This window comes from Mirounga leonina, unplaced genomic scaffold (assembly GCF_011800145.1).
Source record: "Mirounga leonina isolate KUSES-001 unplaced genomic scaffold, KU_Mleo_1.0 Mir_91, whole genome shotgun sequence".
Taxonomy (NCBI): Eukaryota; Metazoa; Chordata; class Mammalia; order Carnivora; family Phocidae; genus Mirounga; species Mirounga leonina.
In genome coordinates this window covers 47,551,627-47,691,583 of record NW_023270839.1, presented here as the reverse complement: position 1 = coordinate 47,691,583, position 139,957 = coordinate 47,551,627, and the positions used below count along the sequence as shown (strand labels likewise).

Here is a 139,957-nt window from a genome sequence, read left to right as displayed (position 1 = left end):
ACCGCAGTGGGGTGGGGGTTGGGGGGTAGGTAGAAAGGCCATGCAGCTGGGCTGGCTTCAGAGAAGGTGCCTGAAGAGCTCCTCTCCCTTAGAACTTGGGGTAAGAATTGGCCTTTTCAGGTTCTTTCTTTCTTTTTTATTTTTTTTAAGATTTTATTTATTTATTTGAGAGAGAGAATGAGATAGCGAGAGAGAGAGCATGAGAGGGGTAGGGTCAGAGGGAGAAGCAGACTCCCTGCTGAGCAGGGAGCCCGATATGGGACTCGATTCAGGGACTCCAGGATCATGACCTGAGCCAAAGGCAGTCGCTTAACCAACTGAGCCACCCAGGCGCCCTTTCAGGTTCTTTCTTAAAAGTGGCATCCCCGCCCACCCTGTGGGTAGCAGGCCCTTTAGAATCCCAGAAGGTCAGGGATGAGGAAGAACACGGAGGCTGAGCGCTTCCTGCCCATTGCCTCATTTAACCGTACTGCAGGCAGGCCCGCTCTGCCCTCACAGGACAGGAGGGGACTCTGATGATTGATGATTGCAGTTCACCTAGCCCAGGGGCTTCCTGCAGCTCTTCTACGATGTTTCTCTTCTTTTCTGAGAGAGAATGTGTGCGTGCGTGTGTGTGCGTGCGCACGCGCGTGCAAGGCAGGGGAGGAGCAGAGGGAGAGGGAGAGATTCTTTTTTAAAATTTTTTTTTTTTAAGATTTTATTTATTTATTTGAGAGAGAGAGACTGAGAGAAAGAGAGCATGAAAGGGGGGAGGGTCGGAGGGAGAAGCAGACTCCCTGCCGAGCAGGGAGCCCGATGTGGGACTTGATCCCAGGACTCCAGGATCATGACCTGAGCCGAAGGCAGTCGCTCAACCAACTGAGCCACCCAGACACCCGAGAGGGAGAGAATCTTAAGCAGGCTCCACACTCAGTGTGGAGCCCGATCTCACCACCCTGAGATCATGACCTGAGCCGAAATCAAGAGTCAGATGCCTAACCAACTGAGCCCCCCAGGCGCCCCTCTTCTGCAATATTTCTGAACCCCCAGGGCACATCTGGCAATGTCTGGAGACATTATTTTACTGTCACAACCGGGAGCGGGGGCGCTACTGGCATCTAGCGGGGAGAGGTCATGGATGTGGTTAAACATCCTACAGTGCCCACGACGGGCCCCCACAAGAAAGGACGATCCAGGCTAAAACATCAACAGTGCCACGGCTGAGAAACCCTGATCTAGAAAGATGTACTTGGACATACCAGACAGACAATGTCTGTCCCCAGTTAAGAACCCCTGGCCTCCCACCTGGTAGTTCATGGAAGAGGAGCGAAGAGAAGGCAGGGTGGATAAACGGCTTGTTTCAGGGTACCCAGCGAGATCCCCTGGCAACCAGTGCGGTGAGCTCAGCGCTTGCCCACAGCAGCAGCTCAGCAGGGATGAAAACCAAGAAAGGCCCGGGTTCTGGGCTAAAACGCCTCTCAAGGTTGTCCTGGACAAGATCCTCATCAATGTCTTCTTGAGGTCTGTTGGACCCCAGCCTCTCTGACCAGCCCCTTCTTGACTGCAGTGAGGGGGCCTGAGCCAGGCCCATGGTGGGGGTAGGCGGGGTGGGGGCTGCTTAAGGGACAAGGGAGACGGTGGGTTGAAGCCAACTTCACACGTCTAAGCCTGAGAGGCCATGGTGCTTGGAAAGGTATACCATGGTGGTGGGCACTGGAGGGCGGGGTCCAGGTGCTGGTGATGGGGTGGGCTGGTGCTACTTCCCCATGGCTATATCCCTGGGAGGCAGGTTGGGTATCTGTGGTGGGAAGCTCAGATGTTCTGACCTTACTTGACAGAGGACTTGAGGTCCTCGATTAGCTAAAAGCCCTTGTCTGGTGCCTGCTTCTGCAACTGGCCTTGGAGAGCCCACTGGGGTTATGTCTGCAGGGACCTCAGTTGCCTCCTCCCGTTCTCCATCCTGTCCGCCCTCTTCCTAGGAAGCAGAATTGCATAGGGTGAGGTATGCAGGCTCTACAGCTCCACTTCAGGGTTCATATCTGGCATGTACTTACTGGCTGTGTGTCCTTAGGCAAATTACTTAGCCTCTCTGTTCCTTCATCTGTTGAATGGACACCCCCCCCCCCCCCGCCATAGGGTTGGTGGGAGGATCAAATGAGGTAATTTTTTATAAAGCCTTTAGAAGGATGCCTGGCCTAGAACTACTCAATAAGTGTGAACGATTATTGGTATTGTTTCTATTAGGCTACTCATGCCCTCTAGAGTGGATGTGAACTAATAATAATCCAGGGCTCTTTTCTCTAGCATCTCCAGCTCTCTGCCGCCCTCTAGTGGACGCTGGCTGCATTGTCCTGAGCGGACACTTGGTGTGTCCACAGAGGTAATTTCTTCCTTCAGATTTCAAAGCAAATTTGCCATGTAAGGAAACCTTATGGTTGATTCCTGGATAGAGTCAGACAACTAATTTCTTCCCCTTCCTCCCAAATAGAAGTCACTTTTGGGTTGGTATTTCCATGTTGGTTTGATGGAGCTGCAGCACCCTGTTGTAGTGGAAAAGCTACAGGGGGGCAATTTTTCTTCTTGATAGCGATGTTAATTGATCATTTTCAGTTTTTACAGGTGTGATTACCTTTAACCCCAACACATTTCTGCAGACTTACTCATTCCACTGTTGAAGCCAAACATTATCACCCACACCCCAGCGTGGGGATAACCTGTCCGTTTTCTCAAGTTGTTTCTTCTTCGTCCAACAGTCTGCGTGGAACCTGGGGTACAGCAGAGACCGTGTCTGTTTTGCTCACAGCTCTATCTCTGGTGCCCATTACAGGGTCTGGCACATGTACCTGTCTGTGGAATGAGGAATGCACTCATGACAAACATGTGGCCTTGTGGCTCCCTGCCCCTCCTTCCTCCTATTGAAAAGGCCACCACAGAAGGGTGGGGGATCTACTGAGGCATTACAGGGGGCGGGCGGGCTCTGTGCTGAGCGCTAATGGACTCTGGGAGGAGACTTATTTAAAGGGAAAGATGAAGGCAAAGGGAAGGCATAGCTGTTGGTGAGAGGGGGCGAGGGCGTTGGAAAAGATCTGGACACCTACCTGGTTTGGCCGGAGGGAGGTCAGTTAGACCACGGGGAGGGGCAGCAAGAGTCCTGGATTCAGGCTGTCCCAGAGGCTCCCCAGGGGGGAGCCTGGAACTTGGTCTCCCGCCGCACACCTGTGCCTGGGGACAACATGGCCGACGCTTACCCCAGACGCCGCATCAGCTCTGTGGCTCACGCTCCGGCCGGAAAAGGAGAGCGCCACACCTGCGCCAGGTCTGCGCACCTTCCCCACGTATTCTTTATTCAGGTTTCCACGGCTCTCAGCTCCGCCCTTGGCCCCGCCCCTCACCCCCCAGCCAATCCGAGAGCCCCAGCAACCCCACGTCCAATGCGGAGCCTCCCGGCCCGAGCCCCGCCCCGCCGCTTCCACCTGCAGCCGCGGCGTGTAGACGCGCTCCGCTGCTGGGTCACCGGCACTTCTCCGCGGAGTCCTGGGCCTCCGCTCTGCTCTTGCGGGTGCTGGAAGGGACGGCGGCCCGGGTGCCTGTCCCGGGCCAAGCGTGTACCTGGCCAGGGCCCGCTCCCGGGATCGCCCTATCCGGAGGCGGCACCTTCTTCACGTGCGCGCCCCCCGTCCCCAGCCACAGTCCTCTCTGAGACCGTTTAACCTTTACGGCTAAAGCAGACTTTGTAGGTCCAGTAAGTCCACTCTGAGGTGGGTCCGGCTGCCCCGCCCCCTCCCTGGCCCCGTCGTAGGGCCGAGACAGCCCCTTTCTCCCTTAGTCCTCTGCCTCCCGAGCCCACCATCCTCTTAAACCCGCGCGGCCGATTGCCGTTGCTGTGGGCTTTGGCTCCACCTAGTGGCGCAATGTTTAACGTCCGAGGCCCAGACAGGCTGGGGCAAAAGCGGCGGCAGGTATGGGGGCGGATACCTGGATACACCCCAGTGACCTTGGAGTGAGCCCAAAGTGGCCTTTCTCTGCCTCGGCCCAGCCCCTCCCTCTGGTTCCGAGGGGAGGCTGGGGTGCTGGGGAGGTTCTTGCAAGCACAGATGCCCGTTCAGACCCCTCTGCCTCCAGAAGGCTTTCGTGACTTAACTCTCAGAGGAGTTGGTGCCCCTGAACTCCCATCCCTGGCTGACCTTGACACCAGCTGTTGCCACTGCTGTCCCAGGGTTCCCACAATCCCAAGAGATGCTTCCCTTCCCCTGAGTACTGGCATCCAGCCCCCTTCCCGCTTTACTCCCTGCCCTCATTCGGGCTTCTTCTCAGCCATTTGCTCTCCCCATCCCCTTGCTCGCCCTCCCTTCCTCCCTCCCTGCCTGGTCATCACCACCCCTCTGTGTGTCCAACTGTGAGTCTGTCTGTGTCGCTGTGTCAGCCTTTCCCGCCCTCCTGGTGGGGCACTGCCCTGGTGCCACAGAAAGCCTCTCCCAGCCCTCCAGCCGCTGTATCCACCCACCTCTGTTGTCCCCACATCGGTTTGCACAACTGCTGTGAAAATCAGGGGGAGTGGTCCCTTCTGGGGACCTTCAGAGTCCCCTCCTCAGGAGGGAAGAAGTGTCTGTGCCAACCTCTGAGGCCGGCTTGTCTCAGACTCTGTGCCCTCAGCAGCTCCTGCCACTGTTGCAGTAAAAATGTCCTTTCTTACATGATGGGACATGACAGGACATCGCTTCCCTCCCTGCTCTTAACTGGCCCCATTGTCTTCCCCATCTGCAGCCGGGCTCTGCCTCCCCAGCCCGGCAAGGGGATGTTTGTCCTTAGGCGTGTATGTGTGTGTGTGTGTGTGTGTGTGTGTGAAGGTGTGTATGCTTTGGGTGGAAGATAGGGAAGACCTACGGGTCCAGGTTACTTCTATGTTACCCATGAGAGGAACCCTTGGCCTGAGCCCCCGAAGGGGACCATGTGAATATTTGACAGCTGAAAGCAAATGATTGGCTCTAAAATAAGAACACTGCAAAATTGAAATCAATAAATTCTTAATCAAATGTCCGACTGTAACGTTATATCAACCTCATTAATTTTAAATTTAGGATTCATAAAATTTTCATTACATTTGAAGGAATGTGTGGGCTAGGTTTTACAAGAATTCCCAATTGTGATTTAAATCAGTTACTCCTAGCCAAATGGTTTCAAGAGCAAAATTATAAATATTCTTTCAAAAATTTTACAGCAGATTTTTAATATTTTAATATGTTTGCACTGATATGGGGTGAAGCTGTCAAAAATAAAGATGCCAGGGCTTACAGAGGTCCTAAAAACAGCTCTTTGTGTTAGGGTGAGGCAGGAGGCAGGAAATCAGTGAGGATGAGGGGGTGGGGTTGGTGATGGGGCACAGGAAAGTCTCAGGGGACAGGGTGGGGACAGGGATGGTGAAGGGGAGGGGGAAGAATAGTGTCCTTTTGCTTCTTCGGGGAGTACTACTCAACCCCTCAAGTTGGGGTGTAGAAGCTCCTCTGGATGTACAGGGGTCTGGGTCTTATTGAAGCAGGGAGGGACCACAGGGTTGCTGAGTGAAGGCGGGTTCAGGCTTGCTCTCCCCCATAGGAAGTCCATATAGGGGCTTGGCCCAAGGGGAGCAAATTCTTATAGGAGGGCTGCGATGGGAGGCATCTGGGGCCAGCCCTCAGAGGTGCCTTTTGCAGGGACCCCCAAACTGGGAACGCTCCTTTGCTAAGGGCTCTGGGCCCTTGGCATCCAGGTCCCATCTTCTCCCCTCCCCCACCCGACTTTACTTCCATCCCAAAAGTTCTGTCAACTCAGTCTCATATTTTCCTTCATTTCACTCTCTCTGGCTAGAAGGAATAGACCAGGGTCCATTAAAAGTTCCCCAACTGGGATCCCCTTTCCTCCAGGACACAAGCACTCAGGCTTTATAAACCCTGGTTATGTAATAGCCAGCCTGGGTGGGGAGGACAGATGTCATTTCTTCCTGGGAAGGTGTCACCACTGGCAAATGGCCACATGACTTCCTGGCAGTCTGCCCCAGTCTGGAGTTGGGCATGTGAAAAGAAACAAGGAAAGAATCAGAATTTTCCTGTATGGTGTTTATATCCTAAACTAATAAGGGGGTGGCGGGGGGTGGGCATTAAATGTGGGGAAGTTAGCTAGGCTACTCTGAGAACCCACACGTTTTCTGAGTGCCTCATTTTCTTCATCCTTGCAACAATCCTGAAGAGCAGGTGTGATGCCCTATTTTAAAGTCTCTGGTCTGCCCAGTATTCTCTGCCTTTGGATACTGTCTTTCCCCCATCCTGTGTGGTTCCCCAGAGGCTGCTGGCCCCTGGCTGTAGGGCTGGGTACCTGTCAACTCTGTATTGGACTGAAGGCTGGCCAGTCAGAGTTCCTCTGTGAGATCTGCGGATGTTGGAAGGTGGGGTGGAGGGACACTCCCTCCACCCTGAAAGGATGAGCTTCTGGGACCATGGAGTCTGGAGTGGCCTGGCTTCTTTTTTTTTTTTTTTTTAATTTTTATTGTTATGTTAATCACCATACATTACATCATTAGTTTTAGATGTAGTGTTCCATGATTCATTGTTTGTGCATAACACCCAGTGCTCCATACAGAATGTGCCCTCCTCAATACCCATCACCGGGCTAACCCATCCTCCCACCCCCTCCCCTCTAGAACCCTCAGTTTGTTTTTCAGAGTCCATCATCTCTCATGGTTCGTCTCCCCCTCCGATTTCCCCCCCTTCATTCTTCCCCTCCTGCTATCTTCTTCTTTTTTTTTTCTTAACATATATTGCATTATTTGTTTCAGAGGTACAGATCTGAGATTCAACAGTCTTGCACAATTCACAGTGCTTACCAGAGCGCATACCCTCTCCAGTGTCTATCATCCAGCCACCCCATCCCTCCCACCCCACCCCCCACTCCAGCAACCCTCAGTTTGTTTCCTGAGGTTAAGAATTCCTCATATCAGTGAGGTCAAATGATACATGTCTTTCTCTGTTTGACTTATTTCGCTCAGCATAATACCCTCCAGTTCCATCCACGTCATTGCAAATGGCAAGATCTCATTCCTTTTGATGGCTGCATAATATTCCATAGTATATATATACCACATCTTCTGTATCCATTCATCTTTTGATGGACATCTTGGCTCTTTCCACAGTTTGGCTATTGTGGACACTGCTGCTATAAACATCGGGGTGCACGTACCCCTTCGGATCCCTACTTTTGTATCTTTGGGATAAATACCCAGTAGTGCAATGGCTGATTCGTATGGTAGCTCTATTTTCAACTTTTTGAGGAACCTCCATACTGTTTTCCAGAGTGGCTGCACCAGCTTGCATTCCCACCAACAGTGTAGGAGGGTTCCCCTTTCTCCACATCCCCGCCGACACCTGTCATTTCCTGACTTATTAATTTTAGCCATTCTGACTGGTGTGAGGTGGTATCTCATTGAGGTTTTGATTTGGATTTCCCTGATGCCAAGTGATGTTGAGCACTTTTTCATGTGTCTGTTGGTAGAGTGACCTGGCTTCTTTCTTGCCGTGTGCAGAGGACTGCGGGAACGTGCAGCCTACGAGCAAGAAAGGAGAAGCAAGAGACGGGGAGAGTGACAGAGTGTGCGAGCCTTGGAACAGTATTCGATCGCCAGCTTTTAGCCTGACTTTTCAAATTTATGTCAATGAATTTTTATTTATTTATGTATTTATTTTTGTTTCAGCCGATTTGAGCTGGGTTTTTGCCCTTTGCCCCTGCAGGAGTTCTGGCTGATATTATTCTACAACACGAAGCTCTTCTCTCCTGGAAAGGAAGGGGCAACTGGGATAGTTGTAGTTCTTGATGGAAAGCAACAGAAACCCAGCTGGAGTTAGGTGATGCAGACTGAGGGTTTACCAGAAGGACAGACATGCAGCTGGGCCTCTGGGGGCTCTGGGAACAGGAGCAAAGTCCCGGCTGTGACTCGTGTGCTTTGTGGTGCTCTTCTCTGAGTTGCTCTGGCTCTGGCTTCCTTCTCTCTATTGGCTTTTTCCCTCTGGGTGGACAGAACATGGCCTTACATCTCAGCATTTGGTCACCACAGAAGGACTGATGATGTCTCCTCACATGAATTTCAGAAGGTTCTGGAAGGGACCATGAATGGTCCAGTCTGGGTCAACTGATACTCAGGTAGAACTGCCATCTGTGGCCAGAGGGGAGGGTTACTTGCGACCCACCTCTGTGTTTTGAGGGTCTTTCCCAGAGAAGAGGGGCTTATCATGGGACAGAGAAATCCCTTACAGAGTGTCTACCACAGGAATGAAAGTACTGTGTCAGGCACTGTACTAGGGGCTTTCTGGGGTCCCAGGTACATTCCTGCCCCCTGAAAATTTTGTAGGGATTGAACAATAGAGCCAGATGTCAGACAGGGTCAGATTCTCAGCTTCATTCTTGGCGAAACCAGATGGAAGGACTAGGCTCCCTTACCATTCTTTTCTGACTTAGCCTAACTTACTGCAGCTAAGACTGCTAGCTGGCCATGTTGTCAGCAAAGTGAAAACTGCCTTTCCCAGTCTCCCTGTAGCTAGGTGCACGCACGTAGTCGAGTTCTGCCAATGAGACGTAACTGGGCCTGTGTGACACCTTGAGGAAGGCCCCTTCAGTGGAGCTCCTCAGCAGGGAGGGCCCTTTTTGTGTTCTTTAGCTCTTCTTTCTTCTTGCCAGTGGCACGGTTAGAGTTCCAGCAGCATCTCGGGCTGGGATGCGGCCAAGGAGATGCAAGCCAGGTACTGACATGCGTGGAGCAGGAAGACAGAGCTTGGGTTTCAATAGGGCTGATACACTAGCTCCAGACTGTCCAGCTCTGAGCTCCCTTTCAGTTGGAGAGAATAGGCTCCTATCCTGGGTAGCCTGTACTTTGGATTTGCTGTTTATCCATCTGAATCTGATCCCAGTCAATCTAATCACTATCTCGGTCACAGGCAACATTCTAGATGGATCCAAGCATCTACCAGCTCCACTCTGAGAACGACAGGGTAGTTACAGAATGCAGGAGGCAAGAGGAGGAGGAGGGACATCCCTTTGTAAGCACTGGCCAACCCTCCTGAGAGAGCCAGGAAGGACTCAGGCATGCCCGCTCACTAGTCCAGCCTCATCCATCAGAGAAATAAAACCCCTTTCCATTGTGAAGGGCTTGGTGAGGGTGGATCCTGACTGTGATCACTTTTGAGAGGACGAAAGCTTCAGTTTGGGCACTGGCAAGAACAGAGAGAGGGGGAGGAAAAATTATATATGTACATTTATTTATTTAAAGATTTATTTATTTATTTTTGAGAGAGAAAGAGCGTGAGGAGGGCCAGAGGGAGAAAGAATCCCAAGCTGACTCCATGCTGAATGTGGAGCCCAACATGGGGCTCAATCTCACGACCTTGAGATCACAACCTCAGCCAAAACCAAGAGTTGCACGCTCAACTGATTATACCACCCAGGTGTCTCTAGGTATGTATATATTATGTGTATAGATAGATAGATAGATGAAAAAACAGGATATGATTCCATTATTTCCTGCAATAGTCCAGTGAGGTGGGTGCTAATTTTTCCACGAGCAGATGAGGAGCCTGAGCATTTGTCGAGGGCCCCACAGCTAGTAGGGGGTAGATATGAAACTTGACCACATATTTGTCAGATTCTTAAAATTGTTGATGCTTTTTCCACTGCATGTGGGTATTTGTCTGAGTTGGGGGTGGAAGGCTTAGGAAAGCATATCCAGAACGACTTTTTGTAGTATGGAGGGTGTTAGGACCCATTAAAGCCTGAGTGCACGAATCTGGTCTCATTTCTGGGACCCAACTCATGTGTCTCCTGGACTTTGGTTTGATCTCAAAAATCTGACATTTGAGCATTCTCTCTGGGAAACAAAATGAGAACATGCCAGATGTGTAACTGTCTTAGAGTGTGTTCTTTTTTTAAAGATTTTATTTATTTGACAGAGAGAGACACAGTGAGAGAGGTTTGGAACACAAGCAAGGGGAGTGGGAGAGGGAGAAGCAGGCTTTCCGCGGAGCAGGGAGCCTGATGCGGGGCTCGATCCCAGGACCCTGAGATCATGACCTGAGCCGAAGGCAGATGCTTAACGGCTGAGCCACCCAGGCGCCCCTTAGAGTGTGTTCTAAACTGAGTCTCCTCATCAGATGGAGGGCACGACTACATTGCTTGTCACTTAGGTAAGAGCCTGCTGGCCCCTCTGCTCAGGACAGCCTCAAGAGCGGGTGGACCGTGTCCTGGCTCCCCCCAGGCAGTGGGGGCGCTTGCCCTTATAATCCACCATGGGTGATTAGACCATGTGACTCGGTGCTATCTTCTTCATTTCTAAGGGGATCAGAAGATATTTGATTCCAAGCAGCAGAAATCCCAACTCAAACTGGCTGAAACTAAAGAGGATTCATCAGCTTATGTACTGGAAGGTCTCAAAGAAGGCCTGGTTTAGGACTGCTTTAATCCAATATCTCTACAGAAGCATCGAGGGCCTGGTTTTTTTACATCTTTCTAAAAACTGGCTCCCCTTTGTAATTGCCCCAAATCCCTGGGGCTGTAAGCTTCCTCAGTGCAGATGAAGATATGTCCACAAATTCTTTGACACCTCCTTTAAAAGTTGGAGCCAAATTCCCTGCTCCTTGAGTGTTCTTCCAAGTGATGGCACAGCTTCAGAGACGAGGGCATGAAAGAGAATGCGGCTTTCTGCTTGTTCTTGCTCGGATCACTTGCTCTGAGGAAAATCAGCTGCCATGTTATAAGGATGGTCAGGCAGCCTTGGAAGAGGCCCATGAGGTGAAACACTGAGGCCTCCAACCAACAGCCAGGGAGAACTGAGTCACCTGCAGGCAGCCACTGAAAGGTCTGGAAGTCGGGCCCCTTTAATCCAGTGAGCTTGGGAGTTGGTTTCCAGGGCCAGCCAGACCTCAGGTGACAGCAGCGCCTCATGAGAAGCCATGAGCTAGAGCCTCCCAGCAAAGCTGCCCCTGGATTCCTGACCCTAGAAACTGAGGTAAGGCACATTTGTTGTTTTAAGCCACTGTTTTGGAATAATTTGTTAAGCAGCAATATTCAGTGTGTCCAGGGAAAATGATGTGCTTCTAGAAGCTCTTCCAGAAAAGTGAAGAAGCCTCTGTCCCAGAAGCCTCCGCAAACCCTTCCTCTTGTCTCATTGGCCCAGACTTATTACAGGCCTCTCCTTCAACCAACAACTGGCCAGAGGGGCGGGATGAGGCTAATAACCTTGGCCTGGGCCAATCCCCGGGGTCAGTGCCCTGAGGCACATGGGCTGAGGGGCAGGTGTGGAGGGAGGCCTGACTAAATTTGGGGTGCTGCACAGAAGAGGACCACAGGTCTTCCATGCCGGGCCAAGCAGAGCTCCTCCCAGGGAGGAAGAAGTTTGGGCCGGGGGGGGGGGGGGGTGGCGCTTAAAACCAAGTGCTTGGCTTTCAGTCAGGAATTTATGAATTTTACCTTGGTTCTGTGATTCTGTGAAGGAAAACAAGTTGACTGCTTTTCTCTGGGGAAGCTCATTGCCCCAGTACTGCCTGTGAGACATGGCCTTCCCCCGCTGATGTCATTCCAGGCTCGAGGTCAGCAGTGAGGCAAAACAGCTCCCTCCAAACTCTCTTTATCAGAAGGTCTGTGCCTGGAAGGGCCAGTGGTCACACTTCCAGCGAGAGCAATAATCACTCTGGAGAAGTGCAAATATACATGTATATCTATTTTTCCCCCCTAAAAAACCGCTGCTTTAAATTTTTTGGAAATGGTCCAACACTATTTAAATCCTGGGTCAGGTGGCTGTGTGGGGACAACCTTCACTATGGGTGAATCTGTGGGCTGATAAACACAATAGAAGGGGTCAAGAGGATGTCAGCCTGTGTGTGTGTGTGTGTGTGTGTGTGACAGCTTTATTGAGCTCTGATTCACATGCCACACAATTCATCCATTTAAACTGTACAATTCAATATTTTTTAGTACATTCATAGACAACAATCACCACAATCAATTCTAGAATATTTTCATGTTCATCATTCCAAAAAGAAACTCCATACCTTTTATTTAATATTATTTTTGGTATTTTTAAAAAGATTTATTTATTTATTTGAGAGAGAGAGAGCACAAGAGGGGGAAGGGACAGGTGAGGGGGAGAGAATCTCAAGCAGACTCCCCACTGAGCGTGGGGTTTGATCCCACGACCCCAAGATCATGACCTGAGCCAAAATCAAGAGTAGGACACCCAACCGACTGAGGCACCAAGACACCCTAAAACTCCATACCTTTTAGATATCATCCCCTCAGCCCTAAGCAACCGCCACTCTACTTTTTGTTTCTTATAGATGTGTTTTATTGCCAGCAGACAAGAGTCTGAAAAAAATGGAGATAAATCATTTTGTCCAATGTGAAACATAAGGTATAGTGTGGATTATTGTCATGAAATGTTCTCCACGGCATGTGTGTGCTTTCTGACATATACACTTTTATCAAGTGAGCTGTAGTTTTGTCAAAAGTCTATTATGATTGATCTTTGTTGTCTGGGAAGGTGTTGGGTGTAGGAAGGATGTGTAGGGGGCTTACCTTGGCTGGGGTGGGTTTGGGGGCATGGTGTCGTGGTGGAGGTTGTGGAGACAGACCAGAGAGCTTGGTGTGGACAGGGAGAAGTTGACTTCCCAGTCTGGGTGGTGACCTGATTTGCCAAGATCTTGGAGTGAGTCCAGAGTGGCCTGACCACAGATCTCACTCAAGGGACCCAGGGCTCCTTCTGAGTCAGCCATGTTGAATCTTGGCTCCAGATCAGGGCCAGCTGAGGAAGGATGACGAGGATTGGGGTTCAAGGTTAAATTCCTTTGTTTCAAGTTTCTTCAAGGCCTGGGGGATGAAGGTCTTCTCATTCCTCCTCTTCCTCCTCTGGACTTCCCATCTATCATCAGCCAGGTGCCTACGCACTGCAAGTCTGCAGCGATTGCTGGGTTGGCCTCATACAGGACAGGCTGTGGGGAGGAAATGGCTAGGCCTCTCCAAATGGCCACTCTTGATTTGGGCCTCTGTGGCTCTTTGGGTCTCAAGGCCTGGCTTCAGGCCTGCCTCTGTTCCTGCTTTGCTCTAGTGACTCAGGGCAGATCTCTGCCCCTTTCGGGATCTCAGTATTCTCATCTATATAATGGGAGACCGAATAAGTGATACCCAAGGGCCTTTCCATGTCTCTCAGCCTGTGAGAACTAGCTCAGTTTAGGGGAATTGGTCATTGGCTTATAGTATGCAGAGTGTTCATTATTTGTCCTCCTTTGGTGCCCTCAGGCCTTCTCAACAGCATGGCAAGGGGACTGAGAGCCGAGGCCTGGGAGAGGGACCACCTGGGACTTTTTTTTTTTTAACTAGGCTCCACACCCAACATGGGGCTTGAACTTACCATCATGAGATCAAGAGTCGCATGCTCCACTGACTGAGCCAGCCAGGAGCCCCAAGGGACCACCTTGATTTTAATCCTAGATCTGTCACTGGTTAGTTCTGTGACTTCAGGCAAAATGCCCATCCTGTCTACACCTTGGTTTCCTCATTTCTGAAACAGGGAAAGTATTAGGACCTACCTCATGGCAGGGTGACGATTAAGTGGAATAATGCATGTACAGTCTCTTGCACATAGGAAATGTCCATTCTGTTCTAGGATGTGGACATGGAAAGTCATGGGGCTTGCCCAGCGACAGAAATGGAAAACCAGGATCTTCTCAATGTTCCTAAATCCAGATGCTTGGGAGGCAGGTGGCCTGGAGCGCACTTCTCTACTTCTGTTGGGTGCTGGTCTGGTTTGCCCCATTTTGGCAGTGTGTTGAAGGGGGCTGGGGGGATTCTAGAGCAGTAGGCCAGGAGGCTGGCCTGAGCGAGGGATGCGGGTGGCCTGTGGACTGAGCTTCAGACATTGGACAAGGCCGTATCCTGCTCACTGGGGGCCAAGTTCTTCACTCTTATCGGGGTGCAGTGTGTTGAGGGCGGGGCCCCAGCTGGAGACACAATGCCCATTTTCCTTCTGTTTCTCCCCTCCCTCATCCCGAGCCCTGCTCATCATTGCCAGGCATGGTGTGACCCAGAAAGAACTTTTTGTGGAGCTGATTGCCCTCCTGTCCCTGCTGGCCTTGCCCCCACTCCCTCAGTCCCTTTCCACCCAGGCTCTGGGCCTGCTCACGTGCTCTCCTGGCCCTGTCTCCTACCTGGCCTCTCCTTCTCCCTGCACAGGCCCCTCTGATTTTGCCCAGGAAGATGGAAATAAAAGGCATCCTGACTCGACCTGTCTGCCCCATCTGGGTACTGTCCAGTTTCCTTCCCCCCATCCCCGTGTCCTCCTGGGGGAAGTCCACAGCCAGGATCCATGGAGTGCAAGATCTGTGCACAGGGTTCCAAGGACAGTGTCCTCCGACTTCCAGGGACCTCTTGGATAACTCATTGCGCAGAGGTGAACTCTCAGAGAAGATGCATCAGTGTCTCAGGACCTCCAACTTGTAAGAGGCCGGTTTCCTTCCCAGGCCGTGATCTAAGTCCTGTTCCGTGTCTCGTTTCTTCTATGGAATTGCTCCTTCGACAGCTGCCTTGGGGAGGAGGGCGTGGGCAAGAGACCAGCTGGCTGTTGCTGGTGCCCTCAGCCTTGGTGGAGCAGTTCAGTGCGCAGAACACAGACGGCACAGAAGCTTATGAGAGTGAGAAGGGCCAATGCCGGCTGACCCAGTGCCACAGCCTCTCCCTTGGAGGCTTTCAGAAGCTTATCTGCTCTCCTCTTGAAATTTGGCCCTCTCCTGGTCCTCGCCAGCCCCTGTAAGTGCTCCTTCTTTGTCCTTGAAGGAGTCTCATCTTCTCCCGCTCCCACCTGTGGGGCCCACTGAGCCCCAGCCTACAAATCCTGCTTCATCCTTCCCCTCAGAGGCCAGAAGCCTCCTAGCGTCCTCAATTTCAGGCTGCTTCCCTGGACTGTGCCCTCCCCAAGGCCAGAGCCCATGTGTCCCTCCCCTCTATGCCATCCCCTAGCCCAGTGCCTAGAATAGAGATGAAAAAGGCTGCGGGTGTGGGAATAAATCAATACACCTGTCCCCCCACCCCTTGGTTGTTACCCAGCATGGTCTGGCTCTTCCTGACCACCCAAGGTGACCTCAGAGCCTTAGAGTTTTGAACATAAAAGAATGAGGCAGAGATAAGCACAATCATAGAATGTGATGTGGCTTTTCCAAGAGATAGTTCAGGAGCATTTCATAATAAGAAAAACGCTTATGACAATTCGGGTGAAAACGCAGTAGTGCACAGAACTGCATGAACCCGATGACCTTGGCTGTGTGCACAGACCGCCTGAAGGGCTTCGGGTCAACATGGTGAGGTCTGCTCTCTGGATTCATTGAACCAGGAAGGCTCTTGCCCTGGGGACGTTAGCCATAGCGAGGCAAGTGAGGGGTCCCATACTGAAAATGTAGATTGTTCCTCAGGGGAGATGAGCAGCCGACGTGAAAAGTCAGGTAGCTGCTGACCTTGGAGATCTGTCAGAGTCCTCCCTGATGAAACCCTGCACTGCCCCCACAGCCGGACAAGTCCCGCCAACATGCTCCAAGCTGGCCAGCCTCTTGGGTTCTGACTCCTAAATTTGGCAGGATGTCTAGTGGACTGCCCCAAATCTGTAGACACTTATGGAAACTTCTAACATGAAAGGCAGGAACCAAAACAAACAGAAAAAGGAACTCAGAGGAACAGGGACAACATAGAGAGCAAAAGAAAACAAGCAAAACCACCCAAAGAACCCAAACAACTAAATAACTGTGTGATTAATATCTTGGAGAATTTTAAGGAGCCATTGTGTCTATATTGTGTCCATATCCAGATACAGGAAGGGGCCTGAGGAAATTAAAAAAAGAAAACCGTGGAAATAAAAATTGCAATAGGTTGGAAGCGGAAGTAGGGAATCTCTCAGTAGGTGGGATGAGAAGACAATGTAATACGGGAGATAAAGAAAAAAATCAGTACCAGATAGAGCCAGGAGATTCCTAGATGAAAAATAAGAGTTCCAGAAATAGAGAAAAGAGGAAGTGGAGGGAGAAATTATGAAATAAATTATACAAAAAAGTGTCCAGAAATTTGAGGACTTGGGTTTCCAGATGAGAAGGGCTTACCAAGTCCCCAGCCCAAGAACTGATATGGCAAGTTGGCACTGTGACATCTGAAGCAGCCAAAAGGCAGAGCAGGTCCTAAGAGTGACTGGAGGTGGGGGGAAAAGGACAAATGCAAGGAAGGGTTCAGGAATCAGAAAGCCTTTGGATTTCTCAACAGAAGTTCCACAAAGTGGAAGACCATGGAGCTATGCTTTCAAATATTATTATTATTTTTATTAATCAAAAATGATTCCCAACCTAGGGGCGCCTGGATGGCTCAGTCGGTTGAGCATCTGACTCTTTGCTTTGGCTCAGGTCATGCTGTCACAATTGTGAGATCGAGCCCGGAGTCAGGCTCTGCACTCAGTGGGGAGTCTGCTTGAGATTCTCTCTCCCTCTGCCCCTACCCCCACCCCTCCCTCTCAGATAAATAAATAAATCTTTAAAAAAATTATTCCTGACGGATGCCTAGAAGCAAACACCATGTGAAGGCTGGGGATAAGAGTGGCAGCTGAGGAAAGAAAGGCCTGAAACGGAAAGCGACTGCCGAAGAACCTCAGGAGGCTGCAGTCGCTGAGGATGGAGCAATGGAAAGCGGGGTCCAACCCCCGAAAGCGGCCACCTTCCCCCCGGGCTTCAGCATTTTGGAAATTAAGAACAAAAAAGGCGACACTTAATGTCCAAGTGGTGGAAACAGTGTAAGAAAAAGCTGGCAAGTAAGAAAAAACTTAGGAGAGAGAAGCTCTTGGCGATAAGGCTCCACCAAAGCCTATTCCAAAGACCATTGACAACCAGAGAGTATATGATGAGACTGCAGTAGACCCTAATGATGAAGAGGTTGCTTATGATGAAGCTACAGATGAATTTGCTTCTTACTTCAACAAACTTCTCCTAAGATTCTCATCACAACATCAGATAGACCTCATGGGAGAACAGTACAACTCTGTGAACAGCTCTCCACAGTTATACCAAACTCACATGTTTATTACAGAAGAGGACTGGCTCTGAAAAAAATTATTCCACAGCGCATTTCAAGAGATTTCACAGATCTGATCGTTATTAATGAAGATCGTAAAACACCAAATGGATTAATTCTAAGTCACTTGCCATTTTAAAATGACCAGTGTTTGTTTGTGTAAAGAAATTAAGAGAAGAGGCAAGGACCCTACAGAACACATACCTGAAATAATTTTGAATAACTTTACAATAAGACTGAGTCATTCTGTTGGACATATGTTTGCATCTCTCTTTCCCTATAATCCTGTTTATTGGGAGGCAAGTTGCCACATTCCACGATCAATGGGACTATATCTCCCTCAGATTTCATAGGTATATACTCAAGAGTAAAAAGAAAGTGGGAATTCAGGAACTTGGACCACGTTTTATTTTTTTATTTTATTTATTTTATTTTATTATTATTATTTTTTTTTTGCAGAAAAGTATCCCTTTGTCACATTTTTTTTTAAATTTTATTATGTTATGTTGGTCACCATACAATACATCATTGGTTTTTGATATGGTGATCCACGATCCATTGTTTTCGTATAACACCCAGTGCTCCATGCAGTACGTGCCCTCCTTTATACCCATCACCGGGCTAACCCATCGCCCCACCCCCCTCCCCTCTAAAACCCTCAGTTTGTTTCTCAGAGTCCATAGTCTCTCATGGTTCATCTCTCCCTCCAATTCCCCCCTGCATTTTTCCCTTCCTTCTCCTAATGTCCTCCATGTTATTCCTTATGTTCCACAAATAAGTGAAACCATATGATAATTGACTTTCTCTGCTTGACTTATTTCACTTAGCATAATCTCCTCCAGTCCCATCCATGTTGATGTAAAAGTTGGGTATTCATCTTTTCTGATGGCTGAGTAATATTCTGTTGTATACATGGACCACATCTTCTTTATCCATTCATCTGTTGAAGGGCATCTCGGCTCTTTCCACAGTTTGGCTATTGCGGTGGACCACGTTTTACCTTAAAATTAAGATCTCTTCAGAAAGGAAACTTTGATTCTAAATATGGAGAATATGAATGGGTCCATAAGCCCCGGGAAATGGACACAAGTAGAAGAAAATTCCACTTATAAAATACTGAAGGAATAGTATTGAATTGTGCTAAACAGGCCTATCCTGGATTTATGATAGAAGACCCTTTTCAAAATGTCATTTACTGGTTTCATAAACCTTTTCATGTTTGGATAAAATATCAAGTGCCATGAATTACCATTCATGGTATCATCTATTTGTATGTAGCACATACAAATAAAAGTCATTTTGGTGAAAAAAAAAATTATTCCCAACCTAGAATTCCTCTCCAGCTGGACTCTCAATCTGTGAGGGCAGAATAAAGAAACTGTTAGGCAAGCAAGGTCTTAACATTTTACCTTTCATGCACTCTTTCTTTTTCTTAGAGAGAGGGAGAGAGCATGTGTGGCCGGGGAGCGGGGGGTGCGGGAGGCAGAGGGAGAGGTCCCTGGATGGCAGATGTCATTGCTCAGAGATAAGCAGCGTGGATGGGGGAAAGCGAGCACGTGTCAGGCCCCAGGAGGGATGCTCCCAAGAAGAAGCAGAGATGGATGGGAACCCAATGAGTTTGATTATGTTGAGAAGAGAGTTCGATCCCCCTCTGGGAAGTGGCATCAAGGGTCAGGAGGGCTGGAGCAGAGGGTTGCCATTTTTCCTTATAAGCTTAGTAGTAATGTGATGGTCAGTTGGAGATGTTAGCTTAGCTAGGCTCCAGTCCTGTTATTCAAGCACTGAGCTGGGTGTTGCTGTGAAGGCAGTTTGTAGATGTGACTCGAATCCGTAGTCAGTTGACTTGATTGAAGTAAAGAAGATTATCCCAGACAATCTGGGTGGGTCTGATTCAAGCAGTCGAAGGGCCTTAGGAGCAGAGCTGAGATTCCCCCAAAGGAGAAGAAATTGCACCCGTGGGCTGCGGCTTCCACTGGCGCCCAGCATCCAGCCTACCCTCTGACAGGCACCGGGGGACTTCACACTCGCCCAGCCGGCCCCACGTTGCACGAGCCGATCCCGCAGCACCTCCCTCTAGTTCTGCTTCTCTGGTTGAACCCGGACTCATACATCTGCTAATTGAATTTTTAAACCACGCTATGGATTATTTGGATAAATGAAGGAAAAATAAATACAATTTCAAACCCTCAGAAAAAGAAAGAAGAAAACAGAAAAGAATTAACTTGAAAAGCACTGGAAGGAAATACAGGAACATGTTTTTAACCAGGGTTTGTGTTTATCTGAAGGTGGTGGGGTCACAGGCATTACAGTTGGTGGTCCCCATAACACACCTTCGGCCCCCCTCTTTCCAGGGAACACAACTGTGCCATGAGACTTTCTCTCTTTGGTTCCCAGAATGTCCGCTTGATGAGTTCAAGCCTGTATGGGGCATAAATTAAAAGTAGAATGGTTCAAAATGTTCCAACTTGGCCATATTAATTTAGGTGCAGATGACTGAAATGTAGGAGTGTGACAGATTTTTAGCAATATAATTATTTACTCTTGTATCATTCAGAGTTCCTCGTCATCGAGAACAGAGTTCACTCCAGCTAATATTTCCCAGGAAGGGTTTATCGGGAGACACTATAGAGTTCACAAAATCTCTGGGAGGGTGGATAATCAGGCTTGGAGGCCGAGGTGCCAGGAACGTCACCTGAATCACATCCCAGGGCTGCCTCGGTGGCCACCCACTGACCCCCACGGGGCTCCCCCGCTGCAGCTGGCCTGGGCTGGAGGTCTCTGCCACCACACATGCCACAGTAGGGTTCACATGGTCTCGCCTCTTCCTGCCACCACCTTCTCAACCAAAATTTCCTGAGGGCGCGTCTGACTGGGGGAGTCCAAGCTATCTTCCTGCATCCCAGTCACAAGGAACTCTGGAAAAGGGAGTTCCTGGCTTCTGCCTTGAGACTGAGCATAGAGTCCTTCGTTGGAGAGTCTCCAAAAAACACAATCTGGGAGCATTTGTTTCTGGGCAGCCCCATTCTGGACGCCCAGCAGGTGTTGATGAAAGCTGGGACCACATTCATCCGCCCCATATACAGGGAGAGGCCACTGGCTGCCACCTGGGCCAGAGGGCGATGTTCGGGGGTGGTGATGCCGTCACCCTTGCTGGGACCCACTGGGCAAACTGCTGCCCCTTCCCAGCCAGGTGGCAGTGCCCCACACAGCTTCTCGGGGCCAAGGCTTCCAGCACCCTTCCCCGTTCTCTGTGCGGGGGTCCGGGGGGGCCGTGCTCTGCCCCTAGTGACTATTTGCTCTCCCTTGACCCAGGGGACTTCCCTCTCCTACCTTATCTTAGGAAGAGGAACCCAGCTTGAGCTTAACTCCTACTTGGTGAGGCCATGTCCTCTTTGTAAAGGTCTGTTGTTTTTAATAGGAAAAGAGTCTGTTAGAAAAAGAGGGATTTTTTTTTTTTACATTTTATTGCGGTAACTTATATTCCATAAAATGCGAATATTACAAGTGTATATAGGTCAGGTGAGTTTTTACGTATGTAAACGCACAGATCAAGACAGAGAACATTTCCAGCACCCCAGCAAGTTCTCCCATGCCCTTCCCCGTTCATTACCCCACAAGAGAAAGGTTTCTTTTTTTTTAAAGACATGGAGGAAACTTTTTGAAAAAGATTTATTTATTTATTTGAGAGAGAGAGAGAGCTCACGTGAGCGGGGAGAGGGACAGAGGGAAAGAATCCCAAGCAGACTCCCTGCTGGGCTCAATGCAGAGGCTCGATTTCAGGACCCTGAGATCATGACCTGAGCTGAAATCAAGAGTCAGACACCTAACCAGCTGAGCCCCCCAGGAGCCCCAAGAGGAGCGCTTCTAACACCACACATTCATTTCACCAATTCTCACACTTCACTGGAGCGGAGTCCAACAGCACCCACTCTTTGGTGTTGGGTTCTTTCACTCAGTCTTGGGAGATTTTGATTTTTCTTGTTGGTCCTTTTCCTTAGTGTTCTATAATGAGCAACCTTGACTATAGTTTATTTCTTATAATAGTAGCATATTTAAAAATAATGATAACAGTACCTGCCAATTATAACATTTTCAGAAAATACAGGTTTTCTTTTTCCAAGCAGAAAAAGTAGAACCTTAAAAATTGGGGAACTGACCCTATGGCCCAGCAATTGCCCTGCTGGGTATTTACCCCAAAGATACAAATGTAGGGATCCGAAGGGGCACCTGCACCCCAATGTTTATAGCAGCAATGTCCACAATAGCCAAACTGTGGAAAGAACCCAGATGTCCATAGACAGATGAATGGATAAAGAAGATGTGGTTCATATATACAATGGAATATTACTCAGCCATCAAAAAAATGAAATCTTACCATTTGCAATGATGTGGATGGAACTAGAGGGTATTATGCTAAGCGAAATAAGTCAGTCAGAGAAAGACAATTATCGTATGATCTCACTGATATATGGAATTTAAGAAATAGAACAGAGGATGATGTAATGAGCACTGGGTGTTATATAAGACTGATGAATCACTGAACTCTACTTCTGAAACCAATAATACATTATATGTTAATTAATTGAATTTAAATTTAAAAAAATTGGGGAACTGTACAAAAACAGTTTATAATGATCTCTGTCTCTGTCTCTATGTATCTACATATCTATGTAGCTATCATCTATTATAAATAAGGGCTGCAGGGTGGCTCTCACCTCCTCCTGGGCCCCTCATAAGCACCCCCAACCCCAGGTTGTCCACATGAGTGATGTCTGCCAGCGGTTGGGTCCCACTGCAGGGGGCAGCAGGAGGTCCCAGCAGAGGAAAGGCACAAACCTGGCCATTTCAGGGGCCTGCTAGGGTTGATAGTGAGGACAGAGACAGGGGGGTCTCCTTGTGCCTTGGGAAGCTTTTCTGGCTGCAGAAATCCCAGACTGAACCTTGGCACCCCAAGTCTGGGAGGGGCTGTGTGTGGGCCAGAGCCAATAGGAGAAGGAGGGAGGCTGACTGCTTTGTCAGTTCGCTTAGCCTTGAGCTGGTGCTTATAAGCTGGACGGCAGGGGCCCAGGGCCGGAGTCAACCTGGCAGGCCCACGGCAGTGTGAGCAGGGACCGTAGCCACCGTGGGGACAGCATGCTGGCCAAGGGGCTTCCTCTTCGCTCAGTCCTGGTCAAAGGCTGCCAGCCCGTCCTGAGCACCATGAGGGAGGGTCCTGGGCATCTCAGGGCGCCCACTGGGGAGGGGGCCAGTATCTCCACTCAGATTCCTCGCCCCTTTAGTGAGATCCCCACCCCTGGAAACAATGGCTGGCTAAATCTGTACAGTTTCTGGAGGGGGATGGGCTCACAGAAAATCCACTACCACCAGGTCCAGAACTTCCAGAAGTATGGCCCCATTTACAGGTAAGCCTGGCAGTGTGGGGCTGGTGGGATAGAGAGGTAGAGGGGCCTGGGAAGCTTGCTGGACTTCCCTTCCCCAAAAGTTCTATCCTCCATTCCAGGCTCTTATCTATCTTTTTTTTTTTTTTTTTTTTTTTTTTTTTTTTACAGGGGGGTGGGTAGGGGCAGAGGCAGAGGGAGAATCTTAAGCAGGCTCCGTGCCCAGCATGGAGCCCAACGCAGGGCTCGACCTCACGACCTGAGCCGAAATCAAGAGTCGGACACTTAACCGACTGCACCACCCAGGTGCCCCTGTTCTTATCACTTCTGACTTTACTCCTTCCGTGCCTGAGGATGGTGGCAGAAGGGAGAACCTTCCTAGACAGTGGGTTCTGTTCCCAGCCCTGAGGCCTCAATGCCGCTCAGATCCTACACCCTTTGAAACTATCCTGGGGGCAGGTGGTAAGAGAGCAAGCTCTGTTAACTGCCTCCCTACAGCCATTATCCTCAAGACGCCTTGGAAGGTAAAGCTCTCATCCCCATTGTCGGAGGCAACTGAAGCTCAGAGGGGTGAGCATTCTTGCCCTGGTCACGCAGTAAGAGCCCTGTCCCGCTGGGTTGCTGGCCTCCCCCCTCAGCCCTGTGCAGATCTGGAGCAGCTGATTTTGTCCCCTCCTGGCTAGAGCTTCTCAGTCTCCAAGCATCTGCCTTGGTTTCTGCCAGGAGGAAGGGTCTTTGGTCTTTTAGCCTCTGAATGTGCTCCCCCCCTGCCCCTAGGGGCTGCCCTTGGTGGGAGGCCTCGCCTGTTCTGAATTGGCAGCTTCTAAGGTGCAAAGCCTTCAAGCCACAGCTGGGTTCTGTTCTGAACAGATACTTAAGGGGGATAAGGGGTTGTGGAGGTGCCAGTTGGGGGCCAGGAGGGGACACCAGGAGGGACAGTGCATTTTACTTTAAGTGAAAGGGTCAAAGTGGGAAAGGGCATTGATAGGATATGTTGGCTGGCTTGATGGTGGGCTTGGGGCGGGAGGGCAGGTGTGTTTGCCTAGGGGTCCAGCTGCTCATTCCTCAGGGTTCCTGACTCCCCTTCCCACAAAGGCTTTTGAAGTCCAAAGTGCTTTTTACAGCTGGTTGGAGGCAGGGAGCCCCGTGGCTGAGTGCCAGGTTTGGGAGAAGGTTGCTCCTCACTTCGGGGACATGGTTCGTTATTCCTGCTTCCTTCCCTCCTCCTCTTCCCTTGCTTCCTCTCCCTCTGGTTGGAACTCCTTCTTTTATCAAGCCCCTTTCTGTTTTCTGAGTCACTATCATCTGAGCCTCTTGACACGTCCTTGAATTTGATGTTACTATGCACGTTTTACAGGTAGAGAAACTGAGGCCGGGAAGGAGAAGGGTCTTGCCAAGGTCACACAGCTCATCAGGGCAAAGCCAGGGCTGTCTTTGGAACACCAGTTGTCTGACTCCTAGTTTGGTGTCCCCGTTCTGTTCTAACTTATGGCCCAGAAATGATAAACTTCTGAATACATGTGATTAAACAATTCAAAAAATATAGGCAAGCACAAATGGCAATTGCAATCAGATATAATCCCAATGTTGATAACATTTATGTAGCATTAAGGATGTGAATATATTATGTATGCTGTTTGGTGGGGTCCCACAACAACATCTGGATGACTTCTTTCCTCTTTTTTCTCTTTAATATGATTTTAAAAGGCAGCACGGTAGTCTGGAGTGTGGATAAGCCACATTGATTGAAGCCAGTTCTGTAAAGTGGACATCTAGCCCTCCCTGGGCTATTTTGCTATTAAACGTGATGCTTATCCATTAGGCATCATTGTTATGCATCAGATCACTGCCTTGAGCTAGATTCCCAGAGTTGGAATTGGTAATAATAATAGCAGTTCAAGGATTTTGCTGAGCTGGGGTGAGGGGATGGAGATAGTGGTGTAAGGACACTTGGTAGCTGGAAAAACACTGAGGGGATTTTCTGGGAGGCCAGGGACAAAGCCCAAGGAGACTTGGGAAGGTAGGCTGGGGCTTAAATGGGTCAGTGGTTAAAGAGCACTCTCCCTTTCCCCTCCCCCCCTCTTTTCCTCTCCTCCCTTCCCCTCTTCCCACCTCCCTCCCTCCCTCCCTTTGAGGAAGGAGGAGGGGAGAGAACTTGGCTTATACCTGTATGTTTTTATATTTTGCCTTATAGTGTATCTTGAATTAACTTTCTTATGCAAAAGGCAGATGCACATGAGAAGTGGACTTTTCGGCCGTTTCCCCACAGAGACCGCCTACTTTGTGACATATATCTGCACTTGAGGCCTGGTGTTTTACCCTGATTTTATCTGAATAGAGGCAAAGTGCTTTGTTGGAATCCAAGGAGAGGCAGGGTGGCCACTCCCAGCATTCCAATCCTAGAGCCTCGAAGGGACTGGCTGGCCAGGTGTCTGGGCTGCCTACCCAGCAGGCTACACTCCGGTGATGACGTGACCATGCTGTTTCTGAGCTCTGCAGTGGGTGTGATGGGGGGAGGGTGCTGAGGGTGTGGACTCGCAGCAAGAAGAGCATGGCAGCGAGGACTTGATGGTCCTGGGGGGGCGGTGGCTGGTCCTGGGGACATGCCCTGGTACGGCAGCTACCACTGTGATGATGAGCATAAAGCTGTCACTTACAGAATGCCTAACAGGATCACATGCATAGACGTTATCATCTTGTCCTTCAGCAACCCTGTGAAACAGGTACTGAATCCCTATTTTATAAAAAAGGGAACTGGGACTCAGAGGGGGTGAGCGCCTTGCCTCAGGTCACAAAGCTGAGGAGGTTGTGGAATGGGGATCCACTCCCAGGACTGTTTGCTCTGTGCTCTAGGCCCCGAGGCAGTTATAGATGAGCTGAGCCCGGCCTGATTGCCCAGGGCCCCCTTGGCTTTCCTGGAATCCTCCATAGACCGTCTCATCTGTTCCTCCAGGGAGAAGCTGGGCAGCATAGAATCGGTTTATATCATCGACCCCGAAGATGTGGCCCTTCTCTTTAAGTCCGAGGGTCCCACTCCAGAACGATTTTGCATCCCGCCCTGGGTGGCCTATCACCAGTATTACCAGAGGCCCGTTGGCGTCCTGTTAAAGTGAGTCCTGGGCTGACTGCCGGGGGCTGGAGGGAGATGACAGAGAGCTGAGGTAGGGCCACAGCTGGGCCATGCTTGCCCTGCCCTTCCTGGCTGGGGCCTCTAGGCAAATCCTTGGCATCTTCCTGTCTCCATAAACCAGCTGATGGTAAGAACCACACAGCCAGTCTTCAGGGAACTGCTCAGGTTGAAGATTGGAACGAGTAAATAAAGCCCTAGAGAACTCCTCACTGATTGGTTCATTCATTAAGTCCCATCTTATTGAGCACCTACTATGGGCCAGGCTCTGGGGTACAGTGACAAGTGGGGCAGGGCCCCGCCACCGGGGGTCTACAGGGAGAAACGTAGGAAGAAACGATACTTGTCTACAGTGAGAAACGCAGACAAGTCAGTGTATTTAAGTGTAATGGACACCATATTCCACCAAATCGCTCATCAAAAATTTAAAATGTGCATATCCGGTGTTGCTGAGAATACAGAGAGACGAAAGCTCTCGTAGCTTGCTGGTGGGAGTGAACACTGGTGCCACCATTTCAGAAAATGGTTGGCCACTCCCTCCTGCACTTGGATATTCACCTACCTATGAGACAGCAGTGCTGTGCTCAGGGATAGACTCCAAAGAATGGAGTCCCGAGGGGACACGAGCTAGAATGTTTGCAGCAGTGCTGTTCCTAACAACCAAGCCCAGGAAACCAGTTAAATGCCCAACGGGAGTGAGAATGAGTAGGCGGGGGCCCACACCAGTCAAAGTGAACGGACTCAGTGACTGTCGAACGGACTTAGCAACAATTGAGACAGTAGTTAGAAATTTAAAATTGAGTGGATAAAGCAAATCATGACAGCCTTTTTACGAAGTTGAAAACAAATATACAGTTTTTAAAAGTATGTTTTGGAATAGCTATAGATGGAATAAAACTATATATAAAACAAGCAAGGGCATCAGGCTGGTGGTCCCCTTAGCCAGGGAGGCAGCAGGTGAGAGGGCCCGGGGGGTGTGCATCTAAGTTACTGTCAAGTTCCAGTTTTTGTGTTGCCTGGTGAGTTTGTGATAACATCCTTATAAACAAGCAAAGCCCTAAAACTATAAAGAGGGCTTTGCATGGATCTATTTTTGAGTATGGACCACAAGCTGAGGTTTATTAGTAACCCAATTTTCAGGACACCTGAGATCCCCCACCAACGTTAGTAATGGGACATGTTGGGGGTGCGGAGGAGGAGAGATTGGTCAGTTGTGTCTGTGAGAGGTCAGAAAAGGTGACAGAGAGGGGCGCTTGAATGGCAGGAGTTGAGCATCGGCCAGGAGGAAGGGGAGGGCATGCCTGCAGTGAGGCAAACAGTAGAGGATTTGGAAGTTACTTCTCGAGGCTCTAAGAATAGGAGTTCCTGGCCACAGCAGCAACAGAGGGAGTGGAGGAGGGTGGGGGTTTTGTTCTTCTTCGCCCTCTTTCTTCCTATCCCCTCCCCCAGGCCAGGCAGCAGCTGGGAGATGGGAGGCCCAGGGTGTTGGGGGTGGAAGTGAGTGCAGGGCTCTGAGCTGTGGCTCAGCCATGTCAGCCCCCTCTGGGTTTGCCAGGCGTGGGTTTTGTGACCATCAGGGCCTGAGGGCCTGTGTTTTCCCAGGAAGTCAGGAGCTTGGAAGAAAGACCGGCTGGCCCTGAACCAGGAGGTGATGGCTCCAGAGTCCATAAAGAACTTCATTCCCCTGCTGGACCCAGTGTCTCAGGACTTTGTCAAAGTCCTACACAGACGCATCACGCAGCAGGGCTCCGGAAAGTTCTCAGGGGACATCAGTGACGACCTGTTTCGCTTCGCCTTTGAGTGTAAGGGGCTTGTATCTACCTGCAGTGGTCCTGTGGGTGGGAGAACCCAGCCTCCTACCTTAAGACCCAGCATAGACCTTGAAGAAGCATTGGGATTGGCTTCTGGGATGAGCTGCTGGACACATCCTCTATCTCTCTCTCTCCTGGGACGTTGACCTTCGAGGTCTGGGAGGGGATGGGAGGGTTGGGTGGTTAATCTAAACTGGGTATTTGAGGATGTGTAGGAGTTTTACAGATAGGGTAAGGAGGTCAGGCAGCAGGGGCAGAGGGAACAGTGCATGCGAAGGTCTCATGGCTTGATGGGGACCATGTGATCACTGAAGGGGATTTGGGATGCCCAGAGTTTGGCATGAAATCAACATTCAAATTCCTGACCCAGTAGGCAGGAAACACTTGGGGTGGTTGTGACTTCTTAGGTCCAGCCTGAGTGGGTCGTGGATGGTCAATTACCAGGGATTTGTGTCCCCTAGTCTCTCGTCTGACCCGTTTCAGGAAATAGCCAATTTGGTCAATTATGGATGAGAAATCTATCTCTCTTCTCAGGAGGAAAGCCCAAAGGCTGCTTGGGGTGCTGGTGGAGCGGTGGGGGGAGTAGTCTCAGCCCCTCCCCGGCCCTTTCCCAGCTCTGCTGGAGACTCTGCTTCCCACCACGCTTTGTAGGGTCTTCCACATGCCCCTCTGAAGGATCCCAGTGGTTGCCAGAAGGCAGTTTTCCTCAGCCCCTTGATTTCAGCCTTTGGGGACTCAGGCCTCAGTTTCTTTACTGAAGGAGTCTGAGGCTGGGTGCGGGAGATCCTATGTGTTTGTGGGGGTGGTGGTGGGATTCCTGGGGCTAAGGCCCTCATATGGCCAGGTTGGAAGGGGCTCTCCTGTGTCCCTCTGCAGCCATCACCAACGTCATGTTTGGGGAGCGCCTGGGGATGCTGGAAGAGAGAGTGGACCCTGAGGCCCAGCGGTTCATTGACGCCGTCTACCAGATGTTCCACACCAGTGTCCCCATGCTCAACTTTCCCCCAGATCTGTTCCGTCTATTCAAGACCAAGACCTGGAGAGACCACGTGGCTGCATGGGATGTGATTTTCAATAAAGGTGAAGGCTGCATCCTGGGTAGCCAAGTCTGGGGGCCGGGAGAGCCCTGTCCACCTCAGAGGGTGGGAAACTGAGGCCTGGGATTGGGGAGAGAGAGAGGTAAGAAGCCTCTGTCCTCTAGTGGGCAGGGAGGCTCCAGAATCCCTGGCCATGGTGGACTATAGGCTGGCTATTGGAGATGGTTAGATTTTTCTGGAGAAAGAGGATCAGAGATGTTCCTCATATTCTTCCAGAGGAGCCCAGGATCCCCAGAGGGTTAAGGACCCGTGCTTCAGACACAGCTGTGCTCGGTGACAGATTAGGACTTTGGTGGGAGAGATCGGTAAGGCAGGGTGAAGAAGGTTGACTGGGTGTGGTGCTGACGCCAGACCTGGAATCAAGTCCACTCTGCCCCTGACACCCCCATGACCTTGGGCAAGTCACTACCCTCTAGGACTTCTGTTTCCTTATCTGTAAAATGGGGATGACATCACTCACCCCCTAGAACTGTGGTCAGGAATTAGATGGTTATGAAGAACTCAGCAGAGAGTGTGTGCTCAGTAAAGGGGCCGCTAGAAAGCTGGACTCCTGAACCCCCAGCCCTTGGTACCGCCTCTCACCTTCCCTCCCACCTGCAGAGAGCTCACTTCTTTTCCCCTCCTGCACAGCCGAGATCTACACCCAGAACTTCTACCGGGACCTGAGGCAGAAGAGAGACGTCAACAATTACCCGGGCATCCTCCACAGCCTCCTAAAAAATAACAAGCTGCTCTTTGAGGATGTCAAGGCCAATATTACGGAGATGTTGGCCGGGGGTGTGGACACGGTGAGGGGCCCTCAGCACGTCCTGTCCCTTCCTGGGCCCCGTGCCCCTTCCCTGCCACTCCACCCTGTCGCCTGAAACCCTACCCACGTGGGGTGGGTCTCCCTTTCCTGGTTGCATTTCATAAATACTGATCTCCTAGAAGGGTGAGGTCATATCCGGCCCCCATGGACCATGCCTTGAGGCCGATCCACCATTTTTCCTTTGCCCGTGAGAAGGGAGCGACTAGGTGTAGGGGCAGGCTTGTGCGTGGGGTTTGTAAGGGAGAAGCCCTCCAATCACAGGTGGAGAGCACAGCACACTGGATTCAGGAAGGCAGGCAGGCCCCCCGAAGAGCTGGGAGCCAGTGGAATTTGCCCCGGGGTCTTGTTGCTGTCTCCCATCCTCCCCCTTCCAGACTCAGTCCCCCAAGGCACCCCCAATCCTGAAGGCATGCTCTGTGGTGCCTCCCTCAGGTCCTCTCCCCAGGCAGGACAGTACCCCAGAAACTTCTGGAATGTCAAAATGTCTCTGGCCTGTGTACCTCCCTTTTCCCAATATCATGTTGCTGTGAGAGCGAGGGTTAATTATTTAGTTTATTGATTATTAGTTGGGATTGAGGCACCGAGACTATAAAGATGAATATGAGAGACCTCAAATGTCCCAAATGGCTCAGAGAGGAAGGGCATATTAGTGTTCTGGGGCTGTCATAACAAAGTACCACACACCAAGTGGCTTAAAAAGCAGAAGTTTATTCTCTTGAAGTTCTGGAGCTGGAAGCCAAGATCCAGGTGGCTGGGTGGGTTTCTTCTGAGGCCTCTCCATGGCCTGTGGATGGCTGTCTTCTCCCTGTGTCTTCACACAGTCTGTGTCCAAATCTCTCCTTCTTATATGCATACCAGTCCCATTCATTAGGGCTCCCCCATAGGACCTCATTTTACCTTACTTCGCTCTGTAACGGGCCCTATCTCCCGATACAGTCACATTGTGAGGTCCTGGGGCGGGTAGGACTTCAACATGTGAGCTTGGTGGGGACACGACTCATCCCGTGACAAGGAGGCAGCATGCGCACAGATGACCAGCGCATGACGGTGTAGCACTGGACGGCCAGGCACGGGCCGGGGACTGAGGGCGCTGAGAAGAGGGGAGAGAGAACGTGGCCTTGTAGGACAGGGAGAGTGCGCCATACAGGAACTGAAATTCAGCTTGTGTCTTGAGGGCTGTTGCTGGGAGGAGAGAGGAGCTGGAGAGTTTCGGGACCAGGAAGAAGTGGGTGTCAAAGCCCCCATGTTAATAACGTTCTTTCCTAGGTGTCATCTTTATGCTGTGCTCTAATAGAGGAGGGTTGGTCTATGGGACAGGCTGCAGACGAGCCTTTGAGCATGTTTTAAACACTGTCAGTTATGTAGAAGACATCTCCCAAACCACTGGCCTGCACCAAATCACCTATCCTTAGGTGACATTTATTAAGCCTGTCCTTTATGGCAGGCAGGGGCCTAAGCTTTTCACATGTATTAACTCATTGAGTATTCACAAACAACACTGGGAGATATGCTACTATTATCCCTCAATTTTAGGTGAGGAAATGGACACAGAGAGGTTAAGTCACTTAGTCAAGGTCACACAGCTCGGAACTTATTTGACTACTTTATTAAACAAATATCTCCTGAGTACCCACTCTGTGTCAGGCCTTGGAGGTAATAGGACAAACACACAGGTGTGCTCTGAGCCTTAAAGAAAGAGTACATCCTTGCTTCTTAGTTTGGGGAGGGGGATTCTAGAAAGAGGAAACAGCATGAGGAAGATTTCTGGTCTTCAGGAGCTGCATGTAGCTCGGTACAGCTAGAGCTTGAGGTGCATGTTGGAGAGAGGTAGCAGTGGGGCTGAGAATGGTAGGCGGGTGTTGGGGGGCCCTGTGGGTCAGGCATGAGCTTCTGGGGCCAGGTAAGGGTTTTAAGCTGAGAGGTGACTACATGGCATTTTTTCCCGAGTGCTCCTGCTGGGAGGAAGAAGGAGAGTGTCCAAACCTCTTGGGCAAAAAAATGATCCCTGGTAAGATGACATGTCCTGGCCATAGGAAGGAGGGCGGCTTCAGCCTGGGGTCCCACCACTGAAGAATCTGGGGCTGTGGGGCTTGATGAGTGACCCTCATACCTCCAGCATGGTCACTGCCTCTGGCTAATAGCGAGATGACCTGGTTCATCTCGGGATATGCACACTCTAATTACGACACTGTTGGGAAACAGGTCTGGCTGTTCTGGTTTCAGTATCTTTGGGCCTCACTTTATTTTATGCTTTCACAGGCAAATGCTGAGGTTTGGGGAAGGGCTAGCGGGAGAGGAATGGAATGGCAGTCATTTGGGAGTACCACCGTTACAGAAGTAGGGTTTGGCTTCCAAAGCCCTCTGGGTCTTCTGGAAGAAGGCATTGGCTGTACGGGTGACTCTCCCAGCTGGGGAAACAGGTGGGCTCTGGTGACATCAGGGACGAGGACAGGGACAAGTGCTGCCCCAGACATGCCTGCCCTGGGGGGTGAGGAAGGCTTTTTTGGACCCTTGCCTTTAGAACTGTGTTTTGCTTTTGCGAATGGTGGTCTCTGGATACAGGGATGAGGGTGGGCAGAGATTCTTGGAAATGAAAATTTAGCCTGGGTTTAGAGGCCTCAGGAGTGATAGGTCCTCCTTGTCTTCTGCTGCCCCCCCCCACTCCCTGCCAGACGTCCATGACTCTGCAGTGGCACCTCTACGAGATGGCACGCAGCCTGAGGGTGCAGGAGATGCTGCGGGAGGAGGTCCTGGCGGCCCGGCGCCAGGCCCAGGGAAACCTGAGCACGATGCTGCAGCTGGTCCCGCTCCTCAAAGCTAGCATCAAGGAGACACTGAGGCAAGCCCGACCCTCCCGGCCTGCCCCCCCCATCCCCCAGATCCCTGGGCAGGGCACGAGGGAGGAGCTTGGTAGCGGGAAGCGAGAAGTCCAGGCCGACAGCTGGGAATGGGGAGGGAGGAAATAAGAGTTCGGGTTCTGTCTCCAGAATCCCCCCGGGATGCAGTAGCTGGGGCTGAGCCACCATGCGAGGCGTCCAGGCCTCAGGGCTTCAGCTCCTGAATGCCTTCCTCTGGCAGACTCCACCCCATCTCCGTGACCCTGCAGAGATACCTTGTAAATGACTTGATTCTTCGGAATTACATGATTCCTGCCAAGGTAGGTGCAGCGTGTGTGTGTGTGTGGGGGGGCTGCCAGCTCTGCCAGTCAGACAGGAGGCTGGGGGCGGACTGTAGTTGCACACAGACGGGGGCGATGGGGGTTTCTGTCCCCTCTTTCTTCCTGGAGCTGGCTGGTGTGGTCCTTGACAGCGCAGTCCAAGTGTGAACGAAGGGCAGGGGTACTGGACATAGTGGGTGATGATCTCTGGAAGGTTGCCCGAGTCCAAGGTTAGGAGGGAGGCCCCATGGGCTGCCTGGGTCTCAGGAGCCCCCTGGGGCTGAGCAAAAGGCAGACAATCCCGGGGGCCATCCCCGGCCTTGAGTCCTCGGTCATGTCCACATGATGGGCGAGGCTCAGGGAGGGCTGGGGCCTTTTTCAACGTCGTGCGGCAGGGAGCGTCCTGTGCCGGGAGGCAGGACAGCCTGGCTGGGGGTGGGAGCGGGGAGCTGAGTCATGCTCCAGGCTGTGAGTAGATGAGGCCTATACTCAGGCCTCTGCCCACCTTGTCCCCAGACATTGGTGCAGGTGTCCACCTATGCCATGGGCCAGGACCCCACCTTCTTCTTCAATCCGGGCAAGTTTGACCCAACCCGATGGCTGGGTAAAGATAAGGACCTCATCCACTTCCGGAACCTGGGCTTTGGCTGGGGTGTGCGGCAGTGTGTGGGCCGGCGGATCGCTGAGCTCGAGATGACCCTCTTCCTCATCCACGTGAGTCCAGCCGGGGACATCAGGGCAGCCTGAGCTGGCCGTGGACCGAATGAAGGCACTGACCCTCCTACACCCACTTCTGTCCAGAGCCCAGGGAGTACAAGGCTGGGGACATCTGTCTCCCATGACTTGCCCTCCTCCTCCCCCACAATTTTGGGCTAATCTGCCGTCTCCTCTTTTGGGCTAATTTGCTTATTACCATTGGTGTCCCCTGGCCATCTGTTCCCTCCAAGCGGTGACAGGATGGGTGTGGGGTGGGACGAGGTTTTGTAGAAGCTAAGGTGAATCAAGGGGACAAAGCACTAGGGGTGTATTTTCACACACTGTGCCGGGTACATAGGAGCTGGCTGTTGAGCCCTTAGAACTCCTTGAGTCAGGCAAAACAGGCAACACCTACAGGTGAATGAGCCTGGCCCCGGGGGAGACAGTCCCTCCCCATCTCTCCCCTAAGCCCATCTCCTCTTTCTCAGATTCTGGAGAACTTCAGAGTTGAAATGCAACATCTCAGTGATGTGGGCACCACATTCAACCTCATCCTGATGCCCGACAAGCCCATCTTCTTCACCTTCAGGCCCTTCAACCAGGACCCACCCCAGGTGTGATTAGAGAGGGTGCACATCGCCTCTGCCACCCATCAAGCCAGCAGGGGTGCTGGAGGGAGGCCCGAGGGGGTGGCACCCCTGGTGGTGTCTGCTCGTCAGCCCTCGGTCCCCCTCCCCTGCTCCTTTTGGACCAGCTCTGAGAAGAGAGAGTTGGTGCTCCATGGTCAGCTGCCCCAGCTCAGCCAGGGCACCCCTCTTTCCCGCCACCTCTTCCCCCTCTCCGCCTGCCCCAGGAAGGCAATAAATGGCTGAACTACGTGAAGTGTTTTCATTTCTATCTGACCCCCAAGGTAGCCATCACTCCTGTGGAGATGCTCTGTGGCCTGGGTCAACAGTGGGATCTGAGCATGAATGGGGGACCTGAGGCAGCTGCGCTTGAAGCTCTCTCTGCTGGGACCCCCCCCCAACACACACACCTACAGCAGCTCAGGGGCAGTAGGGTCGCCCTCCTTGCTGCCGCAGGAGTGAGGCTCTTGCCAGGCTCTGATTGGCTGAACCTTGGGTGGGAGTTCCGTGTGGGGTCTTGAGGACTTCCTGCCAAGGCCCAGTGAGAGATTTGGGGGAAGCTAGGGCCGAAGCCTGTGAGTGAGGGTCTGGTGTGAGGTGACTGACCTAGAGAATAAGAGGCCAGCGTGCTTTCTTTACCCCACCTGACCTTTCTCTGGGTTTCCCCAGGCCTCAGCTTCCTGTTCTAGGGAGATGTGTCCACTTGCCCAAGCTCTAGGCAAGAAGACTATGGCTGAGTCTGGTACATTATTTGGACTGTCGGACACTGGTCCCAATTTCAGCCCTCTTAACCCCTTCTGAGTCCATAATTCCTGATCTGACCGGGTGCCTGATCCTTTCTGGCCCTCTGCTAGTCAGGTCTAAGTCCTGCAGGCAGACAGGGGAGCTAATCCTGCTCAGGACAGTGGCCCTGCAGCCTTGGTCTCTTCTACCAGCATCTGTAGGCTCTGAGTCCACTCTTGGAGCCTTTCTGCTTTCCCTACCATACAATCCTCTTTCATGTTGGCTTTCCCTCTCCTTACCGCTTCCTTTCTCTTCTCTGGGGCCAAGTTGTCTTTGACTCAGAAATGTTAGAGCTGGAAAGGGGCTTACCATCAGAGAAGGTAAGCTCTGCATGGGATAGATGGGGAAATGGAAGCCCAGAGAGGTTGCTAGAGTCACTCAAGGTCACACAGCATGCTTGCAGCTAGAATTCAGGCCTCCTGATTCTCAGCCGAGGGCTCCTTCCCCGGGTCCCATCTGCTTTCCTGTCCCTGGCTGTATTTGGACACAACATTGCCAGCTCAGCCTAGCCCGGTAAATGGGGGTATTTCACACTAATATGTCATTGATTGCCACAGGCAGGCTTTAAGTCTTTCCCTTCCTGAGAAACAGATAAACCAAACTTGGAAGAAGGGATTTCAGATATGAGATGTCTGGGGGCAAGTGGAAAGTCCCAGCCTCCCTCACATTTTCCAACAGAGCTGGCCTCTGGTCATCTCATTTCTTCTGGAGGTCTGGAAGGGTTCCTGCTTTGGAAGGCCTCTTCCCCACCCTCCTGGGTTCACTATGACCTCTGGCTGTCCCAAAATGGTAGTTTCTGGGATAGGCCTCAGGAGACTTATAGCGCTGCAGTGGAGGGCCTGGGTTCAGAGTGGGGTCTGGCAGGAGGAAGCTGGGTCCCCTTGGCTGCCCTACTCCAGGAAAGAGGTGAATGCTCACTGACCTTATGGCATTTAATACAGTCATCTGGGGGGTGGAATGAGACTCCCCAGCACACAGAGAGGGAGGCCTGCTCCAGCTACTCAGGTCTGCTAAGACTCAGGTCTTTTCGGAGTTTGAGGGCTTGTTGAGCTTAGTCTCCGAGCTGGGCATCAGAGGGTCCAGCTTCGAGGGTCGCCTGTGGTCCTTGGCATGGGCCAAGGAGTTCTGTGGTATGCAAAGCAAAGGGAGGTGAGTACGCCCCTGCCCTGGTGAGGGGACCCATCAGAGTGCATCTTGCCTGGCAAGCCAGGCCTCAGAGGATCCAAATACAGTGGGCCATGCCTTCACAAAGGATTCCAAACCTGTTTAGCCTGGGGCCGAGCTTGAGGGGCAGCTGTGAACAGGCCTGTTTGTGTGGACGAAGCCAGCAGCCTTTCTCTCTGGCACCGTGCCCCCATCACCGGAAGGTGGGCAGCATTGAAGGGGCCAAGAGGGTGCGCTCACGGGAGAGCCTTAGGGGCTCTGGACTTGGGTGGGGGCCACAGCTACTCTGCGCAGGAGCAAACCCAGTGCTAAAGTACAGCCAGGACCAGAGCATTCCAGAAATGCCTGCAGGGGCGACCCTTCATCCACAGCCATGTCCTCTTGATTCTCACCACCACCCGTGGGAAAGGGTAGTCTCGGGGGGCTTTCTATTCCCCTTGGGCAGGTGGGGCATGGAGACCAGGCCAGGGCTCCTGATGGTAACAGGGCAGAAGCTGAGCGCAGGTCTTCTGGACAGTTCTTCTCAGGGCCCAGAGACTCGGGGTTGGGGATGGCGGCTGCCAGCCGCACTGCCTGCACCCCACGGAGCTTCTCCAGAGAGATCACTCACGGGCAGGCCAGTGATGACGGAGTTTGAGGGGTGCCCCAAGCCGTACTCTTGCTCCTGCAGCCGTGTGGCCAAGTCCTGCTTCTCGCGTCCCCAGAGTCGGGCCGAGTCCTCTAACTGCAGACACAGAGAGGGACAGATAGGGACCCGCTGGGCAGCAGGGCCCATCCCTGCAAGCAGGACAACCAGAGCCCGGGCAACGTGGGCCTACTACCTTCTGGAGACATCGGGCATGCCAGGGGTGGGTGGGGAGGGGCCAAATGACAGTCCGATTAAGGCACAGATGGACCCTCCTTGAGTTCCAACAACATATTGAGCCCTGACCTTGGGCACACACTGAGCCACAACCCTGGTCACACTTGGAGCCTGACTCTGGTCAAGGGTTGTTGAGCGGTGAGCCTGCCCAGGATGACTGACGCCAGCCTGGCTCACCTACCTGGCTTTCCAGGGATAGGATCCGGCTCTGAGCTCGTTCTAGCTTGGCCAGAAGGTTGAACTTGTCTGAGGTACTGGCAAGGAGATCCTGTGGGCAAAGCAGAAGCTCACAGCTGGCTCCCACTAGGGACTGCAGCCGTGTGGGCTCAGGAGGCCGTGAGCTACTGAGGCCGAAACCAGCCAGGTCTGAGTTCCCAGCTCAGCTCCCCAACGCAGAGCCTCAGACCCAGGGCCAAACCCTCTTTCCCGAGGTTGACCTGAGATGGCAGGTGCTTTTTTCACCACCTTTCTCCCCACAGATTTGGTTATATGGAGTTTCTGCACGTCACTTTCTAAATGTAAAATGTACCAGGCAGATTAGCTCACAGAAAGGACTCTTGAACAGGGAGTCTTTTGGTAAAGTGAGGGCTCCCCTGTGCCCGCACTTTACCCAATGTCCACGCACCAGGGGAGCATTCAAACAGAATTCATCTCCTATAAGTCCTGGGATGAAGAGAAAAACCCTCCTGGGTCCCCTGCCCACCCCTCTTCTGTAATTCCAAATGTCTTGTCTTTGGGTTTGCGTAAAGCAGGGGCGCCTGCAGCAGCCTTGGAGATGGAGCGGGGCCGAGGCATTTCCAGGGCCAGGGGCACCCACCTGTGCGGGCAGGGCCTCTGTGCCCTTGGAGTGGCCTGGGCCATCTGTCTCTTGCAGTCTCTCTGCCAGGTCTCCTCCTGCTCCCAACTCCCTGGGGTCCACCTGGGATGGGGAAAAGGGCTCTCTCTCCAAGGCTGTACCAGTCCCAGGAAATGTTCCAGGATGGAGCTCAGAGAGGCTGTGTGGAGTCCAAGTGCAGGCCAGCCAGGTGGCAGAAAGGGGTCAGGGATCAAAGGTCAAGGGCCATTAGGGGCTTGCTTTCTCCCAGGCTGCAAGAGGAGGGCAAAGGTGGAGCTTTCAGGCCCATGTGTGTCCCCCAGGAGGAAAGAGGCGGGCCTGAGAGTTGGCACTCCAGGAGTCTCCAGGCACATCGGGGACCCTGGGAAGCCTAGCTCGGGATCGTGGTCTTCAGCTTGGATTGGGCTGGGCACAGTTGCTGAGCGCCCAGCGGCTGGCTCAGGCAGGCCCAGGCCCCGTGTGGGGGCGGCTCTTACCGGCAGCGCCTGCTGCTGCAGGATAATGGGCGCTGACTGGTGGCGGTTCTTCTCCAGCTCTGCCCGCAGCCTGGAGTTTTCCGCCAGCAGGACTGAGTACAGGTCCACAGGCAGGTTCTCTTCCGTCGGCCCCGGGGGACGGCCAGAGGCGGAGAGCATGGGGAAGGCTGCAGACGTGGCCACAGCTCTTCGTGAGACAGGCTTTCCTGCCCGCCTGCCCCCAGCCTGATCTGCCCCAGCATTTTGCTCCATTCTGCCCCTCCTCTGCTCCCAAGCCTTCAATGGCCCCCTGCTGCCAGGGGAATCAGAGCCACAGCCTCACCCCATCCCAGGCTCTTTAGAATCTGACCCCGTGTTCTCCATAACCACTCCCCGGCCTTTGGTCCTGGGTCGATTTTAGCTCTTCACCTCTCCCTCTCCTCCCTTCTCTGCTCCTGCCATTGTCACTCCCTGGGCCTTTGCCCTCCCTAGGCTGCCTTCCCCTCTCTCATCCCACTCTGGGATGACCTTGGGGTTCCTGAAAGGCAGCCCCAGCTTGCACAGTTTTCCAAAGGCCTTCCGAAATGCACCCCCCCCCCCCCACACACACCCTTGCAGTGAAGGCTGCCACAGGGCTGGGCACATGGCTCAGGGAAATCCTCTGCCCGGGGCCGGCCTGGGATGGCGGGACCTGGTTCTTCCCCCCTTCCCCCAGAGCCCCCTCAGACTGGCCCTTCTAGGTGGCTCTGATAACGTCAGTGGAGGAAACAGACAAGTGCTGTTTGTTTTGTAGAAGCGGATTCTGAAGACAATGGGGAGACGAGGAAGTTCCAGAAGGGCCCGGGCAGCCCCTGCCTGCTCACTCCAGTCTGCGGGGCCTCTCTGTGGCTCTGAGCAGGGTCTGCTGTCTTTCTAGCCTGGTTCACACACTGTCCCCATGTGTCCCGAGGGGCTTCTTGGCAGGAGAAGGGAGCCCAGGGGACCTTTGGGAGCCCCTCACTGCCTGCCTCAGTAGGGGGTAGCATCCTTTGCCCCAGCTCGGCTCCTGAAGCCGATGCTCCAGGAAGGCCGGGCCCCCAGGGATGGGACAAAAGCTGCGGAGCAGACTCACCCATGGTGGGCTTTCCCTGCAGCCTGTTGAGCAGGGGCTCCTTCCTGTCCCGCAACTTGTCCTCCAGCACCCGCTCCATCTTCTCGATTACCTGGAGGGCAGAGCACAAAGGCTGGGCTGGCCGCGGGGGGATGGCGCACCTCCCCGCCCCGGGCTGGCGCCTGGCGGGCTGGTCCCTGTGGCACCTGCCTTCTCCTGGTGCCGCACGGTCTCCTCCAGCGCCTTCATCTTCTGCAGCTTGTCCTGGTACCGCTTCAGCAGCGCTGCCTGTGGCTGCTGAGCCTGGTGCAGGAGGAGCAGCTCCTTCTCTCGATCATTCTTCTGATGGTGGGGGAGGGAAGGGGGCGGGGAAAGAAGGGGTGCCCGGGGTTACCCTTGGCCCCTCTGCTGAGCCTCCCACTGCAGTGTCCCCTTCCCTCCACGCCTCTCTCCCTTCTGCTCCCAGACGCTGCTCTGAACACCCCCCAGCTCCCTTCCTCTCTGCTCCCCCTGCCCTCTGCCCCCCACCCCCCCAGCCCCAGCTCACCCGAATCAGCTCATTCTGCAAATGCTGCACCTTGTCCCTCAGTTTCTTCAGGTCCAGCTCACTCAGCAGCAGTTTCTGCTTCATGGACACTGGTGGGGTGGGGGAGCTGTCTCAGGGAAGAGGCATCTCCCAGCTCAGCAGAGCTGGGGGGGCAGGGACAAGTGTCTCTCAGTCCTGGGGATCGAGACAGGACTGGAGTCTCCATTCCCCATCCCGGAGAGGACCCCACCAGTGTCCAGGAGCAGGCACAGCTGGGAAAATCTCCCCACCACCCTGGTCTGCAATCCAGAGCCTGGGCTCGGGCAGGCACCCGGATGCTCTCAATGGCCCGTATACCCTCATCCAGCTTCTGGGCTTTGTTGGCGTTGTCCTGCTCCTCTTCCCCCTCCTCCTGGGTCAGCTGGCTCCTCAGCATGCGGTTCTCGGCCTCCAGCATGCTGGTGTGTTTCTGCAGCGACAGGATGTCCTCTGCCATCTTCTGCATGGCCCGCCGGTAGTTGTTCATCTCCTGTGGGTCCCAGAGCTCAGAACCAGGTCCCCAGTCCCACTGGGACCTCCACCCCACATCTGCACCCCCACTTGGAATTCAGCGGGCCAATGAGCAGAGTGAACCCCAAGCTGTGCCCTTGAGTCTTAGCAACTCCTTAAGGGGGTGGTAATGACTCGACCTCCACTTCTCCTGGCCATGGGAGAGCAGTCATGCCAATGATCTCTCCCAGAGGCCATGTGTCTTCTCGTGATGCCAACGAGGAGGGACCTGGGGCTCGCACCCCTGGTGAGGGAGCTCATGAGTAGCAGAGACTCGAAAGGCCCCGGGGCCAGGTTTCCAGGGTCTGGTTAACTCCGAGCCACTTCTCTGCCTTCTCCTTCTCCCCTTTTCTAATCCCTATCCTTCCTCATGTCACTGAGAACCCGGAGAAGAACCTTCAGAACTCCCAGTGAATGCTACTTGGGAGCTGAGCCCAGGCCCCAGCTACCCTGACCACCCCGGGGGGCAGGAAGAGACATCTGGTAGGCCCAGGAGACCCAGATAAAGACTCGAGGTCAGGACTGGGATCTACAGGATCTAGGGTATGAGGTGGGGCCAGGATCTACCAGATCTAGGGTATGAGGTGGGGCCAGGATCTACCAGATCTAGGGTATGAGGTGGGGCCAGGCTGCCGGGCTCTGTCTTTGATTAGGAGTAACAATAGTCCTAATATCTGGTGCTCACTGAGCACCGAGTGTGCTCTGGGTTAGGCCCTCCCTCACTTAGTCCCCACACCGAGCCTCACATCCAGCCTGTCATCATCCTCATTGCACTGACGGGAAAACCAAGGTCCAGAGAGGCGTGTAACTGGCTCAGTCACAAAACTAATGAGTGGCAGAGAGAGGTCTGAGACTCAGGCCTGCTAGTCCTCGAGTCTGTGTTCTTAAGTGCTATGCAATCCTGCCAGATGCCCCCATCCGGGGAAACTGCACAGTATGCTGAGAAGTGCTAGGAGCAGCTTCCTGAAAAGGATGATTGGTGTAATCTCAGTTTGGGAAAAAAATTAACGTCTGCCTTCATGTATGCATAGGAGATGGATGGGCTACATTAATGGCCTTTGCTTTGTAATAAAAATTCCCTACTGTTATTTATAAAAAAGTTTTTAAAAGGGAATTTCTTAAATATAAATATAAAAGAAGCACCCAAAATGTGAGGCCAGGAAGGTCGATAGAGGGGGAGGAGGTGGAAGGGGGGGAAGTGAGGCGGGCAGAGTTTGCTAAGCCCTGGAAGCCGGTGGCCCTCCTGAAGCTGCGGAGGCTTCGCATGTGGGAGTGGGGGCTCCTCAGCCAAGCCAGGCCCCCAAGTTTCCAGGAAGCAGAGCTCGGCCCCCAACTCCCTCCTGGGCCCCCTGCTGACTGTGGCTGTGGCCTGCCTCCTGGCCACTGCCTCCAACCTGCTGCATGTGGGCCACTGGCTCCTTGGAGAAGGGTTCCCAGACAGCGGGGACTCATCAGACACCACTTGTCACCTGCCACTGTCTAGCCTTCTGGCCGGACTCCCTCTAACTGGTGCCAGGGCAGGATCCATCTCCCCAGCACCTGTCCCAGTTGAGTTCCAGGTCCTGGCGCCTCTAGATCGGCCCATCTGGTGTCCTTGGGCAGCATCATTAACTAAGAGACTCGGCCTAGAGACTGCACACACACACAGGGCCTTGCGGTCAGGCTTTGGTCAGACGCCCAGTGTGGCCACTGACTCACTGAGCCTAGACAGGCCCCTCCAGCTTTCTGAACCTCAGATCCCTCTGACAGGCTAAGCACGGGGTTGCTGCGGAACTCAGAGTCAGCATGTGCGGCAGCTGGCTCAGGCCTTGCCCAGGACAGGTAGGCCCTGGATTCTCATCCCATTCTCATCCTGCCCCATTTCTGCTCAGCGGCTGCTTTAATCATCAGGTCAGACCCCTTCCTCCTCGTCCTTGTTGCCCAACACGCATGACAGACAGTGCCCACCCCTCTGCTGGGCCCTGCATCTTCCATCTATGGCAGCCCAGAGACTGACACAGGTTTGGGAGGCCCAGGAGACTGTCAAGAGGAAGCACGTGTTATTTTGGAAAAGGAAATTTGTCCTTCTTCTCCTTCCCCGGCCCCGTTTTGGCTTTCATTATGTCGTCTCTGAATAATTAAAGCAGTATCCAAATGGGTTTCTTTGCTTGTAGGATTAAATCTCCTAGAGGAACACACACACACATGCAAGAATAGTGTTCCAGGATGCTCAGTGAGTTCAGTCCACAGACTTCTGCCGGGGCCGCATGGAGTACTCACAGAGAGTGACCTTGCTAGCTTGTTCTGACACAGAGAGATGTCGGCACAATATTGTTAAATTAAAAAAAGCATGTGGCAAATTGCTATGATCCCATCCAAAATGTGTGTGTGTGTGTGCATGTGCGTGTGGGCATGCATACAGGTGTATAAGAACAGAGGTTGCTGCTCTGTTTGGGAGGGGAAAGGAATACCTACTTCCTTTCTAATCATATATATTTTTAATATAATATATAAAAATATATATATTTGAGAGAGAGAGGGAGAGAGTGTGTGAATTTGGGGGGGGGGGTGGACGGGGGAGGCAGAGGGAGAAGGAGAGAGAGAATCTTAAGCAGGCTTCACGCCCAGTGTGGAGTCCAACATGGGACTTGATTTCAAGACTCTGAGATCGTAACCTGAGCCGAAACCAAGAGTCAGGCACTTAACCAACTAAGCCACCCAGGTGTCCCTCATTTTATATTTCTAGTAAGAATATATCCATATATTATTCATCTAATTTAAAATAATTTTAATCTAAACACAATGGGGGTCACACCATGTTCATGGATTGAAAGATGTAATATTTGAAGAATTAGTTCTTTCCAAAATTGATGTATAGATTTAATGCACTTCTGATCAAAATCATAACTTGTGTGTGTGTGTGTGTGTGTGTAGAAATAGACAAGCTGATTCTATAATAGGTGAGAAATAAAAAGGGCAATATAACTAAAATTATTTTTGAAGAGGAACAATTGGGAAGACTTACTTTATCAGCTATCAAGACTTACGATAAAGTAACAGTAATTAAGACAGGGTAATATCAGTGCAAAGATTGATATGTAGGTCAAAGAGGTAGGATAGAGAGTCTTGAAGCAGACCCACATGTATATGGACTCTTAACTCATGACAAGGGTGGTATTCAAGGACTGCAGGGATAAGACCGTGATTGTAGTAGATGATACTGTGTCAGTTTGATATCTATATAGGAAAGGGGAAACTTGGCTGCCATCACATATCATAAACAACAATAAATTCCAGGAAGATGGAGATCTAAGTATAAAACGTGAAACAGTAAGGATTCTAAAAGACAAGGATAAGAGTATCATTAAGAACTTCAGGGAGGAAAAGCTTTTGAACAACAGGACACAAAAAAGCACAAGTCAGAATGGAAAGGATTGATAAATTTGGTCCATTTAAGTTAAGAACCTCTATTCATGAAAAGACATTATTAAGGGAGTGAGTGGGCAAGACCAGTAGGAGATATTTGCAACATGCACGACAGACCGTTGGCTCATATTCAGATATAAAAATAACTCTTACAAATAAGTAAGAAAAAGACAGACCACTCAAGGGAATAATGACAAAAGATTGAACTGGCACTTGACAGAATAAGTCAATAAGCATGTGAATTGGTGCCCCCCCTCTTTAGTCATTTAAAACCACAACGAGATATTACTATACGCCCACTAGAATGACAAAAACAGAACAAAACAATCCCAACCGTGTCAAATGTGGGTGAGGGTGTGGAACACGTGGAACACTTCTTCACTGTTGGGGGACCTGAAGAACCACCACCACTTTGGAGAACCCCCTGCTTACAGGATACTATTCAGGTTGAATGTAGGCATAGCCTACGATCCTGTAATTATACACCTGGGTGTATTATACCCAGCACAAATGCATGCATCCACGCATCAGGAAGCAGGGGTGAGAACATTCCTCGCAGCATTATTTGTATTAATCCCAAGTGGAAATCACACAAATGTCCATCACAGTCAAACGGAGACATACAATGGAATATAAACAGCGGTAAAAATAAATGAGCACCAACGACATGAAACCACAGGGAGGAAGCTCTCACACATAATCTCAAGCAAAAGAAGTCGGACACGAAGTACCTACCCTATGATTCCATAGAGATTTGGCTCAAATCGAGGTCCCCCCCATGTTGGATCCCTGCTCCTCCAGAAGTCTGCTTCTTCCTCTCCCTTTGCCCCTCCCCCCGTCCCGCTCTCTCTTGCACACGCACACACTCTCTCTCTCAAATAAATGAATAAAAGAATTTATTTATTTATTTGACAGAGAGAGAGACAGTGAGAGAGGGAACACAAGCAGGCGGGAGGGGGAGGGAGAAGCAGGCTTCCCACTGAGCAGGGATCCTGATGTGGGGCTCGATCCCAGGACCCTGAGATCATGACCTGAGCCGAAGGCAGCCGCTTCACGACTGAGCCACCCAGGCGCCCTAAATGAATAAAAAACAAACCAAAACAAAAAAACCCAGGCAAACTGAAGCACTAGAATTAGAAGTCAGGGTGGGAGGTCTATGCGGGGAGCTGGGGGGCGTGGCTGGGAGGTGTGGGGGCAGGTTTTGAGGTGTTAGCAGTGCTGCACCTCTTGACCTGTGGGACACGCGGGGCTGACACACGTATGTTCACTTTGTGATAAATCACTGCAGCGAAGACATTTATGTTTTGTGCATTTGTCTGAATGTGTGTACTCCACATAAAAGAGTTAAAAACATTTAATGAATTAAAAACTAAATGAATCCTGGCTCAAGTCTGCTTAAGTCCACGAAGCCTCCACACCACGGTTCTCCTCTGGGGACCCTCCTGCTCTCAGCGACACTGGGTTCCTCTCAGCCCTGAGTTTTGGATGCTCCCGGAGGGGCCCTGCTCCCAGGCCCTCCTGGCAGCATCTTCCGGCCATGAGGCCCTCTCCGGGCCTACAGCGGAGGGCCCGGTGGAGTCTGCTCCGCCTGCAGGCAGGGCCCCCTGAGGACCAGCAGGCGTGCACACTGATCCTTGTCAGGGGCCTACATAATGCCTCAGAAGATCCTGTGAGACTGATGGCTTTGGTGACACGTCCAAGTTCAACTGGCCTGCAAATATGGGTCTAGCACTGGAACCCAACTCTACTCGAAAAACTATGCTCCTTGCACCTCCTTGATTGAGGAAGGCTGGGGCTTCACCCAGAGAGAAGAAGAAAGAATGAGTCCTGGCTTGGTTTGGAGCTCAATCGATCTACAGAAATTGAGTGGCACTGATCGGGGAGTAGCCAGTGTCCACCTGATGTCCCAAGGCCCCATTCTGCCCTTTGTCCCCGAGGTCAAGGCTGCCTCAGGGCGGAGGTGGAAGAAAGGGTTCCCCTATCTGCTCTTCAGGGAGCCAGACGTGCTCAGACCTCCCTGCGTCAGGAGAGGTGGCCATGTGGCCTCTTCTTACTGTCCCCACCCCAGCTGGCCCCGGCTGGGAAGAAGACCGCAGATTCGAATGCGCCTGCCTGATCCCACTGCCGGCTTCCCAGCTTCTCCTCCAGATGCGCCCAGTCCGAGGTAGGGGTAGGGGGCCAGGGGCCCTGGGCAGGGAAGAGCTCTGCTGGATGCGGGAGCCCTGCGCACGGCAGTCTGGGTGTTGGGGGCTGGATGCGGAGGGCTGAGATCGTCACAGCTGGCCGTGGTTCCGAGTGAGCTCCTGAGGTTTGCACCAGCTTCCTCCCAGCTCAGTGTCAACTCAGAAGCCTGGCATCGAGGCCTCTCGCAGGTACTCGAGCCACCCTGCCCCTCCAGCACATGCTCTCACACCCGCACGCATGCTGAGCACTGTGTGCAGAACCCCCTTTCCCACACCTGACCTTCGTCTTTTTTACAGTCCACAGGGCAGGGCGCATGTGCGTGTGCACGTATGCCCGTGCGAGTGGTGGGAGTGGGGGGGAGCGGGGGACGGCCCCCCCTCCTCTCATCCAGGGCCCCGCTCTTTCTAAGGGCCCATTGTTCTCGAACTCTGAACAGTCCTGGGGTGAGCAAGGCTCTCTTTCTAACACCCCCCCACACACACACATGAAGAGAGCTGAGGCTCAGAGCAAGGGAAAGAGGTGGAGGGAGCATGACTCCTGGTGAAGTGGGGTGTCTTAGCCTCGGCCAGATGGCCCCTTCTGGGGGGAGGGTCGTGGGTCCTTTGGGACTTTGCCCCGTGGAGATGAGCCCTATAGACCTTCCACAGGCCGCTCTGCCACCCCGGCCTGGCTGCTGGCTGCTAGTGGGCTCTCCCTGGGAGGAGGGAGGGGGATCCTGGCTTACCTCCCTCAGTCTCTGCCCTGGCCAGCACCCCCTATCCATGGGACCCAGAAGGGTGGCTGCCCGTTGGCCCACCCTCCCTCCTCAGCTTCACCCACCTCCACCGCTGAGCAGCGACCTTGGGCAGCGAGGCTGGGCTGGGGAGCTGCGGCCTGCAGGCGGGTAGCCCTGACCTCTCCCCGCAGCCTGGGCGAGGCTCTCCACTCAGGGCCACGCTCTGCGTCACAGCCCAGCCTTGAGAACACGCAGGACACCACGGCCCGGATTCCCGTTGTGGCTCTGCCTCTCTGCTCCCTCCTTCCCCCCAATTCCCAGCCTGTTCTGGGGGCGGTGGACAGGATATCAGCCTCTTCCCTGTCTCCTCCCTGGGCTAGCACATCCTCTGGGGACGCTGTTCTACCCGTGCCTGACCCCGAGTGCCCACCCACTGGTCCCCCACAGGACCTTGGCTCTCAGAGTCTGTGGAGGCAAGAAGCATCAGGTCGCCCCAGATTCAAATAACCCCTCTGCCCCTCTGTGAGGGTGGCGGCCGCGCTCTGAGCCTCAGGGTCCTCAGCTGTGGAGTGTGAAAAGAGCCCTAAGACAAGGGGTGGCTCGGGGGTGAGTGGGTGTGAAGAGGGCCAGCGCGGGCCCTGGCCCAGAGGATGACTCTGACTACTGTCCCCATACCACCTTCTGAGTGCTTTTAAAAAATTATTCTTACAATAGCCCCGAGTACCAGGCACAGGATGTAGGATTATCTGACTCCCCCCATTTTGCAGAAACTGAGGCCCAGCCCCCACCTCAAGCCTGAAGGGGGCAATGCTTACCACACCCCTCCCCCTCAAGAAGTTCTTATGGGGGAACCTGAGGTTACCTCATCCAAGTGGGGGTGTTCCAATATACCTGGAACCACTACCAACTTAGTTGACCAGAAACACTTTTAGACCCTCGTTGTGTAAATGCCCAAAGTCACAGAGATCCAGTTATAAAGCTGAGGCTGGAAGCAGCTCAATAAACATGCAGTCAGCCAACCTTTGCTGAGCCCCACTGTGTCCCAGGTCTGTTCCATGCTGGGGCCAGGGAACAGAGGAGCCCCCGCTGTCCCTCCCTGCCTGCCCTGGTCCCCTATCTACACAGAGATGGCAGGAAGTGCCCGCGACAGAGGGGAGCTCAGAGGAGGCTCCTAACCCAGACTGGGGGAGCTGGGAAGGCTTCCTGGAGGAGCTGATAATCCGAGTTGACTCTTGAAGAAGAGTAGGTGTTACCTGGGGATGGGGGTGGGGTCTCTGGGGGCAGAGGCAGGGAGGTGAGTGTGTGATGAGGAACAGAGCAGGGGAATTTCTGGAAAGCAGGGGACAGGGAGGAGAGTGTAGGGGTATGGCTGGAGAGGGGGCAGGGCAAACAGAAGAGGATCTTGAAGGCTCGTCTCAGGGGTTTGGACTTGTCCTGTAGGGTCACCGAAGGGCCTAAGCGGTGAGGCAGGTGTGTGTGTGTGTGTGTGTGTGTGTGTGTGTGTGTGTGTGTGAGAGAGAGAGAGAGAGAGAGAGATAAGACCCCTCTGGCTGCCCAGCACAGAGGGAATGCAGGGCAGGTGCAGTGAGCCAGGCAACAAGGGATGGCACCGAGCCGGCAGAGGCAGCGGGCATAGAGGTGAGGGCAGGAGCTGCAGGAGGGAGGAGGAAGAGGGGGAGGAGGAGGAGGGGGAGGAGGGGGAGGCGGAGGAGGAGGAGTCATCCTCTGTGGTCTTGGGGGACAGGGAAGAGGTGCATGCACCCAGTGGGGAGGAGGAGGAGATGTTAGCCTGGGGAGGGGTGAGGCATGTGGGGTGAGGGGTGGTCACAGACAGTTGATGGTGGTCAAGCTTGGGGAGCATCCTGGCTGGAGACGGGGTGGGGAGGGCAGCCCATGGAGGTCTAAGGGAGGCCTTGGAAGGAAGGAGATTTTCCAGAGTCAAGGAAGTGTAGCATGAGGAAAGGGGCTCCAGGATGAAGGTGATAGTGGGAGAGGAGCCCTCAAGTTCAGGGCAAGTGCCAGAAAGGTGGGAGAGAGAGGGGCGGGGCAGCTGGCAAAGCCAAGGCCACGGAGCTTCAGAGAGGAGTGTCTTTGGGCACGGTTCATTGGGTAAGACAGCCTCTCCGCCTGCCACCTGCAGATAACCTGAAGACCGGCCAGGACAGAGCCGAGGGACACGGGAACACCACACAGCCACGAAAAAGAGGAACCATAGCGCGGAGCTGCTCACAGATGCAGCTCACACACAAAGTGCAACAAGGGAACCACACGCAAAACGACATGATGCCCTTTAGAGAAAGGTCAGCCCTGGGCTGTTAGGACGCAGGGCCCAGGGAGGCACACTTAGGGGGTGACAGGATAAAGCATCAAAGCCAGACGAGAAGCTACCGCCGATGTGGTCATGTCAGGGGAGGAGGGGGACGAGGGGCCTCTGGGTGCGGGCGCTGTTCTAGTCCGTGCCCTGGGTGGTGGTGGCGAGGGCATTTGCTTTCTAAGTATTTGGTTGTGGTGGGTTTTTTTTTCTGTTTTTTGTTTTTGTTTTTGTTTTTTTACGTTCAACGCAACCCACGTGAGTTACATTTCACCATTTAAAGGTTTTTGAAAAAAAGCAAGAAGGGGCGCCTGCCGCTCAGTTGGTTAAGCGTCTGCCTTCAGCTCAGGTCATGATCCCAGGGTCCTGGGATCGAGCCCCACATCGGGCTCCTTGCTCAGTGGGGAGCCTGCTTCTCCCTCTGCCTGCTGCTCTGCCTATCTGTGCTCTCTCTGTGTCAAATAAATAAATAAAATCTTAAAAAAAAAAAAAGCGAAAAGGTGAGAAGGCTCAACAGCTTCTGATCTGCAGAGGGAGCCTCTGGGCGTGGCCTTGAGGAGGTGACCCCTGGTGACCTTGGCCTGTGCTCTGAATGCCAGAAGGCGGTGGGAGGGACAGTGAGGTTGAGAAGGGACAGAGGGAGGGGGAGAGGCGTGGGGATGGACAGAGAAAGGACTTTCAGGAGAATGAGGAGATAGGCAGGGAGGGGGTGTATGGGAGTCCAGGGCTGGAGCAGGGGTAAGAGCAGGGAGGGACTTTACTCTGCGAGGGGAAGGAAGAAGCTTGAGGCCAGGGCAGGTGTAGACAGGTGTCTGGATCAGAGGCAGTGTGGGTGGCAGGGCTCGGCAGTGGGTGGGGTGGGTGCAGAGGGTGGGCGGTGAGCCTGAACCAGGGTGTCAGATTTGCTGCCTGGCACTCACCCTTCCCCCCTTTGCCCTTCCCTGGGCAGCCATCCACCCTCTGGGTTGCCAGGCCAAGGACCCGTCGCGGGCAGGCCCAGGCTTCTGTCCTGTGATTTGCCTCTGCAGCCGGCAGAGGGCAGCCACCTCCCACAGATGCTCTGCCTTCAGGTCTCGGAATAAGGCCGGCCTGAGCAGGCCCCACAGCTCAGGGGTGGGGAAGGGTGGGGGAGAGGCATAGGGGGCTGTCTTGCTCTCCAGCCCCACATACGTCCTTCCTCCAAAAGGTCCTGCCCATCTTCCTACACCTGCCTGTGAACTCCCATCTCCGAGGTTCTGATGGGCATCCCCTCCCAAAAATCACCCGTGGGGGTCAGAGAGGTGTGGTGCCTTGTCCAAGGTAACACAGCAAATCCCAAACCTCACTGGACATGGATGTAGTTTAGAAAGTGTACCAAACACACACATGAACACACACACACCCCAACTAAATCTTTGCAAATCAGACAGGATTCTTCTATCCACCTGGGAAGCCACACTATGGACACTAGGCACAGGCAGGGCCTGCCGGGGTCATGGGGCCCAATAACTGGAGCTCCCCCTTGTTGAACGCCTACCACTGGCCAGGCCCTTTCCATACTTCTCCTCTAATTCAAACAATGAGCCTGCAGGGGAGGCATTTCCACTCCTACTTCCCAAGGAGGAAGCCGAGGCCCACGGGGGCAGGGCTGGGTGATCTGTTCGAGGCTGCCCCACCCATAGGGCCCGAACTGCAGGCTGACTTGGGTCTCGCTGAACGTTGTTGAAGGACTGTCCTACAGGCCCAGGGAGCCAAGCCTGGGCTGGGGAATCAGAGCTACGGTCTTCCAGGGGACCAGGTAAGATGCCACTCTGCCCTTGAGTTTCTCCCTTCCCCAGGGACTGGGGGTGTTTGTCCTTGGCCAGGTGTCTACTGGGGGAGGGTAGGTATGCACATCACCTTCAGGCTTGTACGGTGCTCTTAGGGCCCATCTGGGCTGCTTTTCTGAGTCAGAGGGAGGAAGATTCCCAACCCCCTACTCCCCACCCCACACCTCCCTGCCCCAGGCCTGGCCAGGCCTATTTCCTGGTGTCGCTGCACCCCTACACCAGGCTGCGAGGGGCCAGTTTTACTCCCTCAGTACCCTCCTCTGCCAATAATGTAGTGTTTCTGCCCCCACCCATGGGATTTCCTCTGCCCAGAAGGGGCATCTCCTGGTGGCGTTCCCCCTCCTAGCGAACTGGTCTGATCTCTGTAGGCTCTTCCTACAGGCAGACCTCCTGGTTCTCTGCTTCTTTGGGCTCTCTTTGTGCTGCCTCTAAACACAACTTCCTCTCCACAAGATGTGGAAGATGGTTTAAAATGCTGTGTTCCTCCTCTCAGGGAGAGGTGGAGTCTAGACCCTGCCTTATAACTGGACGGGTCTTAGAGAATTGCAAAGGCAGCACTGGGAGGTTCAGGGACTTCCCTGCAGCTGCCACGTCCCCCCGGGGACACTTGCTGTCCCCCAGGGAAGAAGCCCCTGGGATGGCCAAGCTATGAGGAAGCCCCAGCTGATGGTGTGGGAGGAGCCGTGTCCGCCCAGCGTCCGGGCACCAGCCCCCTGCCCTCCCATGTCAGCCGAGGACCCAGCCACCATGGACGGAGACCGGCCCTCACTGCTATGCTCGGCTTAGCTCCTGACACAAAGAACAGAGAGAGAATAATACAAGAAAAATGATCACTTTAAGTCACAATGTTTGGGGTGGTTTGTCATGTGGCAGTAGATAAATGGCACCTTCTCTCTGGCCTCTGGAGCCCTTCAGTGGCTCCCACACGCCCTCGTGATAAACTGCCAGTTCGAATTTCAAGCCATCTCTCGCAGCAAAATTAGACTCCCTTCAGAAATTGGCCATGGCCACTCTGATCATGGGCCAGCCTTCCTGAGCCCCTCGCTATCTCTGAAGCCTTGTTCCCTCTGTCAAGAAGCCATCCCCAATCCTCTTCCCCCCAGACTGGGACTCCCCTTCCCTCCAGGGACCAGCAACACACTCTCCCTCCAGCTCCTGGGGCACCCTGGCAGCACGGAAGGGCCTCCCATCCTCTCTGCAGACTCTGGTGGCATCCCAAGATGGGAAAGGAGGGCCAGGCAGGCCCCCCAGGACTGTTAGCCAAGGACACTGCTCCAGCCAGATTTGCCATGCTCTGATCACAGAGCTCCCGCAGGTCCCCTTAGGATGTCTGAGAGGCTACTCTGGGCCAATCTAAGCTATCCAATACCTTGGGAATTAGCCTCATTTCGTTAAAATAAAATGGATACACTCGGCCTGTGCAAATTGGCGCTGGCCTTCCCCAGTTCCTGAGATCGGAGCTCTGAGCAAGGGCCCAGTGCTAGGGGGCTGTCTCCAGGAGGCAGGGCCTGAAGAGGGGGGAGCGGGAATTGTGCTAAGCATCTGCCGATGGGGACAGCCCTCTCCCAGGGCTCAGGGCTCATTCTGACCAAATAGCCCCTCCCTCACAGGTACACCCAGGGTCACACCTGTGAATCCATGACCTCTCTACCCTTGGTCACTGCCCACCCAGTGGAGTGGGTGTGGCACAAGTGTGACAGCAGAACCCTGTGGCCACCAGAATAGGCTCTTCCTCCCCCTCATTCTTTCTTGAACTTCATCACCACCCGAAGGAGGGAGGGTCAGGGAGGCCTGAGAGCCCCTCCGGCTGGAGGGCACATGAGGCCGGGGCTGGCCCACCCGAGGTCAGGCAGCAAGGGCATGGCCAAGTGGGAGGGGCTGGACTCCAGGCCGCCCAGGGCGGGGCTTGGCAGAGGCAGGGTGCCTCGGGGGTGGGCGCCCGTGGGTGCTGCGAGTCTGGATGATCACTTCACCTGCCACCACTCCTGAGGCAGCCCGGGGGGCTCTGCTTCTGGATCAAGGGCAGTCCAGAGCTACAGAAGGTCCTAGAGCCAGGGCCCTGCTCACCCCAGATCCCCGCTCCCCATTCCCCTTGAATGTCAGCCGAGTCTGTGCAAATTGCTGTTTAAAACAGGTTCCTGAGGGGGAGGCAGTTGCTTCTTTGTTCAGCTCAAGGTTACAGCAAAGAAACAAAAGGAGTGCATTGTCTCTTCCTTCTGTTCCTTATTTTCCTTTCTGCTGCCTCAGAGACGGTGCCTTCTGTGCTTAGCACAGTGAAGCTCAGAGGCGTGGTGAGGCCTTGGCCAGCACTGACCCCAGCCCCAGCCTAATTGGCCCCCGCAGGAGCCAGGGGGGCTGATTGGGCTGGGTCCAGACAATGGGGCTGGGGGTGGGGCAGGCTTGGGGGAGGAGCTTTCTGGAAGATGCTCCATCTTTCCATTCCTATTTCCCTTCCCAAGCTTCCCAGAATCCTGCCCCACTTTCAAGGCTCTACCTACCCTGAGCCCTCCTCCTCCAGGAAGACCCTCTGGACCACCCCACGCCCAGCCATCGATCACTCCTTCTCAGGTCTGTGGCTCAGAGTCCTGCCTCTCCTGGACTCAGCTTGGGGCTGGCCCTTGCTTCTGGCCCAAGGAACTGCAGGGCCAGGCACTCAGGAGGCTGTTGAGGAGCTAGACCCCAGCTCTGGCCTCTGCTTATTCTTCCATAAGGAATCTCTGATCGCACTGGTCACCTCCTGCCATAATCCTCTCTGGTTAGAGCTTTGCTGCCTTTGAATGTCCCTTGTGGGCGGGACGGGGGAGAGCCCTGGCTAGAGTCTAGAATCCTGGGTTCTGATCCACACTCTGCCCACAGCTGGTGTATAACCTTAAGCAAGGCCCTTGCCCACTCGGTGCCTCCTCATCTGCAAGCTGGCGTGTCGGTCCCGGCTGGGGGTGTGCTGCCAGCTTCTTGCCACAGGGGAGGAGCAAATGCTTTGGCGACTGGGGCGCAGTCACTGACCCACGCGGCGCAGGGCCCCTGGCCAGGCGCTGATCCACTTCCTCTCCCATTCCCCCTTCTACCTCACCCCCTCTCCCTCACAACCCTCGTGAGCTGTGCCCAACCCGCAAGCCTTCTCTGCCTGACTGCCCCGAGCTAGCCCAGGCCCAGCCACTTTCTAGGACGTAGGGCTAGACCTCCAAGAGGCCAGACCCGGGCCTGAGTTAGCAGGAGAAATGGTCACTTTAAGGCCCTCCTCTCTTCCCTTTCTGGGTTCCTGGGTGTGAGCTCAGGTGGCAGGGGCCGGGGCTGGGGCTGGGGTCCTGTGGAAGATTCCCTTGGCCACGGGCCTGTGGGGGCCACCGCCTGCAGGCCTGATCTTCTGGTCCTCCCTGCCGCTTGCTCCGGGATCACTTCTACTGGTTGCCAGGCAACACACCCCAACACACTGCCTGTTAGGTGAGCCAGCCCCTCCTCCTGGGACCAGTGGGTGTGGAGGCAGACTTACAGAGCGGCTGTCCTGGAGGCCTGGGGCAGCCTTGGGGGCTGGAGGGGACGGGGACTCTGGCTCCCCCATCTTTCTTGCTGGCCGTCCTGTTCCCCGGGATAGGTCCCTAGGGACTGTTGCTACAACAAGTGCCTGCCTGGTGACTGAGCCCAGCCCTGAACTGGAGCAGGCCGACTCGAGGGGCCACTTTCCCTTTGTTCCAGGGTGGGGAGCCTCTGGGTGGGGTAGCTGGCGTCAGGCTAAGCTCATTCCTTGGCCAGGGAACTGCAAGGAGATGGCAGGGCCTGGGAGGGCTGTGGGGCCGGGAGCCCAGGAAAGGGCAAGGCCCCAAGGGCTCCGGCCTTCTGTCTCCCCCAGCCCCAGTCTCGGCAACCCTCTGCTCTAGCCTGCCCTGAGGCTACACCTCAGTCTCCCTCTTCTTCTCCCGGTCGTCTCCCCTCTCTCCTCCAGCGCCACCCCTCAGCAATCTTCCCCCACCACAACCCGGGCTGGGCTCCTCTCGCAGCTGGACAGCATGGCCTGGGGCCCCACGCCTGGCCCTCAGGGCCTTCCCATCTCTGCTTTCCTGATGGTCTGGACAAATTCCTTTCCCTTTAGTTCAGCGGAGACATGGGTGGATGTTTTTAAAAGGAACTCACTGGGAAGCAAAGGGAAAACAAACCCAAACAGAGCAGCCCACCACCTAGAAACGGCCTTGGTCACTAAGGCAGACATCTGTTTTAGCCACCCTTGGCCTGGGTTGCAGAGACCCCCGCTGAGGGCACGGAGGGGTCTGTCTGGCCTTTTCCCCGACTGTCTGTCTCAGGCAAGCCTGGCCCCAAAGCCTTTCCTGATAAGCACCCCATCTACGCCCACCTAAGTGCCTGCGCGGAGCTGGGACTCCATAAATACTTGTTCACCTACTTAATGAACAGATGAGTGAATGCCAGGGGTCTCTGGGGCCTCAGTGGTGGCACAATAATCATCCCTGATTGGACAATCCAGGACAGACAGTTTGACCCGTTTCAAGGGCTCCACCCTGGTCTAAGGAACCCCCCAGCCCTGGCTGCTGGGTCCTAGCTCAGGACTCTGCATGCATGGGGGCCTCTGGCCTCGGTTAGTGGTGCAGGGGGGCCCTTACTCTTCTCATGTGCAGGCCTCCCTTTTCATTTAATTCACTTGGAGATCCTGGGCAGATCCTTGTTCTTAATGGGGTTTCTTCCTCTAGGTAATAGGGACAGGGCAGGGGAGTTGGACGGGACAAGCCCGGCGCTGCTCTGTGGCTCAGATCAGAGCTGGCTGGGAACAGGGAAAGACAATGGGCCCCGAGTTTGCTCAGGGCTGGGTTCCAGTCCCCGCTCGGCTACTCATTATCTGTGTGGTGTTGGCCAGGGCGGTCCCGAACCTCTCTGAGCCAGTTTCGTGGTCTGTAAGACCAAGAGCCTGACCTTCCCCATCTCCCAGAGCTGTGGGAAATGTAACGAGCTTGTGGGTGCAAAGCTCCAAGCAGAGTACCTGGCGCATGAATAGCTCTGGGAATGTCACTCCCGCCTCTGTGTGACTCCTGGGGGCTCTGGAGGGTCGAATCCTCCTCTAAAATGAAAATGAGGCTCATGATGGAGATTGGCCATCCTCTGTGGAAGGCACCAGCCACCCAGATGACATCCCCGATGTGCGCCTACACCTTCCTGATCCTGCCCCGGGGAAACAGGCGGCTGTATTCTGCTGTACATGCCCCTCCCGTCCCAAGACCTGGGGCCAGAAGCCTGCGATCAAGGCAACGCTGCCCCATGCCCCCTCCCCACCTGCCTGCAGCCACCACCTCACTGAGAGGGGCCCAGCGCTCCTGCACCCGCTAAGCTGCCAATCGATTGAATCTGCTCCCATCCTCAGGCGTGCCATGAATTTTTCATCAAAGGCCTGTAGACTTTGGGAAACGCACAATTAGAAGCGCCATCAATAATGTACCACGTGGAGGCATTGGCCGCGCTCAGGCAGGCCCCAGACATGGGCGTCTTCCAGCCCTGCTCTGGTGGGGGGCAGGAGGGGCACCAAGACCCCTCAGGGGGTCTATCACTGGACACAGAGCAAGTGTGGGATGCTAATAGGGAGAGGACGCCATTCCCGAAGGGTTGAGCCGGCCCCTTGAAGTCCCAGGGGGACCTGCCTGATCTCAAGACACTTCATCTATAAAATGGGTGCTAAGGAGCCCCCCACCCCTGAAAGTGTAGTGAGACACAGCCACTATGTCAAGATTAGGGTTCTTTGTGGGGTGGGGGCCACCTTCCGTGGCGTCCAGGAAGCAGGGCAGTCAGCAGGTTGGATGGGGAGCAGGAAGAGGGGAGCACAGAGCCTCCTGGTGGCATTGGAGGGGGGCTTTATTCACCCAGCTTGGCGGTCAAGGTCCACCGTGATCCCAGCCCCACCCTCCTCCAGCCCCACAGCTCAGGGTGGGGGTAAAGAGCAGAGGGTTGCAGTTCCTCCACCGACCGAACTGAGGCGCCCTCACCCTGACTCTGCAGATCCATTCTTCAGAGCTGCCTCAGACAAAAGCTTTTCTCACCCTCCTTGGCTAGAAGGGATGGCGGCTTCCTTTTCTGATTTTCTAGAGCCTGCCTCAGTCAGGTAGTGACACAAGGGCTGGCGCTATTCTAAATACGTTATACACGTCCATCTAACTTCCTGCCTCCGATAACGCAACCAGGCAGCTGCCACTGTACCCATTCTACAGAGGCGGGGAGTGAGGCAGGAAGGGGTCAGAGCACTTGCCTCAGTGGGAGAGCTGGTTCCTGAGTCCAGTCTTCAGTCCCTGCTCAGAGCCCGGGGCAGGCCCTCCTGTCCCCAACTGGCCTTCCAGCCTGTGAGGGCAGGGCTCATGCTCTCTGCCAACTCACTAAGGCTGGGCCTCCCAGCTCAGTGGAACTCAGGGCAGGGCACACAGCCATCGGTCCCCACTGGCCATTGGGCTCCCCCCGCCACACACACACAGGGTCCGGGCCTGGCTCCTACATTTTGAGGCTGTCCTGAACACAGCTCCTCAGGGCAAGAGACCTCTGGCACCCAGGAGGGGAGCAGAGATGGACTGAGATGGTCCATAGCATTGCTTCTGGCATGCTGTGGGATTTCTGCCCCCTGCCTAGCTGTGAGCCTCTGCTCCAGCCCAGGACGGGGCTTTTGGGCACCCGGGGTTCTGGGTCCCTGCACGTGGGCCGTGGGCCCTGAGACACTAGTAGCTGGAGGCCCAGCATGTGCCAAGTGAGCATGAGTACTCATTTCTAAGACCCTCTCCTAGCAGAGATGCCAAGAGTGGGCCTGAGCCCATCCCCCTCCCCTCCCACCCCCTGCCAAATCCCAGCCCCCGTGGAGCCATCTGTGGCTGAGGACTCACGGGTTCCTGGGATGGGCCCAGGGCAGGGGCCGATTGGGGGCGGGTGAGTAGGGAGGTGGGTAAAGCCCCCTCCTCGTGTGCTTCCCCGGTAGTGTGCTGCATGTGGTCCTAATGCGTCTACCGCCCACCTGAGACCTCCATGACCCTATCGGCGGGGGGCACCTTCCATTTATGGGGGACCGAGACTACTGTCCTTCCCCCAGCCCAGACCAAGGGTGCTGGGGGCCCTCCGGTTCAACACACACTCTTTAGTAGCCCCATTTGGGCACCGGGGGCACAGATGTGACAAGGCTTGGAGAGGCTAGTGTTGTAGTGGATGTGGTAACAGGCACAGGGTGATGTGGTCCATCAGTATGGTAAGGGAGCCCCTCGGCGGGGCCCCTTCGCACCCTGGGGTGTCGGCAGAGGGGTGAAGGAGGCCATCCCAGAATGAGTTTGGGAATGGGTTTTGAAGGACGAGTAAGAGTTTGCCAGGTGATAAAGGAGTGAAGAAGGGGTGCGTTCCTGGCACGGGCAAAGGTGTGACGGTTAGAAGCAGCCTGGCACCCGGGGGAAGTGTAGACAGACCGTGAGGACATGTGGTGAGGAGGGGTGGTGGAAGATGAAGCTGGCGTGGCTGCAGGGCCTAGTCATGGGGCATTGAATGCCAGGCCAAGGCCCAAATGTGGAGCCTGTTATAGTCAGGTGAGGTGGGCTGCGCTGGAGCTAGATACTATGAATTTCCAAAGATAACTTCCAGGAGAAGGCCTGGTTTCCTTGTGAACATGCCCAGCGTGCTTCACAAGTCCCCAGAGCCCAGAGAGGGTGAGAGGTTGCCCAGGCCACCCCCTCCCCCCAGCTCTGTCATGGCAGAGCCAGCTCAGCAGTCATCCCCCCGGGTCAGGAAAGCCAGGCCATCTCGAGAATCTGTGCCGAGGGCTGGAGGCACAGATCAGCAGAGCTGGAAGATGCTGTGACCCTTCTGGAAGCTAGAGTAGCCCTGAGAGGAGTAGGGTTGGGATGCCGGCCTCCAAGAGCGTTGGGATGGGGAGACAGCCAAGGGCAGGCATCATTAGGATGCTGCCTTTTCTCAGTTGTCTGGGTGGGCCATCTGCCTGGCATCCTGGGGCCACCAGGCCATGCCCACCCCGCTCTGGGGGCTGCCCAAGTCTAGACCTCTGGACCCTCCCCCTTGGCCCTTGCTACTCAAGAGAAACAGACACTTAGCAGGGGCTTCTCAGCCCCCTCCAGCCCTGTGACTCAGTGATGTCACTGTTCTTGGAACAGGCACCTTCCCGACCTCAGGCTGTGGGAGCCAAAGCAGGGACCAGAACCAGAGCCCTGCCTCTCAGCCCCCAGGGGCAGCCAGTCTGCCAGGGGATGGCTTGACTGGGGTCTGGGGGCTTTCTCTGGAGGACAAGGCCTTGCCCGGTGGGGGTCAGGCTCAGAGGGATTCTGCCAGGGCCTCAACGGAGCATAGCTCCCCAGGGTGAGGAGGAAGGGGTGTGGAAGGGAGGTGAAGGAAGACAAAGTCTTGGCCGCACCTTCAGGAGGCCTAGACTGAGGGAAGAGACAGTGCCCCACCCTGAGGAGCCCCAGTCTGAGGGGGGCTGCCATGTCCCTGCTCTGGAGCATAGCTGAGAAGGAGACAGGACCCATACACGCCTGATAAGGACACATGAAAAGAACAGATGGTGCCAACAAGTGCAAATTAATTGAGCGAAGCCTGTGTACAGAGGCGCTGTGAACAGGCGGCCTGACAGGCCTGGGAGAGGTTTGGGGGGGTAGGGCAGGGAGTGGTGAGAAGCTGTAACGAGCACTTATCGATGTCTCCCTGGATCTGCAGCCGGAGCACGGTTATTGACAAAGCCTGTCTATAAATCTCCCGACCACGGCTCCAGGACCCTTAATTACGGGGCCTCATTACCCCTCACACCTCTAGGCACAGGGGACCAGCCGGGCGGCTGCTGACACGGTGGCTGACACGGTGGCTGGCCCGTGACAGCCGGGCTGAACCCCTGCAGCAAGAGATGCCCCACTGGGATGCGTGGCGGAGGGGGGGGGGGCACGGTTTAGAGTCCTGTGCCCTGCGGAGCCGAAGGAGCTCAGCCTCCAGGCCAAGGACACAGGGGTGAAGACTTTGGAGCCAGGGAGCGCAGGGGCTACACTCCGGTTTTCCCAGTTAGTGTTGACTCTGGAGAGCGCTTTGCCCCTCTGGGCCTCAGTTTCATCGTCTGTACAATGGGGAGAGGGCTGCGGCGAAGCTTAAGCAGGCCAAGTCTGTCCAGGGTCGAGCACCATGCCTGGCTCCGGTGTGTGTGTAACACACGCCCCTTCCCTCTCTCCCTGCTCACCCTGCCTGAAGCTCCCGGAAGAGCAAAGCAGCCCGGGGGCCAGAAGCCGGCCTGGATATCACTTCACCGCATCATATAAAGCCACTTTCTTCTTCTTTTGTTGTTTTTATTTAAGTAGGTTCCACACCCAGCACGGAGCCCAACTGTGGGGCCTGAACTCACGACCCTGAGATCAAGACCTGAGCTGAGATTAAGAGGTGGAAGCTCAACGGACTGAGCCACCCAGGTGCCCCTCATATAAAGCCACTTTCTGACCAGAATGGAGCAAGACAAAAACAAGGCCACTCTGTAGTCACGTCTGAACACAGATAAAACAGAAACATTGTTCAAAGCACAAAAATGACCAGACGGCAGCCTTTCCTGGCCAAATTGAGTACCTGCTGCTTCTTCACCAAGGACAGTTTTAGCCCTGTTTTGTCCCTCCTGCCTTCTGGGTGAGAATTAGCTCACCTCCTGAGCACATCCTACCAGAGCCGAACCCTGTGTCCTTGAAACCTCCCCCGAATCACCTAACTTGAGCCGAATCCTTTCTGTCCTTTCCAACACACCCTTCCTGATGCCTCCCCCCCACCCCACCCCTTGGCCCCAACGAATCAATAAACCCAACTCAGTTTGATTATAGGTGTGTTCGTGGCTGTCTTTGGCTGGAGGGGATTGGGATTCTAGTACAGAGCGCCATCTCTTTAGATTCTTGTGTTCTCCAGGTGTGAATTCTAAGCTATTTTCAACCCCTACCCTTTTCATCATTTCTGTGAAGGTGTGTGTGTCCCCTACTTCCCATTCCCAGAGCTGGGCTGCGGGGTAGGGGGAGAGGTCCAGGGGGCCACCTGCCAGGTCTCTGGTGTGGGGGAAGGAGCCCCAGGCAGGACATTTGAATATCTGGAGGGATCCAAGGAGGCTGAGACAAGCTTGAGCTGAGGGAGGGACAGTGGACGGAAGAGGGACTTGGGGGGCTGGAGCTCCCTCTTTCTCAGCGCTCACCTTAGCCCCTGGAAAGCCAGCACTGGGACAGTCAATGGAAAGGGAGGGTCTTCTTTTCCAAAAGTGCAGGCCTGGTGAGCTGGAAGGAGCGGACTCCCAGGGGCTTTCTGGAGGGGAGGCTGGTGTGGTTGGGCAATCCTGTAAGGGACTTGCAGTTTGGACATGTGTAGGTCCCCGTCCCTGGGGGCACACCTACTTTGTGCCTGCTTCTCTAGCCCCATCTAGATTCTTCCTTAGGCGCCACTATATCCTCTCCTCACCCCCCATCCTCACTGGCTGGACATTTTCTGGCTTGTTTGTCCCTCCTGCCTTCAGCCTAGGCGAGACCATTCTCCCCAGCCCCGAGTTGCTACAAACTATACTCCATATCTGCCAGGCTTCACAAAGTGTTTCTGCTTTCAGACTCTTGGGCAATGCTTCTGGAACCCCATGTGTTACCCTTTGCCTTTGGAGACTAGAGCCTCATGGCGGTTGGTCCCCTTAGAGACCCTTCTCACCTGGCTTGTCACACGGCCTCTCCTGGCTACTTTCCTCCTCATGACTCACCCTCTCCCTTGAATTCTCCTGGGCCCAGACATTCACAACACAGGCAGCAGTGAGGGAAGGGGGCTCTCCCATCACCTGGGGTCCCCCCCAACTCAGTCTCCTGGGGTCCCTGTGCCCCTGCCCACCCTAGGCCCAGGCTTCGGTCTCAGAATCCAAATCCTAATTAGCCAGACCCTCTGCACTAAAGCCCATCTTCACTCCTGCCTCAGGACTCGCTTCCCGGGGTTTTTAAGCTCCCCTCCCACTTTTTTAAACATTTTTTTTTTTTTTAAAGATTTTATTTATTTGACAGAGAGAGAGAGAGACAGCTAGAGAGGGAACACAAGCAGGGGGAGTGGGAGAGGGAGAAGCAGGCTTCCCACAGAGCAGGGAGCCCGATGCAGGGCTCGATCCCAGGACCTGGGATCATGACCTGAGCCGAAGGCAGACGCTGAACGACTGAGCCACCCAGGCGCCCCTCCCCTCCCACTTTTAAGGCCCAAGCCCCAGGCCCCTCCTGCTGAGATGCCAGTGAAATTCTCAGCTGGGCAGAGGACTTGGAGAGATAGGCAGAGACCCATACAGAGTGGGAATGGATTCCCCAAGGGAGACTGTCTGAGAGGAAGGTCTTGGAGGGGTTAAGAGAGATGGAATCTGGCCTCTGACTTCCCTCTCCCCTACACTGTCCTCTTCACCTTGATGTGAACGATAAGACACCAGAGGCCCTTCACAACTCATAGAGCCCCCTCCAGGCACCTCAGGATTTTTGCAGCCAGCCTACATCAGCCCATTTCATAGGTGGAAAGACTGAGCTTCTTGTAGGTGCTGGCTGGCAGCTGAGCAGAAAGCAAACTTCCTGTCTCTGATCCAGACCTGTCATCTCCCTGGGTTATGTGGCTGCCTAGGAAGGGGCACTTTATGCATTTCTTGGACACATTTACTGAGCACCTACTGTGTGCCAGGAACCTGGAGTGGGGGTGTGGGAGGGGACATAAGGCAGGCAGAGGGGAGGAGTCAAGGCTTGAAACTGTGAGTGGATACCATTAGGGTTAGGCGTGGGTAGAATATTCTGGGTTGGGGCATAGGCTTCAGAGGTCACGGAGGCCACCAGGCTGAGGGACTCATGCTGCAGGTGAGGGAGCCAAGGACAGGTTTAGGGTAGGGGCCACACCTAGATTTGTGCCTTGGATAAGTTACCTGCTGCCTATGTCCTAGACCGGAGAGGGCAAGTGCGAAGGAGGGCCCCGTCGGGGCTGTCAGCTCCTGGTCTCTGAGCCAGCTTGCAGAGGGAATCCCCCCCCCCCCCCCCCCCCCCCGCCATAAAGGACAGGGAGAGACCTTCTTCTTGGCCTCCATAAGGCTCTCCCCCACTGTGAGGCAGGGTTCCCCGCGCAGCCAGAGGAGGGACAGTGAGATGCCTCTAGTCTCCCCAAACCGTCCTCTGAGAGGGTCCAGCCGCCAGGCCCTTGCCCTTGCCCTTGCTGGCCCTTCCAACTCCCCAGACCACTATTCAGCCATCCCTAGGGTCCACCCTACTGAGGTAGATTTGCATATCTGAGAGTGAAAAGCTGCTGCAGAAGCTTAGCACATTGGGGCTGCTGAGCCCCCCTTTTGTCTGTTTGAGTAAGAGCTGGCTAAAGGCTGAAGGATAATTAGTCCCCTGTGGGCAATGCTGTCCCCCCTCCTTGACGATTTAAAGGCACAGCCCACCTACTCAGCCCGTTTCTCCTCCCCAAGGTCCCCCTCTGCTCCAGCCCCTCTCCTGCAGCCACTCCCGCCCCCTCCACTCGGTCCTGGCGGCTGAGGAGGGGACGTCTGCCACTGGCAGGAGCCGATGAATGGGCATTTTATCTGATTAAACTGGGAGTGAACTGGCCCTTCTCTATTATCTTTGGGCCTGATTGGATATTTAACACCAAATGTATTGTGTGTGTGTGTGTGTGCGTGCACGCGCACGTGCACAGACTGGGTTTTTCTAGTCCATGTCAGGAGGAAATTGGATTGTACTGAAAGGCATTTAATCGGAACTCAGGAGCACAGCCTAATAGAGTCACCGCGCTGGGGGAGGGGCTGTTCGGCCCTTAGCCTTGGACAAGCAGGGCCCCTGCTTTGGGCCCTGTGTGTTAGAGGGTCCTGCTCTGGCCATTCCAGGGCTGCCAACTTCCCCATGGGCTGAGAGTTGGTAGGGCCAAGGAGCTGCACCCAGCCAGAGCCTAAGCACCCTTCCAGACCACAGCCCCCAGTACCTGGGACCCTGGAATTCCCTCCTACCCCAGGGCCTGTTCTCCTGAGGGCAACGTGAAAGGTCTCACATGGTCATTGGGCCCTTAGGGTATGGGACTGAAACAGCTTGGTTAGAGGTAAAGGGGACATCTCCTAGGATATGGGGGACTAGGGGCAGGGCCTGGTAGCTGCTCTCCCCATGTTGCCAGGGTCCAGTGTGGAATCTGGGGATTCTCAGATGTGGTTAATAAGGCATATTTGTGAAGGAAGAATAGGACGTATTTAATAGTTTGTTAGCTACAGCTTAACTGATGACTTATCGTTCTTTGGAGTTCAGACTTATGGTGTATAGACCTCTCTGCCTAGACTCCCAAAGGAGGGGACCTGCAGCCCCAGAGTTCTGTTTTGGTGTTTTACCAGCAAACAGAGGCAGCCCTCCCACCCAGACAGATGGCCTGGGAACGTGGTGAGTCAAGCTCACCAGGCTGTTGACTTGTGAGTCACAAGGCCAAGGTGGCTGCAGGAGCAGGCACGGGCCGCAGACCCCAGACCTGTGCTGGACCAATGAATGCGCTCCCTCAGCTTTGCCCTAGGGTCCTGGGAGGGCTACTGAGTTTCCCGCACTTTCCCCAACTGCAAAGTTGGGATGATAACTGTCCCTCCTTCATCAGTTTGGTGCAAGGAGGCAATGAGATTATGGTGAAAGTTCTGGGAGCAGAGTAAGAGCTCAATAAAGATTGATGGATATAACTGGTATTATTAAAAGGAGGGCTAGGCTGGCAGTTTGCAGAAGGAATGGGCTCCATTTCCCAGGTGTCACCCCTGGTTCTGTAGTCCCTCCCACCCTCACCAATCGATGCTTCAAGCCCTCAGCAATTTACGGCCTCATCATCTTGGCTTTATTTACTGAGAGAGCTGCGCCTCTGCCCCCCCACCCCCCCCAGTGCTTAATCAGGAGCTGAGATGGGCAGTGATAGAGCGCGGTGCCAGCCGTCTTGTGAGGAGCAGAGCCAGAGGTCGTCCTACCTCCCTCCGCCTTGTTTGCCCGATGAAAGAGGAAACCATCAAGACCAGGCCCCTCACTCCACAGAGGGGAGGCTGGGGCCCCAAGAGGGGAGGGGTGCAGCCAGGGCAACTGCTCAGGTCAGTGGCAGAGTCAAAACCGGACCCAGGTCTCCAGGTGCCCCTCCCAGCCCAGGCGCCCTCAGCTGGTAGTTTTCTCGCTCTTCTGGGGAGCCTCCACTCCAGTGTGCCCCTCACCCACATCTCCTCTCAGCCTGATCTTTGGGTGCTGGGGGCAGGCCCTGATTTGGCCAACCCTCTGTCCCATCTATCCCTTCAGTTCTCGCCTCCACGCCCTAAGACCTCCTCATCTCTCACTGCAGGAATATTCTCCTCATTTTACAGAAAAAGAAACACGTCCTAGCTTGAGGACTAGCCTGGAAGGAAGGGACTAGCTTGAGGGCCCCACAGTGGTTCTTGGTGAAACCCCAGGCCAGGGTCCCACCTGGAAGAGAGATGTGGAGACAGACAGACACACAACGTAAACACACAGGTAATCTCAACTCAACAGATTCCTCTTACAGGAACAAGTTCACTAGCCTAGACTTCTTTTCTACAGCAAACCAAAGATCTGTCATGGTTTTCATACTAACAACCACTGATGACTGATATCTGGGGCAGGTGGGGTGGGGGTTGGGGTTAGGTACACTCCCCCTCGTGCCCCCACAATCCCCTGAGCAGATTGCACCCCAGTCCTGGCCACCCTCCTGCATGGATCCCTGATGTGTCTCTCCTGCTGAACTGGGGCTTCCTGAGGACAGGGACTTTTGTAGGGAGTTATCTTTATGTCACTGTCACTGAGCTTGGGTATGTGCTCCCAGAGAAGGGTCAGCGGGGAAGGCCCGGGTGAGGTATGCTGCTCCCCTCTTCCCCACCCCTCCCTGGTTCGAAGGGCCCACGAACATGGCGACTATTAATATGCCTCCTGCAAAGTGAAGGCCCCCCTCAGTTCCCTCTGCACTGCCATCCACTCTCTTATTAATCCTCTCCAAGGCCTCAACGGTTGGTACGGGGAGAATATTCCCTCCACTCAATAGAAGAGACAGGCCCAGAGAGGTGGAGTGATTCACCCAAGGTCACACAGTTCTTGAGTGGTGGAGATGGAACTCAACTCTGCATCACCTGCACAGATGAGAGGGCTCTGCAGGGCAAGGTAACAGGGTATGGTACATAGAACATGCCCCAAAAGCTGGCCAGATGAATGAATGAATGAATGCCTGTGTCTGACTACAAAGTCAACGGGGAAGGAGAGAGGCAGCTCGGGGTCTGTGGGGGTGGGGGAGCACTTGACATTTGTTCTCTGTGTCCCCTTCTTGGCTCCTCAAGCACTCTCATTCTTGGGGCAGCCCCTGGGACTGGTGCCCCCTTTCCCACCGGCCTCCCCATGCTGTCTCACCCCTGGGCTGGGAGGCTTTCTCATCAGAAGTGTGCCTTCCCTTCAAGATCCAGTCCCTAATGTCTGTGGGGCCTGCGACAGGGACATAAGGGGAGGCTCTCAGCATGTGTCACCCTCCCTCCCCAAAGGGCCATCCCCTGGGCCTAGCCGGGCTTCTCCCTGAAAGTACTCCACTCTGGGGAGGACAGACTTTGGGAAGAGGCCTGCGTGGTTCTCAAGAGCAGGCTCAGGTCCATCTGAATAGGGAATCCTGGGGTCTTGGATACCCAGAAAGTGATCTAGAATTGTGGGTCTTGGGATCTAGTGCACATTTACCCAGCCCCACGGACCCTTGCCCTATGGGGAGAGATGAGTATGGGGGAAGGCCAGGAAGGACCTGGTGAATCATCAAAGGAGGGTACCCCCCATCTTGTCTAATAATCCTGTTCCAGGGGCCCAGGGGCCATCATCTCCTGGGGCCAAGGTCACTTGCCCCTCTGGTCAAGTTGATCAGGAAGACAAGTCCACTCCAGCAGCCAGTGGCTTTCCCTGGCTGGGCAGCATCGGGCTCCCCACCTGCTCCAAGGACCAGGCAGGGGGTGATGTGCCCGCAAGTGTGTGAGTATGCGGAGTGGGGGAGGGCAGCTGGCCTGCGGGGGGGCCTTGCTCAGCTCTCACACACACCAAGAGACAATAAATCGACAAACACTTAATCTCTCTGCAAATTGAAACGGAGCCATAAATATCTGCTGCATCCCAGCAGCTGAGTTATGAGTCTTGTTTATTAATCTCTTTAGTCCCAGGTGATGGATGGGGGAGGAGAATGGCCCATCAGAGACTCCAAGGGCGGGGGCACAGAGGGGAGAGGAGTGGGCCAGGGGTCTGGGAACAGCCCGTCCAGAGAAAGGGTCAGAGAGCAGAGGTCTGTAGGACTCGTGCCTCCCCCCACCCCCACTTCCCCCTCCTTCTCGAAGGGCCCATGAACACAGTGACCAGTCCTAAGCCTCCCACACAGTGGACAGCCCCTTGGTTTCCAGCGCACTGCTATCTGCTCTTGTTAATCCTCCTTGCAGCCTCAAGAGGGGGACAGGGGAGAGTATTCCCTCCACTTAACAATGAGGAGACGGGCCCAGAGAGGTGGTGTGACTTTTCCAAGGTCACACAGCTCTTGAGTGGTGGGGACCGAAGTCTGCTAGGGCTGTATGGAGAGAAAGGGAGGAGGCGCTGTGTGTGTGTGGGGAGAACAGAGCACCTATATGATGGTCTCCTTATTGCTTCCTCCCCCCCCCCTTCCTCAAACGCTTGTGAGCTTGCCCTCACTCTCTCTCTCTGTGTGCATGTGTAGGAACTGGTGGAAGAAGAGAAGGACAGAGTCAGGAGCTGGTGAGGGGCTCAGCTGAGCCCGGGAGCCGTGACGGTTGCACACTCCAAGATCTGTGTTTGGGACCCGCTTGCCCCCTGTGCCAGCCGCTGGGCTCACAGCTGAGGGGCTGCAGGAGTGCAGGGGAGGACCTGGGGAGGGCTGGTGTGGGGTGGGTGTGATAAGGTGCTTGTGTGATGAACATACGCCCCTTCCTGGGCCTCTGGCCAGGTGGACAGGACAGGGGTGCTTGCAGAAGCGACGGGACAGAAGACGGACCTGGCAAACCAGGGCCGTGGGCACTGGGCAGTGGAGCTGGGGGCTACAGACAGTGGGGCACTGGAGTGAGAGGGACAAGGAGACAGCCATGTTTCGGGAATGTGTCAGGTGGTTTGTGTGGCGTGGCTGGGAGGGGACACCCAGTCAGGTGCATCGGGTTGGAGGCTGTTGAGGTAGGCGCCAGATGGCTGTATGTTCTCCCTCCCTGTCTCACTGATTCTCTTGTGTTTTCTCTGCCCCTTGTGGCCCAAAGTATCTGAGCCCCCTGGTGGGGCTCTGCGTCCCAGGTTGGGCTCAGTGTCTCTCTGGCCCCTGGGGGCCAACCCCAGGCTCCTGGGCTTTGTGACGCCATCACCCCAGATGGCCATTCCTGTAAGTCACCGTCGCTCGCAGTGTCATACTCAGGTAACCACCAGGTGGTGCCTTGGGAGCGGGGCTGGTCTGAGCTTCTCAGCCTCACCAGCCTACAGACCTCATCCTGGTGGGGGTGGGGGGGTGGGTGAGGGCAGGACCAAGGCTCTGGTCACAGCACAGGAGCCCCGGGGCGGGGGGGAGGGGGGGAGCTCCGGAACATTTGCTCCAACCTCCTCTGCTGTCAGAGGAAGGAACTGAGGCCCAGAGAGGGGAAGGGAGTTCAAGGTCACTTCAAGGAGATGGTGAGAGCTCTGTGAGAGCAGGGGACAGTGTGGAGTTGGGCAGGATGGGCAGAGGGTGTGTGCCCTGTTGCTGCAAGGCTTGGGGGGCGGGCCCACACCACGCAGGGTGACTCTCTTCCTGGTTCGCCTGAGTCTGTCTCTGGGTTAGCACTGCAAGTCCTACGGCTCAGGGACTCCTCGGTCCTGGGCAAACAGGGATGGCTGGGCACCCTCAGGCCACTCCCGGCAGCCACGCAGGACCACGCTCCCAGGAGTCTCTACTACACCGCCAGCACCCCCCCCCACCCCGCTTATGAAGGTCCCTCCTCTGTCCCATCTGGTCCTATGGAGCTGTTAGAGCAGGTAAGCAGCTCTCCTGTGTTACAGACAGAGAAATTAAAGCTCAGGGACACAGTGCTCAGAACCACCCCGGGAAGGCGTGGCAGAGCCAGCCCCTCTCCACCTGCCTGGGGGTTCCCTGGGCTAGGAGGCCTGCACTCCAGTGGTCTGAACCCCACCTCTGCTGCTGTGTGATCTGAGAGAGGTCACAGTTCCTTGGGCCTTCCTTCCTCTCCTCGCCCATGAAATGGGGCCCTCTTTCTTGGGGAAATGGTGTCCCGAGGAGCTGAAGTCAACCTACCACCCTTAGGAGAGGTCAAATGGGGTGGTACAGTGGGGGAAGTGAAGTTAAGGAAATGAGGATGAAGGGATCATTCTGGGGTCCAGCAGACTTCAGAAATGGAGAGAGACAAAAGCTGTGCTCAGAGTGGGGCTGGCATATGGGGATAGGGGAAGGGGAGAGATAGAGGGAGGGGGGAAAGGCTTTCAAAGAGAGAATGAAAGAAATGAGTTATTCCAGTGTGGTGAGGTTGGAAAAACTCCACTGAATCTTTAAACAACCCTTGTCAATTATTCATCTTGTTTGCTGGTATGAGGGCCTCTGGTCTGCCACAAATCTCCGCTGAGAGGAGGGAGGGAGGGAAGGGGGGAGGGAAACAGAGTCAGAGAGAGAGAGAAAGCCAGAGAATCAGAAAGAAATTGAGAAAACCAAAGAAAGGCAGAAGCAGGGAGAGGCAGAAATGGGGGGTGGGGAGAGAGAGAAAGAGGGAGGGAAAAGGAGGTGTGTGGGGGGCGAATGGAGGAAGGGAGCCAGAGAGAAGAGGATAAAGACCCTGTGCTAGAATTTCTGCACTACAAACAACACTGAACACACACTTCTTGAATAGCAACTGAGTACTTCTCCCTCCTCCAGGAAGCCTTCCTTGCTCCTCTCTCTCTTTCCTGAGGACTCACTAGGTGTGCCCAGCAATGCTGGGTAAGCGTGGCACTTAAGATAAAGGGTCTCGGCCATGCCCCTTTGCCACTTATCCCTCACCAAATATTTCCTGTGTGTCTGCTCGGTGTCGCTCTGTTGTTTCCTGGAGTGTAGCTCACTCCTGCCTGCTGAGAAAGTCCAGGGCTCAGGGCCTTGGCCTCTTCCTCCCCGATCCTTCCCCCTGCAGAGTTGGACACAGCACTGGGCACCTGGCAGGGGTGGGGGCTTCTGGTTTCCTGGCAGGCTGGAGGAATTGCTGAGGTTGCTGCCCGGGGAATGGGGAATCCTGGCACAAGGCAGGTGCTTGATAAGCCCTCTGTGAATGGAACCAACCCCTCATCTTCCCTGCTCTTGACATTGCCTGGCTCAGCATGAGGTGGACTCGGGGAGGGGGGTTATGGGGGTGAAGGGGAATGCTTGCAAGTTGTTTAATGTTTGGGAGTTACCATGTTCAAGATGACTCTTTAACGTCGCACTCTTCACACTCAAAAGCCCACCTCTTCCAAAAAAGACTCTCTGGGTTGCTCAGAAGGGAGGTGGAGGCTTCCTCCAGCCCTGCCAAGCCCTACATCTGACCCGAGACCACATCTGCGGACCCTGGTCCCAGGGGGTCCACTTGGGACAGGAGCTTTGCACCACGTGGACAAAGTGGCACCTGAAAGTCATGTGTTAAAACCAGTCTGAGATGGGAGAACTGGCTGGACCGCAGCTGGGAACAAAGGTGGACCCAAGGGTGCATTTAGGGGAAGGGAGCCTGGTGGGGCTCATGGCGGCTACAGAGCTGGGACTGGCCCCTGGGGCAGAGAGGGTACAGACCCCGCGTCCCCTCCACTCCCTTCTCCCTTCCCAAGGTGCCCCTTTCTCCAGAAAATGCTCAATTTCCTATTAAGCCAGAGTAGGCTCTGGAGGGACTCAGAGGTAAAATTGTCTCTTGGGCTCTGGGGACTGCGCTACAAGACCAGACAGACAAACACACTCCAGGAATCTGGTGCAGCTGAGGGGCTCACAGCCTGAACACAGAGGTGGGGAGAAGAGGGAGACAGGTCATCGCTGGCTTAGCACTCAGCCACGGCCATGTCACCGGGGGCCCGCTGCCCTGCCCCCAGGCTCTGCTGCTGACCGCATGCCCAGGAGTCACACACTGTGAAGGCGCCATTGCCACCCAGATGTTCCAGTGGTGGCCGAGTATCTTCTGCTCTGTGACTCTGTCTGCAGCTTACCCTCTGTGTGTTCACTCCCATGTTCTGTGTTCACGTGTCCTATCATCAAGTGCTGTGGAGTAGTATTGTATGGTGGGGCTCTATTGATATGCGACTCTACTCCACCACTCCCTGCCTGCATTCTCCTGCTTGTCACTTTGTCTCTTGTTTGCATGGGCTCATTTATTGCTATATAATTTTGTGTGGTTGCTATGGAACAGTGACCCATTGCTACATGGCTACCTGTGATTTCACGGAGCTGCACATTGTTGGTACCCACCCACGTTCTATTGCTTGGGACGGGGCTTTGCTGGCCATATGGATGTCTGGGTCCTGCCCTGGTCCTTGAAAGCTCTGGCGAGTGGGTAGGAGCTGGAGCTGGGGGCTGGGTTTCTAGGACCCAACTGGGGCAAAGGATCAGAGGTGGGAAAAGCCAGATGGTAAATCTGAGCTGAGAGAGAGAGAGAGAGAGAGAGAGAGAGAGAGAGAGGAAGGGACAAATGATGGGTTGGGGGACAGAAGGCAGGGTTGGGAGGGAAAATGGTGTGGAAAGAAGAATCAGGCACCAGGAGGGGACAAGCTGGGCCTGACACAGGCCGTGATGGGCAAGGGATAAGGGCAGGCCCAGTGTACTGAATACTGCATGAGTGTCTGAGGGACCCAGTGGTGTCAGGTTAGCTCAAAAGTGTGGGGCTGGGCACGCAGGCCTCCGCAGCTACCTGTTTTCATCTGGTTATAAGCAAGACAGCATGGGAGAGTGGTGTCAGGAAGCCTTGGGCAGGGTTACCCCACCTTAGGGCTTCCTCATTGCCACCCTTCATCAATTAGGAGACTGGACTAGACTCCCTCTAAAGTTCTTTCTGGTGGCCTTGCTGTCTAGCCAGGGGTTTCATCACATGGCCCAGTAAGTATTTACCACCATCTTGCCAGGTGCCCAGGAAGGGGGAAGGTAGAGGGACCAGCCCACCGACAGGAGTGCTAAGTGATTTCCAGAGGGGGCATGCTTCTCTGGACGCATGCACCCAACTCACAGCTGCTCTGATAGCCTGTGGGTATAGGGGATCCCTAAGCCCCCTTGTACACCTTCAAAGGCTTCCAGAATCTTGTCTTAGTGCCCTTGGGCCACTTATTTCTCCTCCTCCCCTCCATTGTTCATAATGGTTATTCGGCCTCTTGCTCAAGAACAGTTCCTGCTCTTGGCTAACGTGCTGCAGGCTAGTACCATCTCTTACGGTTGAATCCTTACGAAAAGATGAAGACTGACCACAGGCACTATTCATGCTGCAAAGTCTCCAAAGACAAGGTCTGCATGTTCATTTTTAACCCAGTTGAGAGCTAAGCTTGCAAGTTAGCCCTGAGCTCTGCTTTCCCAAGGGGCAGAGGTGAGAGAAGGGGGTGTAGAAGGTGGCCCATGGGTGCTCTGGCACCTGCTCTGGGGTGGGCAGGCTAAGTCCATGTGGGAGCATCCTGGGCACACCCAGCAGACAGCAACCCTTCCTATTAATCTGATGGCACATGTTCCAGAAATGTGCAGAAGTGCCAGGGGAAGATGCAGAGGCCGTCGGTGGAGAGGGGCAGATCCTGAGAGGGGGAGCCCCAGGGCTTCCCTAGGGGCCAGTGGCCTTGGCTGGGGCCTTTCCTCAGGATCTTTCTGAGCAGCATTCCCCAGGGGACCCGTTGTGGAAGAAGGGAGGAAGCCACACATGAATTCACCCCTGGTACCCAAGTGGGGACTTCGACTGGACTGTCTCTTGGTGGCCTGTTCTTTATCTCTCTGCATTAAGGGGCCAGGACTCAGCACTGACCCCTCGCCAAATTAAGCCACCACCTTGGCCACCTTCACCAACCCTTTCCCAGCATCTGGTCAACTGCAGCTCCCATGACCAAGGACACAGACCCTGTGACCAAAGACGGTATCCTCTTTTCTTTGAGCCCCAATCTCCTCTTTGAGAAATTAAAACTAATGACTCAGAGGGGCTTCCCCTTACCCATGGGACGTGCTCCTGAGAAAGTTCTGGGTTGATCTCTACTTGAGTCAATGGATCCCTGTCTTACAAGTGTTGCAAGGGTTTGCTTTGAAGGAGATTGTGTGGGAGTTCCATTCGAAAGGTGAAGAAACTGTAAAATGAAGAATCCACACCTTCCACCAGTTTAGCTTGGAGGTAAGTCACAAACAGAGTGTGCCTGAAGGGAGGTCTCCTTGCCACCTGAGGAGTGAACTTGGTGACAGTCAAACCCTTTCCCTGTGACCCCTCTCCCCGCTCTTCCTCTCCCAGCACTGGGTGGAGACACTCACCATTTCATGGGACATCTTGGGTGCCTGAGGCTCTATCTCTGTTTCCTGAGAGGTAGATGTGCTGGAATCCATTGTAGAGCTCACCGTGGCCTTGGACCAGGACTCACGGATGGTACCCAGCTTCTCATCTAAGATCTTGGGGTCCAGGATGGGCAGAACCTGGCTGCTGTTTGGTGTCAAGAAGTTTTCCGGCTTCTGGGAAGAGAAGGTGCAAAGAAATTTCTGTCTTTCTACCACAAATGTCTTTTCTAGACCCCCGAAGCCTCTCCTCTTCATGGCTCAGGAGGCCCTGCATGCCTGGCTCCTGTCTACCACCTACCACTTGCCCCCTTGCTCCCTGGGGCCTTACCACACTGTCCTTGGCATTCCTCCGACAAGCCAGCCTTTCCTGCCTCAGGGCCTTTGCCCCTGCTGTGCTCTCTGCGCAGATAGCCTCATGGGTCTTTACACGGCTGTCCTCTTCTCATCATTCAGATTTTAGCCCAGACGAGAGACCCTGGCCTTCAAGAGAGAGGCCCATCCTCTCTAAAGTCACCCCTCCTCCAATATACACTGTATTCACATTATCCCATTTTACTGTTCATAGTACTTAACTCTACCAGAAAATTAAACTTGCAAAAACTGATTTTGCTTGTTTACTGTCTGCCTCCCTCTGATTCTCACACTATAGCGCAAGCGACATGTGAGTAGAGACTTTGTTTATCCCCAGTGTCTGCCTCATTGTTACATGCTCAATAATCTATTTGTCGCAGAAATAAACAAACCATGCCATCCAGGACTCTCACATTTGGTGCAGTAACAAGAGCCTCGAACATCGCCATGCTCCTTTGACACCCTTTGCTGGGAAGATTCCTTTTCCATTCCATGTCTACTGTTAGCCTCCCATCTATCACCTGTTAAACAGTCTCCTCTCTCTCTGCTCTGCTGGGCCTCCTCCTTGTGCTCCCAGGTTCTTTTTCCTCTTCTTTTCTCCCCTTGACATGACTGCAGCTCTCATCTCTGCTGGTCTAGAACTCAACCGTACTCAGATCCCAGCTTCTCTAGGAAATCTTGATGGCCTCCACCCACACTTGCTCAAAGCTTTTCTGGGATATTCCAGCCCAGCAGCTGGCTCTCTCTGCTCTCACACTGTTCTCTAATTCCAGGCTCATTTGCCATTTTTGTTTTTCTGCCCAAACTTTAAGTTCCCTGGGCTTAGGGACATGTGTGATGCTCCCTTTGAGGAGAGGTTACTTTAAAGCTCTCTTGGAAATCCATGGTTAGCCCTAACACGTGCATGTTGTTCAAAGGCTGTAGGGACCTCAAAGATGACCAGCTTCTACCCTACTTCAGTTGTTGGAATTCTGTCTTGGCCACATAGCAGATAAATATGCCACCATCTGTGCTAGAAGCAAACAGAGCAATGGGCACAGTGCCAACCACCACAGGATGTGCTCAGGGTTAGAGGTGCCTGAATGTCTGACCCTGAACAAACAGAGGAAGAACAAAGTATGCGTGGGCCTCCCTTGAAGTGGATATTCTATATAAAACCCCACACATATGAACCGGAAGAATCAGGATAAGGACCCTTCACTTTACCACTTGGATCTTTTAAATAATGACTCCTTTATCCCCTTTTAAAACAAAATTTTGTATGCAGAAGTTCATGGGGTGCCTAGGTGGCTCAGTTGGTTAAGTGTCCGACTCTTGGTCTTGGCTCAGGTCATGATCTTAGGGTTGTGAGCTCGAGCCCCTCATCAGGCTCCGTGCTAGGTGGGGAGTCTGCTTGAGATTCTCTCCCTCTCCCTCTGCCCCTCCTCCCCCTGCTCTGGCTCTCTCTCTCTCTCTAATAAAATAAAAGCCTTTAAAAAATAAAATTTGGTATGCAGAAATTCATTAACATGAAGTCTTTTCAGGCTTATGTCAGTAGAGTAAGGGATAGTCATGCAAGGACAGAGGTATCTAGTCCAGTCTGGGCCTCATCTCCCACCTACCCTGTCAGATGGGTACAAGGACAGATGATTCCAGAGAGAAAGCAGCTATATATTGATTCTTGGAATGAGAAGGGGATGCATTGGGTGACCTTGAGGCTGATTTTGGCACGTATTGTACTTCATAACCAAAACTCCTGAGCCTGTTTTGTCCCTGGGCTTTAGGCATGGTTATCTCTCTCACCTGCCTCTCCCAGTGACTATGGTTTAGGGAGGGTGAGATTCATCGAGAGGCTCCCCACTGAACACACCAGTGGCTCTGTAAAACATCTGAGTCAGGTGGTTTGGGGTTGTCTTGTTGTCTCTGCATTTTAGATAGGAAAAAGCACCACATGCATCTCCTGCTCAGAACAGCTGAACACCAGACTGGCTGGAGCAGGAGAACTATAGAATGCATACCGGATGGATGCGTGGGTAGATGGGTACAGGAGAGAATGAAGGAAAGAACAGCTATCCGGGGCAAAGATGAACTCCCTATTGACCAGGTGGCCCCTGGGACTGGGGCGAGATGCTGATTCAGGACCTGTAATGACATCTCTCCTCATTTCCAGGCAGAAAGCCAATCTCGCTGCCCTGGATTTCATAGACTGCCATCTAATCCAGTTAAGGGAGGAAGTGGAAGTAATGAAATCAAGGGAGAGGTCTCCAGAGGTGCCCCATCAGCTCTGAAAGCAGGGACACACTGCAGAGGGAGTCCCTTCCCCCACTGCCTGTCTCCCTCACATCTATCCTTTGTGGGCCCAGCACCAGCTGGATAAACTCAGTGACCCAGAGCTGACATGTCCAGGGCCCCAATCGGAGCTGGGCACTTACCAGGTACTAAAAAAAAATTTTTTTTCAAAAGAAAGGCAGTTTGTCACATGTGGTGCCTCATTTAGATGTGTCTGGTGTCTTGGAAGCTTGACTAGTCTACATTCTCCTACAACTGGACCTTGAGAGGTTATTTGGAGGTTCTAGCTGGGGAGAGCAGCTACTCATACACCCTTGATGGAAGAACAGTCTTATTCTATCTACAGAGCACAGCTTCGGGAAGAATGCATGCAGAGCAGTAAGGGAAAAAGGGGACACCTGCTTAGCCAGCCAGACCAGCTGAATCAACCCTGGTGATCAATGGGGTGAGAGATGTTGCAGCTAGATCACCCTCACATACACTCACCAGGTACTTTTACGTGGATTCTGAAATTTATTATGTATAATTCATTTAATTTTTCATCACAAAGATAAGATTAAAATGACACTGACCCCTGAGTCCAGACCAGTGACTTCACTTTGTCAATCTCTGGTAGGCAGGTTGTGGGGGGAGGATGTTCTCAGCAGGAGGGAAGGAAAGGCAGAATATTTATGGATGTCAACTCTTCTGCTCCTTCTGACCCCTAGCTGCTCTTCCTGGGGCCCTTGCAAGACTCAGTAGATCTACTCTGCTCTGCCCTCTCCATGGCTGGCCCTGGGCTGTATCTGTTCCCACAGCTGCTTCATGCTAGTACCTCCCCACCTCCCACACCCATCCTTGCAGGACTCCTGCCCACAATTCTAATCCCCTGATCGAATCAACTTTGCCAGAATCCATCCTGGCTTGGGAGTTGGGGGCAAGTGAGCCGGTGACTTTTATAGAAAAATCTTTAGATTCCCATACAGTAGAAGCTCCAAAGGGAGGGCCAGAGGCAGTTGCTCTTGTCATGTGAGGTAAGGAGGCTCACAATACCCCACACAGTGCCTAAATTCTCCTTAACATTGCCTATTCAGACTGCTCAGCTTCAGTCTGCCCACGTTGTGGGGAGGCAATTGTGCCCTCTCTTCCTTGCTTCTCATGGGAAAGGAGCTTGTCTGGGGTTACAAGAAGGGGCAAGGCTGATCGAAATGGTGGGTAGTCAGGGTGGAAGATGGGGGAGGGGGATAATGCTAAAATGAGGATGAAGAGAGGGTAGGGCCTTGGGGACTAACTCCTCCCTATTTAAGCCCAGACTTACCTAGCTCTCCTCCTTTTTTCTAGGTGGGGGTGGAGGCTGCTAGCCCACCCCACAGGCCTGCTTGTTTGCTTTTCTACTTGGCAGGCCTTGCCCTGATGGCTGAGGCAGCTTGGGGCTGACAAGTGGCCCCTCCACTCTGTGGTTCCGTGGCTGCAGCATGTCCTGCTTCATTAGGGCTGTAATTGGAGACGTACCTTGAAAGCTCAAAGCAATGCACAGCCATGTACTGGCTCAGACTCGCTGCGCAGCCCACCACTCCTTGTGCTGCCGCAGCTGCCCCGCACCACGTGAGTGTCATGGTGGAGAGCAGACTCCCCTTCCTCGTGCCTCTCAGCCCTTTGCTGTTGCCTGCAGAGGACAGTCTGTTGAGACAGCCCAGGCCAATAGCATCACAGGCTCGAGGCTTCTTGGGTCACCTGTTTCCTCCTCCTCCCCTAACATCTTCTGCCTCCCTCCTACCCGCTCCATCCCCTAGATCCCTGATCATGCAAAATGCAACAGTTCCAGCCTGCCCCGGCAATTACAGACTAGCCAGGATGCAGCTGCTGTCCTTGGTGCTGAAAGAGCCCGCCTTCCGGCCTGCCCGCCTCTCGCCCCGCCCTGAGCCTTCTCGCGGGAGCGCACATGCTCTTAATTCAATTAGCTGGCCCTGAACCCTCCCCAGGGAACCCGGAGCGGAAACTGACAAATTCTGTTTAACAAAGACATTTGTCCCCCGCCCCGCCGGCCTTGGGCTCTGCCCGCCTGTATCCCGCTCATTAGGTATCTAACAAAGTGCATCCCAAGAAATCTGCTTCCAATCGCTAGTAATTCAGGAGGCCTGATGCAATTTTCTCCCTGATAAGGGTGTCTCGCCCGCTGGCAAGCACCATAATGAGCCCTGTGTAGCAGCTCCCCGATCAGTCACTGCTTTGTCATTTCCTGTGGCCCCAGTTGTAGGTTCTTATCTCTTCAGCTGAAGGCGAGGCTCAGAAAATGGGGGCCCTGCAAGAGGGCTTGCTGCCTCCCATGCATATCGCAAGCCTCATTATGGCATCCTGCATGGTCTTGCAGCTGCAGTGGGGCTTGAAGCTCTGAGTCTGTCTGCCAGCAAAGAAGGGTCTGAGTGTTAATCCTCATTGGGGCCATATTTCATTCTCCAGAAAATGGTTTCAGCGGGTTAATCTGAAAGCAAGTTGCAGGGTCAGGGGAGGGGTGCCAGTGATAAGGATATTTAAAAATTCTGGCAAGGATTTTAGTATTAAATAGAGCCTTGCCCATAGCTCACTGGGCAGTCTGTGGGCTCACTCTTGTTAGTTTGGAATCTGGGCTTTCTGCATTTAATCTTTCCAATTGGGTCCCCCCATTTACATCTAGAGAGAGCTTTCCAGCATATAGGTCAGATCACGTCTTACTGCTGCCCAAAGACCTTCCTTAGCTTCAAACCACTTTGAACCACTGCCAAAGTCTAAACCCTGAATCCTGGCATCCAGGCCCTCCATGGTGTAGGCCCCAACTAACTCTCCAGTCTCACTCCCCACACAGCCTCCATATGTCCCATGTGCTTCAGATACTGTCATGCCTCCATTTCTTTGCATCTGTGATTCCTTCTGCCTGAATCACCCTTGCTTTGCCAATTTTCAAGCCACTCTTTGAGGCAGAGTTCAAACCATTTTTCTCTGTGACTCTTCCCCTGACCTTTGTATGCCCAAAGCACTTCAACCAGAACGCTTAGCAAGATGGGTGGTAACGATCTGTCAGGGTGCTTTACTGCTTGGCACAGGTTAGGGATCCAAAGAATGGCTAATGAATTCATGCCTGAATGAACTTGGGTGGAGCTGGGGTGCATCTGGTTTGGCTGAAGAGAGGTCTAGGCTATGGTAGGGTGGCTTTGAGATGGGGAGAAACCCAAGCCCCCTCTCTCTGAATAGTTTGGAAGTTTTGCCCTCTCTCCTCCCCTCCCCCTTCTTCAATCCACCAATTGTGCATTGGGCTCACGGGAGAGCAGAGCAGGCCAGGGGAGGGTCCAGCTTCCTTAGCCATCTCTGTATCCTGACTCAGTACATTCCATCTCTGGCTGGGAGTCACGGACTCACATTCTCAAGGCAGTGGAGTCCTGTGGTTGGTGAGGCATCTGGAATGAGCCTGCAGTATGGCTCTTGGTCCAGCCCTGCCCACTCCCAGGGCAGGAAGCAGGTCTTCACTTCTCCTCCACAGCCCCCAGCTCAAGGCAGGGTACACTGGGGACTTCAGCAAATCTGGCCTCTAGAGAGATGATTGTCTGTCTCTTCTCCATTTCTTCATTCCCTGAAAAATTGCTGTGAGACCAAATGTGGGGCTGGTGATGTTTATCTTCAGCACTTGACAAGGCCTCCTGATGTCCTTATGGATGTGAATCTGGTGGAACGGCTGTCATGAGGGGCGGGCGCCGAGTGATGGATTAGCAAGGCTCCATTGTTCCCCTCCCCCAGGAGCCCTGTCCTCGTCTCTGATGAGTTCAGCACTTTTGTCAGCAACTACACTGGGCTGGGCACTTACACATGCTCCTTCATTCCATTTTCACTACATTCTTGGCTGGTAGGAATCACAACTTCCTTCTGTGGATGAGGAAGGTGGGACTCAGGGTGGCTAAGATCAGGATCCAGGATTCAAACCCATACCTGAGGACGCACACTGTTTGTGTAGGGGTTGTGGAGTGGAAGGGAAGACAGGCAAGGTGTTGTGAGGTTGTGGGAGGGGAAAGGGTCTTTTTTCTCTGGATCCATCATCGTCCTTGCGGTAGCGTTTTCAGAGCTGGAGTCTTGGGGGTGGGGAGAGAACCCTCCAGAGGACAGAACCAGCCAGGGAGATTCTCATGCCATCCTGAACGCTGGGCCTTCCAAGCAGCTGTGCTTGGTGGGGAAATGGAGGCAGGTTTGTGTTGGGGCTTCTCTGAAGACCAGCCAGGGCTTTCATATGTGGCTTTTAAGAAATTTATAAAAATTCATCAAAAGCCAGCATGATTCTGCCTATCCCCTGCCCTCCCCTCCACATCTGTTAAACAGCCACTTGTCCCCACTTTGGTCTGGTCTCCAGAGAGCTTTGTAACTGATTTGAATAAAAACACCAGGCAGCCCTTTGCATGGCATTGAAGACCTGCCCCGCCTCTCCCTGTGAGAACAGGGAAGGGGGAGGGTCAGACAGGACTGTGGGAGCTGCCCCTTTCCTCAGGGGGTAGCAGCGAGTGCCACCTCCTTCTCTCCTCAAAGGCACCCACCCTATGCCAAAATCCAAGGAAACCCATGGGCAAGTCCTCAGGATTGTGGGCTAAGACGGAGGCAGCCACCCATGTGAGTGGCTGGTGCCCTGGTGCCCTGCCTGGGTAAGACTCTGGATTCCAAATCCCAGCCCGAGAAGGCACACTGTTGCCAAACACCCAGACAACTGCATAGACTTTTCCCACCTTGCAGGGGGCACGTTTCCATGTGAGGAGGCAGGGACTGGCACAGTGAGCACCTGTCATGTGCACGCTGGGCTCCAATCCACATGGGTCAGCCTAGGAAACCTGCTCAGTGTGGGCCTCACTTCAAAGAAGTTGCCTGCAAGCTGGAGGGCACCCAGGATGCTGCGGGATCTTGACACCAGTTCATTAAAAGAGGCAGACTGCTTAGCCTGGAGAAGCACAGACTCCTGGGGGACCAGATTGCACTCTTCAAAGAGCAGAGGCCAACATCAGAGGGAGAATGGAGGAGAGAGAGGGTTATTCGTATATAGATATGTGGAGTAGCCATAGGCTTTTGGATTCTTAGAGCTGAATGGACCCCCAAGGCCAACCCCCACTGTATTTACAATAAAGGGAAGTTGGCTGTCTATAGGCAGGTGTCCATTTTTTTAGTTTTTGTGAATCTATGTGTAGTTATTCACATGCTCATCTACACACACAACTCTAGCTTCAAGCAGATCACTCTAAGCAGCATGTGCCTGTAGAGAAGTCCCATCAGAGGAAAAAGCTTAACCCATCAACAGCAGAACCAGCTTCAAGCACAATATCCCCAACCAGGAGACCACTTCATCCCACATTCACAGAAACTGCAGGCTCTGCTGGCTAGTGGGCCAGCCAGCATGCTGGATGCCTGACCACGTGCCAGTGTCCCCACAACCAGCAGGGGAGGCTTGCTAAAGTCGCATTGCAGCCCCAGATGGAGAAGCCAGGAGCCTGGGGGTGCAGAGAGGGTGTGGGCTCAGTGTGGGGTGGTCATTTCTATCTGTTGTGGCCACGGAGCCACGGGACAGGGTACGTCCGGTGGTAGTGAGCTTCCTGTCATGGCAGAGCAAGAGTGAGACCACCTGTGGTGGACATTGTCAAGGACAATCCTGTCCAGGGTGGGCTGTTGAGAGAGGTGGTCTCTATTCGGAAATTCCACAATGCTCTTGTTCCCAGAGCTCTGAGAATGGGTGATGTGGAAGCAGTGGGTGGGGGAGAAAGTGTTCACCCAAACCTCAATTAACCAGGATACCTGTCTGTCCCTCGGAGGCTCAGGAGAAAGAGGATGTGTCCTCAGGAGGGAGGTACCCAAATAGGGCATGCATATTTATTTCTCCCAAAGCATCACCTTTCAGTAGCCCATCTGACCACAGGGAAGGAATTGCCCTCAAGTTGGAATTGTTAGTCAGATGGGTGAGGGGCCCCGAGAGACCCGTTACCCAAGCCTCCCCCACAGCCAGAGTGTCCACAGGACTCTAAGATCCCAGGCTTCCGGCGGCGGTGGCTCATGGAGCTTTGAGCAGTGTTTGATTTAAAAGATGGAAGAAGCAATGGTGCTGGTCCCCCAGGCTGGAATGCAGACATGAAGGCCAGGTACCTTCCACCATGAACTTGCAAACAGCGTCTTAGGTGGAACCGTAAGAGGGAAAGAATTCAGAACCTGTCAGGTGTTTGCTCTCACTGGGTTTCGTCAGGCCTCTTACCAGGAGCTGCTGTCTGCTCATGAACTGACTAGCTCACTGTCTGGTCCACACTCCCTGCCCTCTAAGAATGCAAGCTTTATGAGGACGTGTAAGATCCCTAAAATTGGGACAGTATCTGCTACATAACAGGTGCCCAATGTTGGCGGTGGCACAGAGGACATGGGTGGTGTGACAGTGATGGCGGTGGAGAGTGATGGAGCCGGGGATGGGCCCTCTGCACTCAGCTGCCAGGCCATCCACCTGTTCATCAATTCTCAACACGCTCTCACTACCCCGCAGAGAGAAGGATGCCAAAACGGCTCAGATGTGAGCAGAGAGCCATGTCCAAGCCCGATGAGGGTGAATTCAAGGCAGATGGGCTCCATGGCTGCCGGACCCTCCCTCTTCTCATTGAAATCCACAAGGGTGGCCAAAATTCTTGTCCTCATCACATATATGTGGAATAAAAGAATGAATGGCTGGGTGCCCTGGCTGCAAGAACCTATGCCGAGCCCACCACATTAGCTCCAAAATTGGAGTTCAGGATTCTAGAATCAAAGTGAGTCAGTTATTGGCCAACTCACAGATAGTGTCACCAAGGAACAGTTGGGCCACAAACAGATGTAGCTTCTGTGAATGCCAATGCGGCTGTGAAAACATCTGTGTGTCAGTCTGCATGTGTGTGTGTGAGCGTGTGTGTGTGTATGGTGTATTAAGTGCCCATGCAAAGGGGTGTATGTGTGCCCGCATGTTCATGTCTGTGCATATGGGACTGTCTGAATGTGGGTATTCGCACACGATGGTGTGAGAGAGCGTGCGTGTGTGGAACTGTGTGTGTGGTGAATGCTTGGCTGCAGAATCTGAATTTCCTCTAGTACTATTTTCCTGGTACACACCCAATCTTGATCCCTTTCTTTTCCTTTCTTCTCGGAAATCCATTACTGAAAGGTTTTTTTTCCCCCGCCTCCAGGGGGAGGGGGGCGGGGGGAAGGGGAAGCTAAAATCACAAGGCCCAGATCAAAACACTCAGCCGCTAAATGAATTCGGCAGCGTTTTCCCGCATGACTTGGAGGGATAATTTAGTGAGGCCGCCAGCTGGAAGGAAAGGGATTAATTCTGCACTTAGCACAGCTCCGGTGAATAATTCATCACTGAGACCTTTGTGCCTAGCCGCTGGGCAACCGGGAAGTGTCCTGTCCACCTGCCTGTTGCCTGCCTGGGTCCCCCAGTGGCTTGTCCAGGGGCACTTGATGCTCCTTTCGGTCCTCAGGACACATGTGTCCCTGGGAAGGGACAGAAGACAGGGGGAGGTGAGGAAGGGACAGGAGGGGCCACTGATAGACTCTAGACCCCGAGAAGAGGCCGTGGAGGAGTGAGCTCCCATCTGGGAAATTGGTGACATTTTCTCCAAGGACCCTGCTTCTTTCTTGGGTCTTTTGCTGCTTCTGTGTCTTCCCCTCTCAGTACCTTCTTGGTCCGACACCTGGTGTGGTGGTGGGGATGGGGTTGAGGGTGGGGTGTCAGACTGTCTCTAACAAACTCTCTTTCATCAGGAAAGAGAGGCATCAGGAATTAGAAGACGATGCAGAACATTCCACAGGGGGAAGTGCTGATGGGAGGTCCCAGGTACTCACCAGAGGCCTTAGGGACACATTTTCAGGTGGCTATATTTCCAGATACATGCCTCTTACCCCACACCATATAATTCCCTGTGTTCCCCATGGGTAAGGTCACAGGGCCAAGTATTACCCCAGTGCTGGTGGCGACTTTTCCTGGTGTGGGAAGCTGGCGGGAGGGGGCTGACCCAGGCATCCATGGTCCTGAACTGCTCACCTCCCAGCTTTGTGCCTGTCTTAGCACCACAGACCAAAAAGGGGAAGAATTCCAGAAGGTGCTGGCCAGGTGCACTGGAGCCAAATGACCAGGGTTCAACCGGGACCCAGAGTCCAGGGAGAGTTGTCTAGAGGAAGAGATCCCATCCATCAGGCAGGGCTCAGCCAGTGGTATCTTTCCACTTGGATCAACCAAGCTGTGGTAGGCAGGATTCCAAAAACGGGCCCCCAAGATTCCACACCCTAATCCCCAGGACCCATGCCTATGATGAGCTGTGACCCCTGTGATTATGTTACATGGCATGGCTGACCTTAAGATGGGGACATTCTCAGAGTGGGACTCTCCTAATCACATGAGCCCCTTTAAAAGCAGAGGGTTTTCTCTGGCTGCTGACAAAGGAGAAAGTCAGGAGTTTTGGAGTGTGGGGGGGATTTGACATGCCTGCTGGCTGAAAGATGGAGGGGGCCATTGTGAGAAGGAATGTAGGTGACCTCTAGCAGCTGAGGGGCCCCTTGGTTGGCAGTCAACGAGGAAACAGGGACCTTGGATCCCACGACTGTGGGGAACTGGATTCTGATGACCACCTAAATGAGCCTGGAAGCACACACTTCCCCAGAGCCTCCAGAAAGGAGTGTGACCTTGCCAACATCTTGATTTGAGGCATGCCGTGTCAGACTGCCTACCCACAGAAGTGCGAGCCCATAAATGGGCATTGTTTTAAGCTGCTAGGTTTGTGGTAGTTTGTTACGTAGCAAGAGAAGCTGAAATCCTAGCTCACCCTTGTAGAACCTTGATCCCAGTGAGCCAGGCTTGGCTTGGGCTGGGTTAGAGGCTGACTCCCAGGTCTGGGTGGCCCTCTGCTCTCAACTCTCCTCTTCCTAATCTCAGCTTTGTCTCATTTTCTGGAGCTTCAAATCACCCTCAGACATTTCTCTCCAAAGCAGCAGTCCCCTCCTTCCAGAAGCCCCTGGCCCCAGCCCCTGAACGAGGCCAGCAATTGTGAAGGAGGTTGGAACACACTGCGGGGCTCTGGGAGCTGACACGTGGCTGCCAGGCCCTGCCCTTCCCGTCCCCGCAGCCTCACCTCAGAGGAAAGCAGCTGGAAGGAGATATCCACTGTGGGGGCCTCACCATTTATGGTTTTCAGCTTGGTGTCCTGGGGAGGAGAGGGGAGCTGTCAGCGCATGCTGGCCAGGGCGGCTTCTGCCTCTGATCTGCCCACTGCTCTGGATTCCCCAAGAAGGGGCCTGCTAGGGGTTCTGCCTGGGGAGTGAGAGGGAGGCAGAATGATCTGCCTCTGCTCACCCTCACTGCCTCGAACCTCCCTTCTCAACTCCACTGAAGACCTGACTGGCACTTCCAGACCTGCGTCCTGGCAGAGTGGGGAAACGCCCATTTACTGACATCTATTACATCAGGATGGCCAGAAGCATTTTAGGGGAAAAGGTGGCATAGAAATAAATGGTGATATAATATGTATTAAATCTTATTGAGAACTTATTCTGTTCTAAGTACTTTACACGTATTTCCTAAAAGAAAAAAATCTCACAGCAACCCTATAAGAAAAATTCTATTACTATGAACCCATTTAACAGACAAGAAAACTGAGGCACCGGGACTTTAATTTTTCCAAGGTCATGTAATCTGGAAGGGGTGGGACCAGCATTTGGACCCAGACAGTCAGGCTCTAGAGCCTGGGCTCTTGGCTCTCTTGTCATACAGAGAGATCCTATACAGGTATGTTGTTCCCATTTTAGAGATGGGCACTCCGAGGTTCAGAAAGTCTAAGAAACTTGCCCCAGAGTGCACAGTGAGAACTAGGGCAAGTCAGGATTTAAACCCAGGTCTCTCTGGTTAAAGGCCTGAACTCTTGCCACTATCCCGTGGGGCCTCCCTGTGTTTCTCCTCACGTTGCTCGGGGCAGGAGCTCGGGGGAGCTCCTTATACCTGACGGTGGTTGGCTTCCACGGGGAGGGCCCTGGTGGAAGCTGCTGGAGAAGCCAGAGTCCCTGGCGTCAGTGGGGCAGGGCGAAGCAGGCTGGGCTGGGGCGGGAGCAGGCCACCCGCCACAGGCTCTGATCGAGGGGGGCACTCACGGTGATGGGGAGCCTCTCCACACGCAGCCCATTCAGACCCTTCCCTGCCAGCATCTTGCGGTACAAACGGCTCTTTAGCGGCAACACGGAGACGCCCAGGGGCTTGCTGAGGGTCCATGGCTCACTGCCTTTCACTGTAGGGGGAGGACCAGCTGGGATTCCCACCAAAGCCCGCACCCCAAGCCCCTCGGGTCCCAGCGTTAGAGGCCCCAGCAGGGGCCCCATCCTTTGGTACCCAACATCCGGTTCTCCCACACCTCACGTTCCTGCCCCTGGCCTTGCCCTGCACAAGTCTCCTCCTCCTCTGCTCTTTAGGGCTCTCTGAATTCAAGACCAACTCTCAACATATTCTGTGCTTCTGGGTACGTATATGGATCTCCTCTGTCTCTGCCCTTGGGGGCTTTACTCTCTCCATGTGGATCTAAGACCGTGGATCAGCTGGTCTCTGAATCCGGTTTCCCCTCTATGCTGTGAGCCCTGCGGGGATCTATCCCTCCCTCCTCCCTGACAGGTACATGGGGAGGGATAGTGGTGCGATAAAAATGAATGGATCTAATATGGAAATAGGACCCATGTGTGCTGGCCCGTGCCAAGGAACGAGGACAAGGAAGCCAGCCAGGTGCTCCTCCACCTGTCTGCATGCACTGGGAACCAGGTCCCCTTCACCTATCCCCGCAGGGGGCAGAGGCAGGTGGCCCGAGCACCTTTCTTACATATGTCCTGACGCATGGCTGCCCCTGTGCAGCACCAAGGGGCACTCACTGGAAGCCGAGGAGTGGTACTCCAGCACCAGGGCTGTGTCTTCCGAGAAGCTGGTGGCTCCGTCTCGGCCTTGGAAGAGGAAGGATTGGTTCCATAAGGGCAGCTCCGGGGGTCCCCCAGGCTTGGACAGCTGAAAGGAGACAGTGGGAGTAGGCGGTGGGGCCACAGCTTCTCCCAAATCAAGGGATGTCCAGGTATATCCGTCTGTGTGTGTCTACATATGTCGCAAATGTTTGTCCCAATTGTAAAAGCGACATACGTGTAATGAATGAATTTTGGAAAAATACAGAAAAGTAGAAAGATTAAAAAGAAAAACCCTAGGGGCGCCTGGCTGGCTCAGTCAGTTAAGTGTCTGGTTCTTGATCTCTGTTCAGGTCTTGATCTCAGGGTCGTGAGTTCAGGCCCCAAGTTCGCTCTGCACTGGGTGTACAGCCTACTTCAAACAAAACCAAAAACAAACACCCCCCAAAACACCTTAAATTCCTCCACTAAAGACAACTGTCCTAAGACTGTGTTTCTTTCTAGTTTTTTCCTAAGCCTATTTTGTAGATAATTGTCATCCTAACATCCTACATTTTTCAATTACTGTGCAAACCTAAGCATATCCGGAGTCACAAGTAACACTTGGTATCCGTGATCTTTGCAGCTGTAGGATACTTTGTCATGTCCATGTGCCCAGGTTTCCCCCTTCCTGTGTTTTCCTGGAATAGCACTGCATTGAATATTCTTTGACATTGATCTCTGTGTCTCAGATTATTTCCTAAGTACCCGAAATGAAAATGCTGAATTAAAGGACATACATTTTAAGGCACTGGACTGACCATGGATAAGCAGTTTTCCTAAAGAGCTGCACTAGTATTCACCCCCATGGCTGGGGGTGTCATTGATGCCAAAGGAGACATGCCCTCCACCCTGTCCGCAGCCCCTCTCTGCCCCACACAGGATGCAGAGGCCACAGCGGGTCTTCAGAAACCTGAGCCTTGGTGTGTCTGAAGCGCAGGCCATCAGGCATTCGGGGGACTTAACAGCACACTAAGTCAGCAGCTGGGGCACACACGTGAGTGCTATTTTAACAGTGAAACAAGACAGCATTGACCAGAGCCCCCAAATAAGGGGCTACAGGAGACATTCCCGAGGATGGCCACAAAAGCTGTCTTGCAGTAAGCAGGAGCAGAGGAAGGCTCTTAAGTAAGATTTGGCAGGGCAAAGGGAAAGAGGGAGATCTTCTGGCTGGGAAAACCGCCCAAGACAAAGGTGGATGGTGGTTCCAAGCATGGCAAGGGTGGAGGATGCCTGGAACAAGGGGGGACTGCAGGTGGAGGAGGCCGAGCATCTACAAAGGCTGGAAGGTGGGGATTGGGGAATGGAACATGAGGGCATCAGCATGTAACACACAGCCAGCAGCCCTGCACGGTCCCGACACACGGAGGGGCTGGGGCCATCGGTGCAGACTCCCCCAGAGGCCGCCTTGCCTCTGTCCCCAGCCAGGGGCTGTCAGCAACAGTGGCAGCCGCTCCCACCTCCCACTCCCCTGCAGGAACCAGTCGTTGCTCAGAAAGGTCAGCACAAATGTACCACTGGCTCCAGGAGTTATTGATGCAGGATCTCGAAATATCAGTGTGGGTCCACTCCCCCCGTGGTGGCAGGGCTCTGATGCCTGTCACACTAATGTGCCTGCTCTGGTTCTTGCTGAGGCCCCGCCCGAGGCTCAGCTGTGTCTGCCTCGGCCTCTGCCCCTGGGGACATGGGCTGTAGTCACTTTGGGGGCCAGGGGTCCTGAGCACAGGGACAGGGGCTGGGGTGATGGACTGTTCCTGAGAATGGGCTCCAGAGGGAGCTCAGGGACAGCCACTTGGCCACCAGGCCAGGCTAGAGAAGCTGCTTCCGGGTTCCATGGGCCTTGGGAATGGTCTTTCAGGATTGATCTCCAAACCATGCCCATCCCAGAGCCACCCCACTGAGTGCCAGAGGGGCTTCCCCATAGCCTGGACCATCTGCCAGGCCCCGAGGCACTCAAGGAGGACCTGTGACTCAGTCCCTTGCTGGCCCCATCTCTTGCTCCCACCCTGGAAGGGGGGTTATTTAATGGATGCTAGCTGTCCTCTTGGGGGCCTATTAATGTGTCTAAATGGAGTCTACTAAACAAGAAATAGTGTCTGACTGCTCAGGAAGGACAGGTCTTTCCCTGAATGGTTTCCCAGGATGAGTCCTCCAAGAGAGATCCCTTCAGACCTACAACTGGGGAGAGAGGGTCAGCCTCTCTTGTGTGTGGGGGGCGGGGGGGAAGGGCAAGGAATCAAGGTTAAACCACCTCTGGAGTCTGATGCCAGGGCCCTGGTGAAGGTGTTGGTGGCATGTGTGTGTGGGGGGGGAGTGGGGGACAGGGCGTGGGGCGGGGAAGCCATTGACCATAGAGGCTAATGGGAAAGGCCACGGCGGGCTGTGGAATTAAGGAATGTGATTAACCCTCAGCTGTGATCTTCAGCAAAGCCATTAACCCCTGGCCACTGAGGCAGACCTGCCTTCCCTAGGGACAGAGCTTTCATTACATGGGCCCATGGGCCCTCCTTCCATTTCCCCTGGGCCCACCACATCCACACCAGACCCACCACTGCCTGCTCTGCCCTCCTGGGAAGGGTAGCTGCTGGTGGCTGATGTTGGGGGCCCTTGAGGAAGTTAGGACACCTTGGCTCTGGGCCCAGGTTTGCCTCAACCTTGCTGCGTGACCTCTGGCAAGTCCCTTCCCTTCCCTGGAACCCAAGAAGTCTCTGTCCACTGGGAAATGTCTTATGCTGGATGCCTTGGAGGCTGTCGTGCGGGCTGAAGGACAGAATGGATACCTCGCCGTCAAGATGAAAGTTGAATTGAACTCAGCCAATGCTGACTGGGGGCTTCTCCTTGCTCTACACCTCAGGGGTGCTGCGGGGCATATGGGGGAGCTAGAGTCAGACCCTGTCCCCTCTGGAGCTCACCATCTTCCCAGGTGATAGGACACACACACACGTCTGTGATCCATGTGGAGGTCTAAGCAAGTTGTGGGTTGTGGGAGCTGGGATGTCGGAGAAGAAAGCAATGACTCTTGACTGGGGGAAGGGAGGACCTGAGGGAGGGGGGCATGCTAGGCTGAGGGCAGCAGAGAGAAAGGCTGGCAGACCAGAGAGGACAGCATGCGTGTGCAGGAGAGCTGCGCATCCAGAGTGCCGTGCCTGCAGAAAGCCTGTCGGGGTTGGGGGGGTGAGCCAGGGGGCTCCGGGGGATGAGGCCTTGTGTACCTGGCTGCCAGCGAGGGCTTCGTCCTGTCCGTGAAAGGGTCAGGGGTTCAGGGGAAGGGCTCACAGGCTGAATGGGAAGGGCCTGAGTGGAGGCCGCCGCGGTGGTCCACGCAAGAGATGAGGCCAGCACCAGGGCAAGGTCTGTGGGACGGAAAGGGGCCCCGTGAGAGCCTGGGGACCGACTGGCCATGGGGACTGAGACAGGGCAGATGACGGTGGGCACAGACAACTTCTTTCTCCTCTGCTTCTGTTTCATCGGCCAGGAGCTCTGCCTCAGTTCTCTAAGGAGGGCAGGCCAACAGGAACAGCCTGTTGCGCAACGGCCCCCCACAAAGGTGCGGGAGGCAGGGTAGGAGTAATTCCTAAGTCCCACCCGATTTCGGGCCCGACGGCCCAACTCTCCCTTCACTGACCAGGTTTGCCATCATCACCAGGCTCCCAGAGGGGTGACGCAGACACTAATGCCCCTCAACCATTCCCCTCCCTCCCTCCCTCGTGGCCAACAGAACCCGCTTTGGTCCCGGTGGCCCCCGCTTCTCCACACCTGGGTACATTAGCTACGGCATGGTGATGCCACACCCCTCCTCAGTGATTGGCTGAGAGAAGTGCATGTGACCCAATTCTGGCCAATGAGACGAGAAGGGAGGTCTGTGGAGGGGCTGCGTGTGGAAGGTTTCCAGCCCTTCAGAAAAGCCACAGGTGAGAAGGGGAGGCTCCCTCTCTCTTGGGTCCTGGTCATGTCTGGATGGGGTGCCCCGAACATTTTGCCTCCACGAGCTGGTAAGCAGCTGAAGATGGCAATTCAGGGGTGTTGGAAAGGTCCTGAGGACGCTGTTGAGATGGTGCATCTACCAATTCTGGCAGCATCCTAGGTGCGGAACCCTCGCCAAGTGTAACAATAAATATGCTTAGAGCTCAAGTCCATGGGGTTACTGTAGCCAAAAGTAATGAGGGCTGGCCTCAGGGGCCATCTGACACTAGGGGAGGGGCAGCTCTGAAAGGGACGGAGCCCATTGAGCCTCCACCCTGGGCTTGGACGCTGTGCACAAGTGAGTCCTTCAAGTGCTAACAGCACAGTAAAGGTAGGAATCTGGAATTGGAGAAACTGAGAAGCCTGCGAAAGGTCACGCAGCTAGTAAGTCACAGAGCAGGGGTCAAACCCAGCTGTGCCAGGCCCTCAAATCCCTGGCCGCAGTGCTTTGGCATGGTGGGCAGCTGGTGGGAAATCACAGCGACTCCAGATGTCCTAGAAATTACCTGATCCAACCACCATCCCTCAACTGAGGTGAGGAGGCTGAAGCGCAGAAAGGGGAGGGAGGAGGGGAGTATGTAAGCTGCTGACTGGTACCCTTCCAGGTAGGGCTCTGCCCACCCCCACCTTGTACCACAGAAGCCTGCCCCTGTCCCTCACTTCTGGGAGTTCTCAACCTGGCCCAACTGCCATGTTGTCTAGTGAACGTCAACAAGTGTCCTGCCATCACCAGACCGCTGGCTTTGAGTCCCACACATGCACAAGGCACTGGAGGCAAGTCTCTGTAGCTAGGGGCACCTCTGCTACCAAGACTGGTTAGGCAGCAAAGGCAGCCTGAGAGGGCCCGGGGATGGGGAGGGGGCTCCCTCATTAAAGCAGCCCGCGCCTCCTGCCCCTCGGGACCGCCTGCTGATTGGTTCATAATTTTCTGGGCAAATGCAGGGCCATGTGTGAGATGACTCTAGGGAAATCAGGCCAAGGATTGGTTTGGGTTTGAAGCCTCTGTCTCCAGGGTCCCCCTTCGTCCTACCCCTCCCTGCCACCATCACTCTTGTCTGTGTCTGAGCCTTCAAATGTCCTTGCCTTTAAATGAAGGCTGGGTCTCCAAATGGGTGCCTCATTCTGTATTTGCCGTGCTAGACATGAACTGTGGTGGGCAGACAACAGGAAGGACTTCCCAGGCACCCCTGTGTTCTTCAAGGCCTCTAGGAATATTGGGACCATCATGTGGGGCAAGCTCTGTGAACTATGGGAACTGACTGATCTGGCCATTCCTTGGCACCCGGCCACAATCTGCACACCCCTCCCCAACATATTCAATGTCCTGTGCATCACATCTCCACTCCTGTGCTCTGTTGCCCTGAACCATCCCTCCCCTCTTAAAAACTCAAGAGTCTTGTGTCTGGATACCCACCCTAATCACCCAGGCTTCACATCTTTCTGGCCTCAAATTCAAAAAAAAAATTTTTTTTTATTATGGTAAAATATATACAACATGAACTGTCCCATTTTTATCACCTTTAGATGCACAATTCACAATGTTGTATAACCATCACCACTGTCTATTTCTGGAACTTTCTCATCAACCCAAACAGGAAACTCTGTACCTATTAAACAAGAACAGTCTACTGTCCCCTTCCCCCAGTCCCTGGCAACCACCATTCTCCTTTCTGTCTCTATGAATTTGCTTACTCTAGGAACCTCATCTCAGTGGCTTCAGACCATATTTGTCCTTTGTGTCTTCTCTCCTCTCATTTTTATAGCTCTGACAGTCCCTCCCGCTTCATTATTAGATTACACATTCTCTTGTGTTGATGTTTGACCTTTTCATGCGTGTAATGCCTATCTTCACCAGACCAAGAGCGCCCTGAGGACCACTCCTCCATAGCACTGAGAGGCTTGGCTCTGGGTGCACAGCCGGGTTCAGTAAACTCCTTAATAGTCCAGGGACTAGCCGACTGAGGGAGTGAATCGACACGTGGGTGAGACACTAGAGGTATGACCCAGTGACAGGGTGTGGGGGGGCAGGAACCATACCTGAGGGCACCCGTTCTGGCTGACCCGAGGAACATCGAAGTGCATCACAGATGAGATAGGGAAGGAGAGTCGGGTGATGGGCAGCCCTGTGAACGCCGGGTCCTGCTTTACCTGATTGACCCTGGGGAGGCAAGGAGACAGGGGTCAGCCCAGGAGTGCTGCAGGTGACAGGTGCTCTTGGTTCTGTGCCCCAGCCTGGCAGCCAAGGGCTCCCATGCAGATGGGCTCTGGACTGATGTGAGAGAGGAGGAGGGGGCAGGGACCTGGACACCAGGACAGGGGATGGACCCTGGTCCTTCTGATCGCTGGCCCAAGCCTTGGGAAAGCTCATCTGGGTCAGGAGATGGGCTGCAGCTCCCAGGTTCCCTGCCCCATGACTTGCTGTGGCCCGGGCCACATCTGAATGCACCAGCTGCCCTCATCTTCAGAAAGCCTCGCCTTTGGAAGTCCTTGCCAGAATGACCCACCCCCAGGCTGGCAGTTCTAGTTTAGGCTTGGCAGGGCACGGAGGCTGCAAGGGCAGGATTCAGGAGGTGTGTGTGTGAGCGTGTGCACGTGTGCTGAGCTCTTAGGAGGGCTGGGAGTGAGTGAATCAGTCAGCTTCATTCCTCCAACAAGCAAGGAGTGTTCGCAGGTCATCAGAACTCAACAGATGGTGTACTGGAGTCCTGTTGGGCCATCAGAGTCAGTGGAAGTGACAGAGGCAGACAGCTGACCCCCAGGAGATGGTGCTGTGACCTCCAGTGGCCAAACTAGCCTGAATACCCTTCCTGAGGGCTGCAAATCCACCCAACCCCAAAGGTTGTCTGGGGAGGTGGGACATGAGCTTCAGCTGGGGCCAGGGAGACCCTCAGGAGGGTAAAGGAGGAGACTCATGGGCAGGGTTAAAGGGAAGTTCTGAGCTGACCCACAGGCTGCCTTCTTTGGGGACAACCACTGGCTGGAGCCTTGGCCCTGCACTAGAGTAGGAGGGGGAACTGTGGATGTGGTGGGTATGGGATGGGGAGGCAGGTTTGGAGGGGCTGAGGACCTCCTGTCCTCCTCCACATGCTGGCTCCTCTGCAGCCTCCTCTCCAGAGAGTTCTGAGCTGCCCCCTTCCAGGGACCATGGGCAACTTCCTGGGACCTCAGACCCAATGGGAGGTTTGAAAGGCCTTGAAGAGGGCAAGTTTCTAGGGCTCCTGGAATCATGGCCTGTGGTGGCAATGACAACCTTTCCCCTCCTCTGTCCTCTGCCCTCCCCGCCCTCCCCCTGCCCACACCCACCTGGGCCCCACTCACTTAAAATCATTGTAGTTGGGAACCACCCTGGCAATGACCACCATGGGGTCTGGGTTGTTGACCAGGGGCTCGTTGACTCCGCGGAGAAAGACCTGGGGAAGAGAGGAGGCAGGTGAGCCTTGGGTGGCTTTGGGCCCTCTCGGGGACAAGGCAAACCGACCTGCCATCTTTCTCCCCAGTAATGAGCTCATCCCTGCCTCCATCTGTCTCACTTGGTTCTTTCTCTGCTCAGGCTGCCCTCCTTCAGGCCCTGGGCTAGGCAATGGGAAGGCAGAGGGAGAAGACACAGATTCTGTCCCCATATATCTCCACTGCCATCCCAAGCAACTCCTGATCTGGCTCCTGGCCCTCACCCCTTACCCACCAAATGGGCTCCCACTCGCCCCTCAGCCCTCACCCTAACTCCCCCAGCTGTGATTCCTGTGGCTCCTTTTACTCCTCTGACCCCCATCACTGGCCTCTATTCTGCTCCCAACCCATCCCCTTTCCCAGGCAGTTTGATACATGATGGCAAAAACTGCTTTTGTAAAAATGAATTGGACCATGTCATTCTCCAGCTTGAGACCAGCAAGGACCATCCTCTCACTGCCCTTAGAGTGAATCCATGGCCAAAACCTGCATGTGTTGGCCTGTCTGCCCTTGGCCCGCATCTCCACCAATCCCCAAGTCCTCCTTTGCTCCAGCCTCTTTTGTCTCACCCCTCCAATATGCTCACTTGTTTCTGTCTCAGGGTCTTTGCACATGCTGATCCCTCTGCCTAGACCCCCCCCACCCCCACCCCTGCAACTCAGTGGCTGGCTCCTTCTCTTCCTTTAGAGCTTAAATGTCACCACCTCCGGCAGACCTTCTGTGACCACTCTTCCTAAAGCAGCCTGCCCCATTCTCAGCCCCTGGATTGCCTCTTCTGTACCACTCATCATAACCTGTGTTCATTCTCATTTCTTTCTTGTTCATGTTCTGTCCGTCTGACTAGAACCCAGGCTCCACAGGGGCGGGGACCATGTCTACCTCATTCACTGCTCTTAGCAAACGCCCCTGGCACAGAGTAGGAACTCAGTGTGTGTTTCAGGGAGAAATGAGCTCCACTGATGAAGGAGAAAAGTGGAGGACAGGGGAGGGAGAGGCTGAGTGTATTTCTGAGTGAGAGAGAGACAGACCTCTGATGCCTGGGGGGGGGAGGGGTGGCGTGGAGAGGGGCCAGGCAGTGGCCTCAGGCAGGGGCTGGGCTTGAGCTGCTCTTGGAGGGTGGATGGGGGTCCTAACTACAGGGTGCACAGGGGAAGAAAAGCAGAAAGAGAAGGGGCTGTGAACACAGCTGAGGGGCCACTCACAACAGCTGGGTCACTATGTCACCCTGGCCAGTCCTCGCTCCACCCTGGGCCTTAGGATCCCAGCTCATACACTGAGGGGTGGGTCCATACTGTCCCCAGTCCTCCTAGTCCTGACCTTCAATGGGAGGAGAGTGCCTGGGAGTAGGGGCTTGTTCTGGCTCCTCTCCCTTTCCTCCTCCCTGAGCACTCCCTCCTGGGTCCCTCTGCCAGGACCCATCTGAGCTGGTGCCACACAAGTGTGAAGTAGTAAGGCCTTAAAATAATAGTGCTTAGGGTCTTTCAGTGCTTGCTGGGGTCCCTGGAGACTGAGTCCCTGCCCCAGATTCAAAGGACTGGATCTGCTGCAGGTATTACAAACTTTGGGTGGGGGCAGGAGTCTGGGCTGAGGGAGTCCGCTGCAGAGCTGTCAGGCCCTTGTGCTCACAGGGACGCCAACAGGTGTAGGGGCTGAGAGCAGGTCTCCAAGAGGTGGGGGGTGGTGGCTAATTTACACCTGGTCCATGCTGAATGGTCAGGTGTGAATGAGATAGGCACACTGCTCATGACAGCCGGTGAGTGACAGAAGCAATTTCTCTGCACACTGTGCTCTCCAGTCTGCTCTCAGGACTGGAAGGGGGGACATCTGTGCTGGGGCCAGGGAGTGGGCGGAGTGCTGGAGACTCTACCAGGTAAGTCCGTGGGCTGGGGTGGGTGTAGGGCAGATCCTCGGTGGAGATACCTGCAGGCCAGGGTTCTGCTGGGTCTTAAGGATGTGGCCTTCTCCCTGTGGGATGTGGCCTGGGGACAGCAAGGCCAAGCTGTGGCCACTTTTCCTACTTCTGTGTGTGTGTGTGTGTGTGTGTGTGTGTGTGTGTGTGAATTGCTGGCAGGTCTCAGGAAAGGGCATGACATAAAAGGGAGGGAGATTGGACCAGAGGGACCCTGCAAGTCACACACACTGGCACCCAAGGTGGCTGTGGGGAAGCAGAGATGGGGGCCAGGAGCTCTGGACTTCCATTCCCAGGCTCTCCTTGGGTCTCAGTGTAGCCAGCTGTGAAATGAGACTCAAGAACAGTTCTTGTCCTGCCAGGCTTACAGTGCTGTGGAGTACATCAGATTGGCCCGGCTGGGGCAGGGGAAGCCCAGAGCTTGGGCCTTCTTGGCTGCTCCCTCCGCCCCCATCATACTCAGACCAATGCTGCATTTGAATCTGTCAGCCTTGGGCAGTTTGAAGGCTGTGGGGGAAAGAGAGGGTGTAGGTTCCTGGACATCTTTCTGGAGCACTGCCCATCCTCCTGAGGCTGCTGAAAGGCTGAGGGGTAGAAGGTTGGGGATGGCATGTGTGGAAGCTAGGTCCAAGCTGGGCCAGGCCTGGAGGAGTCTATGTAAACAGTTGTTGAATGGATGAATGAATGCCTAATTGGAAGGCCAGCCAAACCTCTTCAGAAATAGGACTCAAAGAAGAGGGGGGGGGCCCTAAAATTTGGGGCTTGTAAGCCCTAGATCAGGGGTCACTACTGCAAGAGGGAGAGAACATGAGAGAAAATAGGAAGGGACTATGGGCCAAAGTGGGACGCCACCCCCGTGAGATTCAGGCAGACTTAGGCTTTGGTAGCCTCCCCTTCTCCATCCTGCCTGCATGGTGTGTGGAGCAGAGCAAGAGATGGCCAGGTTAGGGTAGGACTGTGTGCCTGGAAGTGCTGGGAAAGGTTAGGCATCCTTTTCATCTCCATCCTTATCCCCATCATCCCTGACATCCCAGGGCTTGTCCTTCACAAAGTCCTTTGGCTATTCTTGAAAGGCCCTGTTGGTTTCTTCCCCAGACACCCCTCCCTGCCTTATAAAGTCAAGCCAATTGGAGGTGGTTAAGGGCAGGGCCTGGGGGCTGCTCAAAGCTTGTCTCCCCCCACCCCTGCCCCAGGCCCCAGTCTGGCACCTCCAGAGCTGTGTGGTTGCTGCCGACGTAGCGGGGGAAGAAGCTGCCCTTCCGAACGATGGTCGCGTACAGTTGGGTCTTGGCAGTGGCTTCTTCAGCTTTTCCAGACTGGGCGGGCTTGGGTCAGGGGGAAGGAAGAAGACACACAAGAAGGAGAGTGACTAAGGGGAAGCCCCTGGCCATAAATCCAACCCTCTGCAGACAATCACTTGGCATTGCTCCATCGGGGCTCCGAGCTGATAATTAAAGCTCATGGTCCCCGTGAGCCCTTCCAAGATCAATATAATAAATCTTCCCTTTTCTATTTGAATATTTCATCGCCCTCACAAGGACCATTGCCTGCCTGCTCTCTTTGTGAAGATGTGATAACAAGGCCTGGGTTGTAAGTGGCCAGAGAGCCAGAAGGCCTGGGTGATGATTGCAGAATCACAGCTAAAGCACTGAGCCTTCCAGGTGAGTCACTCATCTCTCTGGACCTTCCTGTCTCTGCCTGCCCCAGGTACCTCATCTAGGCTTAGGGAAGGTGCTTAAGGAAGGTAAAGACCCCTAGGTCATGGTTGAGGAGGTGCTTGGAAAGAAGATCGGTGCAAGGCTTGGTGGGAAGAAAGGAGAGGAACAAACTGAGCACCCACTACGTGGCAGGTACTTTGCCAGGGGCTTTATGCCCATTGTTGCAATTGATTGTCCAAATGCTTGTTCAGTGTCTCTCTATTTTGCCAATGAGAAGTGGAGGCCTAGGGGGTTAAGCAGCTTCCTATGGGTACACAGTTAGCAAGAGGCAGACCAGGGATAGGAATCTAGGCAATCTTGCATCACATTGTTCTTTATTCCAAGCCACATTAGGGGTCTGGAGGGCACATTGAGGGGAAAGTAATGCTCTGTTCATCTTAGCCCACTGCCTAGCACATAGTAGGTACTTACTAAGTACTGGAGCCATGAAAGAGTGAGTTCTCCCTTCCACCAATCAGCACTGGGGAGAGGGAGCCGATGGGGGAGTTGTCCTGGGAAGTTCAGGCCATGGACGGAGATGCCTGAGACTCCCCACTCCAGGCTCCTGCCCAGTTGCCTACTAGAGGGGTGCACTCCAGGGAGCACTTTCTCTCCCACCTGCCCCAAATCTTCTGGGCCTTCCTCCTGCCAAGGCAGTGTGTGGCAGCACAGAAAGAACTGACGTGGGAGACAGGTGACCTGGGCTCACCCTCCACTCTGCTACTCATTCGCTCTGTCACCCAGGTTAGGAGGATTCCTCTCTCTGGGTCCCAGTCCTATGTATGCAAAATGTAATTCACCTTGAGGATTAGAGATGGTGTCTGGCCCAGGACCTGGGACATAGATATTCTGTAAATACTGTATTTCTTTGCTTTTTAGATACAGTCCCACTTTTAACATACATGAAATCAGAATATATCTTTCCTTGGCGTATTTATTTAATGTAGTAGATGTTCCATGCTATTGGGCTCTTTTACAGAGATGAATTTGGAGAATTCCAAATTCTCATGGAAGTCATTCATGTCTACCTGCCAGGAGCTGGGTTTCCTGAGCCCCATATGGTCCAAGAATTGTCATACTGCAAGGTGAGCATGGGAAGCTCCGAGGGAATAGCTGGGGGCATCAAGGTGGTTCCCACCTGCTCTCCCCTTACCTATCGCAGGCCCTCACGGGCTCAGGGCTCTGACTCACCTTCACTAGCTCAAAGTGGTAGGGGTGGAAGACACGCAGGTACTTGATAGGGATTTGGTAGGATAACAGCTCCTCTTTCTTTTTATTGTCCATCACCTTGAGGACCACATCTTAATAGAGAAAAAAGAGCACAAGGTCAAAACAGGGCTTAGCTGATCAACATCCCACCCAGTGAGGTGAGCCAGTGGGAGGTGAGACATTGCCCAGAGCAGGCAGCAGGGGCCCTGCTGAGGAACTAACATGCACATGTACACATGTGAGACACACGCACACACACACACAAACACACACACACTCACACACATTCACAAGCGCTGTTTGAGCCCTGGGCCTAGGACAAGTCTCCATGTCAGGTGCTGTTAGAATCCAAAGATGCAATTCTGTCCTATGGTCCAGAAACTCCAAGCCCAGAGATGGACACACCCAGAATGGAGCCCCCATGTCAAGAGACACACATATGCTGGCACAGAGACACACACACAAGCAGGAATAATACCCCTTCCTAGGAGCCGCTTCTCTTAGTCACAGACACTCTCACCAGCTCTTCAGGCAGGGAAGGGAGGGCTTACCTCCCACATGTTGCAAATGGGGAAACTGAGTCTCAGTAAGGAAACAGGATCTGCTCAAGAAAACTTGCAATACAAATATCAACAAAAGTTTACTCCAAGGAAATGAAAACTAGACTAACACTATAAACAATGCAACACTTAGAAAACTCCCTCCATGGGGTGCCTGGGTGGTTCAGTCGTTAGGCGTCTGCCTTCAGCTCAGGTCATGATCCCGGGGTCCTGGGATCGAGCCCCACATTGGGCTCCCTGCTCAGCAGGAAGCCTGCTTCTCTCTCTCCCACTCCCCCTGCTTGTGTTCCCTCTCTCACTGTCTCTCTCTGTCAAATAAATAAAATCTTTAAAAAAGAAAAAAAGAAAACTTCCTCCAAAGAGACTACATTTTGTCATTAAATGCATGAACTTCAGGATGAACTCTGGGGAGAATGCCAATGACCTGGAAATAATCATGGCAATCCTGCTTAGTGAGCACATGCTGTGTGCCAGATACAGGGATGGTTGCTCCTGAGTCACTATTCCAACAAATCCCCACCACAAACCCTCAAGTAGGAATCACCATCTCTGTTTTTAAAATGTGATTAGTGGAGCTGAGAGTGGTTAAATAACTTGATCACCATCACAGAGATAGTAAATGGCTGATGGGAGAGGCTGAGCTTGTGATCCTGGAGGCATCTCTCCACTCTGGAAGTCTGTGGTTTGAGGGAGGAGAGGAGATGGGGAAGGGGGAAAAGGAGGGAGGAGGGGGAGAGAGAATAAGAGAGATGGAGGAAGGAAGGCTCTAAAAGATTTAGAAAAAAACGGGAAAGGGAGGATGGGAAGGACAGGTGTACCTGATAGAGACTGGAGTAGACCCAGTCTACTTGAGACAAGGACACATCAGCACCACGGACAGCTGCCGGCAGGTCGGTTCGGCAGGCTGGGAGCCCCACGTAGCTCAGTCACTTAGAGTTGGGTGGGTCATTTGCATTTTTTAAAAGATTTTATTTATTCAGTTGAGAGAGAGAGAGAGCACAAGCAGAGAGAGAGAGAGTAGCAGGCACCCCCACTGAGCAGGGAGCCCAATGTGGGGCTAGATCCCAGGACCCTGAGATCATGACCCTAGCTGAAGGCAGTCACTTAACAGACCGAGCCACCCAGGTGCCCCTGGGTGGGTCATTTGGATAAGTGTGTGGAGGAGGAAGAGGAGGAGGAGCCTTTGCTAATTACTCTTCCGTTCTTCCTCTTCCCCACAGCTACTCTGGATACATAGAGGGAAAGACACTTGCCAAAGTCCCTCAAGAGCTGGCCATATGGGATCTGTGCTAAAAGGAAAGAAAAGGAAGTGGGTACCCAAAAGACTCCAGGTTGTCTTGAAAGAAGTAGAGTAAGACAAAGGATTTGAAGTGAGCAGACCTGGGTTCTAGTACTAACACACCAACTTGCTCTGTGATCTTTGGTCAGTCACTTAACCTTTCTGAGCTTCATGTCCCTGCTCTGCAAAATGTTAATATTTTAAAAAGGAAAAACCTTGTCCCTCTCCTACTATTGTTGCGGGGAGGGAAATGTGTTTTTCAAGTTATGAAATTCTAAGCAAATGCTCCTTGTAGTTGTCACTATTTTCCTCCTCATTAACCATCTGTAGTGCTCCGTATACTCACCCAGCCCTGAGCAGAACTGAAAAAACTCAGCTGGAGGATTCCAGTGCTCCCAGCCAAAGCTTCAACAGTAGTTGTGGAAGCTGTAGCCCCTCATGGCCACTATCTATGGGCCCTAAGTCCCCAAATCTGGTTGGAATTTGCTGAGGCTGAAAGAAGGGTGAATGTCTTGCATTTTTACCCCCTACCCCCATCTTTGGAGCTCTGTGTGGGCAGCCGGCAGATGAGCTGTAACTGGGCGGAATGGACAGCCATCCTTCCCTGTTCCTGTCTCCATGCTACAAACACGCTTCATCAGCTTCTTCTCTGGGCATTGTGCCCCTCCGGCCTCCCACGGCTCCCTTTGTGTGGCCAACAAGCCATTTCTGCCACCCCCCTGCTTTAGCCCTGACACGGGTCTGCAACTCCCCTTTGCTTTTCATTAACACCTCCTTGAGCTACCTCCTCCCCTCCCCGCCACCTCTTGGCTTGGCCCCCATCTCCCCCACCCCCACCACAGACATCACCACAGCAACCGGTTCCAACCAGGTTCCAACCAGCATCCAGCTACTTCAATCTGCAAAGAGGAGACTGCCAATATTCCCTGCCTATCCAGGAGGCCTTCCCTACCCTCTTGTTCTTTCTGCAGTGAGTCTTATCCCCTCTCTGCTGCACAGATGGGCCCCAAGGCCACTGAATCATCATGTCCTTTCCTATAGTCACTCCGAATGTGCAGAGCTCAAGGTGGGGTGGGATCCCAGGTCCACTCACCACAACCCCTAACTTCCTGTCAGCCACATAGATGCATGCACACACGCCCATATACGTACACACACTATACACACGCGTACTGCCAGGCACACGCCACCTCCCAGATAAATCTAGGCACACACACAACACATTGTTGCAGCACACACACACACACACACGCGCGCACACACACACGCACGCAAGCCTATGGCAGTCACAAGCTCGTACTCACACACACTACTTTCCCACATACACGTGGACCAGCAGGCAGGCATTCACAAACAAAATACATGTGCATGAAATCCTAGGTCAATTTTCCCTCCTCTTCCACATATTCTTAATTCACCCCAGCAGCTCCACCTATCCCTTTATAGGCAGAAAAATATCCTTTGGCTTGACCCAGAACTAGCTTCTTGCCCTTTTATTGATGTGTCTCCTTGTGCTTTGCTTCTCTTCCCTTCCCCTGTCCTTAGCAGCTGGCTTTCTGTTCTTTGTGAGGCAGACAGGAGTTCTAAGTCCCTAGTGAGATTTCAAGGGGAGAAGCCAAGCCGGTCCTCGGAGGGAAGGACCACCTGCAAGACGGGAGCCTGAGGTTCTTCTGACTTGATAAGAGCAGAGATATCGTGGGCACCTGTGGGTCTGTGCTGACTAAGCCTGATGCCAGTGCCCACAGCTGTCCTGGCACCTGCCAGTCAATACTCCTGTGTGCCCAGCCTGAGCTCGCCCAAGAGCAGAAACCACGAGCGCACACGCATATGTATGCACACCTGTACCTGGAGATTTCGGGATGAGCCCTGCCTTGAAAAAGTTAAATTACTTACAGTGCTAGAATTTGCTGAAACATAGGGACTGGAAAGGCTTCCGGGGGTGGAGGAACAAGAACTAGGAGGCAGTTTCTACAAAAGTGCTCCGTGGCCCTCAGGAACACTGCTATCTGACTGTGGGCAGTATCAGGGAGCCAGGGCAGGATAAGGAGCCGTTCTAGGGAAGCAGTTAGAACCCTGGAGCTGCAGTGAGAGCAGGTATGCTGATCCTAGGTCCTCCACTTACTGACTGCATGAGCTTGAGCCAGTTATTTAAGTTCCCCGAATCTCAGTGTTCCCATCTAAGCAATGGGAGCAGCATGGCTTCTCGCAGGAGGTGTGACTCCGATGAGCGATGTGTGAGGATGTGCCAGGAAGCTGCAATGTGCTGTTTCAGTGAGAGGAGGTAGTAATAACAACCATGAAAATGATAACAGTGGCCATAAAAAGATAAGCTTTCCTTCTCTGGAAAATTCATTTATGTGGAACAACTCATTTTTCGAGCAGACCAAGGAGATGAGGCATGACAGTGTTATGATTTTTTTTCTTTAAAGTGCTTTTAACTGAGCCCAAAGAGGTGTTCAGGTGGCTTCCAGCTGAGTTGAGAGGGAGGCTGCTTCTGCCTCACACCCCTCCCCTGCACACCAGCCCCCTTTGCCCCTGCCTCACCTTCTCGCCCCGCATCCTCAGCCTGGAGCTCCACTTTGACCGTGTCCCCCCAGATGGGGGCTTTGGTGGGCTCCGAGGTTACAGATGTGACTGCCTTAGCATTCTGGTTCTTCGTGTCCTCAGATGTGGTTTTCCTGGGGAGGGGAGGAGCAGGCTGAGTCAGAGGAAGGGTGTCCAGTCTGCTGCTCAGCCCTCCTGGACACGCTGTCCATAAATCTGAGTAAAGGGTGGACGGAGCATAACGAGCTCCCTCCCAGGCCGACACACTCCTGTCATCCTAGGCCCAGGGGACGCTGGGCCTCTCTCCTCAGCTGCTCTGACTGCCCGGGTGACCACACTGTCTTGCTGACCACTGCTGAGGCCTTCACGTGGACTCAGGCACCAGAGGCCAGGGCTGGGGATGGGAGCAGGGATAGACGCCTTGCCTGTCTGACTTCCTGCCCCCTGCCTGGGCCGGGCTCCCCAGCAGGCGCCTGTGTGCACAGACTCCCCATCCTGACTCTCTTCTCTAGGTTCTGTCCCCTGGGAGGAAGTCTCTGGGCAGGGCGGCTGTGTGGTGCCTGCCTGGCTAGCTTCTCCTTTGACCTTCATTTCCCTAAGCTGCTGGCCCAGATTCCTGAGGCTCAGCCCAGCTCCCCGGGCTCTGAACCTTTACAATGGAGCACACTCAGGCTCCTGCCTTCTGCAGCATCCACTGTGCGCAGGGCCATGGGTTGGACACTGGGAGCCAGGCATGGGACAGGGCAGGGGGTGGTGAGGGGTTGTGCAGGGCCAGGGTGTCCAAGGTGAGGCTGGAGCCTGGGCCCTCTGCAACCCAGTGCATCCCACAGGTATCTGAGTTAAGTGTCCCTGAGCTGCCGAGCCATCAAACAGTTCAGCGAGAGAGTTAATACTTCTTCTGTTGAGGAGGTTATTATGTTGGGGCTGTAAATGGCACCGCTACACTAACTGCAGCAATCATGGGTGAGGAATCATCCCAGAGCCTGGAGCAGGGGAGCTGCACCACGTACTCGGGAGGGGGAGGTGCCGCCGATGGCTCCTCAAGCAGAAGCACAGATGGTGTCCTTACCAGCCTTGGAACCACCCCCGGAGGCCCCCAAAAGGAGCGTGGGGCAGGCGAGTTGGCCCAGAAGCTCCGAGCCAATGTGCCCCACATGGTAGCTACACCAGCCCGTGGCCTTCTCAGCTCATCCTACTGTCCTCCAGGAAGGCTTCTGGCTCCCCCTCACCCCCCAGGTCCTCACTCTGTCCTCTGGACCTGAGTGACATAGCAGCCTGGATCTTTGCTCCCCAGTTGTCTGTAGGACTCCCGTGGACAACCATTCTTGTGAGAGTCCTGTCTCTAAGCTCCGGCGGTCAACTGAAAACTCCCCTCTGCTTCGGCTGAGAGGCAGTGTGGCGCGGTGATGACCGCAAGGTCCCTGGAGTTCCAAATCCTAGCTCTGCCCCTTAGTAGCTGCGTGACTTGGGCAAAGTACATAATCTTGCTGTGCTCTACTTCCTTCATCTGTGAAAGGGGGTTGATAATGCAGGGCCGTTGTGGGCATGAGATGAATTCATATGTGTAAAGCACTTGACATATTGTTAAGCACCACGACGGTGTGAATAGTAATAATCATAATAATTTTAATTGTCCTTGGCCTGGTGTCCCCCCATCTTGACTCCAACTCTGGGTCTACAACTGGGGGTCTCTGGCTGCTGTGACCAAGGTGTGGGGTCCTGGAGAGAGTACTGGCTTCAGAGCGACACACAACTGGGTCTGAGCCCACTGTAACCTCTTAACCAGGCCACCTGCCCTCTCTGAGCCTCAGTGTCCAGCTCTGTAGGTGGACCCTCCCTCCCAGGGCGGTTATAAGGACCAGGAAGAAAGCAAGTTAAGCTCCCAGCACTCAGAGGGCCCCAGTTCGCGTTATTCCCTCCTTTGTGAAACAAGCTGGGTGTTTCTCAAAGGTGGCTGACCCAGGGCAGCCCGGCAGGGGCCGGGGAGAGCTGAAGGAGGGCTGAGATGCAGAGGGCCGTGCCTCCCAGACACATCGCCTCCCCACACCTACAAAGGGGGCCCCGCTGGCTCAGGGGTGTGTGGGAGGCTGCTGGGCTGGAGAGGTGAAGGCCTCGAGGCTGGGAGGTATTGGAACCCTCTTCCTTCTGACTTGGTGACCTCTGCTAACTCAGGGGTGCAATGGGAGCCCCTCCTCCTGCCACCCTGTGCCTTGCACTCTGTGTCAGGACGAAGTCAGTCCTCTACACCGCAAACACCCAACCTGCCCCTGCAGTGCACGTGGTGCTGTGTGTCCCTGGGGGCTTGCCGGCACCCAGAGAGGAGACCTGAGCCGAGGGACCTGAGTCACACGCAGTGCAGTGACAGACCTCAGGCTGGAACCCATGGCCTGTTCTTGCCAGCCTGTCTTCCACCCTCCTGAGAGGTGGCCTCACAAGCTCCTGGTGGGAGGCACTCCAGGTAGAAAGAGATGGGGACGGGCAAGGGACAAGGCCAAGGGAGCCTGCAGGTGCTGACTCTGCTCAGGCGTAGAAGTGGTTAAGCAAACCTCCCTTCCCTCCCTTCCCTCAACACACGCCAAAGAGGTCCGTCAGGGCTAGGTGAGTGGAGGCTGAATAACTCAGGAGGGGTGAGGCCCCCCGGGGAAGGAGGGAGGCTTTTAGCAGGTGGAGGGAGGCTGTCAGGATAATGGCTTTTCCTGGCACAGCTGACTCCTTCAGGCCTTGATGCTATTCTAGAAACTGGAGATCTAGAGGGCTGAAGGGGACCAGCTCACTCCTTGCTCCTAGTCCCCGAGACCCCAAGTGCCCTGATGGGGCTCGGGTCTCCCAGTGCAGTTTTGGAGCCAGGGAGCCTCTTCAGGACCTGCCCACACACGGCCCAGCTGCAAGAGCGGGATCTTCCCTCTGGTCCCTAAAGCCCTGGCCTAGTTCTAGCCCACAGGCCCTGGGTGCTGCCTGCTGTCCCGGGGCTCAGACTTCATCCAGCCATGGGGGGGCAGTCACACCAGGATGGAACTAGGGTTCGGTTCAGAGGCACAGTTTAGCAATCCTGAGTCTCAAGCTGCCAGGAAAAGGAAATCCCTCTCTGCCAGCCCCCACCCCCACCCCCCAGCACCCTAGAAGGATGCGTGGATGTTGGCAAATGAGCCAGGAGGCTCCGGGGCTCCCACCCAAGCAGAGGCTAGGGGTGAGGCCTAAGCACATCTGTGAGTGGGAAGGAAGAAGATGGATTTTGCTTTCCTTCTCCGAGGCTCTAACTAAGGGAGATGCATGGTCTGGTCCCCAGGGGCTGCAGCTGCCAGGGAGGTGAGCAGTGGGGTGGGTAGCAAGGGGCACTGATGGGGAGGGGGAGTGCAAGCTCCTGAGCTGCTCCCCCACCTGCCACCCAGCCTTTGAAATGCCCTCTAGAGCACACACCTCTAGGGGTGGGACCTGTGTGTGCCATTGTCCCTGCCTCCAGGAAGTCTCCCCTGACCGGCCTCTTCTCTGCTTCCCCTCCCTCAGCGCAAGCGCACAAGCTTGTGTGTGCATGCATGGGCACATGCATACACAGACACACGGGCTTCCCTGGGGAGGTTTGTGTGCCACACTATACCCCATCTCCCACCTCCCAGGCCTCTAAGCCGCCCCCCTGCACTTGCCCCGCCTGTCCGCTTGGTCTCCCACGCTCCTCAAGGTATCAGAGCATGAACAACTGTCAAGGTCTGGCCTCCTCCAGGGCAGGGCTTTGGAAGCCCAGGATGCAGACCACCTGGCTTGTCCTGAGTGTTGCTCCCAGGGAAGCCCCTAGGAGATCAAGGGGAAGGGGAGGATCCCAATTTGAGTCTGTTCGGGCTGCTGGGGTCCTGGCTCGGCAGGACCCTGAATCCTGAAAGGCCAGAGAGATGTTCCCAGAAGCCCCAAGGAAGGAGATGGTCAGGCAGAATAAGAATGGACAAAGGGCAGAACCTTCAGGTGGATGGATAGTACAACAAGGGTTCTTGCAATCTTTTGATCTGGTCCTGCACAGTCCTGTTGCTTGCTCACCTGGGAAACTTAGAGGTAGGTTCCTCTAGGCCAGGTGCCAGGTGTGTCATGATTGGGCCCCATTCTGTCCTGAGAAGGCAGGGCAATTCCCCTCTACCTGCACCCTCCATGCCGGCCTCTGAGCCAGGAAGTCCAGCCTCCCCAACCTTCTGAAGTTGAAGAGGCAGCCAGACTCCCTGGCACAGGCCTACTTCCATCCCAGGAAGGCACAGAAAAACCCAATGATGTGTCTCATGCCCAGAAGCCCAGCCTTATGCAACAGGGGTAGGAGGGGAGAATTGGCCCCTGCAGAGATGGTCACCCAAATGGGGTGGTCAAAGGCTGGATTCTTCGGATTTTGACCCTGCCTGGGCTGGACTGGGGAGGCAAGGTTTTCTGGAGGATGCAGGGCTTGAATAGATGGAGAGGAGGACCTTCCCACTTGGAGGATGGAGCCTGGGGCTTACAGGGGCAAGAAGAGTCTCATGGGCAGGTGTGGTGAGGGCATGGCTGGCTGATCCAGGGTCAGTGTGCTGGGAGCATGGGTAGTCAGAAGAATGAGGCTTGTGGTCCTCCCTGACCTCGCTCCTTCTCCAGCTCTCTTCTCTCCACACCCATGTCCTCTGAGGCCAGACAGGAAGGAGGGCAAAGCCCTGCCCTCATACCTCTGACCTTGGCCAAGCTCCCCTGGGATTGCTGGGCCAGAAGATGCAGTCAGGGCTCCACAAAAGCGGAGCTAAGATCCCAGGTAAGGATGTCGGGTCTGAAGCTCCCCTCTCTCCTCCCACTTTACTGCGCCACAGCCCATCAACATCAGTGCCCCCCACCCCAAGTGTGCCCCGCCCCCAGCCGCAGTGCAGCTGGTTCTTGTGGGTTCTGAGCTCTTGGGAGGCTGCCACTTCAGGCATGAGCAGGGCTATTATTCTTAGCAAAGCAATGGCTCTCATCCTGGGTTTCATTTATTAATTGGACTCTAATGAACCATCACTAATTGCTGATGGTGCTACACCAACTACAGGTGGGCCTCGATGGAAGGAGTAACGGCCCCTGGAGCGCTGAAGGCCAGCCAGTCCCCCAGCCCCCCATCCACGTGGGCCTGACTGCTCTCCTCCGCACCTTCAGGCAGGGAGCGGGGACTGCTCTGGAAATCAGAAATGGGTGGGTCTAGACACTCCTGGGCCTTCAGGATGGGGACTGAGGGTAGCCTGGGATGAGGGAGATCTCCCAGGGGGAGGACAGATCCAGGGAGAAGCCAAGGACTGAGCAGGGAGCACCAACATGTCTGGGTTATAGAGAGAAAGGCTGCCACAGAGGAGGCACCAGAGAGAGAAGAGGGACTCAGGAGAGGCTTGTCCTGGAAGCAAGGAAAGAGGGGGCTTCAGGAAGGGGGGCTGTGCCTTTGAGACGTGAACAGAGAACGGGCATCCAAGGGGAGGCCACGGGCCCCAGGCGGAAGAGGACGCTGGAGAAGCCGGATGCGGAGGCTGAGTCCGAGCGGGCTGGGGGTTCAGGAGGGGCAGACACGGGGCAAGGCCCAGAATTCAACTGAGCAGTGGTGTTTGGTCTGCACACAAAAACCGGCTGATTTCACACAACGATCTGGATTTCTGGCTTCTCACGAAATAGAGCTGACAACCTGAGCCCGCGTTCCTCCGAGGCAGGCACCGGAGGGGCTGATGAAGGAGCTCTATGCTCCTGTTTGTCTCACACACCCGGCTGCTGTCAGCATCCGTGGAGCCGGCTCCTCCCGCCTGAAGTCACCGACTTTGTCACCCCTGGCGCCACTCCCTCTGATGGAAGCTCAGTGTGTGTCGGGGATGGGAGGTGACAGGAAGGAGCACAGCACAAGGGCAGGAGGAGCCTGCCACCCTCTTGGATGGATGCCAGACCATGCAGCACCTGACCTGGAAGCCTGTGGGGGAGGCAAGGGGGACAGAAGCCGGACCGAGCCCAGAGGGAGGACCCAGCCTCCTGGCCACTTGTGATGTCCGGGGCAGGAGGAGGGGCCCTGTCAGCAGCTGTGCCCATGCTCAGAAATAAGCAGACAGGACAGCCTGTGCATAATGCAGTGAGGACACCAGGAGGGTCCCCACTGGCCTGTCTCATGGCCTGAAATCTTCCCATTAAAACTTGCTTCTCTTAGTAAGCACTGCCCCCCTTGGGCTGCTCTCCAGGATTCCGGTGCCTCTGGGGAAGGAAGAGCTCAGGCTTTTTGGGTCTGAATAAGTGTTTCAGGCATGAGAAGACCTCAGGGGCCCTGCATGGTGGTGGTAGGGGAACATCTGGAAAGATCCTTGTGGCTGCAGTCTGGCTGGGGGGTTCTCAGGCAACCCCCCTTTAACCACTGACACCAGCTGTGTTTACAGCTCTGGGTTACAGGGACGTTCTCACTGAACAAAAATTCTGAGGCTCTGAGCCTCAAAGGGACTGACATCATTTGGAGCAGGTGCAGATGGGCCAGGTCACAACATAGGCTGGGGGCCCTGCAGGGGAGATAAGACCCAAGATTCTTAGGCCTCCCCTGGGCCTTCTCCCCCACACTGTGCCTTTTTTCCACAAGCATCCTGCTAGGAAGGAAGGAACCTTGGCCTCTACCAGAGTGAGTTGCTAGTGGCCAAATGGAGACCCTTCCCTTAATCTGCTCCACTCTCACTGGCCAGCCCTGTGACCTCAGACAAGTCCCTTCACGTTCCTGGGTCTTGGCCTCTTCGGCCATCACATGGGGCTTATGCAACCTGCCTGCCAGGGTGGCTGGATTAAAGCCAGAGTGTAAGGAGAACTGAGCTCTGTGAGAGCTCAGCATGGGCCACCAGCAGCAAATGAGGGCTGCTTTATTCCTGGGACTGTCCCGTGATCCCTGTCACTGTGTATTACTGCTGTATTTGCTGAGCCCAACCCTCTGGCAGCTGAGACAAGCTCCCAGTTCATCTGTGAGTCATGCCAGGCCTCTGCCTACTCGGCCCAAATCCCTGCCCTCTGGGCCCTTTGGTCAAGGCCCACAACCAGATGGGGGAAGATGTGGGCAATCCAGATCCCAGGAGGGTTCTTCAGACTGGTCCCTGGATCCTCTCTAGAAGTCTGGGTTAGGACCCCAATGCCAACAGTCCCCTTCTAAGAGGGGCAACCACTGCATGAAGATCAAGTCAGGGAGTGAAGTTGAAAAAGCTTTTAGATTTGGAATCCTGGATCCTGGCTTCGGTACCCTCTAGTTCTGTGATACTGGACAAGTCACGGAAACGCACCGAGCCCTTAGTAACCTCATCTGTAAAATGGAGACCATATTTTACCTAGCTCAAAGGACTAGTGATGATGATGAAATTATGAAACACATACACACCACACACACACACACACGCACACGCACTCCTAGCATATTTGCTGGGTACATGGTAGGCACTTAGTAAATGTACCCTTCTTTGACCTTCTCTTACCAGGAACTTATGCAATTGCCCTACTTTCAGTACTTTCTTTCTTCATTCAATTAGTCATCAGGGTCGAGCTCAGTCTGGGGCTCAGTGTGTGATTAGGGCTCAGTCTATGACCAGAGTCAGGGCTCAGTGCATGACCAAGGTCAGTCTCAGTCAGGGGCCAGGATCAGGGCTCTCAAGCTGATCCAAGAAAACCAAAGATCCTCTGAGTGTGACTGACTGGCCCTGATCTGTGCTTTGCCCCACCCACTGCGCCCGGGCCAAGCCTTCCCCAGGCACCTGGAGGAAACAGCACTTCCCCTGTGGGCCCTGGCTCCGGCCCTGTTCCTTAGCTCGGGGCAGCCAGCAGTCAGAGAAGTAGCTGCCAACTGGCAGCCCAGCCACCAATCCTTTGGCCAAGGGTCTGAACCCCACAGGCTGTCTCCTGGCTGGCCCTGTCCCCACACCCAGCCTGCTGGGGCACCCCCAGACTGTCAGGCCACTGCCTTCCTGGTCCCTGCTGTGCTCTGATTGGCAGGCCTCTCCATGCCAGGCTGGGAGGCAGGTGCTGAGCACTGCTCAGGCCCAGATGGGTCAGGGGAGACCCGGGACCTGGGCACCGGCCCAGCAGACCTGGGCGTGGAATCCGTCTTGCATGTACAGCTGGGGCTCTTGTAGTCTCTAAAGAACTGAGACTGATTCCCAGGCCAGAGCACAAACCAGCCTGGCAAGCCAGGAACAGCATGGAGACCAGAACCGACATGCTGGCCACGGGAATACTGGAGACTCAGAGACGGGCAGGGACTGGCCTGAGGTCACACCGGGAGTCAGGGGCAGCGGGCCGGATTCTGGGTTTTCCTGACCCCATTCTGGCTTCTCTCCACCGCCCCATGGCTTTCTTCTGATCGCCTTGTGTGCCCACTGTGGGCACTAAGGATACCCCTCACTCCGTATCATGCTTTACACCTGTCAGCGTCTCCCATGGGCTCTGCCCTCTCCACAGCCCTCCCAGGCAGGTTCCCAGGTGAGGTACTGGGGCTCTGAGGCGAGAAGTAACTTTCCCAAAGTCACAGAGCAAGCTAGAAATGAGGCCGGATTCATTCAACAATTATTTGCTGACAGCTTTCTATGTTCCAGGTACTTTGTTAAATAGTTGGGGTAGGATGGGGAGCAAAACAGACCTGGTGGTCGCTTGTGGAACTAGAGGGGCACCATGGGGGTGGGCACTGAGGAAGAATATGCCAGTGATCCCATAAAAGCACATCAAACATGTGGATCTGCATCTATGGCCTGCGGAAGCGTGCAGTCCCAGGAAAGTACCGAATGCGGGAAACGTTGGCCTGGTCTGGGAGGTCAGGGAGGGCTTCCTTGAGGTGGGGAGAGCTGGGATCCAAAGAGGGGAGGGGAAGGGAGAATGTTCTTGGGGAGGGAGCGTGAAAGGCCTAGAGTGGGAGGGAACGGGGTCTGTTCAGAGAATGGAGAAACACCTGGTATGGCTGGAGCCCAGAAAGGGAGGGGCGGGCAAGGATCCAACCACGCTGGGCCTGGAATCTTCTTTACCCTGGGAGCAATGAGAACCCTTGGGGTTTGAAGAGGGGCAAGATCAGATGTGCTAAGAAGAAAACAGTGCAGTAGCCTAAGGTCAGGGAGCTGGCAGAGAGAAGCCGCCAGATTTCAGAGATAGGAGAGGCACTGACAAGCCAGGGATGGAGTGGAGGGGGGCTGCGGGATGAAAGAATGTGATCACCCACACCAGGATGAGGATGAGATCAACAGAGCGTACAGAGGAAGAGGAGTGACTAGGGTTGAAACCGGGGACAGGCCAGCATCACTAAAGATGAGACGCCCAGCAGACATAGGGTGAGGCATGGCCGTCACCTTAGAGAAAGCGATTTCAGTGGAGTAGCGGGGGGCAGATTGGAAGCAGGGCGATGGCCCGGATGGAAAGAGGCAGAATCACAAGATGAGCCACAGGGACTTCTTGGTCTGGGACAGTCGCCAGCTAGAGGTGCACCCTATTACTAGCTGGGCTGGAGCCTGCACAAGGAGGGACATGACCCGGCCCCCAGCTAGGGAGTCCCCATCGTTAGACCTGGAACTCTCTTCAGCTCCCCACTCGTGGGCTGAATGAGTAAATGGCTCTGGGGTACTCTCAGGCCTAGGCTTTCCCTCCTACCCCACCACTGCCCCCGTAGGTCTGTCTGCCTGCTGGGGATGCAGCAGGGCCCAGGGAGAGGGGAAGGAGGCTGGGACAGGAATCCCCGCAGGTGAGACACCCGGGGAAGACAGAGAGCAGGAAGCTCAGCCAGGACACCAAGCTGAGGGAACCAGAAACACAGGCAAGAGAGAGATGAGAAAAAGTGTTTTGAAAGACGATGAAAGATTAATAATACTAATCTACATTCGATACACTTGAAGCCTTGCAATATTCCTCATGAGCAAAAGGAGCGTGGGTGGGCCTGGCTTCATCTGTGCTTGTGGTCTGCTTTGTTAAGGGGCATGTGCAATCAGGACATCCAGGGGACTCCGGATTCTTCCCCCGCCTTCTGGCTTCCGAGGGTCTGGGTCCTCCCTCTGGGGTTCCTGCCTGGGGCCGGGGGCTCGCTGTGAAAGCCCCTTTCAGGTCCCCGACAGCTGGGCCTGCATTCTCCAAGCCCTCCCTTCTGCTGTCATTTGCATCTCATTAGCACCCCGGGGGCTGGTGGCCCCTGCGCCGCCTGGAGCCCAGGAAGGCGCGCTGCAGGCTGAGCTGGGCTCTGCAACCGGCCCCCTCCCGGGGCTGGAGATGGGTGCAGCCATGCGCTCGCCCCGCCGCCCCCACACCCCTCACCCAGGCTCCGGCCGGCTGGGCTCCCGCTGCGCGTTCCCATGGCAACTGGTGGGGGGCGGCGCGGGTCGCGGTGCCTGCCGTGGAGCAACTCCGCGCCCCGCGCCCCGCCCCGCCGCCCAGGCTGGCCTGGTGATAGGCAGGGCCTCAATCTCCCGAGATGATCGGCGATAATTGGTTTATGGAAATAGCTGAGGGGAGAAGGCAGCTCCCTGCCAAGCCCACTCTCGGCCACCTGTCCCTCCTCACCGCGGACATGGAGTTGGGGGAGGGGAGGGCCGAGGAGCTGGGTGGTGGAAATGGGGCTTTTGAGACAAGCAAGTGTTCCACCTGTTGGTCTCCAGCATGTCGTCTAGCCTCCTTTCAACCGTGCGGGGGTGCCGAGGTTGTCGTCCTACTGACTGGCTGTCTCAGTGGCTCAGCCCGGCTCCTTAAGCTGCTCCTTACGCCTCAGTGGCGCCTCTAAGCCTGTGCTCAGGCCTATGCCGGGAGCCTTGTGGGGGAAACGGAGGAGCGGGGATCTGTGCTCTGGAACCGCACCCCAGTTTGGGGACGGAAGAGCAGCAGCAGGTACTCTGAGAGTACCCCAGAGCCATTTACTCATTCAGCCCACGAGTGGGGAGCTGAAGAGAGTTCCAGGTCTAACGATGGGGACTCCCTAGCTGGGGGCCGGGTCATGTCCCTCCTTGTGCAGGCTCCAGCCCAGCTAGTAATAGGGTGCACCTCTAGCTGGCGACTGTCCCAGACCAAGAAGTCCCTGTGGCTCTTAATACAGCACCAGAGTATTAATAAAGTGCGTCAGCCTCAGAGTTGTCCCTGCTGTGTGGCTCCAGAGGAGGGAGGGCTCAACTCTGGTGGCTGCCTGGAGGAGGAGGAGCCTGCGAGGCTTTGAAGGTGAGATTTCAGCAGGTGTTGGGAGAGGGCTGGGGGCAGGCACTCCCGCAAAAGGAAATGTGGGCCAAAGCCCGAGGTGGGCACTGAATGACTGCTGGACTTCGTAGAGGAGGGGAGGTGTAGAGTAGCTTGTGGGGGGGCTTCCACTGTTTACAGAGGGGCTCAGCTTGTGGCAGGGCTTACCGCACAGTGCCTTGTCATCAAGATCGAACGCATGTCCGGCATCCCTACCGAAGGCTGGCTGGCTGGCTGGCTGGACACTGTGTCGCCCCTTGCTGCCCTTCTGGAGGCCTGAGGCCCGTGAGGTGGGCGGCAGACATGGGACACGGCAGGGCAGGCCTCACTCAGGCACCAGGCTGTGAGAAGTGTGCGCCCTGACCGGCTGGCTGGCGGCGGGCATGGGGTGCTTTAAAGGACCAGAGCTAGGGAATCCCGCATGAGAGAAATGACCCAAGAAATGGTGGGGGCCAAGGACGAGGACGATCGCGAGGACCTACCGCAGAACTGGACTTGGTGGGATCGGGCACCCAGAGGCCAGGAGAGGCGGGCTCGGGTCTTCTTCCTCTGACCACCATCCCACTGGGAGCCCAGCCCAGGCCTCTGTATGCAGAGGCCGTGCCTCCCTAAGGTCAAACTGTGGCCAAGCTGTGGGATCAAGGAGTGGCTCTTCCTTCCTTCCACAGCCCTGGTGAGCAGCTTCCCACGCAGCGGGGAAGATGTCAGCCTCACGTGTACAGAGCTTACAGCCCTGTGTGATTCACACTTGGCTTTCCCCTCCAGGTATCACAGTCCCGCCCCCAACCTTTGGCTGCTCCAGTTCCAAATATCCAGAGACTGGTTTCTGCTCACAGCCCCTCCTCCCAGCACTACTTACACTACCACATAGGGCCACGGCTCAGAGTCATCCCTGCAGGAGGGTAGGTTGATGGCCCCGTGGAGAGTGACCATGATGGTCTCCTTATTAGAGGGGGACAGGTGGCTGGTGACAGATTCCACACTCCGGAAGGTGTTCGGGGGCTCCTCTGGGCTCTCCGCGACCTGTGGAGAGAGCCAGGGCTGAGTGGTCTCCTCTGCGGTGGTCAGCTGTCCTTACTGCCTCCCTATTAACTCCAGTCCCTCACTGCTCCCCTCCGGGTGCCTTTCCCTCTGTCATCCCCCCACCCAGTTTGGAACTACAGGGCACTTGCCTTTGGCCCCATTTTCTCCCTGCCTTTGTCCCACACCCTATGTCCGCCCCAGCGATGCGTCACTTCCTGTGGAGACAGGCCCTCCCCTCTCAAGTCCAGTCTCACCGCTAAGCCTTTGCTTTTGCAGGTGTTTGCCTCTAATTCCTAAGTCCTGCCTGCTTTCGAGGTCCTAGCAGCTGGCCTTCTTCGGTCTCTGTAACCTCAGCCCAGTCCACCTGTCACTTCAGGTCCTTCCCATGCACAGCCCTTTACAAAGTTTATCCATATCCATGGAGTCACCCAATGCATTAATGAAAAGGGATGAAGGTGTCTGTCCCAGATGCCCCTCTATCTTCCACCCAGAGAACCCTACAGACCAGGAAGACAGAGAGGCGCCTGCCTGCACATGGGGCCTCTAGGCTGGTGGCCCTAAGCAGACACACAAGCAGGAGCTCAATAGCTCAACAGCTTGGGGATTCAAGGCCCAAAGGACCATGGTATTGAGAGCTGCTGAGAGGAGACAGAAGCAGCAGCCGGGGGGAAGTCAGGGAAGGCAGCTGGGAAGAGGAGGCCTTAAAGTGTTGGGAAGACATGCACGACTGGAAGGACAGGCTGGAAGCTAGAGCAAGGCTGAGAAGTGGGGAGGGAGCTTCCCACAGCTCAGGGCAGGCTCATTTTGATTCTGGAGGCAGGACGAGTCAGGGAGGATGGCAGAGCCAACAGTTTGTGAGCAAACACTGTGGGTTGGGGAGGGTTGTGGACATGTGGCTACTGTGGCTTGGGCTGGTCTTCTTCTGCACTGGCTGGCTGACTCTCATTCCCTGTGCCTGGACTTGACACGGATGACCCAGATTTGCCCTTGCGAGCCTCATCTGGCAGGAGGCTCCCCCCATCCTTGTCCCTAGCTGATGTGAGGGGCAACAGAGGGGCCCTCCTGGCCTGGTGAGGGAAGCAGTGGACCTCCTCAGCTTGGAGATGGGGCCCCCGAAGGGTGACTAAGGGTTGCCCTTTTATCTAGAAAGTTTGGCCTGTCAGAACCTGCATTCCAGGCCAGGCCCTGGTAGGGGGAGTCCTCAAAGTGGGAAGTGTCCATGGAGACCGAGAACAAAGTCCTGTGACATAGAGGGTAGACAGAGGCCAGGAAAGGAGTGAGGACCTCGTTCTGGGGACCGGCTTTGGTGCTGGGAGCAACCACACCAGGCTGGATCCTCTGGCTGAGGCCTGATGAGCACTGAGTGTCAGGAGAGCCGGGTTTAACTGGGTCTGCCCCTCACCATCATGGGACCTGAATCCAGTCAGGCTCCGAGAGTCAGTTTCCCCAGCGGGAGGCTGTGGGCTTGGAGCAGCTGGTCTGGAACCTGCCCTGCTCCCTGTGTGAGGGCCCAGGCTCCCCACACATTGTCTGCTCCCACCCTGAGCCTGGGGGTTCTGGGCACAGTGGATCCATCCCTGTGGCTTGCTCCCTCACTTCCCAGAGGTCTGACGTTATCAGAAAGGCCTTCTCTGTACAAGCTGTGGTCCTTGCCTAACAAGATGACTAATTAGGAGGTGAGAACCCCACCTCCCAGCCCCAGAAGTGCCAGCCCTACAGAGAAACCCCCCCGACTGAGGAGCGCCCCCTCCCCAAGACCCAGTGGGGCCTGTCACCATCTGCAGAGGTGTTGAGACTTAACCCTCCCCGTCTCCTCTGTTCCCCTGCCAGGCCAGGGTGGAGGAGGGGAGGGAGGTCAGTGCTCAGAAGGAACCCCTACCGGATGGGATGGAGGGGGACTGGGGCGGGGGGTAAGGGAGGGTGGAAGCAGGCACAGAGCCACCCCTCCCCCTCATAGGTCAGAGATGCTCACTGCTCATCCCCCATAACCCACCCCGCTTTCCTGCAGGTTTAGTCTCCTGGTTTAGGGGTATAGGAGCAAGACCAGTAACCTGTGGTGTCGAGAGATATAGGTTTCAGGCCAGCTCTGCCCTAACTCCCTGTGGGGTCTTAATATTCCCGCCTGGTCAGTGGGGATATCTGGGATGGTTTGTAGTTCAGTCTTCCTGGTAACAGGCCTAAGGCTCCTGCAGTGAGGCCAGGAGAGGCGACTCATGTCTCCCCAGTGCCCCAATTCCCAGGAGCAGCCTAAGATGGTGGCCCCATGCCCCTGTTGCTATGGGGGTACAGGGCCTGTCCCCAGCTTCTGAGGGCCCCAGAAGCAGCACGGCAGCTGCCCAAGGGCTTTCACTGACTCCCTGGTAAACCCAGAGCCCAACTGGTGATTTGAAAGACCAGGCGCATGAATTGTGCCCCCTCTCTGTCCCCTACCCGCTCTGTGCCTCCCCTTGTGGGACAGCCTTCTGGGAAATAAAGCTTCCAGGGGGGCTGACAAAGACTGCTTGTGCTTCAGTTCTGGGCATGAGGCCAGCTACCAGGCTGGTACCTCCTGGTGAGGCCGGCAGGCATGTGCCCGCTGGGCAGGTGGGGCCCAGAGCCAGGGAGGCCTGGGCCCAAGTGGGAGGCCTGGAGCAGGGGCCGTGGGCCAACCTGTCTGCCTCCCCTTTCTGCCTTCCTACGTCTGGATGAGAATCTGCAGGCTTCCCTCAGAGAAGTGCCTGCATCAGGACCAATGCCCGCCCCCATCCCTTCAGTTTCCCAGCTGCATCACAAAGGTTTTGAGTTAAAAAATGGTCCTTCATGGGCCCCTGGGTGGCTCAGTTGGTTAAGCGACTGCCTTTGGCTCAGGTCATGATCCTGGAGTCCCGGGATCGAGTCCCGCATCAGGCTCCCTGCTCAGCAAGGAGTCTGCTTCTCCCTCTCCCGCTCCCCCCTCTTGTGCTCTCTCTCTCTCTCACTCTCTCTCTCAAATAAATAAATAAAATCTTAAAAAAAAAAATGGTCCTTCATGTTCCTTCTAGTGTCAGCATCTGAACTTGCTTGGGAGTTATGATGGTCATGGTGGGGCCCTTTCCTAGGTGGGGAAACAGGCTCAGGGAGGCAAAAGCCCTTGTATCTGGGCACTGGGCTTAGCTAGCAGGCAGAGCCGGAAGGGGGATGGGGTCCGTGTCTCCCTCCACTTTGTGTGGTCTCTGCTCTGCTCTAGTAGTGTTCTCTGGATGTGCCAAGCTTTCTATGGCCACAACGTACATGCCCTTGGGCTCACGAGCTGGGTAGCTAATACTTGTCAGGACTGGCAGTAGGAGTTGTGGTAGTTGGAGGAGAAGAGGCTTTTCCAAAGATGACACAAAAGTCAGAACTCATAAAGGAAAGGACTGATCACTTTGATTGCATTAAATATCCATACCAACTTCTATAATAACCCCCAATTCACCAGAATATGAAGAAAAGACAAACAGGAGAAAATATTTGCAAAATATATAAAAGAATGAATATCCTTAACACACAGAGAACACTGAAATCTATAAGCATCACCGCAATAAGAGACATGGAAGATTCACCAAAGAAATATGAATATGTATTACTGTATACACGATATAAACATCCTTCTAGGGGATTCCACTCAGTCATTAAAAATGTTCCGCAAAGTTATGAATGAAACAAAACAAATCTGTCTCCTTCTCAGGGCTCCCATGCATTTGGATCCCCAAATCCAGCTTGTGTGGGCAGGTAGGACCAGCTGGCCGCTTAGGGCCTCTAGGTCAGGCCAGCGGCGGGGCCTGGTCCTGAGTGTGTGGCATTCCAGAAAGCAGCTGAAAGGGGGAGGGTGGACTCAAGGGGAGGAGCCAGGTGTGGGTAGAGAACACCAGGAACCAAAGACACCAAAGTCAAGGCTAATAGAGTAGAAACCGCAATGGGGGCCCCGGTAGCTATTTGGTTTGAGTCTAACTGCAAAGAGGCTGTCCCCAAGTTAGCAAGTACCTGGTGCCTTTGGTCTTAGCTCATTTTGCCATCCCTGTTGGTACTTGGCACAGTCGAGGGCAGAGGCTCAGCCTTGCCAGTTAGCAGAGGGTAAGGGAGGCCTCATATTGAACTGCTTGCACTTTTCTCTCGGAGATTTATTTATTTACTTATTGGAACTGTTTGCATTTCACTGCACTGAGATTTTAGTCCCCTCTTGGCAGGGTCTTGCTGCTCTGTCCTAGCTATTTATTAAGCATCTACTATGTGCCAGGCGTTGTGCTGAGTGCTGGGGATACAGCAGTGATCACAACTGACAAGAATCCCTTCTTTCCAGGAGTTGAGCATCTGTGACCTGGAGCAAGGGTCTGGGCCACGGCTGGAAGGGCGTAGGACAGTGGAGCATTGGCAGTCCTAGGGCAGCAGCCTGGGAATCTCCTAGAAGATCTTGGAGAGTGATGGTGAGCCACCTCGGTGGGGTCTCTGAGCCTCTGTGACAAGAGGGCAAAAACTCCTTTCCAGGCTATGGGCTGGGAGAGGCACTATACGCAGTTCAAGCTACATTTTTCTCTGGGTTATGGGGATCCCAGGCAGAAGCAACCAGGTAAGGGTAGTAGGAGCTGATAACACCTGCAAGCATGCCAAATTTCTGCTCCCACGTGGCCCAAGAGTATAGCATGCCTGGAACCTGGAAGCACCACAGAGGCCACCTCGCTCTCCATTTAGAAGCTGTGAAAACTGAGACCCAGAGAAGGGGAGCTTTTGTCATGACTTAGAAGCAAATAAAACAAGGGACTTTGAAGGAGAGATGAGCTCAGGCAGGTGCATGACCCATGCCCCCGGGCCTCACCTTTTTCTTTTTCCGTCCCATCCTCTCGGGGCCAGGAGTGTTTGGCCTTGTTTAACAATCTTGGGGACCAGTACCTGAGATTGGTGGGTGGTCAGGCATCGGACCTGCCCAGACAGTCGGCCTGAGCACCTTGGAGTCTTTGGGGCTTGGCAAACAGTAGGGACGTCAGTGTTGCATCTGGGCTGCCGTACGCTGGCTCTGGGACCTCGACAGGGGACATGGGCAGGGGGATGGGCAGGTGGGGGCAACCTGGAGCTTTCTCAGTAGCGGGACATTCTTCCAGTGGAGTTGTCCTCAGGGCTTGGAGCCATGAGCAGCTGCGTAGGGGTCAGCAGCTGAAACAACTAGCTCTTGGTACCCCCAAGGAGGTAAAGACAGGGGTGTGTCTCTCTCTGTCCAGTCCTGGAAAAGCCCAGCGGGGTCACCTGGGCAACACTGTGTGACGTCATAGGGGAGGGCAGAAGTCACACAGATAGAGTCCAGGTATCATGGGGTGGGGGCTCAGAAGCCCTTCTCCCTGTTTTTGGAGCTGGATCCTGCCTGCTCTCTGGCTTACTCAGTCCTCACCCTCCCTGCTCTTGGCACCCCAAACAGCTCATCAACCAAGACTCACCAGTGGTTCTGTATGCCAAGCCTCACTGAGGTGACCTAGAAACTATTCACAGGAAGTTACAACTTGGTTAATAACAACTATTTCTGTTAAAGAATCCTACCTCTTTGGGTGCCTATAGTCTCTCGCTTGTTTAATAATAATAAACACAAAATTCGAGAAAATGGTTTCCTCTTGGAGGCTGGGTGGGAAGAGGGTAGAGAGAATGGGGAGTAAGTAGGTATGTTATTGTAACGTCTCTTAGATTGGGTGGTCGGTTAATGGGTGTTCATTACATTATCAAAAATAAATTATAGGGCGCCTGGGTGGCTTAGTCATTTCAGTGTCTGTCTTCGGCTCAGGTCATGATCCCAGGGTCCTGGGATCGAGTCCTGCATTGGACTCCCTGCTCAGTGGGGAGCCTGCTTCTCCCTCTGCCCCTTCGCCCCCTGCTCTCTCAAATGAATAAATAAAATCTTTAAAAAATAAATAAATAAATTATAAATAACCAAAGAGGGTCAACAATGGTTCTGGGTTATGGACCCAATATCATGACTAATCCATTTCCGAGCCCCGCAAGAAATTATTACAAAGATATCAGTTCTTTTTACTGAGCACTTATTATGTGCCAGACGTGGTTCTAAGTGCTTTTCTGTGCAGTAAGAGGGCAGAATGAGGAGTGATTGGCCCTTGGCCTGGGGTGAGGTCTGCTCCGAGGGGAGGCTTGGTATGAACTGGGCCTGGAGGCATGGTCAGGAATCCTGGGCTAGCAAACGTGAGATTTGGGGTACTGTGTGGGGTTGAGAGGTGTCTGGAAGACTCCCGTGGCCTGCCTCATTCTTCTGCCAGCAGTTTTTGACCCCGTTTTGAGGGTTCTTCCCATTTTCCTGGGTCTAGGGACCAAGCGCTGGGCCATCCTGGCAGCAAGAGGCGGGAGCTTATGGCTTTGTGGGGACCTGCTCCTTCCCCCTCTACGCCTAGTCTAGAGGAAGGCAGGGAGGATGTGGCTCTCCCCAGTTTAGAGACAGAAAAACTGAGGCCTCACCTATGATTGGAATTGGAAAGACCAGCCAAGCTCATCCAGATGGCTGGGGATGAAAGCCCCTACCACCCTAGGGTACCTCCTCCTTCCAGTTAGTTCCCAAGACTGCAGCAGCAGATTGCGGGGGTGGGGGGGGGCGGTCAGTGCCGCCCCAGGGCCTACACGAACCATTCAGGGCCCAGTTCGGGTTCTACAGCAGGGCTGGAGAGGCCCGCAGGGCACTTCCAGAGCCAAGTTGAAGGAGGCGCTGTGGCTCCACACCTCCTCAAATTCCGCAACCCCCTGCCTCACCGTGGCCCCTAGGGCTGCCCCTCCTGGGCTCTGGCCTCTGGGTTCTCAGCCAGCTGCCCTAGCAGGCATCCGAGTTTGTGCCCCTGGAGCCCCAGCCTGCTGGCCTTCCTGCCTGGAAGGAAGATCATGCAATTGGACGCTGGTTCCAGGCAGTCTGGCTCCAGAGGGCTAGCAAGCCCTGTGCGCTCAGCAGCCGCCAGAAGGGCCTTCCTACTACCTCACTTGAGGGCTGCCTAGCTCCCTGGGCCAAGGACCCCTGGGACACTCACTCCTGTGCCACATGAACCTTCCCCCCAGAACTGTTTCCTCCTGGCCGGTGAGATAGCCATCAGCCTGGGACTGCATGTGGCTTTCCTACTTAACACCACCGTGAACCCCACCTCTCTCCCTGCCTCCCCTGCTCCTCCTCTTGCCTCATCACCCTTCCCTCTTAAGGGGAGCTTTGCCTCCCCCGGCCAAGGGAAATGAGCCTGCTCCCCAAATGCCCAGGGGCCAGCGCCAAGCTTGATGACTCAGAGAGGTTCCAGTGTGAGGAGAAGCAGGTAATGAGTGATCTCATAGCTAATGGGTAACCCTCCCCACCTCCCCCCAGGAGAGAGCCCTTGGAGTGGCCTCGTGGCTGGGCGGGGGGTTAAACACAGCCTTTTAGAGAGCCCACAGCTGTGGAGGGCACGCCGTTGGGCTGGCTCTGAGGCTGGCTCTTGGGGAAGGAGGGGGCCTGCTCCCCCCGATGGCTGTGCACTGGGCTTGCTGGGCAGCAGGAAAAGTCTGTGTGGACACGTGGTTCACAGCTGTCCACACTCCCTCATGCCCTGTCCCAGGTGTCCCTTGGGGCCTAAATATCCCTGCAGCAAGTCCACAGAAGTGTGTCCCCCAGAGCCCCCAAACCTGGCCTTCTGTTCCCCGTTCCCCATAGTCCTGTCCCACACCCCTCGACACCCCCCACTACTCCCCTCGTCTGTTCTTCCCTACCCCCATCACTCTCTCTATATTTTGTTTGGGCTGTTGCATTGGGCTTCCCGAAAAGGCAAAGGATGATGGGAAACTGAGCGTGGTTCTGTAGCAAACGGCAGCTTATAGCTGTGTGATCTTGGTTCAAAATACTAACCCTCTCTGAGCTTTGGCGTCCCTCCTTATACAGTGGGGAAATCAGCGCTGCTATGAGGACCGCAAGAGGCAATCCAGGTACAGCTTAGCCCCGACTCTCAGCTGAGTGTTCCAAAATTGCTCCTTCTTTCCCTTGCTGAACAAACTGGGACCTGGCAGGTTTTCCACAGCAGACCCGGGCCAGAGAAGCAAAACCTGTCCTTGGGGGAAGTGTGCTCACCTCCGCCAGTGCTCGAGCCTTCCCACGCTGCCCCCGCAGTATTCCAGCCCCAGTCTCCCCTCTTCTGTCGACCCACTCCATGCCCGGCTTCCAGGCCCATTCCTACAGCCCCACCTTTCTCCAGGCAGGCCCCCTCGCCAGAAATGGCTCCTGCTTTCCTACCTCAGGTCAGTTTGTTCTTAGGGACTGGCTCAAGACACTGCCTCCAGGAAGCCTCCCTGACTCCCTTCATCCCCTGCTCTCAAGGGTCCTCTCTGTGGATGGTGACACTGGCCTTTGTCTGTGCTGAGTTCACCCTTCCCAAGTATTAAGCCTGAGCAGGGGCGTGGGTCTCTATTCTCCAAATGCCGCATCATGTCCCCTCAGCTGGAGTGGTATATAGAGCAGGGGCTCGCTTGTTGGCTGAAGGATGGCCGACTTCGGGAGGGCCCCCTCCTGTCCTTACAGTGGTGAATCCACAGCCTGCCTCGCCTTACCCTGGGCTCAGCTCAGCCCTGCTGCGAGCATCTGGGCAAGTCCCTGGACTCATCAGGGCTGCAATTCCTCATTTGCAAAGCAGCAAGTCTATCCCTCCTCACAGGGGCCTGGTGGGGGTCAGGTGCTGGGCACAGGGCAGGCAGTGCTGAACCCAGCTTCCTCCACGTGCACGCCGGGGTGTGCTGACCTGAGCCCCTGTGGCCCCAGCTTTGCAACAGGGGACTTGGGGTGCTTGTCACAGGCGTGCTGTTCTCCTTCCTGGCTCAGCAGGCACATTTATTGACCGCCTTGTTGAAGGAGGCCTCTCAGCATTTGGTAACCAGAGTTCTCATTGGGGGCCACCGGGGCCCATCCTCATGTCATAAATCACTTTGCTAAAGATGCAACGTGGCTTTGGGGCATTTTTCTTTTGAAAAAATCAATAACTCGTTAACAAAGAACTAAATAAAGGGGTAAGCGATGAAGGCCACCTGCCATTCCCTTCCTTCAGAGAGAGCCGAAGCCAGACCTGCCAAGATGGAGTAGGGGGTCCACTCAGGGTCCACTCAGGCTTGGGGGGGCAGTAAGCTCACCCCTCACCCCGACTCTTCCAACCCACAAATCTGACCAAGTCCCTCCTCTGCCTCAGTAAACACTTCAGAAGGGCCCCACTGTTCTCAGGAGAGATTCGAACTCTCCCACGATGCCAGGTGGGGTGCTCACTGGATGAGTGAGGGATGACATTAACATCAGATGCCTTCCTCCTCCCCTGTGGTTCCTCAGAAGCCCCCACTGCAGCCTAGGATAATGGTGCCTGCCCCCCAGATAACCCTCCTTCCTCCCGAGTCCAAGCTCGCCGTGGCCTTCTCCCCCTACTAGGGCACAAAGAGTTGGTGTGTGAACCTCATAGTAAAAGCTGACAATTAACAAGCACTTGCTATGTGGCAGGCCCTCCTCTACACATTTTACACACGTTAACTCGGTTGTCACAACTACTCATGAGGTAGGTACTACTCTAGTCCCCATTTCACAGATGAGAACACAGAGGCAGAGCCTGGAACAGAAGAGCCAAACTTCAGACCCAGGCCATCTGGCTGCACAGTGTGTTGATAACCATAGCCCTTGCCCTTGCCCTTACTGAGGTGCTTGTGGGGAGTCTGGGGGGCCTGCCTTGCAGCTGCGATGAGCCAGCAGGCCTGAGGAGCTCGGGTTACAGGAAACTGCTTATTCAGGCCTAGTGGGCCTGGGATCCCTGATTCCCTCCCTCTCAGATTTCCCTGCTCAGCACCAGGCCCGTCGCCCACACCGCCCACCGTCTCTACAAGGAGCGCAGCCTCTGGCCCTAATCTCATTTGAGGCCATGAAATCACATTTGCAGCATATTAATGCAGCGCCGAGCTGGCCCAGCCCTGCCTGTCTCCTGGAGGACAGGAGCCTGCCAAGCAATCTCTCGGGGAGGCCGCTCCCGGAACACCCGCCGACAAAAAGCAATTATACTTTAAGAGGAAGATTAAAATAATATCTCCCCCCCACCCCATGCCCGCCGGAGGAGGGCCTCAGCTCCGTGAGGCCCCCACCGCCTGCCAGCAGTGATTCAAGGGCAGGCTTCCTGCGGGATGAGGGGTGGAGGCAGACTCAGCCTTCTCTCTCCTGCGTGTGCCTCTATGGCTAGCCTCTCACCTGACCGCGTGCTCCCCACCCTCTATCTCCCCCAAGTTCCCAAAGGAAACCACGCCTCTCTCAAGCCTCTGGGCCTTTGCCTAAGCTGTTCCCTCCCCCTGGAATGCAGCCCTCCCACCCTTGTCTATCTGGCAAGCTGCCATTAACCGGGCACAAGGATCATAGCTAATGTTCTGTGGGCATTTAGTATTTTCTTTCAATTTACTGCATATTCAAGTCCGCGATCCTGTCAGGGGACAACAGAGGAAGTTAAGTCCCAGGGCTGGAAGATGGCAGAGCAAGGGTTTAAGGACAAGTCTTCACCCTTTTCCCCAGGGTAGGCCCAGTGGCTTCCCCTCCAACATCCAATGACCACAGTGGCCTCGCTGTGGTCTCTTGTCTCCCGGAGAGCTCTGAGAGGCCAGGCCTTGGCACAGAATCAGGGTTTAACACACATTTCTTGTGCGGAAGAATCATGCACTTCCTCACAACAGCAGAAGGCCTGCCGATGTGTGTCCTGCCCGCCCCTGCCTCCCAGGCTGGATCCACTGTGCTTTCCAGTCTGTCTCCATTCTGGAAGTCTTTGGAATCTCCTCTCCTCCAGGAAAATCTCCTGAATTACAGTCAGGCTAGCAGATGATTTAATCCTCATAATCAATGCTGCAAAATCGCAACGTTACCCCCATTTCACAGAGGAAAAAACAAAGGGTCAGAGAAGTGACTTGGTCAGGAACACCCAGTATGGGGCAGAGACTGGGATCCGAGTCCAAAGGCCGTGTTTATCCACTGCACCTTCTTGGCTGTAACTCTCTCTCACCCCCTCAGGTTGGGAAAGGGCTGGATTCTGCCCTGGGACTATTTATGCAACAGTTTTTTTCTCAGTGTCATCTGCCAACTCCAGTGGGCCAGGAGGGTTGCCTGGGGACTCTGAGCCATTGACAGCCCAACCCATCCCCAGTCCTGCTCTCAAACCACCCAGCACCATGAGCACAATGACTCGTTGGGGTCATCTTAAGACTCAGTAATCTGCGGGGCGCCTGGGTGGCTCAGTCAGTGAAGCGTCTGCCTTCGGCTCAGGTAATCATCTCGGGGTCCTGGGATCAAGCCCCACATCGGGTTCCCTGCTCGGCTTGGAGTCTGCTTCCCCCTCTCCTTCTGCCCCTTGCCCCGCTTGTGTGCTCGCTCTCTCTCAAATAAATAAATAAAATCTTAAAAAAAAGACTCAGTAATCTGTCTTGGCTGGACTTGGTGTCATATGGGGCCACTGGGAAGAAATCTGTTTCCCCAAACTGCTTCCCCTTGATCCTGTCACATTGCCTAGAAAGCCCATCAATGTAGGAGTCTCCCTGGGAAAGAATGCTGCAAGTCAGTCCCACCTCTGTGCTGATTACTGTGCCTGAGAAACCAAAATACATGGGGGCCCCTGGATTCCAGCCTGGCTTTGCTACTGACTCAGGGGGAAGGATTAGATAAGCCATCCACCTCCTCTAAGGGCTGTTTCTTGCTCCAGAAAATGGACATTATGAAAGCTACCTGTCCCCCTCCCAAGACCTTTATGATGCTTCAGTGGGCTTCACAGGTTCCCCCTTTGCCAGCCTGGCTCAGAGCAGCCTGGGCAAAGAGGTGATGGCAGAAGGCTCGGGGTCCATGGAGCCAGCACACCTGCCCTCCGTTCCCGTGGCATCCCTGCAACTCCCCATCCCACAAACATGCTCTCTCCACTTCTCCCTGCTTGCTATTCCCTCACCCACTGCTACGTTCCTGCTGCCACAGCTTTGCTCACACTGTCCTCTCCACTTGGAAAACCCCTCTTCTCAATCTCTCTTGGAATCCCACCCATTCCTTGAGGCAGGGATCAGAGGTCCCCCTGACATTTGTGAGGTGGGTTTTCACGAACCAAGCAATAGCCCACCCTCTTCCTCACCTGACTTCACAACCTCACCGTCAGTAGGCACTGCTCTGCCCATTGCACAGATGAGGAACTTCAGGCCCAGTGAGGTCAAATGATTTGCTCCAAGTTACACTGCAACTAAGAAATAGGGTCCTAGACCTAGGTCTTCTGACTCCTGGCCAGAACCGGTTTTCCTACAGCAGACCGAGTCCTTGATGACCACCCAGTCATGCCATTGCTCCCTCCCCAGGTCCCAGTAGCCCTTACAGTCAGCTTGGAGAGTCACTGTCCTCCATCTCCTCCTATTGCCTCTCCCTGCCCAGCCTGGTGGCTCCCCACGGGCTGAGGGGATACAGCTACCTTGTTTACTGCTGGGGAATGGATGAACAGACAGATGGATGGATGGACGTATGAGCACCCTGGGCCCAGGAAGGCTGGACCACTGGACTCTAGGTCAGGCTGTCAGATCCAGATCTGTCTGAGGAGGGAAGGCCCCACTCATTCTCCATCTGTCTGCAGAAGGGGCTGGGCCCTGCTGGTCTCAGCTGCTCCTGAGCCCAGGACCTCTGCAGAACCAGGCCAGGACCAGGCCGGGGTGTCTCAGTTGACTACTGACAGGCCAACCCCTGACCCGACCCAGGTCAGGCTGGGCTGGGTCCCGTCATTGTTCCCTCCCCGCAGCCCTCCTCCAACCACTGTTTTATTAAAGATCAATTCTGAAAGATTGGTTTCACATGTGGTTTTAATTTCACCCCATACATCACACATGCCGTATCCCCAAGTCTCTTTCTTCTCTGGTAGAGGCTGCACTTGAGGGGGTCTGTACAGAAATGAAGCCAGGAAGGTCCCAAGGAGGTGCAGATCTGTGTGCGGGAGGGTGTGTGTCCCATGTGTGTCCACCAGTGAGTTGGTGTGAATCTCTCTTTGTGATGGGGAGGGTCTCTGTGTGTCCAGGATGTGACTTGGGGGGGGGGTCTGTGTACACCCACACATCCACGAGAGTGGCTGTGTTCAGGAGGGTCTGCTGGGGGGGCACATCCACCTTCCAGGGGTGTAAGTGAAGGAGCAAAGAGGAAGATGACATAAAAGGCCAGATAACTGGATCCTCCGCCCCTCCTCCCTCCTTATTTCACTGGGAAGGTAATTTCTGGAGATGAGAAGCCCACCACAGTTCCCTCCCAGGGGCTGGCTGGAAGGACATCAGAGGCAGGCACCCCTTTCCACTCCATCTCCCCCTCACCAGACACATATCACACACACATACACACACACACACAGCCTCCAGGAGGTGTGAGTCAGCAGTAGCCCCTGGCTGGAGTGGGGGAAGGCAGAGATGGGGGAGGGCAGCAGGGCCATCTGGCATGCTCGGTACAACAATCTGCTAATGGAGCGTCTTCCTAGACTAGCACCCAGGCTAGGCCAGCCTTCTCCACTCCGAAACCTGGTATTCAGGTCCCAGAGAGGGGGGCCCACAAGTTCCCATCACCCCTCCCCTGGGAGGCCAGCTAGGCAAAAAGGAGCAACCCTATTTTCGAGATGCAGAAACTGAGGCCCAGACCCAGCCGTTTTGCCCAATCTAAATATCACTTATTCCACGCTTCCTGCAGGGCAGGGCCAACTGTAAGCTAGCTCATTTCTCTTCCCAGCAACAGAGGACACGGGAACCGCTCTCCTCCATTTTGCAGATGTGGAAATGGAGGCCCGAGGGAAGTTATGTAATCTGCACAAGGCCACACAGCTACCAAATAGATGCTGGAGACTGATCTGAAGCCAGGTCCCCCTGACCCCAGTGCACCTGCCTCCCACTGTAAGCTGCCTGAACCCCAAACCTCTTCCATGTCCACCCTGCTGAGCTCCAGGCACCCGGATAGGACTCCACAGGCCTACAGAGGTGACTTGGAAATCAGGCCGGGCGGGGCTGAGGGACGGGCTTGGCAAGGACATAAATGTGGGACCCCCCCCCAATTTCAGGTCTTATCCACTGTGTCCAGGGAGCTCTGAGGTCTCCTTCAGAGGCCCCTGGGGGCACAAAGTCTTTCAGTGCCACAGAGGGAGAAGCGGGGACATCAGGCGGCCTGCAGGGCAATTGTACATTTAGCTGATGGCCTTTCTCTTCCTGAGGGGGCTGGTCATGTCCTTGTCCCTGGGCCAGCCCCTCCCAGCCCGCCTCTCCTGCCAGCCTCAGCCCTCCATCACGGCGATGGGCCTGCACCCCTCCAGCGTGGGTGACAGCGCTCTGGGAACGCCTTGACAGAGCCTTTGTTCCACGGAAATAAAAGAAAATCGAGCTACAAAGGGAAACCTCAGGTAGCTTTTAACGGGGGCTCAGCTGCCTGAGGCAGAGTGTGTTTAAGCTGGAGGCAGTTGTCACAGGAGCGGAAGGGGGAGCTGCCTGCCATCCCCTTCCCACCCCCCCCACCTCCCCGGCCCCCGTGATCAAGTTTACTCAAGGAAAAGGCTCTTCCAAATAGCCGCAAAGGAGGAAATCAATGAAAATTGATAGAGAAATGTAAAGCAGCTCTCCGCCGGGTGTGTGTGGGTGTGTGGGTGTGTGTGTGTGTGCACACGCGTGTGTGCAGCAAAAGCATGCTGCCTGGACCCAGGCTGACCTGCCCAGGGCCAGGAAGGCCAGGGGCTGGGAGTCACTCCAGCCAAGCTCTAGAAGGGTGTTGGTGGCTGGGGGAGGGGCGGCAGCCAAGTCTCACTCGAGTTAAGAGAGAGATTAATATATTCAATCCGCTCGGGGTAATTGAGGGAACAATCGGAGTGTTTTTCTAAAGCCCATAAAACTGCCTCATTTGCAAGAAAGAGCTGACCTGCTCCAATCCTCTGTATTTGATGGAGCTCAGGAGGCGAGGGAGGAGGAGGGGCGACAGTGGGATCCCTGTACAGAGGGACTAGGGACATTAGCCTGGGAGGGGGCCAGCAGGCCCGGTCTAACCTGTTCTCACCTTTCCCACCTCTTAGTAGCAGCCTGAGCCGTGCCTTCTGGAGCCTCTGTTTCCCCACCTGTGAAATGGGTCCTGGGCGTCCTCCTCCGACAGGAAAGTGGGAGTGAGTAGAAGTGGAGGTTTCTCTAGGTGAGGGACACCAAAGGTCTGGCACTGAGGCGAAGGGGCTTGAGCAAGGAGGTGCCCAGCTCCTCCAGCCAGGCCAGCTCCCCACCCCCACCCTGAGATCAACCGGGCGGTAAAATTAATGAAATCCACATTGTGCGCCTTTCTCCGCTTGAACCATTTTTAGTCTCCAGGGCAATAGAAACGCGTGTGCAATAGCGAGCAATAAAAGGCACAATGAATTTAAAGGAGTAAAGAGGGGAAGAGAGTGAAGACGTGGAGTGCGCTGGCCAGAGGGGAGCCGCTGGGGCCGCGAGTGTGCAGGCCTGGAGCTCCGAATGGGGACCGGAGGGGGTGGGGCCGGGGAGGAGGGAAAGGAGAGGGGGAGAGGGACTGGGAGGGAGGGAACAAAGGGAGACAACGGAGCCAGAGGTTTAGGGACAGAGGGCAGAGGGGACGCCCGGCCAGCCGCCGCCAGCTCTCCTCCCCTCCCCGGCTCCTTAACGAAAGCCCCCGCCTGTTGGTGCCAAAGCCTCAATCAGAAGCCACAGGCTGCGAGCCAGGTGCTCAGCATTTGGTGATTGCTTTATTAGCTTTTTCTTCTCCTTTTTCCCCCTCCAGGGCAAAAAGAAAAAAAAGTGTTTAAAATGGAAAGACTATGAAAAAAAAAGACCCTTGAAAGCGTCATTTAAAAGGCTCCTGGGGAACGGAATAGTTTCCATGAAACAAAACTGCGATTGTTTGGAAGAGGTAAATGCAGGGCAGGGGTGGGGGAGGGAGCCCCCTGGCGCCCTCCCCTCCCCAGCTCCCGCACCAGTGGGAGGATGCTCGCTTGCACAGTGAAGGAGCCCCCAGGATGGCTCCCAGGGCTACAAGCAAGGCGTTTTTAAGTTCATGTTTCCAGAAATTTCATCACTGGGAATTTCCAGCCCAAGGTTTCTCTCTTAAACAGCTCTGCCTGTGGGAGTTTGTCCTCAAGCCTTCAGGATCTCCTAGAGAGGTCGAGGGAGGTGCCAGGAGGGATGTGGCCCCTGAGGGCTGTGGTGTCCTCCCCTGCCCTCCAACCCCCCAGGAGGCGTCGCTCCCCCTTAAAAGAATTGAGCCAGAGTCACCACCTGACTGTGGCCTGCACCTTGCTGCTTCCCTCACCCTCAGGGACCCCCCCTGCCCAGCCCTGGACAGACCACCCTCATTCTGGTCAGATAAACTCCCTCTTACTCTGGGGGAGGGAGGGCCTTGGGGTGCTGGGGTGGCACAGCCATGTGGTCTTAAACCTGCCAAGAGGATAAGGAGGTAGCATCAGGGACAGGATGAGCCTGGTGGAATTCTGCCCAGAAAGGAAGCCACTGAGCACCCTGAGCAGCTGAGGGCAGGAAACTTGCAGCTAGCTCGGTCCCATGCACGGAAAACTAAACCCCCCCCGCCCCCATGGCCTCTGCCGGTGCCCCCCAGTCCCCCATCCGTGGGTCAGGGGCCTAGGGAGTGATCTCTCTCCTGGAGTCGGGCTATACCCGCTGGAAATATTCGTGGGGGCTATGCCCTCACCCCCCAACACACACACGGGGAAACTTGAGGACTGGAAAAGGGAAGGTGTTCACTGCCCACATGATGTTACTGTGGGCGGATTGACTGTCCTGGTGGTCTCAGGATTGTGGAAATGCTGTGGCCCGCGGTGGTGTGTCATTTAGGGCCGTGGCTGAGGAGCACAGTGGCTCAGATTCAAAGTCAGCCACTGCCGCTCCCTTGGAGCCCTGCCTCCTCCTGCCTACTCACTCTTGACATTGCATTCCCAGCCCCCTGCCCTCTGCTCCCCGCTTGTCCCATGACCATCATCAGTTCTGGTTTAAAAACTGACACACAAGTTGGAGAACAATGGATTCAAGGGTTGAAATGCCTAATGCAGACAGGACTGAAGATAGTCTGGAAGGAACAAAATCAATGCAGAGAAGGCTTCCTGGAGGAGGTGATCTTGAGCCCAGAAATCCATTCCTGGCCCTGAACTGAATGCAGTGAATAAAGTCTCCTCTCTCCATCCTTCCAGATCACTGCCTCTTCTCACCACCTCACATTATCCCCCTTTCGGCTGTTTTTCTCCTCTTCAGTTGAGAGCCCAAGAGAGCTGGGTGAAGTCCTTCCCTCCTGGGCTCCATTTTCCCCATCTGCTAAGAGGGGAGGGAGGAGGCTTTCAAGGGTCCCTGTGGTTCTAGGCCACAACCGCTTCTCCGGGGAGCTGGCTACAGGTAGGAGGGACGGTGGCCCCAGCCCGTCTTGCTGCTGTCCTTCCTGCTGTGTCTTTGAGCTTCCAAGTCCCAGCTCCAGAAAGGTGCCCACCTTCCTCGTCCACCTGAGCCGAAAGAAGGCAGCCCCTCTATCCTCTGAAGGACCCCGCGGCATTGTCTGTCCCCCATCGGTTTCCTGGCCTTGTCATCAGGGTTGTGATTGCTGACCCCCCAGGAGGGAAGCTATTTTCCTCTCCCTTGAAAGCCATTTTCTTGTCTTGGTAGAAGCAGACATCTGACACTTTAAGAGGGAGAACGGCAGGGAGATGATAGCATTAAATAACAGAAATTAGAGCTGCCGAGGATGGCTCCGCCACCCAAGGCCCCCCTTCCCTGCAGCCTGCAAGCTGTCTGCGGGGCCCTGGCTCAGGCTGGTCACAGAGAGCAGGGGACCGCTTCTCCCTGCGCTCTGAGCCTCTGGTGTGTGTATCTAGCCCTGTGACAAACTAGGACAGAGGGGCCAGGGCCCCAAAGTCCTGGAGCTTGCAGCCTGAGGGAGTGGAAAGTCACATAGGAACCCAGAGACGCTCCAACTCCCTCACAAGTGGGGTTCTCAGCCCCCAGCATACAGTAGGTGGTCAAAAGTATTTGTTGATCTTTTAAAAGTATTTGTTAATGGACTGACGGATGAATGAATGAATGAATGAACGAACAGAGGCCAAAGTGGTCCACGTAACAGGCTGAGACCTGGCAAGAGACATGGGCCTCTGGGTCCCTTCCCAGTTCTCCTGGCACATGCTGCCAGATTGCTATCTAAACCACAGTTCACGGTGTATCTTTCTCCCACAAGAACTTTCTCCCCCCTTGCCTCCTTTCTCCTGCGGCCGGCTAAACCCTTTCCTTCTCCTCCGCCAGCTTATTCTTGTCCCTCCTCTTGGAATACCTTCCCCAGAGCCCGGAGCTGGCATCCCGAAATCTTGCCCACCCAGGATAGGTTCTGACAGGGTCAGCACTTAACAAATGTCTGATGGATGAATGAATGAATGAATGAATGAAAGATTCATCTCAAATGACAGCTCTTCTGAGGAGCCTGACCTGCACACTCCCTCACCAGAGCGCCCCTTCCAGCACATGACTTACAGGACTATATAATGCCCACACTGTATCCACTGTCTTCAAGCTAGGTGGCACTGTGAGCTCTGGGACTGACCTAGCTTTGGATCCCATGCACCAGTGTAAAGTTCCCCAGGAAGTATCACTGGTATTAAATGGAACCAAGCATCCTGGGGCATGATCCTCAGTTTCACTGCCTATGAAATGGGCAGCTACTTGCTCTACTAGCTTCCACCTGTGCTGGCTTCGAGGCTCACCAAACACACGGCCTGGCTGCAGAACACAACCGCCCCGGGAAACCCTCCTTCAGCTTGGACAAGGACAGGAGTCTCTTACTTGGGTCTGAGGCTGCCAGGATCCCGATTCCGGGCTGAGTCCCTCCTGGCCATGGTGGGAGCTGGAGGGGTTTGGAGGTGGGCGCACACAGACTTCTGTCTCGTGGTCACTTCGGCCTCTCTCAAAACATGGTGACAATGCATGAGACTGAGTTTGGGGACTAAAGGCTCTCAGGGGACGCTCACCCACTGGGCAAAAAAATCTCTACCCAGTAGTGTCCCTGCTCCGTGTGGGCTTTGCTCCATATTTCTGTCACCCCCTGGGACTCCCTGCCTCCATTCTCAGACTGCAGGTTCTCCAGAACTGAATGAGGCCACCCTAGGAAGGTCTGCTGCTCTGCTCAGTGAGGATTTGGGGACAGCCAGGCTTATCAGAGACTTTGGATCTGGGGGCTGGTGTGTGGGGGGGTGGTGGTGATGCCAGAACCTGAGCCGGGCCCCAGGGGACACCCACCTGCAGCCCGGGCAGCTGGGGCTCTGAGCGCGGTGACACGGGGTCTGGGCGGCCGGCCCCCGGGGGGCAGTTGGGGGCTGGAGGCTGAGGGTCCCGGTGCTCCCGGAAGGCCACGCTGTAGGCCAGGCCCCCGCAGTGGCGGGCCGTGGGGTCGGCGCTGGCACGCAGCAGGGCCAGGCTGCCGCGGTACCGGTACAGGTCCTCGTGCTCCCGCGCCCACAGGTTCATGCGGGGCTGGTCCGGGCGCGGGAAGACCGGGAAGATGGCCTCGCCCACCCGCTGGGCGGGGCGTCCTGAGGCCCCGCCCAGCAGCAGCGCCTCCACCCGCAGCTGCGCGTCGTGCTGCCCATCGTTCTTGCAGAACCCTGGAGAGGGGAGACGTGGGCTCAGGGGTCGTGTCTGGGGGCTCCCTGCCTCCCCCCGGGGGGTAGGGATGACTGGTAGGGCCCTGGGTGGGGAGGGGGAAACCTGGGCGGCCGGCCCTCTGAGTGGGAGTGGGCTTGGCTAAGCTTTCCCAGCGGATGACGGCTTGACACCTCTCGGACCCCACCTCTGAGCCCTCCCTCTACCGATGTGGGGTTTGGGAGGGCTCTCAGCCCGTGACATGGTCCTGAGTATCACTACTTGGAGGGAAGAGTTCAACCTGTCCCTGATCTCTGGTCACCTGAAGGCCTGGGACTTGGTTTCCCCATTCCCTCACAGCCCTCCTCCTCCAGGAAGCCTGCCTGCGTGGCCTCGCAGTCTAGGCGTGGATCTTCTGCTCCTTCCAGACCACTTATCTATTCTCTGTTGAGATTCCCGCCTTTCTACCTAATCTGGAAACTTCCTGAACGCCAGACCCTGGTCTCCACCTCTCCGTCCACCCCCATGCCCACAGTCCAGTGGTGCTCAGGGCTGGGCACCCAGGGCACTGGCTCCAATGTTACTCAGTGTGACATCCAGTGGGACTGGCCCCAAACCTGCTGTGTACTCAGCTTTTGTAAATTTACAAAGCCATTCCTCATCTGTCCTTTTATTTCCTCCTCACCCGACCCGTGTGACCAGCATCAGTGTCCCCCTGTCACACTGAAGGAGGCAGGGGCTCACGGAAGACCAGCATTTGCCCAAGATCACACAGACAGAGCTTTGGGATCCAGTCTAAAGTTCTGACCCTCCCAGTTTCCCTGAGGCTCCCTGGGGTCCCTGCCAGGGGCTGGGGCAGGAGTTACAGGATCCTTCTCTCCCCCCCAACCACCACCCTCACTTCATACCTTTGGGCAAAATAAAGACAAACTTGTTCCTGGTGAGGGCGAGGCTCTGGCCAGGATCCTGCTGCTCAATGACATCGGTGACAGCAGAGCAGGTAGGGAGGGGGTCCCCATTATTTACCTGCAATAGTACCCCAGCCCCAGATCCAGCCTGCAGGGGGTTCTCAGCTGTCAGCCGCAGGACGTATCTGCCCTCCTCGTTAAACCCCACACTTAAGACTTCAAATTCCAGATCCAGTATCTTCTCCTCAGCCTTCAACCTCTGGCTCTGCAGGGATGCAGGGACCCAGGGTTCCGGCCCCCTGAAGGCCATGAACTTGCCGGGGACTGACCCCCCGGCTGAGCGCTGCCCCCTCCCTCCCACAGCCCCAGCCTGGGCCCAGTCTGAAAGCCTGTACACTAGGCGCTCAGGGCCGTACCCCACCCCTCTCTGTTTGTTTGAGGAGAAACCAGGCAACAAGCCAGGAAGCTGGGCCTGTCATGGGGAACAAAGGCCACCACTGATCCCTCCCTTTTAGCATTTGTTCATTCAACAAATATTTATTGAGCATCTAATGTGTGCCAGGCACTATTTTAGGCATTTGGAATACAGCAGTGAAACAAATGAAGGATCCTGCCCTCCTGAAGCTTCTCTTCTAGTGGGGGAGGGAGGTTGGGACAGATAGAAACAGGCACAAAATATAGAAAATAAATAATTATAATATGTGTTAGAAGATGATAATTCTATGGGAAAATTAGTGCAGCGTCAGGGATGAGGAGTACTGGTGTGGGGAGCACAGGGTATGGGGTTCTCAGGACTTTCCATTTCTGGGAGAGCCTGTCTCTATATGCCTATTCATCCCCAAAAGTTGATGAGTTGGGGGGGTGGTCTCAAGGGAAGAGGGACAGTGCTTGTTCTCTGGGAGCATGGCCTTAGCACCTGCTTCTGGAACCAGTTTGCCTTTGTAATCAAAACTCACAATATCGGGCAGAGAGCCCAAAGCTTCTTACACTAAAGAGTTGTCAAGCTGGAATCCATCCTTCCTGAGCCTGGGTCTTGCTGATACCCAACGGGAGAGGGAAAATTCTGAACACTCTTCAGTAAGAACCATCTCTACCATCACCATCACCACCAACGTTATTACCACCACCATCACCACCATCTTCACCTCCAGTATCATCATCATCATCATTTATGATACTCTTCATTGAGCAGCTACTGCCTACCAGGCACTCTACATGGCTCTGTGATGTAGATATAATCATTCCCATTTTACAGATGAAGAATCTGAGGCTGAGAGAATCTCAGATTACACAGCTAGTAAGAAGCTGAGCTGAGATCCGTACCTATCACTATACTTTCTCCTATTAAACCTGTCCTGGGACTGGCTCGAAGATTGAAATTCATATTATCAAGGACTTCTGTATCCTAAAATTGACAAGTACAGTTTTGAGTCCAAAAAGCACATGTATGGGTAGCATAGATTTCATTCAAGAGTTCATTTGAAGTCACTTTGACTGGAATGCATTATTTCCACAAAGTAAGAGATAACCAGTCTAAAGACGGTATTGGCCAGCCCTGCTAAGGGTCCCCAAGTATGTGGTAGGCTTCCTCTGCAATGATTAGAACCCAGTTCCTTCAGATTCCCCCAAGGAGAAATTGAGACAAAGAGGGTTTAGAAGACCAGAGTTCTAGCCACCTGACTTGCACGTGAACTTGGGCAGATCCCTTTCCCTCGCTGGGTGTCAGTGGCCCCATTCGTATCATAAGGGTGAGTTGGGTAGTAAGTCTTCCCACAGCTCTGGCGGGCTGCAACTCTGTAAGTCATAGTGGGAAAGCCAGAGTCTGGCCGTTTGGGGAAGAGAGGCCACCTGGAAACCTTTGCCTCAACAGTTGGGCCTGCCCAACCAACCTGGGTCTAGAAGCCATGGTTTGCCCCCGCTAGGTCTAAGGTCTTGGAGATCCAGTGATTCAATTGAAGTAGCTCTCTTCCCTTGCATGTTTGAAGTGACCCCCAAAGATGTCACAAGATGGGAGTCACTCCCTTCTGCCCTGGGGCCAACCTCTGAGCTGCACCCAGCCCCATGACCCTGCAAGCAGATCCCATGCACACAGCAGTTCTTTCTAGTCGGTTTACCCTGAGCCATGCCACACTTCCCTCCTCTTGCTTTCCTCTCTTCTTTCCCTCCCTCCCACTTTCTATAAAAGGTCTGAGGTGACCATGTTGGTCTCAGCATGGTTGGAGGGCCCTGCACCCCTTCCACTTCCCGCCTCCCCTCCCCAACTCAGTCTCCGGGAAAGGCTCATTTTTTGGGTGTGTATGTGTGTGTGTGTGTGTATACTTATCCTTTAAAATTATGGTAAAATAGATATAATGTAAAACTTACCTTCTTAATCATTTCTAGGTGTGCAGTTCAGTAAATGTTAAGTACATTCACATTATTGCACAACCCATCTCCAGAACTCTTCTCATCTTATAAAACTGAAACTCTATACCCATGAAACAACAACTCCCTATTCCTCCCTCCCCTCAGCTCCTGGCAACCGGCCCTTCTACTTTCTGTCTTTATGAATGTGACTGCTCCTCATCTAAGTGGAGTCACACAGTATTTGTCCTTTTGTGACTGGCTTATTTCACTTAACATAATGCCCTGGGGAGGCTTACTTTTGCCCCAGGCCAGACCTGCCCTGTCTCCCCTCCCCTGCCTTTGCTAGTGCTCTTCCCTCTGCCCCAACTGCCCAGCCACACCGGGCGTCATCCTACGCAGGCTGCAGACTAGCTAAAAGCCTCTTCCTCTGGAACCGGGTCAATGACTCCCACCTCTGCCCCACTCTACACCTTCCTCCTTCTGTCTCAAATGATGACTTGCCATAGTCGACTGAATATTCCTTCAGGGATCATGTCTGTGTGTCCAGGCCAGGGCCGAGCAAGGGATAGGTACCTGGGGGACCATTAAAGCATTATTGAATGAATTAATGAGTGAGGGGATGAATGAATGAGTGAGGGGATGAATGAATGAGTGAATGAATGAAAGGATAAATGAGTGGATGGACAAACCCGATCCAGCTTTCGCTTGTATAGAAAAGAATAAGAAATGGTTCTTTGGCTATTTCAACTGGATTCCATCTGAGAGAAGTGAAGACCATTTTGGGCTCTTGACTCATGCTTGGACTCAGAGATGCATCCTGGTGCCTCACTGGGCAGGCTGGTGCCTGGGAGAGAGGGCAGGGGTAAGTGACAGGCCAGGAGGTAGTGGTCCCTTTTTTGTTCTTTTTTCATTAAGATTTTTTTTTTTTAAGATTTATTTATTTATTTTAGAGACAGAGAGAGAGAGAGAGCAGAGGGACAGGGAGAAGAAGAGAAGCAGACTCCCACTGAGCACAGAGCCTGACGCGGGGCTTGATCCCACGAACCCTGAGATCATGACCTGAGCCGAAATCAAGAGTTGGGCACTTAACCAACTGAGCCACCCAGGCGCCCCAGGAGGTAGTGGTTCCTAATCCTCAGGCTTCTCTGGGCCTGGCCTCAGTTCCACAGAGAAAGTCTGGAAACCTCAGTGAATTTTAGCAGGTCAGGCCTGGATGGTGCTCCCACTTTACAGATGGAAAAACTGAGCCCAGGGTAGCAGATCAGGACCACCTCCCTACTCCCTTTGCAGGATTCTCTCTACTCCTAGCTGCCTCCCTGATTCAGCTTTCTGTGGTTTTCAAAAGATTGAAACTGCAGGCAGAGGCCTGGTTCCCTCAGAAGGAGTCAGGAAGGAGCAGGATGTGAGGTGAGGAGGGGAGGCAGTGGTGCTGACTTCAAGCTGCCCTCCTGGGCTCCAGCATGAAAGGCCTTAATGGAGCCCTCCAGTCTTCTTTCTTCTCTGGAAGAATGGCCACTCAGAGGCTGCTGGCTTTGTCTGGAAGAGCCTGGCCTGTAATTAGCCCATCCCAGAGGGCCCCTTCCTGCTTCCCACAATGGCTCCTTTTAGCCTCCTCTGTTGACACCTGTGGGCCCTCAGACCCCCATCCTCATCCCCAGGGAGCCATCTCCAGCTCTCCCTCAACCCCTGGTCTCAACTCAGAGCTGAATCCTCCCAGCAGGGACGTCTGTGAGTTCCTGGATCCTCGAAATAGTGCTGGCATGATTATCTCCTTCTACAGATGGGGAAACAGGTTCAGAGAGATCAGGTAGGGGAGTGAAGAGATGGGCCTGGACCTC

The 139,957-nt window shown here is 54.4% G+C and overlaps 2 protein-coding genes and 1 pseudogene across 2 annotated transcripts; 2 read left to right on the top strand and 1 right to left on the bottom strand.

Annotated features, from left to right (window-relative positions):
* Positions 1–16,570: 16,570 nt before the first annotated feature.
* LOC118003586 lies at positions 16,571–18,194 on the top strand (annotated as a pseudogene).
* A 4,016-nt stretch (positions 18,195–22,210) lies between these two features.
* LOC118003325 (cholesterol side-chain cleavage enzyme, mitochondrial) lies at positions 22,211–34,034 on the top strand. The gene is made up of 9 exons (XM_034994219.1): positions 22,211–22,484; positions 25,414–25,569; positions 27,190–27,389; positions 28,275–28,478; positions 29,126–29,283; positions 31,976–32,142; positions 32,382–32,460; positions 32,977–33,174; positions 33,645–34,034. The coding sequence occupies exons 1-9, from the start codon at positions 22,216–22,218 to the stop codon at positions 33,774–33,776; spliced, it is 1,563 nt and encodes a 520-aa protein (XP_034850110.1). The 5' UTR covers positions 22,211–22,215; the 3' UTR covers positions 33,777–34,034.
* A 1,290-nt stretch (positions 34,035–35,324) lies between these two features.
* Positions 35,325–136,083, bottom strand: CCDC33 (coiled-coil domain containing 33). Its single transcript, XM_034994166.1, has 20 exons — positions 135,774–136,083; positions 134,553–134,888; positions 115,118–115,265; positions 103,111–103,244; positions 98,710–98,819; positions 97,030–97,146; positions 93,784–93,875; positions 92,503–92,623; positions 86,443–86,572; positions 85,681–85,814; positions 84,669–84,740; positions 72,910–73,104; positions 39,866–40,026; positions 39,519–39,624; positions 39,182–39,313; positions 38,993–39,083; positions 37,903–38,069; positions 36,773–36,859; positions 36,340–36,453; positions 35,325–35,690 (listed from the first exon to the last, which is right to left on the bottom strand). The coding sequence occupies exons 1-20, from the start codon at positions 136,081–136,083 to the stop codon at positions 35,583–35,585; spliced, it is 2,865 nt and encodes a 954-aa protein (XP_034850057.1). The 3' UTR covers positions 35,325–35,582.
* Positions 136,084–139,957: the final 3,874 nt, after the last annotated feature.

Excerpts from the sequence above, each read along its gene's own strand:
- LOC118003325 (XM_034994219.1), top strand. The coding sequence starts at position 22,216 with ATGCTGGCCAAGGGGCTTCCTCTTCGCTCAGTCCTGGTCAAAGGCTGC. Across the intron at positions 25,570-27,189 it reads CCCGTTGGCGTCCTGTTAAA|GAAGTCAGGAGCTTGGAAGA; the intron begins GTGAGTCCTGGG and ends GTGTTTTCCCAG. Across the intron at positions 33,175-33,644 it reads TGACCCTCTTCCTCATCCAC|ATTCTGGAGAACTTCAGAGT; the intron begins GTGAGTCCAGCC and ends CCTCTTTCTCAG.
- CCDC33 (XM_034994166.1), bottom strand. The coding sequence starts at position 136,083 with ATGGCCTTCAGGGGGCCGGAACCCTGGGTCCCTGCATCCCTGCAGAGC. Across the intron at positions 98,820-103,110 it reads TGAGGATGCGGGGCGAGAAG|ATGTGGTCCTCAAGGTGATG; the intron begins GTGAGGCAGGGG and ends TTCTCTATTAAG. Across the intron at positions 39,625-39,865 it reads AACGCCAACAAAGCCCAGAA|CTCCCCCACCCCACCAGTGT; the intron begins GCTGGATGAGGG and ends TCCCTGAGACAG.